At 40.0% G+C, this 144,179-nt stretch overlaps 1 protein-coding gene, 2 long non-coding RNA genes and 3 pseudogenes across 3 annotated transcripts; 3 read left to right on the top strand and 3 right to left on the bottom strand.

Moving 5' to 3' along the window:
* Positions 1–13,250: 13,250 nt before the first annotated feature.
* Positions 13,251–15,415, bottom strand: LOC145806736 (uncharacterized). Its single transcript, XR_014350216.1, has 2 exons — positions 15,284–15,415; positions 13,251–13,523 (listed from the first exon to the last, which is right to left on the bottom strand). It is a non-coding gene; the product is annotated as an uncharacterized LOC145806736 (long non-coding RNA).
* Positions 15,416–29,289: 13,874 nt separating this feature from the next.
* LOC114319200 (putative 3-beta-hydroxysteroid-Delta(8),Delta(7)-isomerase pseudogene) lies at positions 29,290–29,920 on the top strand (annotated as a pseudogene).
* Positions 29,921–54,586: 24,666 nt separating this feature from the next.
* LOC114319133 (beta-glucosidase 12-like) lies at positions 54,587–94,240 on the bottom strand (annotated as a pseudogene).
* On the top strand, positions 57,096–58,680 carry LOC145806704 (uncharacterized). Its single transcript, XR_014350157.1, has 3 exons — positions 57,096–57,145; positions 58,157–58,307; positions 58,424–58,680. It is a non-coding gene; the product is annotated as an uncharacterized LOC145806704 (long non-coding RNA).
* Positions 61,701–64,137, top strand: LOC114309269 (mRNA-decapping enzyme subunit 2 pseudogene; annotated as a pseudogene).
* Positions 94,241–117,421: 23,181 nt separating the features above from the next.
* On the bottom strand, positions 117,422–119,227 carry LOC145807488 (uncharacterized). Its single transcript, XM_082905810.1, has 4 exons — positions 119,043–119,227; positions 118,356–118,949; positions 118,176–118,274; positions 117,422–117,967 (listed from the first exon to the last, which is right to left on the bottom strand). Exons 1-4 carry the CDS (start codon positions 119,142–119,144, stop codon positions 117,890–117,892), a joined length of 873 nt encoding a protein of 290 aa, XP_082761936.1. The 5' UTR covers positions 119,145–119,227; the 3' UTR covers positions 117,422–117,889.
* Between the last annotated feature and the right edge of the window lie 24,952 nt (positions 119,228–144,179).

Here is a 144,179-nt window from a genome sequence, read left to right as displayed (position 1 = left end):
GGATAATGTGATGTGATCGAGGGATGAACCACCTGCGGGCGGCGCTCAGTTTACTCCGGATGTGGCGTATGGCACGCACTGTTTTGAACATTTTGCGAATGCTAGTTTTTGTGCTTTCTAACTTGGGTATTGGGTCAGTCTTGTCGTTTTGTATTAAGTCAGTCTTTTCATATTAAGTCAGTAGGGTCTGTCTGGTTGTATCGAGTCAGTCCTGTTGTACAAAGGTCGGGTGATTTCGGGGGTGTTACCTTGGGCATCACCATTTTGTTTTACGTTTGTCTTTTCATTTTCTTTTGAGTCTGTTTCTGTCTTGGAGCCAGTAATGCCAAAAGATTTGAATGAATAGTAGTGATTTTTAGACTCTTGTGTTTGCTTCTGCCTTGCGCTAGTTGTGCCAGAGGATTTGAATGAAATGGCAATGCTTTTCACTTGCTTTTATGTGCCTGAAAGTCATTGTATTTGACCTAAGTTTTTCAAAACGTTTTGAATAACGTATTGAAAACGAAGAGGAAGGAATTCCTCGGGATTTGCAAAATTTGACCAATTGAGAGAAAAAGAGGCATGCTAAGCCCTTAATGATTGAGATCATGTTTATTAATGTGAGTACTGAGAAGGACCCTGGCTTGATCTAGATTGGTTCTACATTGTCTTCGGCGCGAGCGACTAGTCGCTTTCTTAAAAGATTTCAAAAAAATGTTTTGCGCGGTCCTGCGATGACTTGTGTGGAATCGCTCTTGAGATTGTGCAGCTTAGGATCGCTCTCAGCCCCAAGACTCGACCTCTTGCTTTCAAACCTCGAACTCAGACGCAGAAAGTTCAAAGGTCAACCATAATGTGAGGCCTGTGTGGCCAGATTTGAAGCAGCCCACGAACTAGGGGCAAGAAAAGATCAAGAAGATTAGATCTCATCAAAAGAAGCTTGTGAAGCTAGATCAGGAACAGCCCTCGAACTAGGGGCAAAAGATGTCAGATTGTGCTCGACGAGCCGAAGATGGATCATTCCGCAAATCAACGACGATCGGCAAGAATGCCAAATCCTAGAAGGGAAGAAAGAAAAAAGTTTGTTGCTGAAGGATAACCGAGTTCCTATCCACAACACTAGGGGCAAATTCAGCCCTCTATTGGATGGACTCCTGCATCGTCAGCGAACAGTAGCCATTCACCTGGATTCAGATGACTCCAGGATCTCAAAACCATTTGACATGGGTCAGCTACACTTTTACCCTTTGAGAGGCTCACTGGGCCGAAAACCCAAAGGGGCGACCCAGGCAAAAGTTAGAGCAAAGGAAAGAAAAAAAATGCAAAGAAAAGATACAAAAAAGAGAAATGAAGAAAATGAAAAGAAAAGATTAAAAAAAAAAAGAAATGAAATGAAAAGAAAAGAAAAACAGAGCCGCAAGGTTGAAAACCCAGAAAAGACGGCCTTGGCAAAAGTTAGAGCGCAAAAGGTGAGGGTTAATACATGAGTGTACCTAAACCGGAACTACGTAAGGCTTGATTCCCATGTTTGGGATACGTAGGCAACTTCATCCTGAAGTCCAGCCACAAACACTTCCAAATTGATTATGTCCATGTAATGGTTTTGATCATCTTTGCCTTATCTGTATCCAAGAATTTGGTTGTGTTCGTCACTCTGAGGACTGACTACAATGCACAGTGGTGCTATTCAAACAAGGGGCAACTTTCCGTTGCCATTCAATGCGTTGCGATGCCATTCAAACAAGGGGCAACTTTCCGTTGCCATGCAGTGTCCATCAGACAAGGGGCAGTTTTCCTTTCGATCTGAGGTTGTGCATCTCAAGAGTAAGTTCCGTGCTCGTTGAGCAGTGGCCATTTGCAAAAATGGTTTTTGAGAATTTTTACTGAGGTTAACTAATTTTCTCGAAAATTATTCCATTTTTCTAAAACTGGACCATTTATTGGACCCAAAAGGGAAAATTTTCAGTGCTCATAACCTAACTTGCATGATTTCAAATCAAAAATCGAATAAGTGTGTTAATCTAACTCTCATGTTGGTCAAAATTGTTATAGTAGAAAACCAAAACAAAAATGGTCAAAATGATGAACTAGGGGCACAGTTGAGTTAGGTGTTCTGTCTTTTTCCCATTGTTAACATACTCGCCAGAAAGGGCGCTCCACTTGCTAGGAAGGGCACTCTACCTGCCAGAAAATGGCACAATTGAAGCTAACAATAAAGGGCTGAAAGCTCTCTTATCCTCCAAACAATGAGGTATCAAACCAGGTGCGAAGCACGAATTGGAATGGATCAAGATATTCGACTCCCTCATCTAGACAGATCTGATCACGTCCAAACTTCCCAGCGGAGCATCGTCAACCGATGTCAGCTGCAGATTTGCTACAAACCCAGTTGTAGCACAACCTCTCTGTGGGAGAAACTCACTGTTGTGAACAAGAATAAGAATCTGGTAGAATACTAAGGGCAAAAGCCCACAACTTCCTGCTTATCCATCAACCACCCAGGGGAGGGATGCAAGAAAATGAGAGATTGAAGAATAAAGAGATGTGCGTTGAGAGAAAAAGTGAGAAAAGGGCTTTTTTCAGAAAAACAGAGCTTGAGGGCCAAGTGATTTGAGAATCACAAATGAGAAAGGGTGGAAAACAATGCCCGAAGAAACAAGCTCCCGGTGCACGTCTGTATGTCGTGTCTTTTGTTTTGTTTGTCTCAAATCTTGTTTTGAGTCGTTCTGAGCGTGTCTCATTGTGTTTAGGTTATTTTACCTTTGTTCTCCATTTTTGAGTCATTTTGGCTGTGGTCAGTTGTAGGCTCAATACCCGGTCAAGAACTCATTCTCAATTTCAAAAATGAATCGTTTTGTGCTCAGAGTGCTGTGCAATTCTCCACATTTGTGCAAAACAAGATTTGTTCTTTCATAAAAACTGCAGGATTCAACCCAGGTCATGTGAGAACAGTAAAACCAGGACCTACCTGAAGCTATATAGGTTCCAGACTACAAAGCAAAAGAAAAGAGGGAAAATCAGAGCATCTGAGTTTGTTTCAAATTCCATGATTGTATTCCGGATGCACCTCCTCAGGCCTTGTTAATGCTACCGAAGTATGAGTGCGCCTCTACCTCAAGTGTAAGCCTGCTTCAAGTCAGAATGGCAGTCCAAGCAGCACATGTGGTCTTCACATGCAGATGTTATCTCTTGCCAATATGAACAGGGTGTGCCCTTTTCAAGCTGAGTGTGTTGCAAAGTCCTCTGAGAGGTAAATCGGAGGCACCGGAGTACATGTTTGATGCCCCTCTATTGCATAGGATGTGCACTTTCATATACACTTTTGTTACATGCATGCCGCGCATCGTTATGATTCATGCATAGAATATGCTTGCTTTCGATTCCGCATAGAATATGTTTGCTTTCGATTCCGCATAGAATATGCTTTGCTTTCAATGTTGCATAGAATATGCTTGTCTCATGCACAAAATATGTCTTCAATATTGCATAGAATATGCTTTCCATGTTGCATAGAAAATGCTCCCATACTTGCATAGAAAATGCATTTTATCGCACTTCTTTTGTGCACCTCACTCGCACTGTCTTGCGCACCTTACCTGCACTTGTTAATGCATTGCATTATTCGCGCTTTCTTGTGCATCTTGCCTGCACTTGTTAGTGCATTGCATCGCGCTATCTTGCGCACCTTATCTGTACTTGTTAGTGCATTGCATCGCACTATTTTTTGCATTTAATCTACATCGCACTGTCTTGTGTACCTGTATTGCATTGTCTTACACACCCCTTTAACCTGTGCTTTCACGCACGTTACTTGCATTGTCATGCACCTCTTTACTTGCGTTGTCACGCACATTTCACTTGCATTGTTATGCACCCATTCCTCCTGCATTGTCATGCACTGATTCGCTTGCATTGTTATGCATCGTTCCACCTGCATTGTTATGCACGTTTCACTCGCATTGTTATGCACGATCTCTTCCTTTCCGAAACACCGAGATACGTCCCTATGTTTCTCCTTCCTTCCGAAACACCGAGATACGTCCCTATGTTTCTCCTTCCTTTTGAAACACCGGGATACGTCCCTATGTTTCTCCTTCCTTCCGAAACACCGGGATACGTCCCTATGTTTCTCCTTCCTTCCGAAACACCGGGATACGTCCCTATGTTTCTCTTTCTTTTTGAAACACCAAGATACGTCCCTATGTTTCTCCTTCCTTCCGAAACACCGGGATACGTCCCTATGTTTCTCCCTCTTTGGTTAAAAGCGTTTAGAATACGTTCCAATGCTCACACCATTTCGAAACGCCGGGATACGTCCCTATGTTTCTCCCTCTTCGGTTAAAAGCATTTGGAATACGTTCCAATGCTCACACCATTCCGAAACACCGGGATACGTCCATATGTTTCTCCCTCTTTGGTTAAAAGCGTTTGGAATACGTTCCAATGCTCACACCATTTCGAAACGCCGGGATACGTCCCTATGTTTCTCCCTCTTCGGTTGAAAGCATTTGGAATGCGTTCCAATGCTCACACCATTCCGAAACACCGGGATACGTCCCTATATTTCTCCCTCTTATTCCGAAACACCGGGACACGTCCTTCTGTTTCTCCCTTTTTGGTTAAGAGCATTTGAAATACGTTCCAATGCTTATACCTTTCCGAAACACCGGGATACGTCCCTATGTTTCTTCCCCTTTGGTTAAGAGCATTTGGAACACATTCCAATGCTTATACATTTCTAAAACACCGGGATACGTCCCATGTTTCTCCCTCTTTGGATCAGAGCATTCGGAATACGTTCCAATGCTTATGCCATTCCGAACACCGGGATATGTCCCTGTTCTTCTCCTTCTTTGGTTTAGAGCATTTGGAATATGTTCCAATGTTTGTACCATCCCCTTTCCTCTCTCGCATGTGCTGCGCTGAGAGGTTCTCCCTTTCCTTACACATTTTCAGCGTGTTTGGAATTTGTCTCAGGTTGCATTGTTTTGCATCCATCCCGCATTGTTATGCATCGCCCGTAGGTTGCATTGTCTTGCATCCTTCCACTTGCATTGTCACGCAACTTTTTGCTTGCATTGTCATGCATATTGCTAACAATATTGTACCTGTTAAGTTTCTTTCTTTTGCAGGCATGATATTGTATGTACGGTTTATTTGAAGCTGGCACGACCAGACGAACCAGACAGGTATTGTATATTCTCCATGTGAGACGTAGCGAGAATTGAATAATTCTCTTACATCCTTTCTGCATTGTAATGTAGTTCGGTTTGTTTTATGCTTGCTTTAAACTGTTGCATGATATGCTTCATTACAGCTTGCTGCTTTGCATGATCATAAGTTATGCTCGGCTTTGTGCATTGTCTTGCATTTTGCCCCTGCCTTCGGGCGCATATCTTTATCTGTAGCTTGCATGCTTTGTCTAAGTCTTCGGCCCTGTCAAAAATAGGTCGTCTTTGTGCTTTGACATTCACTCCCGTCATTGTTATGACTTTCGAGTTCTGTCAAAGAGGGGCAACTGTAGACACCCCATTTTTGACCGTCCTCAAGACTTGGACGTCATCATTTGAACACTTGATGATTATCCATGTTCGTGTTCATCTTGAGTTCTCGAAGGTTTCGGCCGCGCGCCTTGCCTCAAGACCTCTCGACCTGTTTATTTTGTGCTTGGTTGTGGACCAAACACTTGTGTTTTTTTGCTTCTAAGGGCAGGGAATGGCTTGTTGGTCATCCCTACACCTCACCAGCCTTGGCTTGAGGCCACCAGCCCTGTTTCTTGCTACCGGCCAAAGGTGTTGGCCAGTCGGCATTGTTTTTGGTCGGCCGGCCATTGTTTTGATCAATCGGCCACTTTTCTGGCCGAGACCTTTTCTTGGGGAGGCTTGACCCTTCTGAACCTTTGGTTTAGCTTCTTATGGGAGGCTTGACCCTTTTCAACCTTTGGTTTGGCTTCTTGTGGGAGGCTTGACCCTTTTGAACCTTTTGCTCCAAGCTTCTAAGAGAAGCTTGAACCCTTTGCTCTAGCTTCTTCAAGAAGCTTGACCCTTTTTGCTTTAGCTTCCTTAAGAAGCTTGGACCATTGCTCCTCTATAAGAGGGAGCCTCTCCCTCATTAGAAAAGGTTTAGATTTTTGGCCAAGGCTCCATACACATATATCTCTCTCTATATCTCATCCATTGTAGCTCAAGAAGTGTAAGGTTCTTGGCCCCATTGCACTACAACTCTTAGCCTAACCCTTCCACCTTCGGTCTAAGCATCTTGGAGGCCACTTTCAGAGGCTAAGGGACTGTTTTTTGGGTCCAGAGCTGCTGGAGTTTTTGGCTACAAGGGTAACATTCCTTTTCCCTCTTTTATTCCCTATTTTTGTACAAGCTTTTAGCCTGTCTTGCATGCTGTTTTGAGCTTAGTGTATAACTGATAAAAGTTCTGATTTTACATGTTTTTGATCTTTTTTTAAGGTCACTTTTGTGTTTGGGGTTGTTTACCCCCTCTTAGGCCTTGTTTGGCCTCTTTGTGCCTTTTTTGTGAGCTTCGGGACCACCTTGTATTGGCCTTCTCACCACTGAAATCCAGAGGGTGTTTTGAGGTCCTAAGAAAAAGAGGGCCATCCCCTCTCCTTATTGTCTTGTTTACTTGCATTTTTGGCCTTACAAAGGAGCCCATATTTGCATGCATCCTAAGCTTGGTTCAGGCCCTTTTTGGTGACTCTTAGGATCTGTCTAGCCTCTGTTCATGGCTGGTTTGGTCCCCTTTTGTTTGCTTCTTGCATGTGTAGAGTAACCCCTTTCTTGGCTTATCAAAGGAGCACCCTATTCTAGCATGTGTTGACTTTGTTTCAATGGGTTTTTAGTCATATTTTGGCATGCCATGAATCTTTTTTTGGCTGGTTTGGTGGTCCATCATTTGCTTCACATGCTTGTAGTGTAAACCATGCTTACTAGCTCACATTGCATGTTGTTTTGGCCCTCCATTCTAGCATATTTTGGCCATGTTTTAAACATGTTTTGTTCATATTTTGGGCTGCCTTAGCTCTGTTTTTTGGCCTCTTGGTCGATTGGTGCTTGCCATGCATGGTTGTAGTGTAATAGCCTTGCTTACCTTTGAGTTTTGAAGCCCCTTGCGTGCGTTGCTTGAGGCGTTTGCATGTTTTGGTATCATAGTGAATACTATTTCAGAGCTTATATGTGTGCCATATTCTCATGTTTAGCATGCCTTCGACGCATTTGAGAGTTGCATCATTATGCCTTGTTTATGAGCCCTTGCATGAGTTTCATTTTGGTGCATGTCAAGCCCTCATTTTTAGCTCATTTTGCCACTATTTAGGGACTGCATGAGGTCTGTTAGGAGCTGGTTTCATCATTTGTGCATTGCTTTGTATATCTCTAGTGTAATGTGCTTCACTAGTTTCGGTATTTGAGCCTTCCTACATGCATTGCACGAGTCGTTGCATCATTTCAGAGTCATTTTGTATGCTATTTCAGAGCTAGAGTGTATGCCATTGTACCTCATGTTTCATCCTTGCCATGCTCTTGGAGAGTTACATTTTGTGCCTTAGTCACGGGGCCATTGCATTGTGCATGTTTGCATGAGTTTTGGTGCTTTGATTCCATCATTTTTGGCTACTGATTTTGGCATGCTTGAGAGCTACCCATGTTAGTGTAAGTCCATCTCACCATGTTGCTGCATGCTTGTTTCATTTTGCATGTTGTTGCATGCTATACATGTCCACATGTTTAGGTTGTATGCCTATTGCATATTGCATGTTAACATGCTCATGTTGCATTAGATTTGTTGCACACTTGAGTTATTTGCATGCTTGCTTGCTTGTCTAGGTTGCATTGCATTGTGTGTGCATCCCTTGCCTCTTGATCAATCATGATAGAGGTTGGGGCCCTTTGTGTGTTTTGTACATTTCATTCCATATTGAGTTGTACACTTGGCTTCTTTGGCCATCATGCATTGAAATGCGTGATTGATGGTCCGAGGGTCGAGAGCCATACTCCCTTGAGTCCATAACATGATAGGGAGGGTGGTTGTGCACACATTGCTTTAAAAATGCATTGCCATGCCTTGTTTGCCCTCTGCTGCTGCAAAACAGGGTTCTGCAAGAATGAATGGTCAACCGACCACATTCAATGCCGGCCGACTACAAATCTCTGGCCGAGAGCCACGCTTCTAGTCGATGACCACTTTTCCATGGCCGGTGACCATTCTTCTTGGCCGGTGACATCACACAGTGATCATGGAGTGATTCTGAAGCATCCTCGGGACTTGTGCAGTCTTCAGATGTGCAGAGCAGTGCAAACAGAGGCAACGTGAGCATGGCGACGGTTTTCCGAGCAAAGCCGAGCATACATGCATTCATCCCTCTTCCCGAGGCCTCTTCACTGATTTCTTAGCTTAATCAATTTGTTAATTAGTTAAGCAGTTTTGTAATTATTTAATTAGCTTGTTAATTAGTTAAATTTGTATTATTCTTTCGGTCCCTTCCTCGAGAGGGCGAATTTGTAATAAGCGTGCGTGTGTGTGATGCATGTCTTCCAACCCCACGTCTTTCTCCCTTTTACTTACCTACTTTCAATGGTTAGTCTTAGGGCACATTTCAATTAGCATACTTATGATAGCATGTTTGCATACATTCATTCGTATTGCACGCACCGGGCTCGGCGCATCATACTAATTGCATAGTATTTCAATTCCAACTTGAATACGTGTATCGAGTTGTCGCATTTCACATGTCATTCTTAAGGTAGCCGAGCCTATCTTAGTTGCATTTTGCATGCGTTGCATTAGCCATTGTTAACATGAACTAGGATCATGCATGATTACTAACTAGTTTCTTGTTTTGGCTTGGAGTACTCGGTAAGTATTTATGTTTTAGCATCCTTGCATGTGTGTGAGCGACTGCCATGATAGCATGCTTACCATGAGGCTATGTGCTTATGTGATATACCTGCCTGAATGCCTGTGGGTGAAGGTTGGGTTGCTTGAGTTGGGATAATTCGTCGAAACCCGTGTTTTAGCCTACTTGCGAGTAGCAAACTTCAATTCATTTTCAAAACAAACGGATGTGCGATGCTTTGTTCCAACTTAGGCAATCCAGTCTATACTTGTATGATGTGTGCATCACATAGTAAATCTAGGCTAATAACCGGAATAAGAGCACATAATGTTTTCAAAACTCGATATCATGGTTAGTAGAGGCCGATCTTTGATCGGGCGAGCGGGGGTGCTCATAGCTGACCTTCCCCAATCGTACCCAAGTTCCCAAGCCGAGACAACTTTGGTGATGACGAACATGTGGCCTTAGGCAACGAGTCAGGGTTTCCTAAATTTTCCAAAAATAAAACATTTAGGTGGCGACTCTGTATCTGGCAAAGCAGTCCATGTTTGGCACTTCTTTCTTAAAAATCTGTTTTCCAAAACGATTTGCTGGATTTGGACTCTTTGACGATTCATCGGTCTTGCATTGCACTCTGCGAGATTAGATACAGGACCGTGACATTTGAGTCCTGAACTGTAGTGAGCCCAAATGAACAAAACAGGGATTTCCTTCTCGGGGCGTTCGGGGACGTCTACAGGGGCAACTTTCCGTTGTCGTTCAGTGTGCTGCGGTGTTATTCAAACTAGAGGCAACTTTCAGTTGCCATGCAATGTCGCTCAGACAAGGGGCAATTTTTCATTATTTTGGATCTGAGGTTGTGCATCTCAAGGGTAAATTCTGCGCTCGTTGAGCAGTGGCCATTTGTAAAAACAGTTTTGAGAATTTTTAATGAGGTTGACTAATTCTCTCAAAAATTATTCCATTTTTCTAAAACTGGACCATTTCTCGAACCCAAAAAGGAAATTTTCAGTGCTCATAACCTGACTTGCATGATTTCAAATCAAAAAATCGAACAAGCGTGTTAATCTAACTCTCATTTTGGTTAAAATTGTTTTAGCAGAAGCCAAAAACAAAAAAATGGTCAAAATGGTCAAAATGATGAACTAGGGGCACAGTTGAGTCAGGTTTTCTGTCTTTTCCCCTTTATCAACGCACTTGCCAGAAAGGGCATCATACCTACCGGAAAAGGGCATCACTGAAGCTAACCACAAAAGTACAGAAAGCTCTCACATCCTCCAAGCAACGAGGCATCAAGCCAAGTGCAAAGCATGAACTGGAATGGAGCAAGGTATTCCACTCCCTCATCCGGACAGATCTGATCACGTCCAAACTCCCCAGCAGAGCATCGTCAACCGATGTCAGCTGCAGATTTGCTACATACCCAGTTGTAGCGCAGCCCCTCTGTGGGAGAAACTTACTGTTGTGAACAAGAATAAGAATCTGGTAGAATACCAGGGGCAAGAGCCCACAACTTCCTGCTTATCCATCAACCACCCAGGGGAGGGATAAAAAAAATGAGAGATTGAAGAATAGAGAGATGTGTGCTGAGAGGAAAAGTGAGGAAAGGGCTTTTTCAAAAAAAAAAAAAAAACAAAGCCTGAAGGCCGAGTGATGTGAGAATCACAAATGAGAAAGGGTGGGAAACAATACCCAGAGAAACAGGCTCCCTGTGCACGTCTGAGTGTCGTGTCTTTTTGTTTTATCTCGATTCTTGTTTTGAGTCGTTTCGAGTGCTACTCGATGTGTTTAGGTTGTTTACCTTTTGTTTTCCGTTGTTGAGTCGTAGTGCGCTGTGTTCAGTCGTAGGCTCAATACTCCCATCAAGAACTCATCTCTCAATTTCAAAAATAAAATCGTTTTGCGCTCCGAGTGCCGTGCCGTTCTCCACATTTGTACAAAACAAGATTTTGTTCTTCAAAAACCGCAGGGTTCAACCCGGGTCATGTGGGAACAGTAAAACCAGGACCAATCTGAAGCTATATAGGTTCCAGACTGCAAAGCAAAAGAAAAGAGGAAAATGTCGGGTATCTGAGTTTGTTTCAACTTCAGTAAGTTCCGAGATTTCATTCTGCTTGTACCTCTTCAGGTCTTGCCAATGCTCCGAAGTATAAGTGTGCCTCTACCTCAAGCTCAAGATCAAGTCTGCTTCAAGCCAGAATGGCGATCAAAAGTGCTCTCCCTGAGTACCATTCCCTGCCAGAGGCATCTTGGCTTTGTTCGCAATGAGTTCCTAGGAGACCAACTGCGACGATGGAAACTAGAGTTCGAATGGCTGTTGCCTAGAATGCAAAGGTTCGGGATTTTCGAGACTAAAGTCTAGTTAAAATACCCAGAGGCGTGTCCTCAGCTTGAAATCTGTATGGAAGCCCCATAGGTCGAGATAGCATGTACGCACCTCAATTCTGGATACTGAACCAACCTAGTCTATCACCCCGTTGGAGAATAGGGAAAATTGTGAATATGATCAGGAAGAAAGGCAGCATCCAAAGTGTTCTACGCGAATAGCCCTTGTCAGTATTTCAGAGCCTTTGTACTGTAAGTTGAAGGTAAGTGTTCAAAGAGCACGAGGGGAGATCCCCGTCAGAGTAGAGCGGTTCATCGCCACTCACCCCATGAGGTGCTTTCTAAAGCGCTGCTAGGTTTGTTTATTGCATTCCTTAAACATCATGCATTGTATTGCATTGTATCTATCAAGTTTCTTTCTCATTCATGCACGATATTGTATGTACGGTTCACTTGAAACTAGTGCAACCAGGCAATATTGTATGTACGGTTCATTCAAAGAAGTTCCGTTTAAGGTCGTTCACCTTAGTGTATCCATCACACTTCATTTGCTTTAGTGTATCCATCACACTTCATTCCCTTTAGCGTATCCATCACGCTTCATTTCCTTTAGTGTATCTATCATACTTTGTTCACTTAGTGCATCTATCACACTTTGTGTTCACCTTTAGTGTATCTATCATACTATGTTCACTTAGTGCATCTATCACACTTCGTGTTCTCCTTTAGTGTATCTATCATACTCTGTTCACTTAGTGCATCTATCACACTTCGTGTTCACCTTTAGTGTATCTATCATACTCTGTTCACTTAGTGCATCTATTACACTTCGTGTTCACCTTTAGTGTATCTATCATACTCTGTTCACTTAGTGCATCTATCACACTTCGTGTTCACCTTTAGCGTATCTATCATACTCTGTTCACTTAGTGCATCTATCACACTTCGTGTTCACCTTTAGTGTATCTATCACACTCTGTTCACTTAGTGCATCTATCACACTTCGTGTTCACCTTTAATGTATCTATCATACTCTGTTCACTTAGTGCATCTATCACACTTCGTGTTCACCTTTAGTGTATCTATCATACTCTGTTCACTTAGTGCATCTATCACACTTCGTATTCACCTATATGTATCTATCACCTCCCTTGCTTTGTGTATCTATCACACATTCACTTTTTGTATCTATCACACATGCTTGTCCACTTAGCGTATCTATCACACTCCGTTCACTTTTGTGTATCTATCACACATGCTCGCTAAGATTGCATAATCTTTTTACATCCTTTCTGCATGAAATATAGTTTGGTCTGTAATTCCCGCGCGTGGCGTGTTTACTTATTCGCTTGTGTACAAGTTCACTGTTGCATGTTTTGCTTTGTTACAGCTTTCTTTGCATGATCATAAGTTATATTCGGTACCGTACATGCCATTTGCATTTTGCCCCTGCCTTCGGGCACATATCTTGCTATCTTGCATGCTTTGTCTAAGTCTTCGGCCTCGTCAAAAATGGGTCATCTCTAGGTTTTGACATTCATTCACGTCATTGTTATGACTTTCGAGTTCTGTCAAAGAGGGGCAACTGTAGACACCCCATTTTTGACCATCCTCAAGACTTGGACGTCATCATTTGAACACTCAATGACCATCCATGTTCGTGTTTGTTTTGAGTTCTCAGAGGTCTCGGCCGCACGCCTTGCCTCAAGATCTCTTAACTTGTCTGTTTTGTGCTTGGTTATGGACCAAACACTTGTGTTTTTCCTTCTGAGGGAAGAGGGTGGCTTGTTGGTCATTTTCTCAACCCACCGGCCAAGGCTTGAAGCCATCGGCCCTGGCTTCTGGCCATCGGCCAAGAGTGTTGGCCGATCGGCACTATATTTAGTCGGTCGATCATTGTGTTGGTCGATCGGCCATTTTTGCTGGCCGAACCTTATTGGTCTAGCATGCACAATTCACCCCCTCCATAGGATTTGCCCTTTGCTTAGCTTCTCTTAGAAGCTTTAGAATTTGAGTGTCATGCCCCAAATCCGGGCATGACCGGCCGTGGCCCACAGGGACTTAGCCCAAGGCACACGTAAGCCTAAACACGAATCCAATCACATTGAACAACTGAACAATAGTCCAATAATAAATAACCAAAACTCAATCCAGACATGCCACAATTATAAACGGCAAAATCAACCGTAATCAAAAGCCATCCAAACTTATGGGATATAAACAACCCACAAAATAAAATAATTCTAAATAAAACCCAATCACAAAGTATGCACAAAACTCGACAAAGCAACCTAAAAGAAAATTAAATAAATGCCCTAGAGGTCCATGCAATTGAGTCCCTGCTACGCCATGAGTCCACTCTAAGTCCATCTAACACCTGGAAATGGTAAACAACTAAGTCAGCTGATAGCTCAGTGAGTAGCAACATGGATAGTAAATACAGTTTTGAAAACAGGGTTCAATTCCAAAATAAGATATATATCACAGATACTACATTGGCATACAGTTTGGTAAATACAATCTGTTTCAAAAAGAAGGTTCCACAGTTCAACACTTAAAATACTCATGTCTCGCAAGAACATGATAAACGACATTTTTCACTTAAAACAGATTATAACATGAACACCAATACTTTTCTGGGTACCAATAAAAACAAATAATCTGCCACACATTTCTCAGGCTATAAGCCCCGTTAGATCCAATACCGAACTAAGAGTCATCCTCAGGGTGGCACCTGGGCCTTTTCTCAAAGACGATCCGATTGAAGGTCACCTAGTTGTTTTTAAAGGTCTGTTCCTTACAATCGTTGAGCACTAGAGTCATCACGGCCCAACCCGGATCTGTTCCCTAGTGGCCAGAGTCACCACACACAGTGGAATAATTTCCCTGGACTAAATACACACATGGTCCCAATAATCAATACACATCAGTTTTCGCAAAACATGGTGGTTCATCATTATAAACATGAGACCAAAACAAATAGTTTACAGTATGCCAAGTTCACACGTGTTTCAGAAATAATTTGATTCAATTGATAATATAATAATTTATCAAAACAGTTTAATCATGAAACAACAATTTAATTTTTCCAACAGTTCAGGGTAAGGGAATATTTATAAAAATACGTAGCATGAAACTACTCACCTGAAACGAAATGATATAATCCTTGAATCGAATAGAGTGTAAAGTCCAACTAGTGCCCTGAACGAAGTATATAAAAAAAAAAAACTACACGTCACAACTAATTTAAAATACTACAAAATAGGAACTAAGTAACCTCAACTAAAGCGCACTAACACGGCTCAACCCAACTCACCGTTACTCTTAAATATTAGCTAAGTTCATGTTCTTCAACGTTTAAAATCACCCAAGACATGGGTTCCGGTCAAAACTTAATTAATTGTAACTTTAAGATAAAACAGAATTTCAAACAAGCCTTCCCAACCTATTCGCTAACTTTGAAAATTTCAAAAACCCACTCCACGCTATTCAAAAAATTCCAATAACCTCCAGATATGATCTAATGTATCCTAAGTTTCAAACCCAAATGGTTTCACTGGATTTGCTTATCAAAATAATTATCTACAATTTATTATATCCAAACAGGTTGTTTTCTGCAGCACTTTAAAGAAATTGACGGTTCTCTTAATATACACGAGCAATCAATGCAAGGCCAAAAATGTACGAAACTAGACTTGTAACCGGTTCTAATGACACTAATTTGATAATTTTTGGATTTATACCCAAAGAGAACAACACTCCCGAATTTACTATTTCGGACTGGTTTCCCGGACAGATTTGAATACCTCAATTTATATGGATTTTGACTCCCAAAAATTATGAAAAAATTCAGATATACAATTCAATATGTAGTTGATCTACTGTAAAAATTTAAGTTCAAAATTCATCCGTTTGATATGGTTTCTTGATTTTTAAAGTTTGTGATTCTGTGCAGAATTTTTGGACTAAGAATTACACCATTCTTTATACATGAATTTAACTCCTCAAATTTCTTAACAGTATATATATATATATACAAAATACATAAACCTACAACTTCTCCATCAATGATCTAAATAATAATAGAGTAAGAATAAAGAACAAAAACAAAGAAAAAAAAAAAAGAAAGATACCCACCACACCCAAAAATTACTCCTTGTTTGCAATCCCTTTTTTTCTTCTTCTTTTCTCTCAAACTTCTTCCTCCCCGTGGCTGTTTTGGCTGCTGCTATAGAATGTATTAGGAACCTAGGGTTTTTCTTTTCTTTTCTTTGTTATACATAACATAAATGACTCTAGACAAAAATGTCCTTTGTTTTATTTTATTTTATTTTATCTCTCCATTAATTTAAATAAAATACAACTACTATTAGATCAAAATATGCTTACTAATTCGTCACTTAATTTTATTTTATTTATTTATTTATTTTTTAAATAATAAATCTTGCCTTTAAATTAAAGACTTTCACCATAAATTTATTTTAAGTTTTAAAATTAATTAAAAGACCCTCCAAATATTTAATTTGCACTTTAGAATTCACCATCAAAATATTTGAGATTGTAATATTATTATTATTATTATTTAATTATTTACTTAATTTTTTTTATATTTGGGTCTTCACATTGAGCTTCTATAAAGAGGGAGCCCCTCCTCCCTCCTCCAGGGTTCAGAAAAATTAGGTTAGAGAGTTTAGATATAATTTTGTATCTATACTCCCTTATTTGATCATATTTTGTGCCTTAAAGTGTAGTATTGTCTTACTATTGCACACAAACACACACTAGAACACCACCCTCTTGGAGCTAAGGTCCCTTGAGGTTGATTTCAGGGTTCTTGGACTGGTTTAAGCTTGGAAAAGTTGCTGGAGTTGTGTTCTTGAAGGTGGTCTTCAAGGGTGAGCTTTTTTGCTTTTAATACCCCATTCTTGCTTAAGCTTTTAGCCTACCTTGCATATTGTTTTAAGTTTCGACTATAACTGATAAAAGTTCTGATTTTGTGTGCTTTAGATCTTTGTTTCAGGTCATTTTGAGGTTTGGGGTTGTTTCCCCCCTCTTAGGCCTTGTTAGGCCTTGTTTTAGGCCATCCCTTTTGGCCATTGTTCTTGTCGAGCACTACTACAAAAACAGATAAGGATCACACTTTTTTTGTGTGATGTATGTTTTTTAATCACACCTTTTAAGTTTTATTAAAGTGTGATCTTTGGGAGTGTGATTAAAAATGGTCATTTTTAAGCACACTTTTTAAGTGTGCTTAATAACATTTAGATCACACCTTTTAAGCGTGATTAAAAACATTTAGATCACACATTTTAAGTGTAATCTTTGGAAGTGTCATTAAAAATGGTCATTTTTAATCACACTTTTTAAGTGTGATTAATAACATTTAGATCACACCTTTTAAGTGTGATCTTTGGAAGTGTGATTAAAAAGGGTCATTTTTAATCACACTTTTTTAGTGTGATTAATAACATTTAGATCACATCTTTTAAGTGTGATTAATAACTAATAAAATCTGTAATAAAAAAAGGGTTCGACATATTTGAAAAATAATCAATATTATTTTTGTATGCACATTTGAAGAATGTAATACACACTATATACTATATTTTGAATCATAACCACATATTGAATAGAATAACGTCATATATTTCATAAATGAAAATTAAGTATTCAAAAGTATATACAAAGGAATTAAATAAAAAAAAATTAACTGTGCTTACATATATTAAAAAATGAAAAAACTTAAAAAAAACTAAATTCTTTAATTCTTGGACCATATTTTGCATCTCTCCAAAAAATTTCTGACCTGAAAAATAAAAACAGAAATTAATCCAGAAACCGCTGATGCATATGAATAAACTAAAAGGTTAATTCAGCAAACCAAAATAGGAACATTAATCATTTCTGCTTGATCTTAATCCTTTTGAAAGTAACTTCCCTGTTAACAATTAGATGCCATAGCAGCTCAGTGTCAATGACATTGTAATTAGCAGGTCACTAATGAGCACAGTATTTAAAAATAATAAATCTCAATACAGCTTGTGTACGATCTTTTTGTGAATGTATATTATTATTACTGTTGAACCATAATTCTAGGTACCCATAAATAAATAAATAAAAACTCAAGAATTTACTCCATTTTTTTTGGGGGAGGGGGGTACATAATTTACTTCATGTGTTCTCTCATTGTCTAGGTGATTTGCTGATGATTTGTACAACCTGTAGCCCTAGATATGGCATAGTGGGTAAAGAAAACTCTTGAGAAGTTGGGATGAAGATAGGTGTGATTTATTATTATAATTTTTATTTTTGTTGTCATATATTATCATGAATTTGCTAATAATAATGTGAAATTGAAGCTTTGGACTTGAAATGCAATATACCTCAGCTATGTCTTGGCACCTGAGCACATTGATATTCCTCATTGATCAGCTCATGAGAACAGGTATGATTCATTTGTGTGTGGTTTGTTTTTTGCTATATCTAACTTTAGCTAACACATAATTCAAGATAATAGCATAACAGAGAAATGAGAATTTACCTCTCCAAGCCCAACTCGTCGATTACGTCTATGGCTTGTTTTTCCTTTTCCTGTTTTGTCAATGTCTTTGGAAGTCGTAGGCGTGCTGCATATGTTAAAGATAGGAGTTTTTTAGTAAATTTCCTGAGAACCAAACACACATAAATACAGTGCTACTAGCTCTTTCATGTATATCTAGATTGTTACCTGCTCTTTAGGAACTTCGAATATGGCTGGTCATTATAAGTAATTGAACCTCCTGGTGTCGACCCTCTCACCCTGCCACCGAGCAGACTTAGAAGTGTAGTCTTTCCACTCCCCGAAGGCCCCATCAATGCCAAAACTTCTCCAGGATTCACTGAACCAGAAATCCCATTTAGTATTTCTTTCTCCACCGTTGATGTCACTCCTTTTATAACCACCTTGTACGTCACGTCCGTAAACTGCATATTCAGAAGAAAAAAAAAAGTCTCCATTTACAATATTGGGAACAATAATTCCTTGAAATAGGTGTATATATTTAATTATCAAAAAATAGCATAGTAGTATTTGTACGGAGCATGGCTGTGTTTTTAGTTTTTGTCTTTTTTATACAATATACCTGAAAGCTGACTCCAAGTATTATCTGTAATCTAGTTTCCCAAGTAAGAGCTGGGAAAGCCCTATTGAAAGGATGATCTTCCAAGCTTTTGTTCGGCACAAACTCATATACAAGTAGCCGTTGGATCCCTCTTTCTCCATCACCAGCACATTATCCAATAAGTTTGACGAGATTTGGGTGCTCCACAACACCGAGAAATTGTACTTCTGCCATCCATTGCTTATGACCCTACATGAAAAACAAGGAATTCTAAGAGAGAAATCAATTTTTAGGAAAAACAGACCTCTTGTATAATTACCTTAAAGCAAACAGGAAATTGGTTGGACATATACATACACAAGTCACCTAATCTGTTATCCTAGACCATGCTGCAGGACACTAACTCGCAGATTAGGCGATAATTCGGGAAGAATCCGTGGATTAATTATTTCCGTTCACAAATTCATCACTGAAAGGTCACGGATACTCCTTGAATCAAACAATGACGTAACACGCGTTGCACTCTTGTACACGAGTAGCAATTTTCTTCTATATATCAATAATAAACAAATAAATATTATATATAAATTAATATATAGACAATCTGAAAGTGTTCTGACTGACGCTATCGCTCCCGCTATCGTTTGCCCAACTGGTGACATAGATAAATACCATGAATTCAAACATAAGTAGGCTGCATTGAGGTCTAGGTGCATATGCATCAATAAATTTGAAAGCTCATGATTTCTGCTCACATATTTGAACCATCCAAGTTTGTTCATAAAGTTTAAACCAATCCAAGGCATTCCATGCTACTTCCACGTGCACAAACACATTGGACTAATTCAATACCTATTGACCATCCAAAAATCCTAAATACATAATTTTGTTAATAAATAAATGACAAAGGGGGTTGAATAAAGAAAATGAAAATGGATAACCCCTTTGCTATCCAATTCTTCACTCTGTGATTTACTTACAAAAGGAATTAAAAAAAGAAAAAAACACACTTGGCTGCAGCATTCTTCCATAATAAAATGAACTGTGAAGTCCTTTAATCTCAATTCTGTTCAATGTGCTAAATTAGATAATTTGATCTTAAAAACAAAAAAATAATCAATTACCTACACTTAAAGGTAGATGACACTACCAGCAGTTCCTGAAAAATAACATGTAAGCAAAACAGCCAATTAAAATGATATAGCGACTTCTTCACTCTAGGTCTTTTTAATAAATCTCTCATATGAAAATGGAATTTATACCAACAAAGTATAGGCATGGTACTATCTTCTAATGCATAGCAAACAATCAAACTGCAAAACCCCTATCCTCCACTCCGACAATCCAACTACCCCTTCCCAGCCCCTCTGCTATAGCAGAACCATGAGAGAGAGAGAGAGGGGGGGAGGGGGGAATCCGAACATACCTAGATCAAAGCAAAGAGAAGAGAATAAGAAAACCCTTCCCTTTCGAATCGTTGATCGTTGCCGACGCCGAACCAGTCTTGTTGCCAAAGAGACAGCACCGTTCTAGGTCGAAGTCTAGTCTCCCTTTCTAACCCTTTATCTTCTCCCCCTCTTATTTGCTGAATAGCAGCAGAACCTTTTTTTTTTTTTTTTTTTTGGTGATGGGCGCTTCAACATTTTATTTTGGCGCCTATTTTTTTTTTTTTTGGATTATATACTGTTTCAATTAAATTTATAAAAAATTATTTTTAACCATTTGAAAGATAAAAATTATATAAATGTGATAATTATTTTTTATTTTTTATTTTTTAATCAAATTAATTTTTAATTTTTAAATTTTTTTTTCTAAAAATCAAATCATACATAGCCTAAGAATCTTTTAATAAGTCATTTCTTATGTTGGTAACTTATTTAACTATTTCTTAATTTTACGACATTTTTACCATCATTTTCAGTTTTCAATTTATAATTACAAAAATTTTAAAAACTGTTATAAAAACTTGTTCGATACTTTTTTTGATTTATAAATGGTTGTCTCAGTTTGTAAATTTGAAGAAAAAGCGTAAATTCAAAAAATGGGTTTATGTTGGTTTTTAAACAGAAATTTAAAAATTTTAATAACAAATTTTTTTTTCAATTATTTTTTTTCAATGAATTTTTTTTCCAACTGATACTAACCAATGGGGCAATTGGTAATGTTATTTTAAACCTTAAGGAGGGGATTGTAATTTCTAAAATGTGAGGGGTGTCAATTTAATTTACCCACTGAGGGCAAAATTAGTATTTAAAAAAATTAAATTGCTAAAGTGAAAAATCTGTAATGAAACTTTAAACCTTAGGGGGGAAATATAATTTCCAAAAGGTGAGGGGGGAACTGTAATAAACATAAACCTCAGGGGGTGTTAGTGTAATTTATTCAAAAAAAATTAATTAAAAAAAATTATTTGAAAAAAAATTAATTGAAAAAAATTTTGCTAGTAAAATTTTTAAATTTATATTTAAAAACAGACGTAAACTTATTTTTTGAATTTACATTTTTTCCTCAAATTTACAAACTGAGACAACCATTTATAAACCAAAAAAATTATCAAACAAGTTTTTATGATAGTTTTTTAAATTTTTGTAAATATAAAGTGAAAACTAAAAATGAAATGGTTCTATTTGGTAACGTTTACGTTTTCAGTTTATATTTACAAAATTTTTATAAACTGTTTTTTGTTTATTTCTAGAAAAACATAAACTACAAACGCGTTTGGTAATTGACAAAATATTTTTAAAAAATTTAAAATATAAAAAAGAGTGAGAAATGGCAAGTGGCGACGGAAGATAGTGGTGGAAAGTGGTGGGTAGCGGGTGGTGGGTAGCGGGTGGTGGTAGGTGGTGGCGAGTGGGTACTGGTGGTGGTGAGTGGGTGGGTGATGGTAACGAGTGGTGGGTGGTAGCGAGTGGGTGCTGGTGGTGGTGGTGGCGCGTGGTGGACGATGGTGACAGGTGGGTGGCGGGTGGTGGTGGGTGGGTGGGTGATGGTGACGAATGGTGGGTGGTAGCGTGTGGGTGGTGGTGGTGGTGGTGGCGGGTGGTGGGCGATGATGGCGGATAAGTGGCGGATGACGGGTGGTAGTAGGCGGTGACGGCGGGTGGTGGTGGTGGGTGGGTGGGTGACGGTGGTGGTGGTGGTGGTGGGTGGGTGGATGACGGTGGCAGGTGGTAGCGAGTGGGTGGTGGTGATGGTAGTGGCGGGTGGTGAGTGGTGGTGACAGGTGTGTGGCGGGTGGGTAATGGTGGTAGGTAGGTGGCGGGTAGTGATGGTGGGTGGGTGCGGTGGCGGGTAGTGGGTGGTAGTGAGTGTGTGGTGGTGATGGTGGTAACGGGTGGTGGATGGTGGTGCCGAGTGGTGGGTGGTTGTGGCAGGTGGGTGGCAGATGGCGGGTGGTGGCGGGTGGTAGTGGTTGTAGGTGGGTGAAGGCGGCAGGTGGGGGTGGGTGGTGGGTGGTGGTGGCAGGTGAGTGGCGGGTGAGTGGTGGTGGTGGTGGTGGTGGGTGGTGGTGACGGGTGGATGACAGGTGAGTGGCGGGTGAGTGGTGGTGGTGGTGGGTGGCGGTGACGAGTGGGTGGCAGGTGGCTGGTGGGTGGTGGTGGTGGCTGGTGGTGGCAGGTGAGTGGCGGGTGAGTGGTGGTGGGTGGTGGTGACGGGTGGGCGGCAGGTGGTTGGTGGGTGGTGGTGGTGGCGGGTGGTGGATGGTGGTGGTAGACGGGTGCTGAGTGGTGGTAGTGAGTAGGTGGCGGGCGGTGGATGGTAGTAACGGGTGACAGGTAGATGGCAGGTGGGTGGTGGTGGCGAGTGGGTGGCAGGTGGGTGGTGGGTGATGGTGGCTGGCAAGTGGGTGTGGGTGGTGGGTGGCGGGTGGTGGGTGGTGGTGACAGGTGGGTGGTGAGTGATGGTGGCAGGTAGTGGTGGCGGATGGGTTGTGGGTGGTGGTGGCGGAAGACGGTGGTGGAAAATGGTGATCGGTGGTGGCTAGTGTTGGGTGGTAAAAAAAAAAAAAAACTCAAAACTCAAAACGGAAACACATTTTTTGAGCTTACATTTTTTGGCCAAATTTATAAACTGAGACCACTGATTTATAAATCAAAAATTTACCAAACAAGTTTTTATTTGAGTTTTTAAAATTTTTGTAAATATAAACTGAAAACTGAAAACGTAAGTGTTACTAAATGGCACCTTAGCAAACATGCTTTAGATGGTAAAAATGTTATAAAATTAACAAATAATTAAATAAGTTACCAACGTAAGAAATGACTTATCAAAAGATTCTTAGGCCATATATGGTTTGATTTTTAGAAAAAAAATTTAAAAATTAATTTGGTTAAGAAATAAAAACTAAAAAATAATTATCATTTAAGGGTTAAAAATGATTATCGTTTTAACTTTTGGACAGGTTATATACATACGTATGGTTGTTTCAATTTAATTTGTAAAAAATTATTTCTAACCACTCGAAAGATAAAAATTATATAAAAATTATAATTATTTTTTATTTCTTATTTCTTAACCAAATTAATTTTTAATTTTTAATTTTTTTTTCTAAAAATCAAACCATACATAGCCTAAGAATCTTTTGATAAGTCATTTCTTATGTTGGTAACTTATTTAATTATTTGTTAATTTTACGACATTTTTACCATCTGAAGCCTGTTTGGTAACCATTTCGTATTCAGTTTTCAATTTATATTTACAAAATTTTTAAAAATTGTCATAAAAATTTATTTGATAATTTTTTTGATTTATAAATGGTTGTCTCAGTTTGTAAATTTGAGAAAAAAACGTAAATTCAAAGCATAAGTTTATGCTGGTTTTTAAACAGAAATTTAAAAATTTTACTAACAATTTTTTTTTCAAATAATTTTTTTTCCAATTAATTTTTTTTCAATGAATTTTTTTTCCAACTAATACTAACCAAGGGGGCAATTGGTAATGCTACTTTAAACCTTAGAGAGGGGATTGTAATTTCTAAAATGTAAGGGGTGTCAATGTAATTTACCCAGTAAGGGCAAAATTAGTATTTAAAAAAAAATTAAATTGGTAAGGGGGGAATCTGTAATGAAACTTTAAACCTCAGGGAGGGAGATGTAATTTCCAAAACGTGAAGGGGGAACTGTAATAAACATAAACCTTAGGGGGTGTCAGTGTAATTTACCCTATATATATATAATCGCACTTAATTAGAAAATGACATAAAAAATAAATATTATCACACTCAATCAGATTAAGTGTGATTAAAAATTTGAAAATTGTATATTTTATATAAAAATCAATTTGAAATATTTTATACAATCACACCTATTTAGGAAATGTGATTAAAAAGTAGTAATGTATATATAATCACATTTTAATTACATTGTGTGATTAAAAAATATATAAATAATCACACTTTAATTAGAATGTGTGATTAAAAAATATATAAATAATCAAACTTATTTAAAAAGTGTGATTAAAAAGTAATAGTGCATATATAATCACACTTTAATTAAAATGTGTGATTAAAAAATATATATAAATAATCACACTTTAATTAGAAAGTGTGATTAAAAATATATATATATAATCACACTTATTTAAAAAGTGTGATTAAAAAGTAGTAGTGTATATATAATCACACTTTAATTAGAAAGTGTGATTAAAAAATATATAAATAATCACACTTAAATTAGAATGTGTGATTAAAAAATATATAAATAATCACACTTATTTAAAAAGTGTGATTAAAAAGTAGTGGTGTATATATAATCACACTTTAATTAGAAGGTGTGATTAAAAAATATATAAATAATCACACTTTAATTAGAATGTGTGATTAAAAATATATATATATATATATATATATAATCACACTTGTTTAAAAAGTGTGATTGAAAAGTAGTAGTGTATATATAATCACACTTTAATTAGACGGTGTGATTAAAAAATATATAAATAATCACACTTTTATTAGAATGTGTGATTAAAAATATATATATATATATATATAATCACACTTGTTTAAAAAGTGTGATTAAAAAGTAGTAGTGTATATATAATCACACTTTAATTAGAAGTTGTGATTAAAAATATATATATATATATATAATCGCACTTAATTGAAAAGTGACATAAAAAATAAATATTATCACACTCAATTAAATTAAGTGTGATTAAAATATCAATTTAATTTTTTTTTATCACACTTCCAATAAAAGTGAGATCTTTTTTTTTTTTGTCAAAGTGTGATCTTTAACTATTTTTGTAGTAGTGTCTTCGCATGACCTCTCTACCACTGAAATCCAAAGAATTTTCAGTGGTGGAGAGGTGGTTTTCAAGTCCTAAATGGGAGAGGGTCATCCCCTCTCCTTGTTGTCTTGAAACTTACCATAAGTGGCTTATGCTTGTTTATTTCAGTATATATTAGGCTTTGTTTTGCCATGATATAGCACTGTTTTGAGTTGGTTTAGACACACCATGCATGCTTCATGTACTTGTCTTGTAATCCCATGATTTGCCTTAACATGCATCATGTTGTAACATGTCATTTTAGCATGATTTTGGCTCAACCTCATGATGCTTTTAGCTTTGTTTTAACATGCTAAAGCTCTGATTTTTATTGTTTTGGTCATGCTTACATTGTTTTGTAGAGCTACCATGTGTCTTAGCTTGTTAGCTTTGAGTATTCAAGTCATTAGCATGCTTTATTCGGACCATTTTAGTAGTTTGGCATCACTTGTAATATTATTTCAGTCCATATTTCATGCTTGTACACTTGCACTTATCACTCCTTTAATGTCTTAAAGAGTTTGTATTTTATGCCTCATGAATGTGTCATTGCATATGCCATCATGTTTAGGTCTTTGGGATGCCATCTAAGTGGGTTTTTGGGCTCATTCTAACATGCCATAACTCTAATTTTGGTCGCTTAAATCATGCCATGTTTGGCTTTGATAGGTGTGGTGTAACACCTCTTTTGTGGCCTTGTATGCCTCATGCTTTTGCCCCCTTGTCCTAGCTTATTTTGGCCTTGGCCATTGCATGTTTTAGGCTCATTTTGACATGATTTAGGACTGTTTTGGGTCGTGTTTTCTGTATGCTCCTTGTTTTGTGTAGCTTTGGTTCAAGTCCCTTCACATGCCTTAAGCTTTGAGCCTTATGCATGCTATGCTTGATTTGTTTATGTGGTTTGGCATCACCCCTAGCATCATTTCAGAGCATGTAGTGTTGTCACATTGGCATGCTTTTCACCTCTTTTAAGTGTGCTTAAGAGTTACTCCACTATGCTTAAATGTTAGGCCAATTAGCATGCATGTTTGTATGTGTTCTTGTCCTCATTTCCATAACACTTTAGCCACTGATTTGGGCTTATTTGAGAGCTGTCCATTTTGGTTTAAGTCCATCCCCGCATATTGTTGTATGCTTGCCTTCCATGTTGTCGCATGCTTGTTGCATATTTGGTAAATTGCATGTTGTAACATGCTAGTTCAATAGTGCCTTGTTGCATATTTAGTCTATTGACATGTTGTTGCATGTTTAAGTGGTATTGCATTTCGCATGCATCTTTGGTTAAGTTGCTTTGCATGTTTGCATGCATTGTCCCTCACATGTTGTTACATGCTTGTCTATCCTTGAGTGTTGTCACATGCCTTGCATGTTTGCATGCTTGTTCACATGCTCATGTTACATTGACTTAGCTTGTGTGCTTAAGTTGATTACATTAGGTTGCATTGCACATGTTGCATTACATTGGTTGCATACTTTGCATTGTATTTGTTACACTTGCATAGCGTTGTGTTTGGATTGGGGTGTCAAACTAAACACAAGGATCGAGGGACGTTTCGTACTTGAAGTGACGAAACGTGCCTCAATCCTTGGTCGATGACGCTCTTGATCTAACATGATAGAGTGCAAGGCATTCATGTGTTTTGTGCATTCATTGTACATTAATTTGCACACTTGGCTCCTTTGGCCATCATGCATTGAAATGCGTGATTGGTGGCCCGAGGGTCGAGAGCCATACTCCTTTGAGTCTTAAACATGATAAGGAGGCTGGTCGTGCACACATTATCTTGTAAATGCCTTGTCATGCTCTGTTTGTCCTCTGCTGCAGCAAAACAGCATTCTGCAGGAAAAGATGACCGATTGGCTATCTGCAGTGCCGATCGGCTAAGTATTGTTGGCCGAGAGCTTCATTTTTGGTCAATGACCAGTTTCCCTTGGCCGATGGCCTTTCCACTCGGCCGATGGCCTCTCACAGCACCCAGAAGGTGATTCAGAAGCATCCTTGAGACTTGTGCAGTTTTCAAAGGTGCAGAGCAGTGCAAACAAAGGCAACATGTGGCATGGCGATGGATTTCCGAGTGAAGCCGACCGAGCATGCATGCATCCCTCTTCCCGAGGCTATTCTACTGCTTTAGTAGCTTAGTTAATTTGTTTAATTAATTAAGTGTTGTGTAATAATTAATTAGCTTGTTAGTTAGTTAATTAGTTAATTTGTATTATTCTTTCGGACCCTCCGTCGAGAAGGCGCATTTTGTAATAAGTGTGCGTGAGTGAGTGAATGTCTTCCAACCCCACGTCTTTCTCCCTTTTACTTACCTGTTTTCAATGGTTAGTTTTAGGTCATATTTCATTTTAGCATCCTTATGCTATGCATGTTTGCATCCATTCATCTGTATTGCATGCACCGGGCTCGGCGCATCATACTAATTGCATCGTATTTCAATTCCAAGTTGAATACATGTATCGAATTGTCGCATCTCACATGCCATCTTAGAATAGCCGAGCCTATTTCTAGTTGCATTTTGCATGTGATGCATTAGCCATTGTTAAACATGAACTAGCATCATGCATGATTACTAACTAGTTTCTTGTTTTGGCTCGGAGTACACTGTGAGTGTTTACGCTTTAGCATACTGCACGTGTGTTAATGTTGCCATGACAGCATGCTTGCCATGCGACTAATTGCTTATGTGACTTAAACTGCCTGAATGCCTATGGGTGAAGGTTGGATTATTTGAATTGGAACAATTCATTGAAATCCGTGTTTTAGCCTACTTGCGAGTAACAAACTCCAAACCATTTCCAAACAAACGAATATGCGATGTTTCGTTCCAAATTAGGCGATCTAGTCTATACTTGTGTGTTGTGTGCATCACATAGTAATTCTAGCTAATTAACCGGAATAAGAACACATGTGTTTTCAAAAACAAGATATCATATTTAGTAATGGCCGATCTTGATCGGGCGAGCGGGGGTGCTCATAGATGACCTTCCCCAATCGTACCCAAGTTCCCGAGCCGAGGCAACTTTGGTGATGACGGACGCGTGGCCTTAGGCAACGAGTCAGGGTTTCCTAAATTCCCCCAAAATAAAATATTTAGGTGGCGACTCTGTATCTGGCAAAGCAGTCCATGTTTGGCACTTCTTTCTTAAAAATCAGTTTTCCAAAACGATTTGCCGGATTTGGACTCTTTGGTGATTTATCGGTCTTGCATTACACTTTGCGAGATCAGATTAAGAACCGTGACAAATGAGTCCGAACTGTGGTAGCATAAGCTCGAGGACGCGTCCACAGCCACGGTTTGGACAAGGTCAGATATTGCACACGCCGTTGGTGTGCTAAGTCGTTTTCTCTCTAATCCAAGTAAAGAACAATGGGTAGCGGTGAAATGGATTCTAAGGTATCTTCAAAGGACTTTGAAGGTGTATTTGTGTTTTGCGAATGGTAAGCTGATGCTTAATAGGTTTACGGATTCTGACATGGCCGATGATGTTGATTCTAGAAAATCTACTTCAGGATATTTGATGACATTTGCAGGGGGGCTATGGCATGGCAATCTAAATTACAAATGTGTTGCTCTCTCAACTACTGAAGCTGAATTTATCGCCATTACGGAAGCTTGTAAGAAAGAGCTATGGTTGAAGAAATTTGTGTAAGAGTTAGGTTTGAAGCAAGAGAGGTATGTACTTTATTGTGATAGTCAAAGAGTTATTCATTTGAGTAAAAATTTCACTTTTCATTCGAGATCAAAACACATTCATTGGATTCGTGATGTGTTAGATTCAAAGTTATTGTAACTCAAAAAGATTCACATGGATGATAATATTTCGGATATGTTGACAAAAACTTTGTTGAGGGAGAAACATTTGAAGAGCCAAACTTTGGCGGGTATGGTTAATGTCTAAGTTAGTGGGGGAGAATTGTTGAGTATACCTCCTTAATGGAGTATGGGACCTAATTGGTTTATTAAAAATATTTAATTTGGTTTGGTGTTAGTTATAATATATTTTAATATATTATATCTGACTTTTAGAGGCCCAATAAGTATTTAATAATCTGTTAGGTAACAACTAGGGTTTTGATAAAAAAAAAAAAAACCCAAGAATTAACAATATTTGTGAGTATTGTTTTTGTTTTTCCAAAGAGAGGGCAGCGGCTGATTGATCTTTTCGGGGTGTGTGCTTGGTGATTATTTTCGGTGGGTTTTGGTTTTGTGTGGTAGCATAATGCTTTGTAAAAGTTCAATTGGTGGTTCCATTGGTATAGTGGCTGTGTATTTTGCTATGCTTCTCTTTGTTTGAGCGTTTTGACAACTTCGACTCTGCTTTGAAGGTGCTAGTTGGATTCAAATTTGAGGTCTTCTACATTCTGTTTCGAAAACTTTTGTTCATCTATTTGGTGAGATTTTCCCTCTTATTTATTTGTGATTATTTAAAATTCACGTAAGGGTGGTTTATGAGACCATTCGTGTTTCGTTTGTAGTCGTTTGAAAACTTTTGGTTAATAGGGGAATCGGATTGCGATCTCATAGATGTACCTCACATTGAGGGAACCATGTAAAATTTTTTGTGTAATTGTTGATTTACTTTTTCCGCATTATTTTTATTTCCATCGATTGATTTACCGTGGAAAATCATCTATTTTCTCTAAAAAAAAAATTGGTCTCTAGTCTCCTTAAATTACATATAAATGATTAGGAGCAGACCATCTGAATTTAAACAATCATAGTTCTCTCTCATCCCTTCAAAATCTGCAAAAATCTGAACACAAACATGGAGGGAGCTGAAATAAACCTCCCAAGCTTTGTACCTAATTCTCTTTCACAATCAACCATTCATGCCATCTATGGCATCTCTTCTCTACCGATCCTCTCTCTAGTTTGGCTCGTCTCTCTCCCCTTCACCAAAACTATTAACAACCGATCACCTCCTCATGTGCTGGTTCATTTTCACAGGCCTCATTCACATAATCCTCAAACGCTACTTCATTTTCTCACCAAAATTTTACAAAGACAAGACTGGTTTTTACTTAGCAGAGGTATGGAAAGAGTACTCCACAGGCGATTCAAGGTATGCACTGAGAAATTCGTATGTTGTTTCTATTGAAATAATCACTGTTTCATTGGTGGGTCTAGCTTGTCTTCTTGCTTTATATGCTATTGCCACAAGGAAGCCATACATTTACATACTTCAATTGCGTATTTCTTTGTGTCATCTCTATGGACTTGGTGTGTATCATTTGACTGCTTACTTGGAAGGTGATAAGTTTGCCGCTAGCTTGTATTACTATTATGTTTATTATATCATTGCAAATACTACTTGGGTTGTGATTCCTTTTCTTGTAGTTGTTCGATGCTGGAGGAAAATATGTGGAGCTTGCAAGATTGAAAAAAGACCAGAATAAGATCAAAATTTGGTGAGGTGGGGTTTAAAGTTTAGACTCTGCCATGTCTCAAATTCTGGAAATTCAGTCTATGTTTATTTGAAGTGGATTAGTTGGTAATTTCATATTTCTGTAATTTTATATCTTCATAGATTGATGTTGTTTTCACTATGCAAGGTTGCTCAAATTTGTAAAAAAATTATCCCAACAACTTTTAACTCTTCGAATTTGTAGTCTAAGTCCAACACTCTTTTAACCTATTCGCAAATTTTTAGAAGTAATCGATAATACAATAAGTAAAACCTTAGCATCACTTGACGGATAATGTCACACATGAAATATTGAATTATTTTATTATTGCATCATCTTCATCCATGTAATTATTCAATACACTAAAGTTTTTTTTTAAATAAATTTTTTTCGACGATAAGAAATTTTCAAACTAAGAAAATCATAAATTAACTAATATATATATATATATATATATGAATCCATCTTAAAGCCAAAACCAAAAAGTACATGAGAATGCCAAAAAATAAACGAATGAATGAATAAAAATTAAAGAAATTTTAAGCAAATTAAGGCAAAAAAAACTAGCTCAATGGTTTCGAAAGCAAATTTGACTTGATTTTGGCTAGCAAGGCTAGGGCCTATGTGTGGGATACGGTTTTAGATTTTAGAATAGGCCCAACTCGAATTTGTTGTTGATTGGTCAAAGCCAAAAGGTTGGGTCTATGTTAGGCCCTTGGACAACTAGTTTGTGGTTTGGGCAAGCCTAATCTGACTTGACCTGTTAATGATCCTTAGTTGTTTGGCTTTTTCAAGGAAAGTCGTGAGAATGTGACCTTTGAAAATGGCAATTCTACACAAATCCTTGAAAATGGGAACAATGGTTTCTCTTGGTCTATCTAGACTGGAGAATATTCTTTATTTTGAAGGTAAATTTGTTTAGTATTAGCCAAATTTGTGATCGTGATCACTATATGTGTTCTAATAATAATAGTTGGTCTATTCTTTTTTCTTTCTTTTCTTTTCTTTTTTTATCAGCAAAAGAAAATTTTTATTGATGAAAGCCATACAAAGAATATGAATTTACATCAATAAAAGAGGTGAGAATAGTACCATATAGAGGTGATAGAACCACCATACAGAGCCCCAACCCAAGCTAGCTAGTGAGAAACCAACCAAATGAGAAAAAAAACACCAAGAACACAAGCAAGACACTACCCACCAACCCCCAAAAACAAGACACCACCCTCCAATCCCCAAAGTAGCCCCATTCTTATCTATATCAATACCATATCAGCTAGTAAAACCAGATTAGCACTACCTTGAAGCCCTCAGACCAACAGACCACTAATAAAGCTCCCCGAAAGATTAAACCCATTGAACCTTCCTAGATACAAAAGTAACAGAGTAACTAAGCATTTCCCCATAATCTGTTGAACCTGATTAGCTAAGTACTGCATCTAATCTACTAAACATTATTGATAATCTCATGCACAACGTAATAGCAGCCTTTAGAATGAGGTTTTACCCAAATGGCAATTCTAAACTTGATCAAATTGCATACATTCTCTAGATGCACTTGCTTTCAATTGAATACCACCCCGTTCCTAAGCTTCTATAATGACCACATGACAACCATTGGTACAGCCCTCCAGATCAAATTTGCAAACTTTCTCCATCTAAAACCCCTCCACCAGTCAAGAAGATCCTCCACATTCCGATACACAACCCTATGCATCCTCCACCATTACATCAGACTTGACCATACTCTCTAAGCAAAAGGGCACCACAGCAACATATGGTGTATTGTCTCTAACTCCATCTTGCAGAATATGCACAAAACAGACGCATCTAGACCAAGCATCCAAATTCTTTACAAAAAAATAGAAGTCTTAAGTCTCCTATTGCAAGCCAACCACCCAAGAAACTGCACTTTTGGGGGAAATACATTGATCCACAGTAGCTTAGTGGCCAAAAGGAGGATAGAATGCACCGACAAAGAATAAAGGGAGGAAACACTAAACTGACCTGATGAATTTGCCACCCACCTTATGCAATCAACCCTGTCTGATAACCAACCGCAACAGCATTTAGAAAAGCAGCCAATCTGATCAACTTATCTGATTCCCAACCTAGTAAGGCTTTTCTAAATCTGAAGTTCCAGTCTGTCTAGGCCTCCCTCTTCTCCACCACCACTCCAAGAGTGATATCCTTTTCTGTTGATAAGCTAATAGGCCTTGGAAAAGTAGTCTTAACACATATATTACCCACCCAACTATCAGTCTATAAATGGATTATGTTACCATTTCCCACAATCAACTTAGAATTTTCCATAAAAATATTGAAAAGATGAGAATTTGATTGACTAACCTTGAGAATACCATCTTAAATTTTTGAACAAATACCCAGTATTTCTAAGAAAGGGTACCACCTCCCACCATTTGAAGAATACTTACTACACATTACTCTTTTCCACTGGGAGCTATCCTCACACCCAAATTGCCACCACTATTTAGCTAGTATACAATCATTCACTTCTTGAAATCTTCTAATACCTAGACCCCCTGTAGACGTCCCCGAACGCCCCGGGAGGAACGAGCTCCCGTTCTGTTCATTTTGGGGTCACTACAGCTCAGGACTCTCAAATTTGTCACGGTTCTAAATCTGAACCAAAGAGTCCAAATCCGGCAAATCGTTTTGAGAAAACAGATTTTCGAAAGAAGTGCCAAACATGGACTGCTTTGCCAGATACAGAGTCGCCACCTAAAAATTTTATTTTGGAAAATTTAGGAAACCCTGACTCGTTGCCTAAGGCCACGTGTCCGTCATCACCAAAGTTGCCTCGGCTCGGGAACTTGGGTACGATTGGGGAAGGTCACTTCGTGAGCACCCCCGCTCGCCCGATCAAAGATCGGCCTCTACTAACCGTGATATCTATTTTTGAAAACATTGTATGTTCTTATTCCGGTTATTAGCCTAGGTTACTATGTGATGCGCACAGCATACAAGTATAGACTGAGTTGCCTGAATTGGAACAAAACATTTCATGTTTGTTTGTTTGAAAATGGTTTGATGGTGCTACCCGCAGGTAGGCTTAAAATGCAGATTTTGCCACCCTCAGGTGGGCTTAGAAAAGATAGTTTTGCCACTATCTAGTGGGCTTTAAAACAAACAGTTGAAGATTTATTCCAATCCAAGTAACCCAACCTTCACCCACAGGCATTCAGGCAGTTATATCACATAAGCATTTAGCCTCATGGTAAGCATGCTATTCATGGCAGTCACTCACACGCATGCAAGGATGCTAAAGCATAAAACTTACCGAGTACTCCAAGCCAAAAACAGAAACTACATTAGAAATCATGCATGATCCTAAGTATACAGAATTGCCTAATGCAACACATGCAAGAATGCAAACTATAGCAGGCTCGGCCATTCTAAACATGGCATGTGGAATGCTACAACTAACATGTATTCAACTCGTAATTGAAATACAAATGCAGTTAGTATGATGCGCCGAGCCCGGTGCATGCAAAACAGATGAATGATGCAAACATGCTGTCATACTGTATGCTAATTGAAATATGCCCTAATCTAACCATCATAAGCAGGTAAATAAAAGGGAAGAAAGACGTGGGGTTGGAAGACATACATCACACTCACGCACACTTATTACAGTTTTACCCCCGCGCAGAGGGTCCGAATAAATATACAGTCCCGAATAAAAGAATAGTACAGTCCAAATATTACAGTCCGAATAATGTACAAATTCCTAATTAATTAACAAATTAACTAAGAAAACTGTAAAACTGGCGTGCAAGCCAGGGACTGCCTTGCTCCTGATGAATGATATATGTCTCGGCTGCCTTGCGCGGAAATCCACTGGGATGCCCCAATTAGCCTCTGTTTAGCAGTTATTCTTGTAAAGCGTGCCAAACTCCGAAAAGTTACTGATTCTTCATTTTGCTGCAACAGAGAGCAAGAAAGGGGCATGGCAATGTATTTTCACAGATATATGCATGCCTCGATCCTCGTGCCACCAATCACGCATATCGATGCATGATGGCAGAGGGGTCGAAATGTGCAACTCAATATAGAATGAATGCACGTATAAACACAACAAACCCTAACTCCATCATGGGTAATCCGGAGTGTCGGTGACTGGGGAATTGAGACACGTTCCGTCACTCGGAGTACGAAACGTACCTCGTTTCCCGTGCCCGGGCTAACTCCTATCCCGGACACGATGCAATATGCATGATATGCATGAATGCAACTAAGATACAGCCTAGCATGCACAATGCTATGAAAATGAGATGTCTCGAAATGCGTGCACACAGGCACGCAAACCGAGGAAAATGACTGAATGCGAACTAAGATACAACCTAGTATGCACTATGCTGTAAAAAAGAGATGCCTCGAAATGCGTGCACACGGGCACGCAAATCGAAAAAATGACATACGCAATGCAAATGACATGGAAATGTGATATGGGCTTACACTAACATGAGAGAGTCTCAGCTACACTCACATAAGAGGCCGATGGATGAAAATGAAGTGCCTCGAAATGCGTGCACACGGGCACGCAAATCGAGGCAATGGCATACGCAATGCAATATGGCTAAAATGGCATATAGAATGCAACATGGACTTACACTAACATGAGAGAGCCTCAGCCACACTCACATAAGAGGCCAATGGATGAAAATGAAGTGCGTCGAAACGCGTGCACACGGGCACGCAAATCGAAGCAATGGCATACACAATGCAATATGGCTAAAATGGCATATAGAATGCAACATGGACTTACACTAACATGAGAGAGTCTCAGCCACACTCACATAAGAGGCCGATGGATGAAAATGAAGTGCCTCGAAACGCGTGCACACGGGCACGCAAATCGAGACAATGGCATACGCAATGCAATATGGCTAAAATGGCATATAGAATGCAACATGGACTTACACTAACATGAGAGAGCCTCAGCCACACTCACATAAGAGGCCGATGGATGAAAATGAAGTGCCTCGAAATGCATGCACACGGGCACACAAACTGAGGCAATGGCATACGCAATGCAATGGCATGGAAAATGATATGCAAACATGCTAATGGAATTTCAGCACTGAAATGTGGGGGAAAACAGCCCCGAAATGAGGCGAAAGTACACCCGATGCATGGAATAGTTCCGAAATATGAATTTTGGCTCCCGAAATGGCCTGTAGCTATACCAAACATGCACAATATGGACATGCAATGAATAGACAGTAGCAAGGCAGCCCCAAAATTAGCATTTTTACAGCTCAAAACATGGCCAAACAGTAAACAAAAACAGGGCAAAACAAGCATACAAAAATGGCCCTAAATGTGAGACAAAGAAGCAACTCACAGCTGCTGACCCCAAACAGGTTAGGGGCCTTCTACAATATTGAAGAGGGGCCAAAAATATGATGTTTTACAGAACTGTAAAAACCCCAAAAACAGACACAAGTATGCTCAAAATGCTATGCAAGATAAGGCCCAAAAGAGGTTACAACGCTAAGTATACAAAATATGCCCCAAACAGAAAAATATTCTTAATGAAACATGACAAGGGGGTCAAAATAATACCACTTTCAGTTCGAATCAAGGTCCAAAAACAAAAACACCATAGGCTAATAAATCATGCAGAAAAAGGGGGGAAAGAGGGCTACAATGGCAAGTGGCATATGGAAATATCAAATGGTGATGAGCCCTTCAACAATGTTGAAGAAGGGCTCAAAATAAGCACACTTACAGTTTATAACATGCCTCAAAACAGATCACACACAAGCCAAAAATATCATGCAAGAAGGATGGCATACAAGAGGGTAATGAAGCAAGTGCAACAAGGAGGTCCCAAATAGGGTAATACCCTTAATGAAAGATGAAAATAAGCTCAAAATATGGCCACTTTCAGTTTTGGTCGGAGCTCAAATGTATAAGCAAGAAGGGCTAAGATATAGACCAAGAAAAGAGCAAAAAAGGGAAAAACGAGACTCACCCTTGAAGACTAGTCTTTAGCAACCTCTTGGCTTGAGAAAAAGATGCTCCTTGCCTCTGGAAATGACCTCCAAACTGCTGTTATGGAGTGGTGGTGGTGGTGCTAGGTGGTGGTGAAGGAATGGTGAAGAAATGGTGTAGGGAACTTGGAGTTTTGATTGTTGGAATATAGAGAGAGAGAGATATATAATGTAGGAGCTCTAAAAAAAATTTCTAACCCTTTAATCTGAAGGGGAGGGGCTGTATATATAGGCAAAAGGGGTGGAAAAAGAGGGGGAAAAAAGGGGGGGGGGGGAATTCGGATTCAAAATTCCCCCCAAAAAGGCCAAAAGGGTGAGACAAAGAGGGAAGTGGTAGCTGCGGGTCCCAAATGGCCAAGAGTCCTTCAACAAAGTTGAAAAGGGGCTCAAAAAAAGGAACTTTGTAGTTTATATCAAGCCACGAAAATAAATACACGTAGGCCTAAACTATCGTGCAAGAAAAGGGAAAAATGGAGGGGTAAAGAAGCAAGTGATAGATGGAGATGTCAAACATCAAGAGGTCCTCAATAAAACATGAAAAGGAGCTCAAAATATGACTATCTCAAGTTTGGGTCAAAGCCCAAAAATGCAAAATGAGGGTTCAGGAGCCAAAACACGCAGTTCAGGGCCCCGAAAGTGGGCTGTTAGGCACCGAAAGTGGTGTCCGACCACGAAGTTGGTCTCTCGGACCACAGTGTCCCTCAAAAGGGAGAAAATAAGATGTATGCCAAAAACTGAGGCAAACGGAGGTGGTTAAGCAATCCCGAACCGAGGCACACGGCCAACGGCTCCGAAAAATCGAAAACCGGGCTCCAAACGGGCAAAATGGCCTATGACCACGAAACGTGGCCTACGGCCACTGAGAGATGATCTACGAGACCTCTCCCTCCCTTCGAGAAGAGAAAATAGAGAAAACAGAGTCTGGTTCGCAAACCGAGGCAAAGCACAAAAGAGTCCAGAAGTCCGGAAGCAAGGCTCGCAGCCGAGACTCTGGAACTTCTGAACGAACACAATACGCAATATCACCAAGCGCTCAACTGGTGACGTCTAAGTCTTAAGGTCGGTCAAAAATGGGGTGTCTACAGTTGCCCCTCTTTGACAGAACTCGGAAGTCATAAGTGACGGGAGTGAATGTCAAAGCCCAGAGACGACCCATTTTTGACAAGGCCGAAGACTAAGACAAACATACAAAATAGCGAAGAAATGTGCCCGCAGGCATGCCCGCAGGCAGGGGCAAAATGCAACCGACAATGCAAGCAGTTGATCATAACTTATGATTATGCAAAGAGAGCTGTAATGAAGCATACCATGCAACAGTTTTAAGCAAGCGAATACAAATCTAACTACATTTCATGCAGAAGGATGTAAGAAAATCGTGCAATTCTCACTGCGTCTCACACGGAGAAGGCTAAAATCGACTACCGAGAATACCCGGAGTCTTACACACAACATCTCTCTGCGTATCACACGCAAGAGAGGAAAGGTAAATTTCTCAGCGTATCACACGCAAGAGAAAACCTCTCAGCATATCACATGCAAGAGAGAAAAGGGAAACTTCTCAGCGTATCACACGTAAGAGAAAACCTCTCAGCATATCACATGCAAGGGAGGAAAGATAAATTTCTCAGCGTATCACACGCAAGAGAAAACCTCTCAGCATATCACATGCAAGAGAGAAAAGGGAAACTTCTCAGCGTATCACACGCAGGAGAAAACCTCTCAGCATATCACATGCAAGGGAGGAAAGGGAAATTTCTCAGCGTATCACACGCAAGAGAAAACCTCTTAGCATATCACATGCAAGAGAGAAAAGATAAACTTCTCAGCGTATCACACGTAAGAGAAAACCTCTCAGTATATCACATGCAAGGGAGAAAAGGGAAATTTCTCAGCGTATCACACGCAAAAGAAAACCTCTCAGCATATCACATGCAAGAGAGAAAAGGGAAACTTCTTAGCGTATCACACGCAAGAGAAAACCTCTCAGCATATCACATGCAAAGGAGGAAAGATAAATTTCTCAGCGTATCACACGCAAGAGAAAACCTCTCAGCATATCACATGCAAGGGAGGAAAGGGAAATTTCTCAGCGTATCACACGCAGGAGAAAACCTCTCAGCATATCACATGCAAGGGAGGAAAGGGAAATTTCTCAGCGTATCACACGCAAGAGAAAACCTCTCAGCATATCACATGCAAGAGAGAAAAGATAAACTTCTCAGCGTATCACACGCAAGAGAAAACCTCTCAGCATATCACATGCAAGGGAGAAAAGGGAAATTTCTCAGCGTATCACACGCAAGAGAAAACCTCTCAGCATATCACATGCAAGAGAGAAAAGGGAAACTTCTCAGCGTATCACACGCAAGAGAAAACCTCTCAGCATATCACATGCAAGGGAGGAAAGATAAATTTCTCAGCGTATCACACGCAAGAGAAAACCTCTCAGCATATCACATGCAAGGGAGGAAAGGGAAATTTCTCAGCGTATCACACGCAAGAGAAAACCTCTCAGCATATCACATGCAAGGGAGGAAAGATAATCTTCTCAGCGTATCACACGCAAGAGAAAACCTCTCAGCATATCACATGCAAGGGAGGAAAGGGAAATTTCTCAGCGTATCACACGCAAGAGAAAACCTCTCAGCATATCACATGCAAGGGAGAAAAGGGAAACTTCTCAGCGTATCACACGCAAGAGAAAACCTCTCAGCATATCACATGCAAGAGAGAAAAGGGAAACTTCTCAACGTATCACACGCAAGAGAAAACCTCTCAGCATATCACATGCAAGGGAGGAAAGAGGAATTTCTCAGCGTATCACACGCAAGAGAAAACCTCTCAGCATATCACATGCAAGAGAGAAAAGGGAAATTTCTCAGCGTATCACACGCAAGAGAAAACCTCTCAGCATATCACATGCAAGAGAGAAAAGGTAAGAATGAACACCGGAACTCGTCCGAATGTTCGAAACAGAAGATATCCTAACGCGCCGCATGCGAGAGGAGAAAAGACGACAATTGCAAGTGAAAAGGTGCATAACGATGCAGGTGAAGTGTACATAACAATGCAAGTAATGAGCATAACAATGCTAGATAGATGTGCATAACAATGCAAGCAATGAGCATAACAACGCTAGATAAATGTGCATAACAATGCAATGAATGAGCATAACAATGCTAGTGAAGTGGGTGCATAACAATGCAATTGGAACGTGCATCACAATGCAAGCATGAGAAGTGCATAACAATGCGGGTGGAAGGATGCATAACAATGCAAGTGGAGTGTGCGTGACAACGCATATTTGACACAAAATGCCGAACAAGGGAATACAAGCCTTAAGTAGACCAATTTCCAAACGCAACCTCCGATTTACCTCTCGGAGGGGTCATGATACATTCCAAAAAGGATACACCTCGTGCATACCGACCGACGATGAGCTACACATCGAAGTCATGAGTTGAAAATTCCACAGAAACCTTTTGAGCTGAAAAGAGTGGGTTCTTCTTGCACTTTCTTGACTGTACTCCTAAACTGTGGTTACTACATTTCCTTCCTGGTCATGTTCACAACTTTCCCTATTCTCCAACAGGGTGACAGACTAGGTTGATTCAGTATCCAGAATCGAGGCGCATTCACATGCTATCTCAATCTATGGGGCTGCCATACAGATTTCAAGCCGAGGATAGACCCCTGGGTATTTAAACCAGACTTTAGTCTCGGAAATTCCGAACCTTTGCGTTCTAGGCAATAGCCGTCCGAACTCTAGTTTCCACCGTCGCAGTTGGTCTCCTTGGAACTCATTGCAAACACAGCCAAGATGCATCTAGCAGGGGCTGGTTTTCTGAGGGAGCACTTCGATTGCCATTTTGGCTTGAAGCAGACTTGATCTTGAGCTTGAGGTAGAGGCACACTCATACTTCGGAGCTTTGGCAAGACTTTGAAGAGGTACACACAGAATGTAGTCTCGGAACTTACTGAAGTTGAAACAAACTCAGATACCCGACATTTTCCTCTTTTGCTTTTGCTTTGCAGTCCGGAACCATATATAGCTTCAGATAGGTCTTAGTTCTACTGTTCTCACATGACCTGGGTTGAATCCTGCGATTTTATGAAAGAACAAATTTTGTTTTGTACAAATGTGGAGAATGGCATGGCACTCGGAGCACAAAACGATTTTATTTTTGAAATTCAGAGATGAGCTTTCGACCAAGTATTGAGCCTATGACTGAACACAGCAAAACGACTCAACAAGGAAATAAAAGGCACATAACCTAGACACATCGAGTAACAATCGAAACGACTCAAAACAAGAATCGAGATAAAACAAAAAGACACGACACTCAGACGTGCACAGGGAGCCTGTTTCACCGGGTAGTGTTTCCCACCCCTCTTTCATTTGTGGTTCTCACATTACTCGGCCCTCAAGCTCTGTTTTTCTGAAAAATCCCTTTTCTCACTTTTCCTCTCATCGCACATCTCTCTATTCTTCAATCTCTCATTTTTCATCCCTCCCCTGGGTGGTTGATGGATAAACAGCAAATTGTGGGCTCGTGTCCCTAGTATTCTGCTAGATTCTCTTTCTTTCGCTCACAGTTAGTGAATTCTTCCCACGGAAAGGTTGCGCTACAACTGGGTGTGTAGCAAATCTGCAGCTAACATCAGTTGACGATGCTTTGTTGGGGAGTTTGGACGTGATAAGATCTGTCCAGATGATGGAGTGGAATATCTTGCCCCATTCTAGTTCGTGCTTCGCACTTTGCTTGATACCTCATTGCTTGGAGGATGTGAGAGCTTTCTGCCCTTTGTTGTTAACTTCGGTGGTGCCCTATTCTGGCAAGTAGAGTGCCCTTCTTGGCAAGTATGTTGACAATGGAAAAGACAGGAAGCCTGACTCAACTGTGCCCCTAGTTCATCATTTTGACCATTTTTTGTTTTAGTTTTCTCCTAAAAATTTTGACCAAAATGAGAGTTAGATAAACATGCTTGTTCAATTTTCTGATTTAAAATCATGCAAGTTAGGCTATGAGCACTGAAAATTTTCCTCTTTTGGGTCCAAGAAATGGTCCAGTTTTGAAAATGGGATACTTGTCGAGAAGATTTAGTCAACCCTAGTAAAAATTTTCAAAAACTATTTTTGCGAACGACCACTGCTCAACGATCACGGAACCTACTCTTGAGATGCACAATCTCGGATCCATAGCAATGGAAAATTGCCCCTTGTCTGAAAGACACTCCATGGCAACGGAAAGTTGCCCCTTGTTTGAAATGACACTGCGGCGTTCTGAATGGCAACGGAAAGTTGCTCCTTGTCTGGATAGCACCGCAGCGCATTGAATGGCAACGGAAAGTTGCCCCTTGTTTGAATGACACCGCGGTGCATTGAATGGCAACGGAGAGTTACCCCTTGTCTGGATAGCATCGCAGCGCATTGAATGGCAACGGAAAGTTGCCCCTTGTTTGAATGACACCGCGGTGCATTGAATGGCAACGGAAAGTTACCCCTTGTTTGGATGGCACCGCAGCGCATTGAATGGCAACGGAAAGTTGCCCCTTGTTTGAATGACACCGCGGTGCATTGAATGGCAACGGAAAGTTACCCCTTGTTTGGATGGCACCGCAGCGCATTGGAGGCAGTCCTCAGAGTGACAAACACAACCAAACTCTCGGATACAGAGAAAGCGAAGATGATTAGAACCATCGCATGGACACAATCGAATTGTTTTACGGGTGGACTTCAGAATGAAGTTGCCTACGTATCCCAAAGATGGGAATCAAGCCTCACGTAGTTCGGGGTTAAGGTACACTCGGGTATTAACCTCTCCTTTTTAGGCTCTAACTTTTGCCAAGGCGCCCGTTGCGGGTTTTCGACCTTGCGAGCTTTGTTCTTCTTTTCAATTCTTTTCATCATTTTTTTTCTTTTCTTTTGATTTTCTTTTTTGTTCTTTTCTTTGCATCTTTCTTTTTTGTTCTCTTTTTTTCTTTTCTTTTGCATTTTTTGCTTCTTTTTTTTGTATTTTTCTCTTGCTCTAACTTTTGCCTGGGTCGCCCTTCCGGGTTTTCGGCCCAGCGAGCCTCTCAAGGGTAAAAGTGTAGCTTTGTCCATGTCAAATGGTTTTGAGATCCTAAAGTCATCTGAATCCAGGAGAATGGCTGCTGTTTTGCTTTGCAAGCTTCTTTTGATGACATCTGATCTTCTTGACCTGACTTTCCTGGCCTCTTGTTCGAGGGCTGCTTCAAATCCGGCCGCACAGGCCTTACATCATAGTTGACCGTTGAACCTTCTGAATTCAAGTTTCAAGGTTTGAAAGCAAAGGGGTTGAGTCTCGAGGCTGAGAGCGATCCTAGGCTGCACAATCTCAGGAGTGATTCCACACAGGTCTTTGCAAGGCCGTGCAAAACATTTTGTTTTTGAAAATTTTTAAGAAAGCGACAAATCGCTCACGCTGAAGATAGTGTAGAACCAATCTGGATCAAGCCAGGGTCCTTCTCAGTACTCACGCTAACAAGCATGATTTCATTCATTAAGGGCTTAGCACGCCTTTCTTTCTCTCAATTTGATCAAAGTTTTGCAAATCCCGAGGAATTCCTTCTTCTTTGTTTTCACCGCAGTGTTCAAAAATTTTTTGAAAAACTTAGGTCAATGCAATAATTTCAAGGCACAAGAGAGAGCAGGTGGGATGCACCGCCGTTTCATTCAAATCCCGGCACAACTAGCACATGGCAGAAGCAAACACAAGGGTGCGAAAATCACTGCTGTTTTATTCAAATCTGTTGGCACAAATGGCTCCCTGGCAGAAATAGACTCAAAACAAAACGAAAAGACAAGCATAAAACAAAATGGTGACGCTCGAGGTAACACCCCCCGGAATCACCCGACTCCTATACAACAGGACTGACTCGATACAACAAGACAAACCCAAAACCAAAAAGAGACTGACTCAAAACAAAAGACGGACTCAAAACAAAACAACAAGACTGACCCAATACCCAAGTCAGAAAGCACAAAAGCTAGCATTCGCAAATGCTCAAAACAGTGCATGCCATCCACCATATCTGGAGTAAACTGAGCGCTGCCCGCAGGTGGTTCATCCCCCCAATCACATCACATTATCCCCCAAGTTCACTGATCAAGTGCCGATAGACTTTGCAGGACCTCGTGTGGGGATGACCCCGTTGTTGATCAGATCTTGTATTTCGTGGCGAAGACGAAAGCACATGTCAGTGTCATGGCCAGCTCGCTGATGGAAGGCACAGTAGTCGGCTGGGTTGTGCGAGAGAGGGAGGTTCTTTGGTAATGGCTGCGGCTCCAGGGGCTTCAGATGCCCTTTCTTGATCAAAACCCCTAGAGCCTTTGACAAAGGCATATAAAGTGGGGTGAAAACCTTCTTGGCTTGGGGTGGATTTTTGGCTGCTTGCGAGCTACTCCCGAATGCACCGGTGAATGGGATGGTTGTTTTTGGTGCGGTGGCAGCCACCATGCCCACATCAGAAGATCTTGCAGCTGCATCACCACTGGTGGTCGCATTCGAACTGCGGGAAAACGCCCTCCTGGGCTGCTCCTTCTCCTGGTCAAAAAGGCCCTGCTTCATAGCATCCTCGATCTGCACTCCCATCTCATGCAAGTCTGGAAAGGTAGGGAAGGGGATCACGATCATTTTCTGCATTAGCTTGGGCTGGAGATTGCGCACAATCATCCGAATTTGATCTTTGTCAGTGGGTCTAAGGGTCATCATTGAAGCCTTGGCCCTCCAGCGGGCTACGAACTCTGAGAAGCTCTCCTTCGGCTCCTGCCTCATCGTCTCAAGATCACGGATCGTAATCTCGATTTGGGTATTGTATGAATATTGTGCGACGAAGGCCTCGGCCATCTCCTCCTAGCTTTGTTTCACTGAATCCTCCAATTTGACATACCAGGTGACTGCAACACCCGACAGGGTCCTGCCAAAAAGGGAGAGCTTCTGTAATCTTGTCAAGCCCATCGGGCGCAAAACATCTGAAAACAAGCTCAAGTGGACCATGGGATCTCCTGACCTATCAAAACGGTCGATGTGAGGCATCTTGAACCTGTCCGGCAGAGTTACAGCTGCGTCGGTGTACCCGTCCTCAATGTCTGGGATGGACTTTACCCCCTGGGATTTCTTGAACAGCTTTTCAAGCTTGCTCAACTTCAACGCTGTGGGGTCGACCTCGAACTCGGAGGGAGAGTCCGGTAGATTGGTAGGTGTTTTGGATAGTTGAGGTAAAATTGGGGGCGGAGCCGGCCCGCCTGGAATGTCCGTATCATCCTGGACGTTTGGCGTCTCCCCAGGTGCTGGAGCTCCTGCTGGGGGAGGAACTTGTTGTGAAGCGGATGCACCGCTTTGCTGTTGTAGCTTGGTGATGAGCTCGGCCTGCTGAGTCATGATCGCAGCCTGCTGTTTGGAAAATTCCTCCTGACGGGCAGCATCCTGCTGCATGAGTTTCATACTTTCTTACATCTGGCGCATCATGGCCTCCATCCCTGACGTGTTCTGCTGATCCATCTGACTGATTGGTATCTATCCTTGTAGTAGAAACTGAGACCTTAGCCTGACTGTTCACTGGTGGGGTGGATAAGGGCCGCTGACCTGGTAACCGCTAAACCGGTGATTTGTGCCCGACTAGCCCTTTTACCCTGCCTCTGGCAAAGGAACACTGATTGCCCTTGGACTGAATCTCTGACCTGACAAAGTCTATCAGCACAAGTTCGATGAACCTCGGGGGATATCGGAGCCTTCTGAAGCTATGGTTCCCAGACTACCTTGCAAAAGAGAAAACAGACAGTATCTCAGCCTGATTCCATCTGAACAGATACGAGTATAGTTGAATGAGTGTGCCCTCTACTGAATTCTGCTCCAAAATTCTGCCCCAAATCTGAGTCTGATACCCACAGGTAAAGCTGACTCCCAAATACTGATAGTAATGCCCGCAGGCCTGATGCCCAAATTCGCAAACTGGTACATGCATTCCTGTAGAGATGCACTCTAAAAGCACATAGCAGACAAGTGAGAGCCAAAACACCCCTATGTTGGGGTAGGGCTTCCCTGTCCTATTTTGTCAGGAGCTAGGGTTTCACTACGCACACAGCGGTTTCAAACAACCTATAAACGGGTAAGCAACCTGTCCTAGTTTGGAATGGTCACTATGGATCCGAATATGCACTAGGTCGAATGGTCAAAGAGGGTGCCCCGGTAAAACCGGGGTTCATGTTCCCATACTGGCAGAGCCCACAACCGGTCAGCCTTATGGTCATGCCTTGACAAGACAAGCCTCCGGCAAACCGTTCAGGAATAGCAGATGGCAAACACGGTGTCCTAGGCGCACCAATGCAAATGCAATGCAAAGAAACACACAAGTGTAGTCAAAAACAGATATCATGAGTTCGAGTCAAGTTCTCTAAATCCCCAGCAGAGTCGCCAGAAACTCTAGACGTCCCCGAACGCCCCGGGAGGAACGAGCTCCCGTTCTGTTCATTTTGGGGTCACTACAGCTCAGGACTCTCAAATTTGTCACGGTTCTAAATCTGAACCAAAGAGTCCAAATCCGGCAAATCGTTTTGAGAAAACAGATTTTCGAAAGAAGTGCCAAACATGGACTGCTTTGCCAGATACAGAGTCGCCACCTAAAAATTTTATTTTGGAAAATTTAGGAAACCCTGACTCGTTGCCTAAGGCCACGTGTCCGTCATCACCAAAGTTGCCTCGGCTCGGGAACTTGGGTACGATTGGGGAAGGTCACTTCGTGAGCACCCCCGCTCGCCCGATCAAAGATCGGCCTCTACTAACCGTGATATCTATTTTTGAAAACATTGTATGTTCTTATTCCGGTTATTAGCCTAGGTTACTATGTGATGCGCACAGCATACAAGTATAGACTGAGTTGCCTGAATTGGAACAAAACATTTCATGTTTGTTTGTTTGAAAATGGTTTGATGGTGCTACCCGCAGGTAGGCTTAAAATGCAGATTTTGCCACCCTCAGGTGGGCTTAGAAAAGATAGTTTTGCCACTATCTAGTGGGCTTTAAAACAAACAGTTGATGATTTATTCCAATCCAAGTAACCCAACCTTCACCCACAGGCATTCAGGCAGTTATATCACATAAGCATTTAGCCTCATGGTAAGCATGCTATTCATGGCAGTCACTCACACGCATGCAAGGATGCTAAAGCATAAAACTTACCGAGTACTCCAAGCCAAAAACAGAAACTACATTAGAAATCATGCATGATCCTAAGTATACAGAATTGCCTAATGCAACACATGCAAGAATGCAAACTATAGCAGGCTCGGCTATTCTAAACATGGCATGTGGAATGCTACAACTAACATGTATTCAACTCGTAATTGAAATACAAATGCAGTTAGTATGATGCGCCGAGCCCGGTGCATGCAAAACAGATGAATGATGCAAACATGCTGTCATACTGTATGCTAATTGAAATATGCCCTAATCTAACCATCATAAGCAGGTAAATAAAAGGGAAGAAAGACGTGGGGTTGGAAGACATACATCACACTCACGCACACTTATTACAGTTTTGCCCCCGCGCAGAGGGTCCGAATAAATATACAGTCCCGAATAAAAGAATAGTACAGTCCAAATATTACAGTCCGAATAATGTACAAATTCCTAATTAATTAACAAATTAACTAAGAAAACTGTAAAACTGGCGTGCAAGCCAGGGACTGCCTTGCTCCTGACGAATGATATATGTCTGGGCTGCGTTGCGCGGAAATCCACTGGGATGCCCCAATTAGCCTCTGTTTAGCAGTTATTCTTGTAAAGCGTGCCAAACTCCGAAAAGTTGCTGATTCTTCATTTTGCTGCAACAGAGAGCAAGAAAGGGGCATGGCAATGTATTTTCACAGATATATGCATGCCTCGATCCTCGTGCCACCAATCACGCATATCGATGCATGATGGCAGAGGGGTCGAAATGTGCAACTCAATATAGAATGAATGCACGTATAAACACAACAAACCCTAACTCCATCATGGGTAATCCGGAGTGTCGGTGACTGGGGAATTGAGACACGTTCCGTCACTCGGAGTACGAAACGTACCTCGTTTCCCGTGCCCGGGCTAACTCCTATCCCGGACACGATGCAATATGCATGATATGCATGAATGCAACTAAGATACAGCCTAGCATGCACAATGCTATGAAAATGAGATGTCTCGAAATGCGTGCACACGGGCACGCAAACCGAGGAAAATGACTGAATGCGATCTAAGATACAACCTAGTATGCACTATGCTGTAAAAAAGAGATGCATCGAAATGCGTGCACACGGGCACGCAAATTGAAAAAATGACATACGCAATGCAAATGACATGGAAATGTGATATGGGCTTACACTAACATGAGAGAGTCTCAGCTACACTCACATAAGAGGCCGATGGATGAAAATGAAGTGCCTCGAAATGCGTGCACACGGGCACGCAAATCGAGGCAATGGCATACGCAATGCAATATGGCTAAAATGGCATATAGAATGCAACATGGACTTACACTAACATGAGAGAGCCTCAGCCACACTCACATAAGAGGCCAATGGATGAAAATGAAGTGCGTCGAAACGCGTGCACACGGGCACGCAAATCGAGGCAATGGCATACGCAATGCAATATGGCTAAAATGGCATATAGAATGCAACATGGACTTACACTAACATGAGAGAGTCTCAGCCACACTCACATAAGAGGCCGATGGATGAAAATGAAGTGCCTCGAAACGCGTGCACACGGGCACGCAAATCGAGGCAATGGCATACGCAATGCAATATGGCTAAAATGGCATATAGAATGCAACATGGACTTACACTAACATGAGAGAGCCTCAGCCACACTCACATAAGAGGCCGATGGATGAAAATGAAGTGCCTCGAAATGCATGCACACGGGCACACAAACTGAGGCAATGGCATACGCAATGCAATGGCATGGAAAATGATATGCAAACATGCTAATGGAATTTCAGCACTTAAATGTGGGGGAAAACAGCCCCGAAATGAGGCGAAAGTACACCCGATGCATGGAATAGACCCGAAATATGAATTTTGGCACCCGAAATGGCCTATAGCTATACCAAACATGCACAATATGGACATGCAATGAATAGACAGTAGCAAGGCAGCCCCAAAATTAGCATTTTTACAGCTCAAAGCATGGCCAAACAGTAAACAAAAACAGGGCAAAACAAGCATACAAAAATGGCCCTAAATGTGAGACAAAGAAGCAACTCACAGCTGCTGACCCCAAACAGGTTAGGGGCCTTCTACAATATTGAAGAGGGGCCAAAAATATGATGTTTTACAGAACTGTAAAAACCCCAAAAACAGACACAAGTATGCTCAAAATGCTATGCAAGATAAGGCCCAAAAGAGGTTACAACGCTAAGTATACAAAATATGCCCCAAACAGAAAAATATTCTTAATGAAACATGACAAGGGGGTCAAAATAATACCACTTTCAGTTCGAATCAAGGTCCAAAAACAAAAACACCATAGGCTAATAAATCATGCAGAAAAAGGGGGGAAAGAGGGCTACAATGGCAAGTGGCATATGGAAATATCAAATGGTGATGAGCCCTTCAACAATGTTGAAGAAGGGCTCAAAATAAGCACACTTACAGTTTATAACATGCCTCAAAACAGATCACACACAAGCCAAAAATATCATGCAAGAAGGATGGCATACAAGAGGGTAATGAAGCAAGTGCAACAAGGAGGTCCCAAATAGGGTAATACCCTTAATGAAAGATGAAAATAAGCTCCAAATATGGCAACTTTCAGTTTTGGTCGGAGCTCAAATGTATAAGCAAGAAGGGCTAAGATATAGACCAAGAAAAGAGCAAAAAAGGGAAAAACGAGACTCACCCTTGAAGACTAGTCTTTAGCAACCTCTTGGCTTGAGAAAAAGATGCTCCTTGCCTCTGGAAATGACCTCCAAACTGCTGGTATGGAGTGGTGGTGGTGGTGCTAGGTGGTGGTGACGGAATGGTGAAGAAATGGTGTAGGGAACTTGGAGTTTTGATTGTTGGAATATAGAGAGAGAGAGATATATAATGTAGGAGCTCTAAAAAAAAATTTCTAACCCTTTAATCTGAAGGGGAGGGGCTGTATATATAGGCAAAAGGGGTGGAAAAAGAGGGGGAAAAAAGGGGGGGAAATTCGGATTCAAAATTCCCCCCAAAAAGGCCAAAAGGGTGAGACAAAGAGGGAAGTGGTAGCTGTGGGTCCCAAATGGCCAAGAGCCCTTCAACAAAGTTGAAAAGGGGCTCAAACAAAGGAACTTTGTAGTTTATATCAAGCCACGAAAATAAATACACGTAGGCCTAAACTATCGTGCAAGAAAAGGGAAAAATGGAGGGGTAAAGAAGCAAGTGATAGATGGAGATGTCAAACATCAAGAGGTCCTCAATCAAACATGAAAAGGAGCTCAAAATATGACTATCTCAAGTTCGGGTCAAAGCCCAAAAATGCAAAATGAGGGTTCAGGAGCCAAAACACGCAGTTTAGGGCCCCGAAAGTGGGCTGTTAGGCACCGGAAGTGGTGTCCGACCACGAAGTTGGTCTCTCGGACCACAGTGTCCCTCAAAAGGGAGAAAATAAGATGTATGCCAAAAACTGAGGCAAATGGAGGTGGTTAAGCAGTCCCGAACCGAGGCACACGGCCAACGGCTCCGAAAAATCGAAAACCGGGCTCCAAACGGGCAAAATGGCCTATGACCACGAAACGTGGCCTACGGCCACTGAGAGATGATCTACGAGACCTCTCCCTCCCTTCGAGAAGAGAAAACAGAGAAAACAGAGTCTGGTTCGCAAACCGAGGCAAAGCACAAAAGAGTCCGGAAGTCCGGAAGCAAGGCTCGCAGCCGAGACTCTGGAACTTCTGAACGAACACAATACGCAATATCACCAAGCGCTCAACTGGTGACGTCTAAGTCTTAAGGTTGGTCAAAAATGGGGTGTCTACACCCCCATTGTCTTTGCTCTTAGTTGCTTCAGCCCAACTAACAAAGGTGAACTTTCCTCTTCAAATCCAACCCTCCTTCCCCCCCCTCTCTCCCGGCCACAAAAAGTTTGCTTGAATTCTATCAAATGCCTTAGCCACAGATGAGGGCATCTTGAAGATAGATAAATAAAATGTAGGTAAGCTGGACAGTACAAAATTTATGAGCGATAACCTTCCTCTAAATGAGAGGAGTTTCCTCTTCCATGAGGCAAGTCTGGCTCTATATTTATCAAGTACAGGCTTCGAAGTCTTCTTAGCTTCTGATACCTGCAATTCAGTCTAGATGCAAACTCCTCCAACTCTTGCTCAGACACGCCTATTCCACATACAAAGCTTTTATGAAAATTAATTTTCAAGCCAAAGACTAACTCAAAGCATCTCAAAATCCTTTTAACTACCGTTATCACCTCCATGTCAGCATCGCAAAAAATAATTGTTACACTAGTGAGTTAGAGATGTGAAACCGTAGCATCTTGACCCACCATAGCCCCTCTAAGTAGCCCCAAAGACCTTGCCCTTAGCATCAGCATATTGAGACCGTTGACCACTAGGTTAAATAGGAAAGGAGACAAAGAATCACCTTGTCGAAGGCCTTTACTAGGGTTGAATTCAGATGTAGGAGATCCATTCACAAGAACTGAAATTCTAGAAGATTCTAGGCACTCCCTAATCCATCCCCTCCACCTAACTCCAAAACCAAACTCATCCATTATAGATAGTAAACAACCCCAACTTACAGAGTCATACACCTTTTGGAAATCAAGCTCTAGAATAACTCCCTTTTTCTTAGTAACCTTCCACCAGTCAACAATTTCATTAGCTATTAAAACCCTATCCAACATATTCCTTCCACCCAAGAAGGCTGATTGTGCCTCAACAATAACCCTTAACACCACCTTCTTTAACCTATTAGCTAACACTTTGGCAAGAATCTTATACAGGGACCCAATTAGGCTAGTAGGTTTGTAATCTGAGATGCTAGCTAGACAGTCAACTTTGGGAATTAGAGTAATAAAAGAATTATTCACCCCAGAAGCCAACTTTCTATTGACCACCTTCCAACAATTTTGGAAACAAACCTGGTTAAACCCATCGGACCCAGGGGCTTTATTCCCATCACAACTTTTAATAGTAGCCCACACTTCATCTTTCGAAAAATCAGCTTCCAATCCATCTACCAGTTGGTCCTGGCCAATGGATCTAAAGTGCCTTCTCAGCTGTGGTCTTTTCCCCCAACCTTTAGTAAACACTTGTCTGAAATGCCTAAGCACATCCTCTTTCACCATGGTTGGGTCCTCAAGTATTACCTCATCAACTGACAATGAGCTCAAAGAGTTCCTGTAGTGCCTACTCAATGCTATGGTATGAAAGTACCTTGTGTTTTTGTTGCCTTTCATGTCCCAATCAAACTTGGACTTCTGTAGCCACAGCCATTCCTCCCTTTTGGTCAATGACCACACTTGTCTCCTTACCTCATTTCTTCGTACTACTTCATATTCTACCAAGTCTCTGGATTCAGCCACCAAATCCACCTCATGTAACTCTTCCTGAGCCCTCTTCAATGAAAAGGACACATTTCCAAACACCTCTTTATTCCACTTCTTTAGCTCCATTTTGAGATTTCTAAATTTCATTACAATCACAAATCCTGTCCACCCAGTAAAGACTGATTTCTCCCATGACTTCTTAATAATTGAAGAAAAGTTTGGATGTAAGAGCCAAGCATTGATAAACCTAAACGACTTTGGCCCCCAATCCCTCTCATCTTCCATCAAAAGCAGAGGGCAGTGATCCGAAACACCCCTTAGCAGTTCCCAAAACTTCAGCTTAAACTTCGTCATCCACTCTGATGACAATAATACTCTGTCAATTCTACTCCATCTGCCCCATCAGCTGAATTACTCCGTGTAAATTGCATTCCAAGCATTGGCATATCAAATAGCTCTAACCCTTCAATAAAGTTATTGAACTCTAACATGCCTCTGTCCCTTCTTGTACATCATTTTCTTTTCCCTAAATTCCTAATCTCATTAAGGTCCCCCCCTTCCAAACACCACGGACCAAAAAATCCTGACGTTAAATTAATGATTACATTCCACAAATGTCCCCTTATTGAAGCATCATTTGGTGTGTAGACATTAATGAAAACACAATCAAAATCTGGAAGCATAATACCTGATAGTAGTATAAAACATCTTAAGCTGTAACACTGTAACAGTACAAAAACCGAAGGTCTCCAAACACACAGCAGCCCTCCAGCCGTTCCATTCGTATCTACACCCATAAATTCAAGCTCATCATCGGGCCAAACCGAACGCACCATATCTCTTGACATCCCATCTTTCTTGGTTTCTTTAAAAAAAAAAATTTTGATTTTTCTCTCCTAGAGTAACCCCCTTATTTTTCTCATTTTCTCTGGTTTTCCAAAACCCCTAACATTCCAAGACAACACCTTCATTAGGAAACAGAGCACAACACCAAGACCACCTGATAATGTTATTCAGTGATGAATAACACCATCCCTCTGTGCTTCTCTCCTCGCATTATCCTCTTCTAACTCCACGATTCTCTGTAATGCTTCTTGTTCATTACCACTGAAGCTAATCCCCAGAGTTTACCCGCTTTTAAAGACTCCTTGGCCTATTCCAAGACTGAATTTTCACCCCGATCAGACTGACCTCCCAAGCTTGATCTTGACGGCGTTGCCGCAGCCACTCTAAAGACAGGTTCTTTATGCCATACTCCCATAGAAGACGAACCACCAAATCGAACAGCTCCCTTCCCACCTCTCTAAGCCAATCTACCTCCTTTTGATACCCTCTCTGGTACTAGGGTTGTTTTTCTTCCCAATGAATTTGCAATTCTGATTATGGGGCACTCTAGATCCTCCAACAATCTTTCCCAAAATAGATATGGGCTATGTAGATGACAATGGTGAACACCCATCAACATGGACCTGAGTCACTTCCTTCTTTTTAGGACTATGTCCCACTCCCACAATTCTTTCATTGGGCTTGGCCACTCCCTTTGCTTTAACAACCTCATCCAATAATATTTGAATATTAATCCCAGGCCTTTCAGGCCCAGTACCGCTAAGGCTTCTCATAAACCCAATCGTAACCAACCCCACCTCCTCCCTACCCCTCTCATTAATACTCCTCTAGATCACAACTATGCGATCATTGGCAATATAACTATTGCATGCGTCTGGTAACTTTAGGTTCTCCATACAAGTGTTTATAGTTTCTCCTACTACAGATAGATAAGAATCATCCAGCTCTTTACCTCCTCCACTACCCTCATTGATTGCCACATCCTCCTTTTGAAGAGAGACCATGTCATCTTGGCTTGCCACTTAATTATGCATAATGCCTTCCACCTTCGCAACTTCTTCCACGACTGGACTCCCATGGCTACTAAGCTTGTTCTCTGTACTGTTAGAGCTACAACAGTCATGAGTAGAGCATTTACAAGCTTATACTCTTGACACCATGACTTGCTCCTCACATACTCTTACTGGATAACTTTTACCTCTACACCTTACTTGCACTACTGTGCTAATGAAGCCCATAATCGTTATGGTAACTTTGACTCTGCCACATCTAAATGATAACTGATCAGACTTATCTTTATCCACCCTAATTACCTTCCCCCCACAGGCTCCCAATCTTGTTGAAAGTGTCAACATTCCATAAGTTAAATAGAACAGCCTAGCAGCACAACCATACTCATCTCTCGTTCTCGAAGTGCCCTAACTTCGACCACTCTGTCATAGAATCACACCATTCCTTCCAGCAGCTTTCTAATAATACCAAGTCTGCTCAGCTCAATAGATGATTTGACAGACACCGCCGCTATCCTTCCACAACCTTTTCTTACTACAACTCCGTCTGGTCCTACATCACTGACTGTTTTTTTAAAGTCTAAGAAAGTATAGAAGGCTTTGAGCTTAACAGTAAGACTGTCATATGGCCACCCATTTCCCACTTTATTCTCATCAATTGTGCGGCCCGTAGTCTCCTAAACATTCCTCGCCTGAACTGCTTCCGCAAATGACTTCAACCCTATGAATGATGACGCTGATTTCCCTAAGTGCCTCCTACTATTCTCATCACCTCGCCCATTACCATTCCCTACTACTACAGATTGACCCACTACCCTAACACATGATGTATCCTTTGCAAGCTTTACTACATTGACCCGCAAAGCTTTATCATCGCACCACACTCCATTGGCCTTTTAGACTGCCATGTATGCCGCTAAAAGTCAATCGTACCTGACGAAACCAAACCTTGATCTTGTTGTTTTCCTAGTCTTGTTTGGAATGAATAGATCTCTAACAGCCCCAAACTTCATAAACATCACATAAAGTCCCTTTGGATTCGTAGATGAGGGAATATTGTCCACAAAGATTGTGTGAATACTTAGATTGCCATCGTCAGAACTTTGAAACTCTCTCTCTCTTCCATACAACACCGGTCGCCAGCCTTTCGCCTCCCTTGCCATTTCAAATAATCCAATATTGGCCTATTCATGATAATTTTGGTTTGTGAAAGGAAATAGATATTTTGATAACTGTTACTGATTTCTTTCGGTTACATCTTTTTCTTGCATGACCATTAAATTATGTTTAAAAGCATATTGCTAGAGATTATTACAAAATGTAGAGAAGAATCTAACTTATTTTACTAATACATTTGTAGGATGTAAAATGATTGGAGAATTACATTTTGAATCATATGTCTCCATTTTGGAGAAGATTCTTGAACCATTTGGCTGAAAGTTTGGAATATCTTTTCAAACCATTTTTGTATTCCACGTAGTTGATGCCAAAACGAACTGTGTAACCCGAGCTCCATTCAAAATTATCCAACAGTGACCATGCAAAATATCCTTTCACATTAGCACCATCCCCATATGAAAAACAAAATCAACAGCAAACTTCGTATGTAATAGAAAAAAATTATAATTTCTAAAATTGTAACTTTCGCACTCATATATTTTGTAAATGCAACATTATTTGTTAGTCATCTTCAGAACTTACTTGATTGCTTGTAAAAGGAAAGAAAGATGGTGATAATAGTAATGTATCCTCGTGTTGTCGGCAAGGGCTTCTTCAAGTGATAATGTAGCGTTATTTGCCTCATCAATCCCTGAAATGGATGGGCCAAGAATGTTTAGTGTAAACTTAATTTGCAATCACAAATTTATTAGATTTATATGTTACTATAAATGAAACAATTTTATGTTAATGCAAAATTATTAATGAATTGATTACCATTCTCCGTGATATAAATAAGCAGATTATTATATTTTTTCTTCACGTAGAGAAGAATATCATAAATGCCTCTAGGATAAACAAAAAAGCCAAGTTGAAGCAACCTGTAAGATCGTGTAAAGTTATAGAGTTGATTATGAAAAACCTCTATTCATATGCAAGTTAGTAAATATATTAAATTTAAACAAGCTCCACAAGAAGAATTGCTTAAATTTCTATTTCTTACCATCGCACCGATAGGAACCCCATTCCGCATAGCTAGCATAACAAAAGAATCATGTCTAGTTACCACATATTAAGTTACAATAACGTTTTTAATTACTGGTACAAAACTTTGAACTTACTTGTAAGGTTAACTTGAGAATCTGTTAAATAGCTGGCATTTATACTATTGGAGTTTGGTGCATATGCTGCATAATTAGCAGTGTAATAGTTCAGCCCGAGAAAATCAAATGATCCTTTTAACATCTTGGACTGTTCTTTGGAGAACTTAGGAAGTTGTTTTCCCACAAGAGTCCGCATTGTATGTGGATAGTCACCGGTTGTTAGAGGGTCCATAAACCTCCAATACACAAGGAAAAACATAGTTATGACATATTATAAATTGATGACCCTACTTATGACAATATTGTTCAGTACCATGTATGCGTTATCACGAAAAGGATAATTATAAAACACTCACCATCCACTACAAGAATTTACACAATTGCCGACCACTTTTGCCGACCAAAAAAATTTTGGTCGCAAAAAAATGACATTTGGCGACCAAATATTAATTAGTCGCGAATGATCATTATTTTCGGGGACCAAATATTATTGGTCGCAGAAGGTTATATTTTGGCGACCAAAAAATGAGTTGGTCGCAGAAAGTGGTATGCTTTTGCCGACCAACTACAAATTTGGTCGCGGAAGGTCACATATTTTTTGGCGACCAAAAATTTGGTTGCCAAAAACTTATTTTCAGCAACCAAAAAAAATTAGTCGCCAAATTAGTACTTTTAGCGACTAATATTTTAGTCGCCGTTGATTGAGATTTGGCAACTAAAAAAAATTGTCGGCGAATGGTACCTTTTCTGCGACTAATTTGATATTTTGGTCGCCAAAAATTTCTGAGGGAAATTTGAAACGTGGGGCGGGAAATCAGAAACACATTTTCATTTTCTCCTATCTCATCTGTTTCTCTCAAACAAACAAACAAATATATCAAAATATGCCCACAATGTATCCCTGTTTCTCTCACTCTCTCCATCTGTTTCTGTTTCTCTCTATTATTCACACAAGCACAAACCCTAGACCACCATTCAAAACCACCACCACCAAAAATGTCTCACGCCGTGGTGGCGTCGCCCTATTTCCCCACCGTGAGGTCGGCGGCGAACTCACCAAGGCAGAGAGCAAACACGAAGAAGGTGACTAACACGAAACGAAACAGGAGCAGCGTTGGAGCAGCAGTGGGGTTCGGTGGAGAGATGAAGGAAGTTCGGTAGCAGTGCGTGTAGCCGCCTACACTCTACCATTGCTAATCCTCTCGATTTCATACCTCTTTCATCAGGTAAACACACTCTCTCTTTCTCTCTCTCTCTCTCTCTCTTGCTCTCGTTCCCCCAATTTCAAACCCTAACTATAATTTTTAACTTTTCAGATCTTTACCTCTCAAGAGTTTCCTCACCTTGAATTTGCTAAACCTGTAGTTTTTGCCTCCTGTAATTAATTTGATTGACATGGATTGAAGAAAACCCCTTTTTCTTATACAATTGAAATATGAAAGCCCCAAAAAATATATTTATGAATAAATAAATATATCAGATTACACAACCCTAGCTCTTTGGGTTTTAACATTACAGTATGGGTTTGTCCGTTGTGAATGCGTTATCTGAGGTGTTTACTTTCATTTCTTATACCTTTATTGGCCATTGCATTTACGTTGATTCAGATGTATGTATCTATCAGTTTCGTTTATTCTTTTAAATGTTGGAGGAGAGCATTTGAGTTCCTCTTGGCAGTAAATTATGATTTAGGCTTTAATGTTCCAATTTTGATGTCACTTACCTGTCCTTTCTAGTGCAGATAGTACACCTGTGGAAAAACTTTATAGGGTTTTAACATTACAGTATGGGTTTTTGATTAACACTGAAATGAACCTTTGTACTTATATTCTGTGCTACATGCCTACATTTAGAATATTGATGGAAGGGATTACTAATGCTGATTGCATTTTCACACTATGATATTATTTAAATATATAGGTGTCTAAGGGCCTGTTTGATATCCTTTTCATCATTTTTATTTTCATTCAGTTCTCATTTTCTCAATTTCCAGCAATGACTATGAATAATGAGCAATTTGCCCACCAAGTGGGTGGCAGGGGCAGCTAGCAAGTGAACCTGGCTAGGCGCTTGATGAAAAAATTATTGGACTTCCTATTCCTTCTTGTTGGATCGTACTAGGATTCCCAATTTTGACAACTGTGTTTTAGGATAGCACAAGAAGCTCCAAATGTTTTTGCTTTAACTCTCTTCATCAGAGTTCAACTACTTTCCCTTGATTTGGCCGTTAAACATGCTGCTTGTGTCCCTTTGCTGTCAAACTGTATTAGGCACTCTACAATTTACCTGCTAATGAACATTCCACAACTTCTTTTCTTCTTCTTCTTCTTTTTGTTTTTTATTTATTATTATTATTATTATTATTATTATTATTATTATTATTATTATTATTATTATTATTATTATTATTATTATTATTTATTTTTAAAAACTAAAATTTTTATAATTAAACTTTCCCAACTTGTTATGTCTTAGTTATATCAGGGATTTCAAGTTTGCTGGCATCAACGGTTTCTATTTATCAGGACCGAGTCATTTATTTCTGTCATGTCTTGGTTCACAGGCATTAGAAGTTATTGTTTGGCGTGATGGGAAGGAATACCAACAAAAATATTCCCGTGGAAAGCCTGTAACAACTTTAATATGTCATGAGCTTCCAGATGAATCAAAAGATCGTCAAGGGACACACATTAAGTTTTGGCCTGACAAAGAAGGTTAGTCATGACTTCCTAAATCCTTTATGCTTCTCATTATCTGGTCATTCAATTCCTTAGTGATAGTTGCTTTTAATGATTCCATATTCTTTTTCTGACTATGAACCTTTAGGCAGTATTCACTACTGCAATTCAGTTTGATTACCCCACCATTGCTGGACGAATTAGGGAGCTTGCATTTTTAAACCCTGAGGTGGAGTCATTACAACCTGCTTGCAGTTCCATTGCATCTTTGAAACTTTTAAATATTGATTTTAGCATGTCTCTTGAATTCTTCATTTTTTCTTTTTGAATTTGGTGTTTTTTTATTTATTTATTTTAATACTTTGAACAAGGTGGAATTTTCCTCGACATTTACTTAAAATTTCTTTGCGATAAAACTGTGTCCATGCAATAATGTTAGAAGATTATATAGGTAAGCTAGTGTGTAAAAAGGGCTGGCCTGCTCTACCTCGACTTGCATTGCTCATCTCCATGTACATATCTCCAACCTGTAGATGGAGCAACAGGTTGTAGAATTTGAAGCTATGATGAAATAATGTAGGTTCCACATTAGAGTTGGCATAATGAATGGCCATAAACTAAACTGGGGACCTAATTTGATGCAGTGAGCTTGGTATCACATTTGCTGATTTCAGATGTGTCCTTGACAACCTGGCAGTTGTTAGCCTCTGCTTTTGGTGCTAGGAGTGCTTGGTTGTTTCCTTCTCCTGACTTTGTTTGAATGAATATATCTTGCACGTAGTTGCTAAATATAAATCAACTAATAAAGTCGAAAAAATGTGGATTTTATTCAATTAAGGATTTAAAACAATATTTTGTCTTTGTCAAATTGGTTTTGTTACTAAGTATTATGATTCGCGTAACCTAATCTTTGCTTTTACCTAAAATATTTTTATCCTATAAATTGTCCAAAGACCTCATGCCCTCTTATAGACCAAAGTCTACCTTGTAATACTTGGAGATTATCCAGTAATTCTCTCTTTCTTGAATGCCTTCAGGGCACAATATGCTGTGTTGAAAGAAGAGTGCCACCGATTGTTTCCTATTGTTGGAAGTGGTAGGTTTATTACTGCACCAGTAATCACTGAAGATGGTGATCCTATTCAAGATCCTATAGTGCTTCTGGAAGCAAATCCAGACAAGGGATTGGCTACAGTTTCTCCAGAAAATGGTAATGTTGATAACTTCAAGTCTGCAATTAGTAATTCATAAGATGCTAATGCCTTAAATTATGTAAATACAGCAGCTCCCTGCAGCTCAACAATGGTAAAAGAAGTGGACAAGAAAATAATCCAATGGAAGCTTACACTACATCAAATAGGTTGGTGGTATATGTTACTATTGAATGCACATTTCCTTTACCATCATCATCATTATTAGATTTTCACTCATATCGCTAAGTCCATCTTCTGTAGCCTCCTCTATTTTTTGAAGATCAGTTTGGGATGCAATGTTACACAATCCATTATTTGTGTTTCATGAATAAGGTGCTGAATATTGAAGTTACATGATTTATCTTCAGAGCTTGCATTCAATCTTAGATTGTGGTCTATATTTGATAGTAGTAAATTATAGGGAATGCCATTCAATCTTAGATTCTACAACAAATTACTTCTTTTCTTTTTTTTAGGTGGTCATTTGTGTACTGTTTTTTTGTCATTTCGAATAAGATTTTGAAGTCTTGTTTTATTAGTTGGATGAGAAAAAACTGTTACTTGTTCATGAATTTCGGTATTTGAACTTGTGTTGTAACCTTTCTTGCTTGGATTTATATTTATGCCAGGTCTCGATGTGGTTCACACTGATAGGACTCTAGTTTTCTATGAGAAGCAAGAAAACTTGTCAAAACTTTGGGACATTCATGCTGTCTATGCATGGTTTGATATAGATGTAGGCTACTGTCAAGGTAGGTAGTCAAATTATGACTTCAATAAAATGCAGAAATTGATCAATTATGATAATAGTTGCCCTAACGAGGAAAAGTTTCTATATATTTTCACATCCATGATCAATTATGATAATGGGACAAGCAATGTTATTTATTGTGTTTTGGAATAGCATCATTCTTCCTTATGTAGTAGTTTTTTTTAATTTTTGACCATGGATTCCTTATCTGGTTTTCATGGACTGAAACCTTTCTTAGCCATGCCATCATAATAAAGGTTATGGCTCCATGTCTAACGAGTCTTGCTTGGTATATTAAACATTGTAGATTGGATTTTGTTGAAAATTTTTTACCATCATGCTCCATCAACCTCTTTTAATATCTTTCCATGAATCATGAGGCCTCTCACCCTGTGGTGCCTCTTTTATAATAACTTTACTTATAAAAATTAAAAAATAAAAAGTTTGGGACATCAGTCTACCTGCTTTTCTAAAGTCTCCTCTTCTGGTTGCCTCCCATTTTTCTAAAGTCTCTCTATGTTGGCACTGCTCTAGGGAATGAGCCAAGTTAATCACTTGGTTAAAAGCTTGAAATTTTTCTTTGTTGCTCTATGGCAATTGATTAATGAGTCTGGATGGTGATTTATTTTTACATTTTGAGTGGGGTGTTTGACAAAACTCAGTGTTTGGGTAGTGACTTGTGGTAGTTGGGAAATTAGCTGGGTGATTGTTTAGACATTTCGATTTGCCTAAAAATTGAAATGGGTTAGTGTGATGAATGCTTGGAGATTTTTGTGATATTATATTGCAATTGATTTTTATTTGGTACACATTCTTACATATTAGATGGCGAGTACTTCACCATCTCCAAATTCTCCACCCACTGCTGCCTCACCACCGGCGTCCACCCCTCCGCCACCTCAGCCTTCCTCTCCTCCACCAGCCCCTCCTACAACAACTCCTTCTCATTCCAATCTCATTCCAATCTCTTCTAGTAAAGTGATGTTGACTGCTATTTTTGCATATTGCAGTCTGTCCCTCCTACTATCTGGTATTGATTAGTGGCTGGTCTAAATGCTCAGTTGCGTTTAGTTCGCCGTGGATATTGATATTTGTGTTTAGATTTTTGGGGGTTGGCTTGAGGAACCATGAACCAGAACAAGAGACAAAAGAGAGACAATTAATCAATAGTCTTTCGAAAACCCACAAGACAAGAGAGAGATATCCCTTTTAAGTTGTAGGAGAATAGGGCTGGCTTTGATATGGAATTAATGGTCCCATAGGGAGCAAGGAAGCTCTATTTGAGAACTTTGATGGTTTTGTTGAGGGGACATAAGGCAGAAATTATGGTATTCTATTTTATTTTAGTGTATTCTATTTTAGTGCTTTCGCTTAATAGATATGAATTGCTGTAATAATAATTTAAAAATTGCTGTAATAATTTAAAAATTATCCCTTATTCTAATTATAAATATGCTCTTAATGTATCAAATATGAGTCGCGCTCAAATTACTTGTTGTGTCCAACTCATTTGTGATGTCTCCGAGATAGTAGATTAAAACATGGGTGTGTCCAACTCATTTGTGATGTCTCCGAGATAGCAGATTAAAACATGGGTGTTGAAAGGTAGAGGATTCTGAAGATGAAGACAAAAATATACTACACTTTTCGACTAGTATGGACCCCAAAATGCACCTGATTTTCGACTAGTGATGTCTCCGAAAAGAATGTACACATTATTCAATTCAAAATGTTGTAGGTGGCATTTTTGTTGGGTATTAACATCATTAGAAGTGTTATGTTAATTCCATTGTAAAACTTAAACTATATGTCATGAAAATGTTATTCAATATGTTGTATGTGTTTTCATTTTCAATCTGCAACTGTTTTAACTTGTTACCTATATGCTAAATTTGTGCAATCTGCAGTGCTTGCTAGTGAAAGGATGGAAGGGAACAAGCTGGAGTTTTCCCCGTGGGAAAAAGAACAAAGATGAGGAAGACCATGCATGTGCTGTTAGAGAAGTTTTGTTTCTTATGGAATTCTTAGTTGTTCTCATATTTATAGTAATTAACAATTTGTATTGAACACCAAGGAGAACTTTTTTTCCTTTCTCTTGACATTCTTTATTCTTTAGCTTTAGGCCAGAAACAGAAAGAGTTCAACTTAATTAATTAATCGCTGTAGAAACTTATTCCATTAATATAAAATTGAACAAAATGTCAGAGAGGGCATAATTTTCTTTTTAATTATTATTTATATATGAAATGTGCTGTTGCTGATGCCGGTTTTGAAATCCTCCATGTTTCCTAAACGCCTGTGGGAGAGATGAAAGGGTAATATGCTTGATTTGCTGATTCATCATTTCTACAGTGCATCAAGCTTACCTAATAGGTTGTCCATGGGATGCATACTATTAATCAAACAAAATAGCTGTCAGTATACCCTTGAAACTAGAGCATTGGTGCCAAACAAAATATTTGGTGAGTTTGCATTTCATGTAAGTTGGTTACAAAATTACAATAATGTTCCTTATCGAGGCTTGCAATGACCTAGTCAATGCCTTGTAGGCTTCTCTTTGATCAAGTAGTTGGGGGTGGAATTGGATTTGGGGCCTTTTAGTAACCATTGCTTATGGTTTTGATTTGGAATTCCATCATAAATCTGAGAATTGTATTCTAGATATAATGACGATACATAAATCCCAGTGAATAGATTTAACTCACCGATTCTTCGATTGATAATTGGACTGTTGTGTAGTAATGGAAAAAAAGAAAAGAAAAAGAAAGGTGTCATTGCCACTAGAAGGATTGTAACTATAGGCACTGCCACCAACACTCATGCTGCCATGGGTGTTACAATTTTTACAATTTACTTGCCACCACCATCACTCCCATCAATGTTGCCATCATCACTGCCAACATTCCAACCATGACCAGCATCATGCATTTCTTGACATCCCTAGTACTGCCATTGCCCGCTCAACCACTACCTCCAGCAGCACCATCACCATTTTTCCATCACTATTACCCCAAATAATTGCTTCAATATGCCACACTAACTGTCTTCTGCCACCAACATTGTTTTCCTTCACCTCTAGTTCAATGCTATCTCATTTTTTACATCTCATTTGGAACACTACCATTCACCTTTCATCATTTGAATTTTCAATTTCTGTTTTAAATTAAATCTTAAAATCCATTTTCAAACTGAAATGAGTACTTAACTGCACTTAAGAACCAAAGCCCAACCATAATTTCCTAATGAAAAAAAACCTACTAAAAAAAATGGATTTACAAATTTAGATTCTGATGCTGCATTCTAACTTCTTTCTTTTGACGTAGGTCCTTGAGGGAACAGGTTTTGATGTTTCAAAATTCCTAAACAAAGATGACGATATTGAGATGATATTTGGACAGCAGAGGGTGCGGCTCTACATAATTGCTGGTGTGAAAGACGATACCGCCTTTGCCCCACTTACCAAAAAAGAGATCAGTGTATGTTGCCTCTCCTCATCTAAAACTGTCCAGATTGTGAAAAAGATCACTTCTGTTGTATGTCTAGGGTCATTGAACTGAGTCCTTATCTTGTTTGTTTCTTGTTTGTAGTTCTACTATTAATAATTTGCTTCTAAAGTAAAAGAATTAAAAAGTCCCCTGTATATTTTCTATACATAGAGAGATCTAAATATATACACATAAACATTTGATATGTGTAACTAACAGTTTGGGTTTCTTTCTCCTTAATGGATGACAATGAAGGAGAAGAATAAGCTGAACTTTATAACAATGTCTTTGTGATGTTGGAAATGTGCCTTCTTGTATGTTGTTTGCAGGAAATTGCATGGCAGCGGCATGATGAGATTCAACCTACAAATGAGGATGTGATATCTCGTGGGACCACTGGCCTCAAGCTCTATATGGTTGCTCCTTTCTTGGTGTAAGTGTCGTGGCACTTGCGTCTATAAAGTATCCGCACAGGTTTTTCTTTCTTTCAAGGTCAAGAAAGCTCCAATTACAGATTCAACAATACCTCAAGTAGCTTATGTATTGTCCTTGAAGTAGTTAAAGTCGATAGCAAACAATTAGACGACACTTGTGCTGAACTGAAATTTTGGAGATTTTGCTGTTGGTCCTGAATTTGATATGCCTTTAAAGGTTACTAGTTTGCTATTGAAGTTCTCTCACGTAGAGCTACAACTTAGAAGAGTTTCCTAATGAGATTCTCTCCCTTGCATAGGGTCTCACACACAATAGATCTAATCTAGGTGGCCACGAGAAGTTAGTCGCAACCAGTTCTTGATATTAGAGAGGAGGCCAAGGGGCCAAGGTCGAATTACATGAAGATCTTATAATAAAAGAAGAGGTTAAGTGAGTAACTAGATTTCTGTTACAAGTGAGAGCATCTCAAACAGACTTCAAATTCAATGAAGAGATGTGTCTTCTACTCCAATTGATTTTGTCAATCTGGAAAATTCAACTTCATAGTTAAGAAGGTTGCATTGTTCTGCTTTTCAATTTCTATTGAAGAAGAAAAAGCAGTTTCAACTCGAGAATTTTCATAGCAAACAATAGATGCACTTTTAAAGCTTGTGGATTTTTATATTTCAACATTTTAAAACTGGAGGTTGAGTTTTGTCCAACTGGGAGGGGAAGGTGCCGCCTATATGAACTCAAGGAAGTGTTACATCAAAGAGGGAACCGACTACAAAGTTTGGCATGCTCTTAGAGTTAAGGGTTCATAGAAATCTTTATAAACCATACAAAGGTTCTAATATAATGGAGAGCATGTTTAAGAGGTTTCATTGAAACTTTCGAAGCTTTCTTGGAACTGTGTAATGCAATTCTAACTCCATGTATGATGCTGATCAAAAAATTCTCTCTATGTATGATGCCTGTACTTGTCTTTTTTTTTCCCTTGTCAACCTTCTGCAATTTTAAAGCCTTTAAAGCTCATAGCCAGGTCTAAGAAGCCCTTATTGCACTGTTAAATCGTATTTACATATGCCAACTCTTCACTCATTGATCAAGTGTAATGCAGAAATAACATCAAGCCAACTCTATTCTTGGTTACTGATCACATCACCCAAACTGCCCCACTACTTTCTTTATGCCTAAAATACTAGCCCTTAAACCTCATAGCCAGTTCTGATTAGCCCTTATTGTACTCTTAAAATCGTGCGTAAATGCTCCAATTCTTCATGCAATTTTTTGATGATCACTCCAACTCTTCGCTCATTGATCAAGTGTAATACGCAAAAAACACCAAACCAACTCTTTTCTTGTTATTGTTCCCATCACCTTAACTGCCCCACTACTTTCTTTCCACCTAACTACTAGCAGATCCCTGCCCTTTCTATTGCCCCATTTGGCTGCTAAAACCAACTAGAAACAGCCTAAACAAGGCTCTTAGCTGCTGACCTACATTGTTTTTGGGGTCACTGTTTGTACTTTGTATTTTGTAGAGTTTTCTTCACAATCATCCTATATCAATCAATTACCTGTAATGTACATTATCACAAATCTGTAGCAATGATTCGGCTGTATGACTATAAATGTTTGGTTATCTTATGTAAATTTACTGACTTTGTCAGTGATTGTAACTTTTGTCAATGTGAAAATTGAGTGAATTTGTCAACGACTCAGGTAAAATAATCAAATATGTTTAACTGAATCATAGAAGATGTTGAACAACATTATTGATGAGGGTTCGAATTCCCTCCTGTTTGCCCGGTTCACTGGCTTAGGGGGTGGCCTCTAAACCACAGCTCTTAGTTCAAAAAACTTCCTGACAGTCCAAGAAGCCTCAGTAGGAAGACACTTACCCTTAATTACACAAGTATGGACCCACTTAACCCACAAAGAATCAGCTTTCTTACTTAAAGCCCACAAAGGTTGTCTTAGCATAGTGGCCTTATTCCACTCTCTCAAATTTCTGAATCCCAAGCCCTCTTCAGCCTTTGGTGCACAAATATGCATCCACTTCACTTTTGCACTGTAGTACCTAAACTCACTCCCTGTCCACAAATATGCATCCACTAGAGAGAAGTTTGTTTTATCTCTATTATTATTTTTAAGGAAAACTCGTCAGATGTATTCAATCATATCATATCTGGTAGGTAGGGTAGCAGAATGGATGAATATGCTTTCCCTTGATGTCTTGGGAAAGAGAACGGAAAGGAGGCACAAATGTTATGCCACCTTATTTATGTGAACTGCAAATTTATATTTTTTTTTGGTACACGTTAACTTTTGTGTGTGATTACTTAGATTAGGGGCCTTGATCATCAGTGCTGATTGAATGTCTGCTCAAGCTGCTCATCTACAACCCAAAGTTTAATCTAAAGCTAAGACCATCAGAATCATTCATGTTTTAATTAATCTGTGGTATTATTCGTTAAAATAAACTTTACCAACTTTATTAAAAAATCATATATAAAAGTGAACTGAATCAATGGAGCTTTGATAGTTAACTATGCCTGTATTTGTTATGGTTGTTAGCTTATTAATCATCGTGTACTGAAATTTGCAGGTACAGCAATAGGTACAGTTTTATTATGCCAGGTAGTTGTCTCAATACGATGTACATGTTTATAGGATTTAATTGATTTTTGCAAAGATACGGGTTTGCAATCCAGTGTTGCTGCCACTATCATGCTTCTCTGATAAATTTTCCAATTCTGTTTCTTTATTAGGTGCCTTACATCACTACTGCTTTGATGGATGCGAAGCGTGGCACGGAAGGGCGCAAGGATTTTTTGATTGGCTATCAAGGCAACTTAGTGGATTAAGCAATTTTCCTGTTGCTTTAAATCTGAATTATGTATTGTTTCAATTTGTTATGCTAGATGGATGTGACTTGTGAATGAAAACTTAGAATAGTTTTATTGTGTCGAATGTTAATGAATTATGTATTGTGTCGAATGTTAATGATTCAGTTAATTTGAAGGATGCTTTAAAATTATAGGTTTATTATGGATTGAATGAATTATTAGGAATTACAGGTGTATTGTTTTCCTGCTTTGGCGACCAATTTATTAGTCGCGACAAATAAATTATTTTTTTTCGCAAAAAATGACAATTGCCGACCAAGAGTTTTGGTCGCAAAAAATACATCTATTGCCGACCAAAACAGTTCTTGGTCGTGGAAACTCACTTTTGCCGACCAAAAGTTTTGGTCGCGAAAAGTAACAAATGGCGACCAAAACCTTTTTTGGTCGTGGAATGTCACAATTGACGACCAAACTTTTTGGTCGCGGAATGTCACGATTGGCGACCAAAATTTTTTGGTCGCGGAATGTCACGATTGGCGACCAAAATTTTTGGTTGTTGAATGTGATAATTGGCGACCAAACTTTTTGGTCGGGAAAATATCACTTTTCGCGACCAAAGTGTTTTGGCGACAAAATAAATTAGTCGCGGTAATTAAATATTTAGCGACCAAAAATTTAGTCGCGAAATCCAACTTTTGCCGACCAACCACAATTTTGGTCGCGAATTACTTTTGCCGACCCTCAATTGGCAACCAAAGTAGCGTCCAAAAATATTGGTCGCGGATAACTTTTGCCGACCAAAAATTGACTTTTAGCGACCAATTTTTTTGTTGCCAAAAGTGTTAATTCTTGTAGTGATCCAAACATAAAATCAAGGGCCCTTAGTGCAGCAGTACGGTCTTGTCTTTCTTCTGAGAAAGGTACCATCCAATGTGATATGAGTGTAATTCCAATCTTTCCTTTTTGTGATGTCTGTTTACATTTCCATCGCTTGAGTAATTCAAAACTATCTAATATATTTGTATCCAAAATTTATCATATGTAGCAAATCGATTCTTAAACATAAAATTACTTTAGTTTCCATCGACTATGGTTAGGAAGTAGCATTAAAATTAGCATATACTTCAAAACTCTTTGATAATAATGTGAATTATATATGTAGTTTCCTTGGGTTTTCAAGTGAGACCTGATACTTTCGCTTGTACAAATTTACTGCAGTTGCATGAGCGAGAAGTTCGTGGTGTGATACAATATATGGCTCAGTGCTTGAATCTCCACCAGTACAATTTAACTGTAGCCATGTAGAGCATCGACCTGGTGCATAGTTACCAAATGCGTACCCACTCATGCTATATGACCACGGCTCATTTAAGGTGATCCAGTGCTTCACCCAATCACCAAATTCTTTGAAGCAAAGTTCTGCAAAGCCTTTGAAATCATCCCTATAAAGTCGATCATCAATGTTGGAATATGACACAAACACAATACAATGTTTTACATATAACTTCAGGACTTCATGATTAATAATTCAATACTACTTCCATTTCTAGGTTACTATCGGATGCTAAAGTCTGACACGGGGTCCTCACTATAAGCACAGCAGGATGTGCGGTGCTCTAATACAGTACCGTTTTGCTTTCTTTTGGTTCCATTTCTTATGAAAGGTTCCACACAGCCACAGTCAAGATAATATGACTTGCACATTTTTAATTATGCATATCTTTTAGTGTATTTTTTAAAAAAAATACTATGTACTAAGAAATACTTCCATAGTTTAAATTTGTAGTGTACAATTAAGGTAAATACACTTTGTCCCTTTAAGTTTGGTCATTTTTACACTTTGTTCCTTAAATTTTATCCCCCACTTTAGCTCTTCATGTTTCAATTTTTATTTATTTATTTATTTTTTAAACTCTAAAAGCTAACTTACGTCCAAAATTAGATATAAAATGATATATTAACAGTCATACGACATAAAAATATTTTATTATATATGACTCACAAATTTAATATAAATCCAAACTTCAATATAATAATATATTTTTATCATGTGACAATTAACGTAACATTTTTTTGTTTAATCAAAAGTGGAAAAATTGCCATACATAAAGTGAGCAAATAAAACAATTAAAAGGAAAAAAGAAAGAAAAGAAAAAGAAGAAAGAAACAAAGCGAAAACAAAACACAGCATCCCTGTTGTTCAGTAGGCATCCCATGTCCGCTAAAGTCCACGTTTCATATGGAAATGTCTTTCAATATTCTATAATATATATACTATTAGAACGTATAGTGTTCTAATTTTTTCATCAAATTTTATGATTTTTATTTTTAATTCTCAAAAAATAAATTGAGCTCTCACTTGCAAGGCTTTGCGATGAAAATAAAGGATTCAACTGTTCACCCTAGTTTGACTTAAATAAACCATTTGACAACCATCAAAAACAAAGGAGAAAAACAAAAACTCAACAATTAAGGACCAGGGCCGGCCTGAGTTTCGGGGCTTAAGGCGAAATAATTTTTCGGAGTCTTTTTAGATATTTAAAAAAATAAAAATAAAAATCACTCTGTTTGGTTTAGAATTTTTAAAAATAATTGTCTGAGTTTACAATTCGTATTTTTTAATATTTTTTGTATTTGGTAACGTTTTTAAAAATATATATATAAATATTATAGTTTTTAAGTGTATCTAAATTAGATGTATCTACAAAATAAATAAATAAAAATTGTGTAAAATATTTTAAAAAAAAATACTAAAAAACACATAATTGGGCCATAAAAAGAAAAAAATAGGCCACACAAAATTAGGCTAACGACTAATACATATACATATATTTAATATTTTATTTTTTTAATTGGACTAACAACTAAAACTTATAAATATTTTTTAATTGGATCTTTTATCAATTGGGCAAAATAGATTTTTTGAGGCCCCTTTTAAAATGGCCTAAATTAATTAAATAGAATTGGGCCATTTTAAATGTGTAAGACTAAATTTGGGGCCCTTTTTTGGGCCTAATTTTTTGGGCCCTAGGCACAGGCCTCATCCGCCTTAGCCCAGGGCCGGCCCTGTTAAGAACTTATTGTCACTACAAAACTTTAAAGTTTTAGAAACCAAAATTTAAAGATAAAATTATTTTTTAGGAACCAAATATTTTTATTGCGAAAAGTGTTGCAATTATATTTTTAGCAACAAAAATTAGACATTAGTGATGAAATATTATTCTTTTGAGATCAAATTTTTTGTCTAAAAAAATAAAAGATTTTGAGACCAAATTATTTTGTCTCTAAAAGTCTATTCATTAGTGACATTTTTAAAATTTTGTCGCTAAAAGCTTTATTTTTGACTTTTCGGGATTACCTTTTAGCGACTATCCTCATGACGATAGAAATTGGTTCCTAAATGTCTTTTGCAATAAAATTTTCATTTTTAAAGACCAAAATATATGTTGTAGTGTGTGATTTTAAATGAAGAGATTAACCATCTCAAAACTATAAGAGAAAAAGCAATTTGCTTTATTCCCTTTAATATATATATATATATATATTAAGTATGAACCAATAATTTAATTTAAAAGCAAAAATAGGGAATTTTCATATGCTTCTATCTAGTTTAAATATATACAAATATCACAAATTGACTAGCTAAAAAATTGAATCATTAGATGAATATATTATTACTTGCACAATTTTTGGACTTAAGAAACCACCATGTTCATCTTCCAATGCTTGGGGAAGATCCCAATGGAAAAGGGTCACAAATGGCTTTATACCTACAAATGTCAGAATAAGAAGATTAATTTTGAGGAGAGAGATGCTATAGAATATACATATACATATGACAAATCTGGGAAATCGCACTAGGAAAAAACGCCATCAATGTGAATTATAATTTTAAAATTGCTATTACTATATTAACTTGGTTGGAAATATAAAAATTTTCATTCTGAGGAGAACTCTATCCAAAATCAAACAAGATAGTTAATGATGACATCATTGAGTTGAGTCATAACCTTTTCCCAAGTGCTCATCTATAAGGTGGTTGTAATATTTGATTCCTTCCTTGTTCACTCCACCACTTAGCTTTCCACCGAGAAATATTACCAGTATCATCCAAAAATTATGCAAATATAGGTAAGAAAGATAAAAAAAAATAGTATGGTAACCACTGATTGGATCATCCTAGTTCATAACTTCTACCAATTTTTTCCCCTTTTTTGTTAAATGCCTAGGATTACTCAAATCAAATGATTATAATCTCATTTTGGGTCTTACTTTCTTTTTACATCTTCATTTGAGCCCATTTTTCGCATATTCTTTGTTACAATTGTGGTTTCATTTGCTTGTTCTTAGATAGGACCCTTCTTCCATGTATATATAATGCATATTTGACAACATTTAGAGAAACTGTATAATTGATCATCTTACGTGGCAATACTCTAGACCATGAGATAGAGAATTTGTAAGCATCTAGACCCATTTCTTTCATGATCTTTACATCTCCCTGTAACATCTTTAGAGAAAAAAAATAACCAATAATTTTTTTTTATTTTTTTTGGTGCAATAAATCAATTCAATTGTATAACTAAAATTTACTTATGAAAAAATGTTATATTTTTCCAGTTAAATTTACAACATTTCCAAGTACCATAAGCCAATGAGATTTATGTAAACAACATTCACTACATTTTAACTCGCTATAATAGTTGAAGTCCATCATTGGATTGTTGACCAATGTCAAAAGATGGAAACGATCCAGGCTGGGAGAAATTCTTGAAGTGGTTTAAAATACCAAATCTGGATCAAGAGAACCTTCTCAAACCTAAAGCCATGGTAAGTCTCATTACGATTTATTTGAGCCTCATATGAAACTTCTAAACCCAAAGGTGAATTTGGATTTCATAGGCAATTTTACATGAAAATTTCCTAAATTTTTAAATTTACCAAGACCATTTATTCATACTATTAAAAATATTTTCAATGATATAAAATTCACTTCATTCCAATTTGAAACCAAGACTAGGTAGGAGTGTCCTTTTAGGACTTCTATTAAGTAATTGGTTACTTATTGAGACTCTTGGCTTATTTATGTTGCATTTATTAAAATTGTAATAATCAAGAGTAGTGATCACTACAACAAAAAGCTCTTTTGGCGACTAAAATTACATTTTTCGAGGCTGAAAGTAGTACAATTGGCGACTAAAATGGAATTAGTCGCCAAAATTGATAACTTTTGCCGACTAAAAGAGTTTAGTCGCCAAATATGAGGGTATTAGCAACTAAAAGGCAGTTTAGTCGCCGAATGTAGGGGTTTAGCGACTGAAGGTTGTTTAGTAGCCAAAAGTCACGGTTTTTGGCAACTAAAAATGATTTAGTAGCCAAAAGTGATGGTTTTGGCGACTAAATACAGTTTATCGCTGAAAGTGAAGTTTTTTGGCTACAAAAAAAAAATTAGTAGCTAAAAACAGTCCATTGCCGACTAAAATTCAGTTTAGCAGCCAAAAGGGGACGTTTTTGGCGACTAAAAACAGGTTTAGTCGCCAAAACTACTTATTTCTAGGCGGAACTTAATTTTTTAGCGACTAAATAATAATTAGTAGCAAAAAATGATAGAATTGGCGACTAAAAATTTAATTTAGTCGCCAAAAGTGGCCTAAATTTTTTTTAAGTAAATAATTTATTTTTTACATAAATTGTATTGAATTAAAAAAATTATATTTATATATATTATGTTGTATTAATATCGGTTAATATACTATATAAATAATATATATTGCATATATATTCATGTGATGTTGTAGTGGCGTAGTGGAGGGAGTGTGTTGTAAAAAGGTTTCGGAATGTGGGACGGTTGGGGTTCGAAACTCAGAAAAAGAAAAAAAAAGTGAGTTTTTTTTTTCGACGGAAACACCTTTGGCGACTAAAATTATTAGTCGCCAAAAGTCTTTATTTTGGCCACTAAACAGTGTAGTCGGCGATTGAGTGAGTATTGGGGACTAAATTATTAGTCGGTAAATGTATGATTTTCAAAAGTGTAAAACACTATTGGCGACTAAAATTTTGGTCACTAAAGACTTTTATTTTGGCGACTAAAAAAGATTTAGTCGCTAATACCTCCGCCGACCACATATACCCGACAAATGTGGCGACTAAAAAATTTTGTCAGGGAAAGTAAAATTTCAACTTTCGACAACTAAAAACGGACTTTTGGCGACTAAAAATTTAGTCGCCAAAAGTGCTTTTTTTGTAGTGGATTAGCCTATTTTATAACCTATTTCAGAAAATTATTAAATTATCCAGAAAAATGGATTTTTATAGTTAACATCTTAAAATAGCTTTTATTTATTTTTATTTTTTTTCAAAGAGGTATCCAATAATAGATTTTCTCAAACATTATCACTTAGAATGGATATTTCCTCGAATTATCACTTCTTTTTTTTTGAATTATTTTCAAATTGGATTTTGGATAAAATCAATCAAAATTTGGGTTGATTCCCCCCTTGGATGAGTTATTCCAATCAAGGATAAGACCTTATCCTCATCCCAAAATAGTTATCTTGTCCTCATCACAATTTTTTTGGGGGGAAAATTTCATATCAGTGTATAACTCAAAAGCTAATTACAAATAAGTGGTAAAGTTTATAAATATTAATAATTATAATTATAATTTTTTTTAATAAATATGTAATAATTATTTCAAATTACCATTGATTGGTGTAATTTCCCCACCTTTGTTTTTTTTGGAAACTTTGATCTCTTAGTACTCTGTATTATTAGTTATATATATATATATATATATTCACTACAACATATAAGAGTTTTAATAAAATTAAATTTTTCAATTTTTAAAAGTGAAAATTTTATTGCAAAAGACATTTAGGAATCAATTTCTATTGTTGTGAGGATAGTCGCTAAAAGATCGTCCCGAAAAGTCAAAACAAGTCTTAACAAGTCTTTTTGCGACAAAATTTTAATAATGTCACTAATAAATAGACGTTAGGGACAAAATAATTTGGTTTCAAAATAGTTTATTTTTTGAGACAAAATTTGGTCCAAAAATGAAAATAATTCATCACTAATGTTTAATTTTCGTTACTAAAAATATAATAATAACACTTTTTGCAATAAAAATATTTGATTCCTAAAAAATAATTTTATTCTCAAATTTTAGTCTCTAAAACTTTAATTTTTTGTAATAATTGGGAAAATGATTGATCGATGGGTCATGGTATGGCACACATACACGTATGAATGTTGGAACTTTCCAAATATATATAACTATTTACAATTATTGATTAATTAATCTATAATTACAAGTAAATGTTTGTAGTATAGATTCAATTTTATTTATTTCTATTTTTTATCAAAATTTGTTGGATATTTGCGATGAATTTTCCTCTAGTCACAAATCCCTAATCAATTTTGTACAATAAAATGAATTATTTGCTATGACCACAAAAAGGTGGCCAAAGAAGTTGCTACGGGGTAACATTTGTGGCTATGGTTGCATATATATATATATATATATATATATATTTGTTTTTTTGTTGCGCCGGCAATTTGGTGGTCGCAAATAAACATTGGACTTTTTCGTGGCCGGACACTTGCCGACACTTAAGGCGTGTTTTTCATCGGCATTTGGGTGGTCGCAAATAAAATTCACAGCTAGTTTAGTGTTGATTTTCAGAAAATTTAATTTTTTTTTTCGTTTTTTTTAATGATTTTTTTAATATTTTGAGTAATTTTTGTTTAATTTTTAGACACATATAACATAAATATACTTAAAAAGTATAATATTTATGATTTTTTTAAAAAAAATTTCACTAAATACCAAAAATAAAAAAACAAAAATTCAGTACATTTTTCATATTTTTGTGTTTATTGATTTTTAAAAATATTTTTTCCCAAACATTTTACTATTTAGATACATCTAAGTAAAGTGAATCTAAAAAAGTAAAAAATTTGCTTAAAATTTTAAAAATATTCATTAAAAACAAAAAAATTCATAAAATAAAAAAGGAGATTCGGTGAAGGATCCCTCAGTGTCTAACTTATCTTTCAAAAGGACAAGAATTATATAGATCCTTTCAAAACCCCATAGTATTTTAAAACTTATTTATTTTACTATAATACCCTTATATATGTGTGTGTGAGTGTGTATCAACTTGTAATCACTCTCTCTCATCTCAATCTCTCTTCTCTCTGTCTCACACTTATCACTATTCTCTTCATCGACACTACCGCTGCTCACCATGGAACCCTTTCTCTGCCGTCTTCATCACCACCATTATCTGTTGTATCCACAACTTCATATCTGAGATCACTCACAATTGTCGTTACCGGAAAATGACGATTTATGACGGTTTGCAAATCTCAAATCTAAGATCCTTCACTCTTTCTCTCTCTCTCTTTGGTTTTGATGGTACATGCTCTCTCTCTCTCTCGCTCTCTCTCTCTCTTTTCTTCTTCTTCTTCTTGTTCTTCACTTGATCATCTGTTTCCAAACTCTCTCTCTCTCTACCTCTCTTTCTTCTTCTCCTGATACTCTGTTCTTTCAACAGTAAAATTTTACTCTGGTTTATGACACAAAACTCTTCTATAAAGCCATCATTGCAGCTTGTTTCAAAGTAAAATTTTACTTTGAACTATAATAAACTTTACTCTGATTCAGAGTAAAATTTTAATCTGTAATTAAACAAAAGAGAGAGAGAGAGAGAGAGAGAGAGAGAGAGAGAGAGAGTAAAATTTTACTCTTAATCAGAGTAAAATTTACTATGATTCAAAGTAAATTTTATTATCATTAAGTAGATCAGTATATTGCTAACCAGAGTAAAATTTTACTGGTTTGAAAACAGAGTACATATTAAATGAACGAACCAGAGTCAAATTTTACTTTTAGATCTATAAACAAACAAACAAACAAAAACTCTTAATTTTTCATTATAATATCTCGATTTCTCATTTTTCTATCAAATCTAAGTTTTTTTTTTAATTATTTTATTTTTATTTTATTTTTATCTCTGATCTGAAGTTATTGATCTCAAATATGAGTTCGTAGGTATCAAATCTAAGATGGTGATGGTTTAATAGAAAAAATGGTGATTGTCGGCCGATGGTAAGGATGAGCAACATTGATAGACGATAAAGATGGTGAAGACGATGAACAACCATCGAGTTTGTGAAGAGAGAGAGAGAGAGAGAGAGAGAGAGAGAGAGCTATAAAAGAAATGGAAGAAAGAAAGGGTATAATGGTCCGATAAAATATTCAAATAACAAATTTTATCCTTTATACAGAGTTTTATAATTATAAGGGAGTTTTGAAAGTATTAAAAAAAATTTCCTGTCCTTTTAATAAGGAAGGAAGCGAAGTGGGGTTTATGGCCAAATTTTCTAAATAAAAAACTTAATTTTTAAAAAATTAAATTTAAAAAATTAAAATCAAGCACACCGCATATTTTTTAAGAACTTTTTTTTGGGGGTAAAGTTGGCGACATTAAGGCCAAGTTTGGCTTATGAGAAATAATCTATCTTTTTATCTTTTTTTCATCACATCACCTCTCTATTTTTCTGAATATCTTTTCGTAAAAAAACAAAAAGTATATTTATTTAGATTATTCCAAACAATCCCTAAAAGTATGTCTTGCCGTAACGAATAATTAGTTACGGCTTAACTGCAGCGACAAAATTTTTTTTTTTTTTTTCACCCCAATAATCGTGTTCCTTCTATGTTGACACAAAGCGATCCAAATGTTGCGTTTGCCAAACCTCGCCACTAGCCGATGCAAAAAGGCATTCTCTACTAGTGGAATGGCCATGACAAAATGTAGCAATTATCTGGTAAGTTAGGGTGACTACATCCTCATGTGTTTAGTCAATGATATATAATAATTTGTCCACCTTCTCCCTGTTATTTGGGTAATTTATTTAGTTATCTTTCTACTACTAATGGACATACAACCAATATAAAATTCCTGTAAAATAAAACAATTATTTGACAAACTAGCCTTTGTCTCATGATGAATCCAATGTGAGCCATGTAATAATTTAGTCTACGGAAAAATTACAAGTGGAGTTCTGTTGAATAGACTTAAATACTTTTAAGTCTTGTACACCTTTTAAATATACCAAAAAATTATAAAATACTTATTTTATCCTCATTTTTATTTTGTGAAGGCCAAAAGTGTAGTGATTCCAATTTGTCACTTCGCTGAGTATATCGCGGATCGACCTGCTCGGTCAGCTCGCGGGGGTCCAGGGGGTAGCGCCCCTTAGTGGGTCCAAGGGCAACGCCCTGGTGGGAAACGAGCTGCCCGGTCAGCTCGTGAGGATCCAGGGGACAGCGGCCCTTGGCGGGAACGAGGGCAGCGCCCTAGCGGGGTCGAGGGGCAGTGCCCTCGAAGCAAAAATGCAAAATGCATTCGAAATTGCTTATCTGCTTGAGCGGAGAATGTTTAGTTTCAGAAGTTTGACCTGTCTGCAAAAGTACTGGGATAGTGTATTTGACGCTCGAGCGCGGCTTTCCACGCTCGAGCGGACCATGTTATATCAATTCGTGAATCTGATATTTCATATCACTTTTGTATATATATCTCTCTCTAAAAATCATTTCCTCTCCCTTCTCTCTACATTTCCCTACACCAAATTGGATCAAAACCTTGATTTCTCAATATTCATTAGAGTTCTGTCATAGTTCCTTCATCAAAGTTAGTTAACTTCTCGAGGCTTTCGTTGTGTGCGGTGAATATCGAGTTTCGACACCGTTGATTTTGGGGGTTTCATCTCATTTCTTCTTTAGAACTTGAGTTAGGGATTTTCTTAGAGTTATATATATATATTTGCAAGATCTATATGAATTCCGAAATCATTTTTCGATAGCTTTGAAAATTGATTGTTAATTCAAGAAGTTGAGCGATTTTGAAAGTGGGTTTGTCTCTTGTTCTTTTAAAATGATCTTATGGGTTTTGATCTTCGTTGATTAAAGAAAATGTGATTCTGGAAAGTTTTCTTTCAAAAGATTTGAATTATATAGTTTTGGTGAGAAAACCTAGAATTTGGAGATTTTTTTTATGAGATTGAAAATCCATGAATGATATTGTTATATTTATTTTGTGTGTCAAAATAAATGGATATTTGGAAATTTTCTTATTTATATTTCTATAAATGATGAATTTCAGGGAATATGAGAATTATTATTCATTTTGAAAATTATTGTTCAAAACGTTAAAATAGTCTTGAAATGACTAATTGTTGAGGATACTTGAGAAGAGAGAATTGTGTTATTCCTTGGATGATGAATTGGAATAACAGTATTTATATTCATCTTGTGTTATCGGCATATCAATTCATTTGATTACATTAAATTTTGAAAGTTGATTTGAAAACTTGCATTGAGAAAAGAATGTTGAGAAACAAGTTTTCATGGAATGATTTTTGGGTAAATACGTTGGTAAGTCTTGATAGGTGGTGTAGATGATATTGACTAAGTTAGCCTGAGAGTCTGAGGTGAAAGACCGAAAACCCGTGCGGATAGGTGTCGAGCCTTCCGGTTAATACCGGTAAAAATAACAAATTAGTAGTACTTGTATAGTCTACTTGCAGATACCGACCTAGGGATTACCAAAGTCGTATTTACCACTCTTGAAATGAATTGTTAAGTTTTGAAGAATTGAAATTATATGACATCATTGAGCATGATCGTTTTAAAAAATGAAAATGTGATTTTTTTTCAAAAGGGTATAGCATGGCATGTGCATTCATCTCTTAAGACTTGTATAAAATGTATATATTTTGTTAAGGATTTCCTATTGGGCTTTATGCTCACCCTACGGGATTTTTGTGCAGGAAAAGATGTGGTGATGCCGTCTAACTAGGGTGTTTCCCATTACTTTGCGTAGTACCTAATCTCCAACTTTGAATTGCCTTGGATGTACTGTCTTGTTATACTTTCTGGACAACTCTTGCTGGTATGAGGCAATGTGAACCAGTGCTCTTTCTCTTCTTTCTTCCGCAAGATCGAGCTCCAATGCTATGGTTTCCCCATTTAAGTCTGGATCGAAATTTTCACTTCTAATGAAAGGAAGGCCAATTTCCAGTGGGATTACTGCCTCTATGCCGTAGGCTAAGGAAAATGGCGTTTCACTAGTTGATCGTCGGGGTGTGGTACGGTAAGCCCATAAAACATGAGGAAACTCCTCAACCCACTTTCCTTTTGCTTTCTCAAATTTTTTCTTCAATCCATCCAAGACAACTTTGTTTGATGTTTCTGCCTAGCCATTTGCTTGGGGGTATACCGGTGTAGAGTTGTAGAATTCTATCTTGTACTCCTCACAAAAACCTCTAAAAAAATTTCCGTCGAATTGGGTGCCGTTGTCTGATATCAGTGCCTTAGGTATGCCGAACCGAGTGATGATATTCTGCCAGACGAACTTCTTCACATCTTTCTCCTTTATTGATGCTAGTGCTTCTGCTTCCACCCACTTTGTGAAGTAGTCTGTTGCTGCGAGGAAGAACTTTCTGTTACCGAGTGCTGTTGGAAGTGGTCCTACTATGTCCAAGCCCCACATTGCGAAGGGCCATGGACTAGTTAAAGGTAGAAGCTCTCTGGCTGGCTGATGTATTTGGTGTGCGAACTTCTGACATTTCTCGCATTTCTTGACATACTTCTCCGAATCTGCTTGCATGTAAGGCCACCAAAATCCCTGCGAAATTGCTCTGTAAGCCAATGATCTCCCCCCTTGGTGGCTTTCGCATACGTCTTCGTGAATCTCGAATAGGAATGCTTCGACCTTGCTGGGATGGACACACTTCAGGTAAGGTCCTGTGAACGATTTCTTGTACAAGGCCATTGATGGGGAGAGCCAAAATCGCTGTGACTTTGCTGTTATCTTGTTGGCCTCCTTCTTCTCTTCGGGTAAAATGTCGTCTTTTAGGAACACTATGATGGGATCCATCCATGAAGGGCCTAGTTCGACGCAACATACTTCTTCTACTTCTGGTTCTTCAATGCTTCGTCTAGGTAGGAAGTTGATCAGTAGCGGATGTGGGATGGATGTATCTGCCATCGAAGCAAAGCCTGCTAGTTCGTCTGCTCTGCTGTTTTCTTCTCTACCAATCTGCTCTATTCGTACTACTTCGAACGTCATGATCTCTTTTCTAACTAACTCTTGGCACTTAACCATCCTTTCATCCTTTGCTTCGTAGTCGCCTGAAATTTGGTTTACCACCAGCTATGAGTCACTGTAAGCCATTAGCTCGGTGGCCTTCATGTAGAGTACTGATTTTAGTCTTGCCAGAAGCGCTTCATACTCCGCTTCATTGTTTGATGCTGGGAAGCCAAGGTTGACTGTCTGTTCCACTACTAGGCCATCTGGTGAAATGAGGACTATGCCGAATCCGGCTCTGTGCCTGTTGGATACTCCATCCACAAAGAGCTTCCATATTTCTCCAACGAATAGCTTCTAGTAGGTAGAGGGATCGGATGATGCCTTGGGGTCCTGAGTGCTACTGGTGTTTTCTTCAAAGTCCACATTTACTGTTTGCCCCTTGTTATCTGATTATACCAAGTCTTTATTTGTCGATGGGTCTTTGCTTGGTGCAGCATGGTTTGTTTCTCCCTCCTTTTGTTCACTCTGGTCTGTCCTGGGATGTGGCTGGGTATCCTGTATTAGGGGTTGTGCTATTCCGGCGCCACTTTTCATCCCTATTTCGGTTGTACCCGTTAAGTCAACTGGGCAAATGTGATGACTTCCTGGTGTGAATTCTGCGACAAAGTCTGCCAAAGCTTGGGCTTTTATCGCGGTTCTGTGTTGAAACTTGATGTCAAACTGTCCCAACTCTACTGCCCACTTCAAGATTCACCCAGAAAAGTTTGCTCTCTCAAACAAAGCTTTTAATGGAAAAGCTGTGAGGACGATTATGGAGTGGGCGTGAAAGTAGTGCGAGGCTAAGGCCAGTTTTCCAATGGTAAGTACCTGGTTTCTGCGCCCAGCAATGTCTTGCTGACATAAAAGATGGGCAGATGTTGGATTCCTTCCGCTCGGACCAACACTGTGCTAATTGCATGCTGCGAAACTGCTAGGTACAAAAATAGTTCTTCTCCAGGTATTGGGGTTACTAGCAGTGGTGGAGAAGACATGTATTCCTTCAAACTCTCTAGGGCGCTGTCACATTCTTCATCCCACTCAAACTTGGCCTTTAATGCTTAAAAAAATGGTCGACATCTGTCTGGCGACCGACTTATGAACCGGTTTAGTGCGGCTACCATGCTGGTGAGATGATGTACTTCTTTTACTGAGTTGGGCCTTTCTAGATCCTGAATTGCTTTGATCTGAGAAGGGTCTAGCTCTATACCACGGTTGGTCACCAAGAAGCCTAGGAATTTGCCTGATTTTACACCAAATGCGCATTTAGATGCATTAAAGCGCAATTTGTGCTTCTTTAGGATCGAAAACATCTCACCTAGGTGCCTGAGATGGTCATTCTCATCCTTGCTTTTGACTACCATATTATCGATGTAAGCCTCCATTGTTCTGCCTAACAATGGTTCGAACATCTTGGTGATCATCCGCTGGAATGTTGCCCCTGCGTTTTTTAGGCCAAAGGGCATGACCTTGTAACAATACAGTCCTCTTGGTGTCGTAAAAGATGTGACCTCCTGGTTTGGCTCATACATAGCAATCTGATGGTAACCTCTGTACGCATCAAGAAAGCTAAGACGGTTGTGTCCTGCCGTCAGATCTACCAGTTGGTCTATCCGTGGTAAAGGAAAGTTGTCCTTTGGGCATGCCTTGTTGACTGTTTTGTAGTCCACACAGACACGCCATTTTTCATTTTTCTTTGGCACCACTACTGTGTTGGATATCCACTTGGGATAGTGCACCTCTCTGATAGCTCCTGCCTCTAGAAGGTTTCCCACTTCTTCCGCCACTATCTCGGCGTGGTGGAGTGCTGATCTACGAGTGCACTGTATGATTAGTCTTGCAGTTAGGTGGACATTTAATTGGTGACAGATGAAGTTTGGGTCAATGCCAGGCATGTCATACGGCGTCCAGGCAAACACTTCGATGTTAGAGGTCAAGAATTCCATGACCCCTATTCTCTCGGTACTGGACATAGATGAACCAAGTAAAAAGAACTTTTCCGGGTCCTTTTCATCTATTCTTACCTGTACCAAGTCTTCCACTGCCTTCTGTTCAGCGGCTTTGCCAACATCCGCAAACAATTCATTATTCTCAGGTTCTTCCACCATCTGAACAAACCCTTTGGCAGCTTGGCTTCCATTTACTGTGACGAAGCATTGCTTGGACATAATTTGGTCTCCATAGACCTCTTCAATTACTCCGGCTTCGTTGGGAAACCGCATTACTTGATGGTAAGTTAACGCTACCGATCGCATGGCTTGTAGCCATGTCCTCTCCAAGATTATGTTGTAAGTGGAAGGGACTTTCAATACCCAGAATTCCACTTGTTTCGTTATACTTCCTGCTCTGACTGGGAGGATAATCTTGCCAACTGGCCACTCTGGTATTGAGTTGAATCCGATCAGGGGAGATACAACAGGTGCCAAGTCTTTGTCCTCCAGTTTCAACTATTTGAAAGTTTCGTAGTACATTATCCTCACATGAGCTCCCTTGGTCGATCAAAATTCGCTTGACGTCGTAATCCTTAACGTGGAGAGTGACGACCAGAGCATCATTGTGAGGGCAATATATCCTTGCCAAGTCTCTGTCTAAAAAAGACATAACATTTGTAGCCTCTGTTCTCCCTTTTTTAATGGTGGGCTGCACACTCAATACCTCCCTTAAGTGCTCAGCCTTCTTTATCATTCCCCTGAGCTCACATACTCGCTTAGGCTCGAATACCCCATGTATTACGTTTATCACACCTTGAGGTGGGGCGTCAATCGGTGTTCCGTCTGGGTGATCATGGTTTTGGGGGGCTGGCTGTGTCCTTCCTTCTATGTACCGGTTTAGGTGACCAGCTACCACTAACTCCTCCAGATGCTGTCTCAACGGCGTGCAATTTTTAGTGCGGTGCCCCTTTTCCTTATGGAAGGTGCACCGAGATCTTTCGTCGTAGTCCTTTTGCGCTTCTCCTAGCTTAGTTGGCCATCTGATGAAAGGTTCATCACGTATCTCACTGAGAATTCAGTAGATTGGTTTCTTGAATACCGTGGTAATGGCAGTGCGGACTCTTAGCCATCTTTTATCTTGGTCTTCTCCGTTGTCTCGCCTGGCTCGCCCGTTCTTGCTTGGACGTTCTACCGTGTTAACTTTTGTTGTAGTCTTCTTATCTGGCGCTGCTGTTGCACTAGATTTTGTCTTCGCTCGGGTGTTGTCCTCCTCCACCCGAATGTACTGGTGTACCCTCTCCATTAAGGCTTCCATTGTGAGGGAGGGCGTCATGGTAATTGAGTCTCTCAGCCTGTTTCTGACTGGAAGACCCCTTTTGTATTGCTCGATAGCGAGATTTTTTGGGCAATCTCCTATCTGGTTGAATGTCTCACAATAACGACTGTTGTAGGATCTCAACGTCTCCTTGTCGCCCATGTCAATGGAGAGTAGCTGATCGATCTCTACTGGCGTCTTGGTGTTTGTTCTGAACCTTGTCACGAATGCCTTCGCTAATTGCGCCTAGGAGGCTATGCTGCCTTCTGGTAGCCTTTCGAACCAGGTTAAACCTAGGTTGCTAAGGCTGGATGGGAATAGAATGCACATCAAAGCCTCATTTCGCCGGTATACTGCCATGACCTGGCGAAAGTGGCTTAGGTGCATGTAAGGGTCCGTCTTCCCCTCGTAAGTCGTAAATTTAGGCTGGATGAAGCCTGAAGGTAAGGGTGCGTTCTCAATCGCCGGAACGAATGGCGAGCTATATAGTCTTGCCAATGCTTTATCTGTTGGTTTGTAGGCAAGGTGTGGTATTGGCATTCCTACCTCGACGCTTCCATGCGTCCGAGGAGCTAACCGCTGAAGGGCTGAAACTCTGTGCGGGTCACGTGCCCTGGCATCCTCCTTCCGTCGTGCCCTTTCTTCAAGCATAGTCCGTAAGTCAGACGATCTAGGCAACTCCGTTTTCTTAGATGATGTCTGGTGCGTATGTGAGGGCCAATAGGTTCTTTTTCCTCAGTGTAAGACCTCAATGATCTCGTTCTCTTAGACCTGGAGTGACGAGTTCTGAAAGTCCTTGATTGAGTGTCGTCTGTCCTGAGGCTCCTACTCTCTGTTTGTGATGGCGTGGTATGCCTACCACGATCTTCTGAGTGGCAAGGAGGCGTATTGCTTTTGCGCCCCTCTCCTGTTGCCACCCTTTTCCCTTTTATCTGGCGCTTCATCAATTCCATGTCTGCTGCTATCTTCCTGACTAACTTGTCCTGCTCCTTTACCCGATCCTCCAAAACTTGAGGGTTGAGCCTCCTCTTCTGCCTGTCGGGACTTGATGAGCGACGGGGGCTGTTACCCCGCCTTCCCCTTGCATCCCTCCGGGGATTCTGTCGCTGGGGCTCCAGATCTGCCATGGGAGGGATGGAAGGCAAGCCATCGTGCCTCCCACCTCCCTCTGGGGTTTGCCCATCAATGGTGGACTGCGGCAAATCTTCATTGTGCGCCATTGCATCTAATCTAGCGAGGAAAACTTTGATCAAGAGGTTTTTTTCTTTTTGTGATTCCCACAGGCGGCGCCAATTGTACGAGCAAGAAATAATCTCCTTGTATAATCCTGTTGATCAAATCCGCGCTCCTTCAAACGTCGTCGCTTTACTCCTTGAAAACACAAACGTGAGCTAGCCGGCGGGTGTGTGCCGGATACCTCTCTGATGCCTAAGTCAGCAAAATAGACAAATAGACAAAAGCTCTGTGCATTCGAGAATCAAAGTTGTGTTACCTCTCCATAGGTGATGTTGTGAGCTTTTATAGGTTCTGCGTGGCACAATCCAAGTAGGACTCTTACTCTTCTATGTAGAGTCCTCCTAGGAATCACCTTCTTGAAAGATAATGCTTATCCTTCAACACCCCCCTCACTGTTTAAACTAAGTGAGATGGTTTTACCTCGGTTGGATGTCAATACGACCGAGCTAACATGACCATGCTAAAGCCGCAGACTAGACCGAGCTCCAACTAGCTTGGTTCTTCCTTTCACTGCGTGCGCCTCGGTTTGACATACTCCAACTGGGCTGTTTATTTAATACCGAGCTAACCAAGCTTGGTGCTCCAATGCACAACACCAAGCTAGCTAGGCTCTCGTACAGTTGTACCTCGGTTGACAGTTGTACACCAAGCTATCCATAGCGTGCCCAGACCGAGCTATTCAACAGCAAGGTCCTGATTAAAGGCCCACAATACCTCGGCTCAATTGGGTTTGACCGAGCTAACTATCGCCGCTCTGACCATGCCGACCGAGCTAACTACAAAGCTCTTTTAGACCGGGCTATCTGCAAGGCTCCTCTGGACCGGACTAATTACAAGGCCCTTTTACTCCGCCCTTCTTACTGTGGCCCACAGAATGGCCTATTACCCAGCTCGGCTCAATTTACATATAAATTACCCTCTCACATGGTAATCAAAGCTCTTACTAGTGAGATCTCTCTCTCTCCCTCTCTCTCTAAGTAAAGATCTAGTACCAAATTTGTTGTTCATAAAATCTAAATAAATTTATCAATGAATAAAGTTACAATAATAAATTTGTCAATCTTACTTTTATTATTTATTTTTTATTAGTTACAATACAATTGTGTGTGTTTGTTTTTTTTTGTGAATGAATAATTGAGTGTGGATATGAGAGAGAGAGAAAGTAATTAATTAGTATTATCAATGATAAATTTATCACTACCAAATTTTCATTCTTCCCTTTCCTTTCTCTCCATCCATTTCTATTGTCACCGCCAGATCTAAGAAGATGGTGAGAGTAGTGACATGGCTAGGGGTACAACTCGAACGGATTTGGTTAGGTTGGAAGATCATCCAAACCCAGTCTAAATTGTGCCGAGATCTGTCTAGTCCAGCCCAAGCCTGAATTATAACCCGAGTTTGTCTTCCCAAGCCCAACCTGAGTTAAATTCGAGTTGTTTGAATTGCACATAAATTTCAATGTTTTTTTTTTTTTTTTGTGCAGCTAAATTAATAATTTATTAAAATTAAACTCTATTTACAATTTTGTTTAGAAAATCATTAATAACATGAAAACAAATAATTTTTTAATGTAAGAGAGGTACCACTATGGTAGTCTTTACAATTTATAAGTGAAAACAAAAATTAGAAAAAATAAAAAATATATATTTTGTGTTGTGTTACTTGTGTATATAATATATTCAATATAATTTAATGATCTAAATTATTTTAATATCATGTAATAGCTAATAATTTTATGTATATTTAATATTTTATATATCTATATATATATATATATATATAATTTGGGTTTTGGGTTGCTCAGGATGTCTTTGTCCAAACCCACCCAAATTTAATTCGAATTTCCAAATTTTTCTTCAAAAATATCGTATCCAAGCCCTAAAAAAATTAGGGCTGAACTCGAGTTGCTTAAGTTAATCCTGCCTAAGTTGCATCCCTAGACATGGTGGAGATGGACGTTTTTTTCTAGAAAAATTGTTAGAGAATTGTTGAAAAAATATCTCCAAATACCAGAGGTGGTTGCTAGTGGCTGGAGACGACTACCAGAGATGACGACTAGTTGTCGGAGAGGTTGGCTAGAGGTTATTGGTAAAAGGAGGGAGGGAGTCCTAACATTGTTGATAATGGACATCAAGAGGTGAAGGGAGCACATTTTGAGAATATTAATATATGATTAAAAAAAAGAAAAAAAAAAGGTTACAAATAAATAAGTTTGGTCAATAAATACGTTGAAGGGGGGTTTTGGAATTGAAAGGCTGTCAAATTCTTTGTAGTATGGCTGAGCAGCGGATATGTCGATCCGCCAAAATCGACCGAACCGATCCGATTCGATCCGCCACATTTTGGACGGATGCGTGATGACGAGTGAACAGTTGCGGATTAATTTTCTCCAATCCGCCAATCTGGCGGACGGATGGTGAATTTGAAATTTCTTTGGCCGCAACCGAACCGCCAAACCGTGAGCACCTCTAGTAATTTATAAGATTTTGTGTTTTCAGTTTGTTTAAATATTCTATTTGTGCTTTCAATTAAAAAAGAGTTTAAATATTCTGTTGGAAAAAAAGTTTTCAACTTGAATATCTTTTTTGAATTGAAAAAAATAAACCTATTATTTATCTATGTTTTTTGGTTTTTAAATCTATCTCTAAAAATAATAAATAGAAAATATGATATATGCTAGTTGATTTTTATTTTCAAAAACAGATATAGATGTAACAATACAGAGACATACAATCTCTACTACTGCTCTGTTCATGGTTTTAGTGGTTTGAATTGTTTTTATATTTTAAGAACAGATTGTAATACTTTATGTGGATGAGACATGTTGTGATTGTAGTATGTGGATGAGACATGCAGTGATTATAATATTCTAAAGTTTCAAACTTTCTTACTTTGGATGAGGCATGCAGTTATTATAATATTTTTTTAAATCATCGACTGTAATACTTTCTTCTTTTTTTCTGAGGAAGTACACAAGTTAAATTATGTTGAAAATTTATAAAATTTTAAACCGCCAAACCGATTCGCATCCATCCGCCAATCCGCTCAATCCACATCCGCCGGATTGGCAGATGAATGCGGATTGATTTTCTTCAATCCGTCAATCTGACGGACGGATGGCGGATTAGAGGTTCCGTAGCCGCAACCGACCTGCACCCACCCCTACTTTGTAGCCCGTTCACAATAAGCCCAAATTTAAATACAACGAGCTTACCTAAAAAGTATAGCACTGCCTGGGATATATATTTAAATGGACCAACATGTACTTTAATGGTTTTGTGAAGTTGAAAACAAATTATGTAAACAACTTGATAACGCTTAGATGGATGTATACCTTGTAACGATGATAAGAATCAATAGCCACATCTCCATTACCACCATCCTGTATTTTACCTGCCACATCACATCAAAGGTTTATTATAAATGGTTTCTATCAAATTCAACTGTTGGTTGGGTGAAGATGAAGGGTTGTTTACGTCAAGTCGAGTTGTCAACCTAAGCTCGACTTGAATTATATAAATTCAACTTGGGCTATATTATTCACAAATTTAAGGTGAGTTACATTTTTTCTTTCCCAGCTATGCTGTTTAATTTTTTAATGTTGAGTCCTATTACCATTTTTTTTTTTTGGACAAATCATAAGTAGCAACAATAACATAACAACTAAACTCTTTACAAAAATAATCTAATAATTGGTCTTGTTTGGAAAGTTGCCTATTTAGTTTTTTAATTATTTTAATTGGTTAAAAAAGTTGTGTTTGAGAAGTTTGTTGGCTTTTTTTTTTTTTTTTTTTTTTTGTAGTTGATTTGATGGTTGTAAGAGAAAAAATGAAGTGATCACAGATTAAATATAACGTTTTGTCTTATTAATTATTTTAGCTTATTTTGTCTTAGCAGGGTATTTTAGCCCAACTTTCTTTCCAAACACTCCCAATATAACAAAGGGCAAAATAGTGTGTACTATTTTGGGAAGTGAATTAAAAGTTACTTTAGCTTTTAACCCACTCTCTCACAAAAAAAGTCAAAAAGTCAAAAAAAAAAAAAAAACAAAAAATCAATTTTTAACCATTTTCTCAAAACACTCCAAGTTATGACATTTGTGGGGTTCACTACTATAAATGTCATAATTCAATACTATGCGAGTCATAATTATAAAATAATAATAATAATAATAACCAAAAATCACATATCTCAGGTTATAATTAATATCATAATAAGTCATAATTAATACTACAATATATATAAATAAATTATAACTAAAATTTCAATAAGTTATAACCAAAAATCACAAAAATAATAACTAAAAGTACATGACACACACCAAAATGAGTGGTACCATAAAATTTATCTATAACAAGCAGGACACCGAAACCACATAATATAAACTTAAGAGTAGAGCGCAGAGACAAATAGCCGAGATGGTTGCGTTATGAATATAGAAATGATCACATGAGTTAGGAATCCATGTAATTATGTGCTCATTTAATAATATCTTGTAATTTTTTAACAAATATATTAATTTTAGGGTTATGTAATCATTTAGGCCTTTATTAAGAGAAAATTGGTGAAAAGTCAATTCTAAAATGGTACAAAGAATTAGATCTAAAAAAAATCTTATTTTGTGATAAGATCATGCCGAAAAAAGTTGTCGAAAAATTGATCAGAAAAGTCGTTGGCGGCGGTGATGGCAGCAAGTGAGTGGTGGTGGCGAGTAGAGAAATGTGTGATATTTAATAGATATGTTGTTAAATGAGTGACATATGTCACATTTGAACAGATAAATTGTTGAATGAGTAACATGTGTCATATTTTAACAGATAATTAGTTTGGTGAATTTTAACAGATAGAGAGATAGATTAATTTCAAAAGATAGATAGATGTATTGATTTCAACATATAGTTATTATTTTGGACAAATTATGTTTTTTTCAAATTTTTGAATTGCCATTCAAACTCCCGCTAAATTTAGTCTTTAGTCAGGTTGCACAAGTTAGCCAGAACAACTGATTATGTAAAACAAGACAGTTTAATATGTTATTCAAATCTTAAAAAATTTAGGGTAATTTATCAATAAGTCTTAATAGTTGAATTTAATTTCCATCAAGTCTTATTAAAAATAAATTCTAATAAAATAGTTGCGAAAAATGATTTTTTGTGATGATTTTTTGCATTTCGCTAAAAATTTACAATTAGTAACTTTTTTTGTCATTATTTATTTTTATAAATTGTTGTTAAACCTTGCAATTAGTGATTTTTTTGTGAATAATTTTTCAAACTGTCACTAGAAATTAAAAATTAGTGACTTTTTTTGTGACGATTTTTTTAAATTGTCTCTAAAACTTATAATTAGTGATATTTTTATAACAACTTTTAAACTATCACTCAAAAATTAATAATTAATAACAATTTTTAATAATATTTAATTAAGAAATTATTAATTATTATAAAATTTATTAAACAATTAATTCACTTATTAAAACTTACACTTATCTCTTCCAAATATTTAAAATGGGGCTTCGATTTTTGTGACCCTCCGAATTGGACCATTATGTTTGACTGTAGCTGAAGGACATTACATAGTTACCGACGCTGCAGGTTTTACAAGGATAATAAACACAAAGATTCTAAATTGTTGATTTATTAATTGCACAATAGGACAAATAATGTTTGTCGAAATTGTTAAAATTTTTCCCATGCTTACCATGCTTTAGATCTTAAATTTGACCTCCAAACCTGAGGTTCTAAATAAAAAATTTCACTATGTTGCATTTAAATCATAAATTTAAATTAAAATCTATATTAAAAAAAATAATAAATTATAAATACACCCCCTGAAATTTACTTAAAATACAGATTGTTCCCTGTGGTTTGAAAAATTACAAATGCCCATTTTTAGAATTTTTTATTTAACAGAATTAATTAAAAAAATGAAATTCATAATTGCTCTCCCATACAATAATAAAATTACCTAAATTATTTATTGAAACATGTTTATAATATTATTAAAAATGGTTAATTGACTTGATGATTTATTAATAAAATGAACGATTTGTTATGAACTTAGAAATCTCAAGAAGTGAAATATAATTTTCAAAATCACAAGGAACGATTTTAATTAAATCTCAAAGGGTGTATTTGTAATTTATCAAAAAAAAAAAAAAATGCAAGCGCAATATATTCATTTACATTTCACTCACCTTTTCATTTTTCTTTACAAATTCATATTGAAATCTATAATTCAAACGAAATCTTAGGAATTTTAAATCTTATTCAAATCTTAGGAATATTTGGCATGATAAAACTCAAATATTGGGTTTGAATTTTAAATTTGTGGAGAAAGTAATGAAAATAAAAAGAAAAAAGAAAAAAAATAAAAGTAAATACAATTGAAGTTAATATTTTTTTCTTCATTTTTTCTCCCTTTTTTCTTTTTCCTGTATAAGTTTATTTTACAAATCCAAGATCTAAACTCCAAAACAAAAAAACAAAAACAAACCAACAAACAACAAATGTCAATACTTTGGGCTTATGTCATTATCATTTTAATGTTAACGTCTGTTTAATGTTAAAATGGTGGTGGAGGTATGGTCATCAACAACAGTCACTATGGAAAATGGTGGTATGTAGCAGATATGGTGGGATTGGGGGCAGGTGGAAACCAGAAACAGTGTCAGCTGCAATGGTATCTACAGTGTGGAAGGACATTGTATCATTAGCTTCAGCAAATAGTGAAGTGGCAGAGTTTTTCTCACAAAACTTCAGGATTATTTTGGGAAATGGGGAAAGAATTTATTTTTGGACAGATAGATGGTTCAATGATATGAGTCTTAGGAGTGAATTTCCTAGACTATTTAGTTTATCAGTGGAGAATGAAGGTTCCTTGCAATTTTTTTATCACCGGAAAGGGCCGGATAGTGATTGGAAGTTGGCTTTTAGAAGATCACTTTTAGCTTGGGAGGAGGAGGAAGTTCATAGGCTAAATGTATTACTAGCAGAGGTACCTAATCTAAATCCTCTAACTGAGGATTACTGTTTGTGGAGAGCAAGTAATTCTGGAGTATTCTCTGTGGCATCAGTGTGGAAAAGGTTGGAATTAGTTAATGGACCCACAGTTTTCTATTTCAAAGTTCCTGTGGAAAAATGCAGCCCCCCCGAAGGCTCAGTTCCTCAGCTGGTTAGCTTGGAAAGGGAGACTTAAAACAGCAGAATTCATGCAAAGGATTGGAGCTATACCTGCCAATGTCAGCCCACTATGTGTATTTTGCAAAGCAGAGGTAGAAACCATAAATCATGTGTTGCTTTTATGCCCATTGGTATGGAAGTTATGGTCTGAGTTGGTAAACCGGTGGGAAGTGCAGTGGGTAACACCAGGATCTGTGGTTATTTTGCTTGACTGGTGGTCTGGTATGAAATTCAGGAAGAAGGAGTTCAACATTTGGAAGGTGGTCCCTTTGGCCATGCTTTGGTCCTTATGGAAACTTAGGAATGAATGTTTATTTAACAATGGTAATGCAGATTTTGCACAGATAGTAGAGCTAATGAAAGTAAGAATTGCATTATGGATCAAGTCATATGTTAAAGGGGTGAATTACACTGTGCATGATATTGTCGCAAATTTGAAGCAGGTGAGAGGTTGTATCTCGTAGGTTTTGCTTGTTCTGTCATTATGCAGAGTGGTAGCAGTGTGGGAAGTAGCAGATTTGTTTGTAGAAGTCTGGTCTGAAGCTCTCTCTCTGGTTCCAGTGAAGCTCCTGTAAGTGAAGCTTATGTCATTATGCAGAATGCTAGCAGATGGGTTTGAAGCAGATTGGTATGTATGCAGCTTGGTTGCAGAGTGGTAGGTACCAGCTTCTGGTGTGTCAAGGCAGTGCAGAGGCCTGCTTGGCTCTGGTCTGTGAAGGCAGTGCATTTGCCCTCTGTTAGCAAAGGTGTTCTGGGCATTGGTTTGAATTGTTGTGTTGATCTAAGGGATGCCCTGATGCTGATCTTCTTGCCTCACTGATGGTCTGATTCTTGTTAGTGTGTGTGGTCTGTTGTCTGGATGCTCCAGCAGAGGGAAAGATGGTTTGCTTTTTGCTGATCTCCTTCAGTCTTTGTTTTGTTTTGTTTTTTGGCTGGTTGGTAGTATTTTTATATGTTGGCTTTGGCATGTTTTTGATTTCGGTTGTATTGTGGTTTGGGTTTGTTGATTGTGGTTGGTTACTCACCAACTCACCATCTTTCCCCTTTCCCTTCCCCCTCCCCTTCTTCTTTATTGATGTATTTCCTTACTCGGTTTTCATCAATAAAGCTTCCTTTTCTTCGCTGATCAAAAAAAAAAAAAAATCATTTTATAGAGGGATTTAAAAAAAAAAATTTAATATGAATGCTATTTCCAAACTTGAAAATTTTCATTTTTGACATTCAAAATGAATGAGGCCTATATTGAACTTATGTAAACAACTGCACTTTTGTCTACCAAACTTTATAGTATTCCTGGATTTTCCAACAACAATAATAATATGATGGGGAAAAAAGAAAATCACAATAACTAAACCACAGCTTCAAAATTTGAAACTTGAACTTTACTCAAAATTTTATCTCATTGAGTCGTCGAAAACAATCAATTAAATTTTGATTATCAAACTTGATATAATATACAATAAACAAGATTGCCAAAAATTTTCAATATCTTAAAATATCATAGTTTTATATTTGCTCGTATGAAGTGAAAATATATGAAATAAAAAATAGAATGAGAGAATGAATAATTTATAATTTTTTTTTGTCATCTTCGCTGTTTAACAAAAGTGAAGTTTGCGTAGATTATGTAATCCTATGAGTTGCATACACACACATACATATATATATATATATATATATTAATGAGCTTGCGATACATAGCACTCATTTGGAAAGTTGGATTGGGGTGGGTTGGAATTAAAATAGTTACGAAAAGACAATATAGATTTTTTAATTTAATAGGACAAAATGTCATATCCAAATCATAATCATTTTATTTTATTTTTATAAAAGTCAAATAAGTCAAAAAGTCTATCTCAACCAAGATTTTTTAGATCCAGCTAAAATAGCCAAAAAGTCAAAAAATCAACTCACATCCCAAACCAACCCATATAAAGCTTGATTATTGAGTTTTTTTTGTCAAGTTACTTAATATTATTTTTTTAATCAAGCTAAGTTAACTTATTTTAGTCAAATTGAGTTGTAAAGATAAAATTCACTTGAGTAATCCTAAACAAGTCATTCTCAATATTTGTCTCCCACCTAAAAGACTCAAAAAAATAAATAAATAATAAATATATGGGAGAAGTAAGACTTTAAAATGAAACTTTTTAATTTTTGAAGCATTACATAAGTAATGTCACATAATAATCTATAAATAATAGATAATTATTGGTAAGAGGGATACCAAATTAGAGAGAGAGAGAGAGAGAGAGAGAGAGGAGTATATAGATGAACTAATTTGACAAGTAGATTAATTAAAGAAGAAAATTTAATGTGAGAAGTGAGACCTGGATATCTATGCGTGAAGGTATCCCGTATGCTAGGACCTCTACCACCTTCATTTGCTGCACCTTCATACTGAAAACAAAAAAAGAAAAAGAAAAAGGCATGCATGTGAAAAATATTATTTGTCACCTTGACTGAATAGTTCATTTAAATAGTTCATTTGTTTGAGTCCTATATAAATTCCATAAAAATTAATGACTCATGTCTATTTGAAAGAACATGTCATTTTCCTATTGATCTTTTTAATTTTGATGCAAAAAACAGTTTACGAAATTAAAAAAAAAGATATTTTTTTTGGTGTTTTGTAAAAGATTGTTATTTCAAAACAAAATCCCCCAAAAGCTTTAGGCAACAATTCACCAAACTTTTTTATTTTTTGTTTTTGTTTTCTAAAAATAAAAACAAAAATGAAAAGCACAAACCAAACAACATAACTTTTTCTTGATGGGCAAACAGCATAACTAATAGCACAAATATGAACCATAATATACGGCAGATTGAGGTAGATATATAGGAACCTGATAAGCAGCAGAGGCTGTGCCAAAGGTAAAACCGGGTGGAAAACTGGTGCGATTGAGAGAGTCACTGCCATAACTACTATGTGTTGAAGCTTCTTCACTACCATTTGCTGTTGTTGTTCTTGATTGAGCTATTAGAAGGAGGAGGGACAAGAGTATATAGCCCATAACTGATTTTGGTTACCCTCTCAACTCTTGCATGTTTTGGCTTTAAATATATAGTGCGATGAGAATAGTTTAAAAATTTGTTTTTTCAATGAGAAATTTTTGTATGCTAATAAGATAATATGTGACATTATTTTCTATCAATCATAAATGTATATATGCTTCATATCATTCTCTAAACACCCAATATAAATGTAGTGGACCTTATTGTCAAAATCAATCACAATAGTAAAATATACCACATGACATACACCTTATCCGCATACAAAAATTACTGATTTAGCGAAACGCGAAATGATAACAATGTTAAAATCCATTGATTCAAAAAAGAATATCAAAAGTAAGATTCCTCTTGAAACTCATTAATTTACAAAGAATACTGAGAATAAAGACTCAACAATAGTTGATTCACAAAGTAAACCCAACGTTGAAACAAAAGAGTATAAAACTTGAAATATATTAACTTTCAAAACTATCCCCCTTGCGCTAAACCTTACATCTTTATTTATAATAAATCCAATTTTTGTAAAATAAAAAATAAAATCGAGACTAATAAAACAGGAAATAAATTCAAAACTAATAAAGTAAGAAAATTGCATCATGTCAAATCAGGAAACTAAATAACTATATAATTCTATAATATTCTATACTAAATTAGAAAATTCCTAATTTCAAAACAATAAAATAAAAATATTTATTTTTTAAATTTCGGCTTGCATCATTACGATTTTTTTTTTTAAATTCAGTTGCATCATTATGCAAGCCGAATTTTAAAAAATAAATATTTTTATTTTATTATTTTAAAATTCATAGTTGATTAGGAATTTTCTAGTTTTAGTATAGAATATTATAGAATTATTTAGTTATTTAATTTTCAAATTTGATATGATGCAATTTTCTTGCTTTATTAGTTTTGATTTTATTTCCTAGTTTATTAGGGCTTATTTGGTAATGTTTACATTTTCAGTTTATATTTACAAAAATTTTATAAACTAATTTTTGTTTATTTTTAGAAAAACATAAACTATAAAACGCGTTTCGCTTAAACAAAATGTTTTAAAAAATTTAAAAATATAAAAAAGAGTGAGAAATGGCAAGTGGTGGCGGGTAGTGGGTGGTGACGAGTGGTGGCGGCAGAAGACGATGGTGGAAAATGATGGCGGATGGTGGTGGCGAAAGACGGTGGTGGAAAGTGGTGGCGAGTGGCGGGTGGTGGCGGCGGAAGACGGTGGGTGAGTGGGCGGTGGGTGGGTGACGGTGACGGTGACGATGGTAGGTGGTGGGTGGTGGTAGCCGGTGAGTGGTGGGTGGTGGGTGATGGTGGTGGTGGTGGTGGGTTGTGGATGGTGGTGGCGGGTGGGTGGCGGGTAGGTGGTGGCTGGTAGCTGGTGGTGGCAGGTGGTGGATGGTGGCGAGTACGTGACGGGTGGTAGGTAGTGGTGGTGGTGGGTGGTGGCGAGTGGATGGATGGTAACAGCGGGTGGTGGGTGGTGGCGGCGCGGATGGATGGTAGTAGAGGGTGGCAGGTGGGTGGTGGTGGTGGGTGGTGGCGGTGGCGGTGGGTGGTGGCGGCGAACGGGTGGATGGTAGGTGGTGGCGGTGGTGGCGGGCGGGTGGGTGGTGGATGGTGGTGGCGGGGGGTGGGTGGTGGTGGCGAGTGGGTGACAGGTGGTGGTGGCAGGTGGGTGGTGAGTGGTGGTGGCAGGTGGTGGTGGGGTGTGGGTGGTGGTGGCGGAAGACGGTGGTGGAAAATGGTGGCAGGTGGTGGCCAGTGTTGGGTGGTAAAAAAAAAAAAACTAAGAACTCAAAACGGAAACACATTTTTTGAGTTTTAATTTTTTAGCCAAATTTAAAAATTGAGACTATTGATTTATAAATCAAAAATTTACCAAACAAGTTTTTATTTGAGTTTTTAAAATTTTTGTAAATATAAACAGAAAACTGAAAACGTAAGTATTACCAAACGGCACCTTAGTTTCTTGTTTTACAAAAATTGGGTTCATTATAAATAAAGATATAACCCTTAAGGTAAGGGAGATAGTTTTTGAGAATTAATACATTGAGGCCATGTTTATTTGGATGAACATGAGCTTGGGATTGGACCAATAGTCCAATAACATTATTAATCCGATGTTTGGTTAAACAATTGAAGTACGGACTAATTATTTTAAACTTGACTATTAGTTAAGATAGGATACATAATCCAACGGATTCGTAGTCCTAGGACTATTAGTCATGGGAATGCTAATCCAGTCCGCCCAAACAAACATGGCCTGAGTTTTATACTTTTTTTGTTCCAACATTGGATATTCTTGTGAATCAACCATTGTTAAGCCTTTATTCTCAGTATTCTTTGTGAATCAACGAGTCTAAAGAGGAATCTTACTTCCGGTATTCTTATTTGAATCAGCAGATTTTAAGATTGTTACTATTTCGCATTTCACGCTGTATCATATATCCTATCTACATACAAAAAGTACTCTTAATAAATTGAGAAATTAGTCAATAATTTATGTAAGAATACAGTTTGTTTGATCTTCTTAGTCAAATTCCATCATCTGTGTCTATTTAAAAAAAGAAGAAAAAAAAAAAAAAAACCATTGTGTTATGTCACAAAAATATACTTTATCTCCTATGTAGAAAAATTATCTACAAAAATTCTCAAAATTTGAAATATTTGTCTCAATTTGACTCTAATGTGTTCCACACTAAATGTACATTCAAACTTAGAATATTTTTCTCGATACATTTATACTCTCTCTCTAGCTACACATTGAAATCTTGCTTGTGAGCCATTTTATTTTGCCAACTTGACTCTTTTTTGCAGCAATCTCACTCACTGCCACATGCTTTTTCAAAATCACGTGGTAGTAAGTAGGATTGTTTATTATGACATAGGTGCTATGAATTCAAATATGGTAAACAATTTTTTCATATATTAGGAGATGAAAACGTGAACATTATACTCTCTCCAGACTCTCTAGTGATAAAAATCTTGTGCCACTGCCCTCTATCCTGATTGATGTTCATCTTCACATATCAAATTTAAAGTTTATGCTTATCATAGAATCGTTAGAGAGTTGAACCATGGCAAGTAGTGAACATTTTTTGAGAGAAATGTTATCTATAAGATCACACTTTGCAATGAGAAAAATAGCTTTTCAGACTTTGCAATGAGAAAAATGGCTGTGGTATCATCTTAAAAGTCATTCATGTTTGTTGATATCCTAATAAACAAACATGCTGATCTTTGTTCTTTTTTTGGGGGGGATTATTGTTGTTTGGCTCCAGTTGGCTGTTGACCGTGTTGTTTTTGTTATGTTATTTGTGATGGTTATTTTTTGGTCTATTTGGCTGGTTTTTCACTAACTCTCGGTAGTTGTGCTTACATCTAATTGAGCATAGTTTTCGGTGTGAACCTTGTTGGAATCATCTTGTCTCTTTATGATGCATTTTGCACTCACCTCTTTTTTTCTCTCTATTAATGTAATATCTTCTTATTTTGTCAATTTTTATCAATAAAATTTGTCTTTGCCCAAAAATAAAAAAAATAAGAAATACAAATGGGCAACCTTGTGCTTGGAAAATTATGCATTACACTTGTAAATGATAAGACTTTTAGAGTTGTTTTGAATCTTAACATACTGTTAATCTTTAAAAAATTGTCCAATAATGCATGCAATTTGATTGGGATCCAATTCTTTATTGGTTTAATGTATCCTCTCTAGTGTAAATTGGAATATAATAATTAGAAGATTTATGTCTTCTTTTCAATATGCATTGATTGAATTAGACTCCTACACAAAAATTGACTTTGACTCCCAGGTTCAGTAATATATGGTCGTGCAAATTTGTTTACGTTGAAAAATACACAACATTTGATTGATTCATTTTGTATTTTTGGTGGACCAGTAAATTATAGATACACTTCTAAAATTTGTTTAAAGTATAAATTATTTTTTATGATTTAAAAAATTATAAATATTCTCTTATTAAAAAAATTATTTAATAAAATTAATTAAAAAATAAAATTCATAATTATTCTCCTATATAATAATAAAATTACTTAAATTATTAATTGAAATATACGTTTAACATCATTAAAAAATATTAATTGATTTGATAATTTATTAATAAAATAGACGATTTAATATGAAATTAGAAACCTCAGGGGGTTGAATGTAATTTTCATAACAACATAGAACAATTTGTATTTTTATTAAATTTCAAAAAATATATTTATAATTTACTTTTTTTTAATCAACAAATAAAATCTGAATTGATGAAATCAGCATTACAATGATGATAGTTCCAATCACCATTGAGTTGACCATTATATTTACAATGATCACAGTTCCAATCATCATGTGGCAGGAATTTCTTTTGTAGTCTTTCAAATGTATAATAGATTACAATTATTTTTTCTTTTATCTTCTAGGTAAATTAGATCATCTCCAATGCTTCATTAAACTTGGCATCAAATTTAAATTTTGGTAAAAAAGTGACTTTTTGATGTTCCAACGGTTTCACCAAATCAATATCAAATTGAGAATTCACCAAAAGTTTCACCAAAATGAGAACAGATTTCAGATTTCACCATTTCACTGTGCGCTACCGTCGAAGGAGACCAACTGATCGACCAGCCGGCGGTGGACCGATTCCCTTGCAAATATTTTGGTTCAAACAGGTCAAAAGGTTCGAAGAGGTAAAAAAAAAAAAATACACCAACCGGTCGACCAACCGATCAACCCACCAGCTGCTTCAATCTGCTTCATTTTACTTTACCCAGTCGATCACAGGAGTTAGCCTCGTCGCCGACGTCTTCAACGAATCGAAGCTTGATCAGCTGGGTCTTCAATGCTAAAAAATGCTCAATTTTCAAAACTAGTTCTGATATAGAGGTGGTACTCCACTGTTGGTTCTTCACTCATGCATACCTGTTGTGCAGAAAATCAACCAGACCAAACAACTCCAAATTCACCATTACCATGGCTTTATCTTCTTACTCTGCCCCCCACACAATCCTCACCACCACTCCCTCTTCCTCCTCACACTCACTCCCAAAACTCCTTCATCTTCCCCAGCACCGCTTCCTCTGTTTCCCAATCAAACCCACCATCACTCAATACATCCAAAATCTTTATGATGAAAGACGATCTTCTCTGAACTTCGATTTACATATTCCTTTTCTTTTTTTTTTTCTTCTGTTTTTTATGGTTCAAACAATTGGGATTTTATGGTTTTGTGAATTCAATTTCAGTAGAGTTGTAGAAGTTCTGTTAGATCTTCGTTGAACCAGGAAGCTCCATGATTGCATCGTCACCTTCAGGGTCGTTGAAGAGAACAAGAGCTATTAATGGGACTCAAAATTTCAGAAATTGAGGAAAAAAATTCAGGTCAACCCACCGGACATTCCCAGCATTTTGATGCAAACCAAGTGCAACCGTTGGAGCGCTTCGTATCAGATTGAGAAAATCGTCATTTTTTTCCTCAGATTTGATGAAAAAATAAGTTCACTGGTGGAGATGCTCTTAGTTAAGATTAATTGGTGAAAAATCCACTTTTTCCACGTGTATGACATATGGTCTTATGATTGATTTGTTTTGCTTCTAAAGATGTATGATTAATGAAATATATTGATAAAAAATACTAATTATTATTTTAGAAGATAATTTTTTATCCTTTTTTTTTTTAGTAAATTGGTGATAAATCCAATCTAAGGAGGGTATAAGACATTAAGTCCAATGAATATTTTTTTATTGGTGAGAGATCTACCAATTGTGAAATAGTTTGGTGAGAAGTCTTTTTGTTAGTTTTGAATGATTTTTTGTTTTCAATTTTACCCCTTAATATATTTGTTGACTTTTTTTATCTGTTGACTTCTTTTGATTATTTGTTCAAATTTATATCTATCTGTTCAAATTATTTACTATATGTTCAATTTTTTTTGCTATCTGTTCAAATTTATATCTATCTGTTGAATTTTTTTTCCTATCTGTTCAATTTTTCTGTGAGCTTCTCTTTATTTGTTTAAAATCTGTGAGTTTTTCTATCAATTTAAAAAAAAATACAAAAATCTAATTTATCTGTTCAATTTTTTTATATTAATATTTTTAATCTGTTCAATTTTTTATCCCAAAATATTTTATCTGTTCAGTTGGTATACCTTACCTTCGACCAGAAACTTGCTTTTGAATTGATCTTGGTAAAAACTACTGATTATAAAAATGTTTGTGAGAGAGAGAATATGTTGTTGTAGACACCCCATTTTTGACCGACCTTAAGACTCAGACGTCACCGATTGAGCGCTTGGTGATGTTGCATAATGTGCTCGTTCAGAAGTTTCAGAGTCGCGGCCGTGAGCCCTGCCTCCGGACTTCCGAACCTTCTTCTGTGCCTTGTCTCGGTTTGCGAACCAGACTCGGTTTTCTCTGTTTCTTTTCCTGAGGGGAGGGAGAGGTCCCGTAGACCATCTCTCAATGTCCGTAGGCTACATTTGGTGGCCGTAGGCCATTTTTCCCATTTTGGAGTCCGGTTCCCGGTTTTCGGAGCCGTCAGGCCGTGTGCCTCGGTTCGAGACCGCTTAACCGTCTCCGTTTGCTCTGATTTTTGGCATACTTCCTATTTGCTCCCTTTTGAGGGACACTGGGGGCTGAGAAGCCCACTTCATGGCCGAATGCCACTTTCGGTGCTTAACAGTCCATTTTCGGGACCCCGAACTGCGCGTTTTGGTCCCCGAGCATTCGTTTTGCAACGGTTTTCGTTCAATTTTGGCAGGTACCTCTGTTTTATCACCAGGGAGGTCACTGAAGGGTGGGAGGCCAGCAATTGTTGCAGCAGCCAATTATACATCCTCCGGCGCCCTCCGGCGCCCGTTTTTCACACTTCCGGGCTAATGTTGAACACCTTGGGCCCATTTTCTCGAACTTTGAACCACATATCTGTGATGTACACACATGAGAGGCCCCTAAAAGTTCATGGCCGGCCAGTAATTCAACTTGACCCTTTTGACCCCCTCCTTCCGGGCTAATGTTGAACCCCTTGGACCAATTTTCTCGAACTTTGAACCACATATCTGTGATGTACACACATGAGAGGCCCCTAAAAGTTCATGGCCGGCCAGTAATTCAAATTGACCCTTTTGAACCCCTCTTTCCGAGCTAATGTTGAACCCCTTGGACCCACTTTCTTGGACTTTTAACCACATGGTTGTGTTGTACACACATATGAGTACCTCACCAGTAGCTGGCCGGCCAGAAAATCTCATTGAACCTTTTGACCCCTAGCCGGCCGGCTAGGGGGTGTGGCCGGCCGGCCACCTGCAACAAAAGTACCAGGCCGGCCTGCTTCCTTGCACTGTGCACTTTACAGCTGTGGGGCAATATCCCCCAGACTAGATCTTTATCCGGGGGATATTTCGTGGGGGAATATTACTCTCCTTTTCCCCCACCTTTACACCCCTTCTTTGGCCTATATAGCAAGCAAGCCTTGTAGTATTTTGGGGTTAGAAAAACTCTTCTTCAAACTTCCATACACAACTCCATCTTCATCTTCCTCAATTCTTGAAAAAACCCTAAGGCCCTAACCATCATTCCTTCTACACCACCAAGCTCTACCACCACCATCTCATTTCCAGCAACAAGGAAGGTTTCTCAAAGGCCTAAGAAGCTGCAAATTCATCCAAGAAGCAACAAAAGTTTGAGTCTTCAAGGGTAAGTAATACTTTTACCCTTTTGATCCTTTTTCTTGATCTATTTGTAAGTCCTCTATGCTTTTTGTTTCAAGCTCTGGCCCTAACTGAAAAGGGCCCTCTTTTGAGCTCATCTTCACCTTTCATTAAGGGTTCAACCCTGTTTGACCCCTCCATGATACACTTGCTTCATTGATCCTCTTATATGTCATGATTTTGCATGCTATTTTTATCCCATGAGAAATCTGTTTTTGAGCATGTTGTAAACTGATATTAGGCTTATTTTGAGCCCCTCTTCAACATTGGAGAAGGACTCAACATTGTTTGGTGCCTCCATGTGTCACTTGTAGTTATATCCCTTATTTGGTCCCATTTTTGCATAAATTGGTAGCCCCCTTTGCTTCTGTTTTTGGACCTTGGTCCGAACTGAAAGTGGCCTTATTTTGGCCTATACTTCATGTTTCATTAACATTTTTCTTCTGTTTGATGATTATTTTGTATACTTCATGTTTTAGCATCTTTTGAGCCTCATTTTGCATCACATTTTTAGCATGTTTGTATACTGATTTTGAGGCTTCCATATACTGTAAATATTCATATTTTTAGTCCCTCTTCAGTGTTGTAGAAGGAAATTTTTCAGTTTGGGTTTTTCTTATATCACTTGCTTCATTACCCCTCTTTTGGCCCCTATTCTTGCATGCTATTTTTCCCCTACCTATGCTTGCTGTTTGGCCATGTTTATAACTGTGAAAGTGCCTTTCTTGGGACTGTCTAGCTTCTGTCTTTGCATTGCATGTCCATGTTGTGCATGTTTAGCATAGCTATAGGCCATTTCGGGTGCCTAATGTTGCATTTCGGGACAATTCCATGCATTTGGTATCATTTCGCTTCATTTCGGGACTGTTTTCCCCCATATTTTGTTGCTGAAATTCTGTTAGAATGATTGCCATCCATTTCATGTCATTTCATTACATTCCGCCATCGCCTCGATTTGCGTGTCCGTGTGCACACATTTCGAGGCACTTCATTTTTATCTGACGGCATCCTATGTGAGTGTGGCTGAGGCTCACTCATGTTGGTATAAGCCCATTTGTCATTTCCATGTCATTTCATTACATTCCGCCATCGCCTCGGTTTGCGTGTCCGTATGCACGCATTTCGAGGCACTTCATTTTTATCCGACGGCATCCTATGTGAGTGTGGCTGAGGCTCACTCATGTTGGTATAAGCCCATTTGTCATTTCCATGTCATTTCATTACATTCCGCCATCGCCTCGATTTGCGTGTCCGTGTGCACGCATTTCGAGGCACTTCATTTTTATCCGACGGCATCCTATGTGAGTGTGGTTGAGGCTCACTCATGTTGGTATAAGCCCATTTGTCATTTCCATCTCATTTTCATTACATTCTGTCATCGCCTCGGTTTGCGTGCCCGTGTGCACGCACTTCGAGGCATCTCATTTTCATTGCATTCTGTCATCACCTCAGTTTGCGTGCCCGTGTGCGCGCACTTCGAGGCATCTCATTTGCATTGTTTCTGTCATCGCCTCAGTTTGCGTGCCCGTGTGCACGCACTTCGAGGCATCTCATTCGCATTGGATTCTGTCATCGCCTCGGTTTGCGTGCCCGTGTGCGCGCACTTCGAGGCATCTCATTCGCATTGTTTCTGTTATCGCCTCGGTTTGCGTGCCCGTGTGCACGCACTTCGAGGCATCTCATTTTCATTGCATTCTGTCATCGCTTCGGTTTGCGTGCCCGTGTGCACGCACTTCGAGGCATCTCATTCACATTGTTTCTGTCATCGCCTCGGTTTGCGTGCCTGTGTGCACGCACTTCGAGGCATCTCATTTTCATTGCATTCTGTCATCGCTTCGGTTTGCGTGCCCGTGTGCACGCACTCCGAGACATCTCATTTTCATAGCATTCTGTGTATGTTAGGATTGCATCTTAGTTGCATTTCATGCATATCATGCATATTGCATCGTGTCCGGAATAGGAGTTAGCCCGGGCACGGGAAACGAGGTACATTTCGTACTCTGAGTGACGGAATGTGTCTCAATTCCCCAGTCACCGACACTCCGGATTATCCATGATGGAGTTAGGTTTTAGCTGTAGTTTCATGTGCATTCATCCTATATTGAGTTGTGCATTTCGACTCCTCGGCCATCATGCCTCGGTATGCGTGATTGGTGGCACGAGGATCGAGACATGCATATATCTGTGCAAATACATTGCTATGCCCCTTTCCTGCTCTCTGTTGCAGCAAAACGAAGAATCAGCAACTTTTCGGGGTCTTGGCACGCATTTCAAGAACAGGTGTAAACAGAGGCTAATTGGGGCATTCCGGTGGATTTCCGCGCAAGACAACCCGGACATGCATCATCCATCAGAAGCAAGGCAGTCCCTGGCTTGCACGCCAGTTTTATTTGCTTTCTTAGTTAATTCATTAATTAATTAGGATTTTGTAATATTTCGGACTATAATATTCTTTTATTCGGGACTGTAATATTTGGACTGTATATTTATTCGGACCCTCTCTGCGAGGGCACAACTGTAATAAGTGTGGGTGAGTGTGATGTATGTCTTCCAACCCCACGTCTTTCTCCTTTTTATTTATCCGCTTATGATGGTTAGATTAGGGCACATTTAAATTAGCATACAGTATGACAGCATGTTTGCATTCATTCATCTGTATTGCATGCACCGGGCTCGGCGCACCATACTAACTGCATCGTACTTTCAATTCCAAGTTGAATACATGGTAGTTGTAGCATTTCATATACCATCTTAGAATAGCCGAGCCTGCTATAGTTGCATTTTGCATGTGTTGCATTAGGCATTTCTGTATACTTAGGATTCATGCATGATTTCTAATAAGTGTCTATTTTGGCTTGGAGTACTCGGTGAGCTTTATGCTTTAGTATCCTTGCATGCGTGTAAGTGTTGCCATGAATAGCATGCTTACCATGAGGCTATGTGCTTATGTGATATAACTGCCTGAATGCCTGTGGGTGAAGGTTGGGTAATCTGAATTGGAGTAAATCATCAAATGTTTCAAGCCTACCTGCGGGTAGCAAAACCTCTTTCAAAAAAGGCAAACATGAAATGTTTTGCTCCAATTCGGGTGACCTGGTCTATACTTGTATGCTGTGAGCATCACATAGTAACCTAGGCTAATAACCGGAATAAGAACTCACAATGTTTTCAAAAATTGATATCATGGTTAGTAGAGGCCGGTCTATGACCGGGCGAGCGGGGGTGCTCACGAAGTGACCTTCCCCAATCGTACCCAAGTTCCTGAGCCGAGGCAACTTTGGTGATGACGGACACGTGGCCTTTTGGCACCGAGTCAGGGTTTCCTAAATTTCCCAAAATAAAATATTTAGGTGGCGACTCTGTATCTGGAAAAGCAGTCCATGTTTGGTACTTCTTTCAAAAATCAGTTTTCTCAAAAACGATTTGCCGGATTTGGACTCTTTGGTTCAGATTAGGAACCGTGACAATTCAAGAGTCCGAGCTGTAGTGACCCCAAATGAACAGAACGAGAGCTCGTTCCTCCCGGGGCGTTCGGGGGACGTCTACAGTTTCTGGCGACTCCGCTGGGGATTTAGAGAACTTGACTCGAACTCATGATATCTGTTTTTGACTACACTTGTGTGATTCTTTGCATTGCATTTGCATTGGTGCGCCTAGGACACCGTGTTTGCCATCTGCTATTCCTGAACGGTTTGCCGGAGGCTTGTCTTGTCAAGGCATGACCATAAGGCTGACCGGTTGTGGGCTCTGCCAGTATGGGAACACAAACCCCGGTTTTGCCGGGGCACCCTCTTTGACCATTCGACCTAGTGCATATTCGGATCCGTAGTGACCATTCCAAATTAGGACAGGTTGCTTACCCGCTTATAGGTTGTTTGAAACCGCTGCGTGCGTAGTGAAACCCTAGCTCCTGACACAATAGGACAGGGAAACCCTACCCCAACATAGGGGTGTTTTGGCTCTCACTTATCTGTTATGTGCTTTAGAGTGCGTCTCTACAGGAATGCATATATCAGTATATGAGTTTGGGCATCAGGCCTGCGGGCTTCAGTTCAGTATTGGCAGTATCAGGCCTGCGGGCATTAGTTCAGTATACGAGTTTGAGTATCAAGCCTGCGGGCATCAGCTCAGAATTGTCAGCATCAAGCCTGCGGGCATCAGTTCAGTACATGAGTTTGGGTATCAGGCCTGCGGGCATCAGCCAGTATTTGAGGATTAGTTATCTGCGGATATCAGATTCTTTTTTTAGGGAGACAGTGATACAGGGATAATGATCAGTGTTTGAGGACAGTGTGTATTTCAGCTTATTGACTGTGTGTTGTTATGCCCGACTGCGTGTCATGCATTTTATTTTAAGCTGTTATGCTGTCCGTTTATCTGTTTATTTATTTCCTTTTCGCTTTATTTATCTTTTGCTAGGTCAGTTTTAGCACGATTGCTTCCAACCCAGCAGGCATTCCCCAAGCACTTTGGACACGAGGTCGTCGACTCCATCGATCTGAGGATCTAATCGACGGACAGCCAGTGTTCCATTCTCTACCCCCTGTTACCAGAAGGAAGCCGAAAAGGCGCAGTGTGTCAGAACAGAGGTTGTCAGGGCAGTGGGTTACCCCATCAGAGGACAACAGAGGTGAAGTCCTGATTAGTGCTATAAGAGTAGACATACCAGTCAGTCGAATGGAGCAGCAAAATACGACAGGGATGGAGGCCTTAATGCGCCAGATGCAGGAGAGTATGAAGCAAATGCATGATGATGCCGCCCGTCAAACGGAGTTCTCCAAACAGCAGGCCGTGATCATGGCCCAACAGGCCGAACTAATCACCAGATTGCAACAGCAGAATACAGCATCTGCTTCACACCAAATCCCTCCTCCAGCAGGGGCTCCATTACCTGAACAGGCACCTACTGTTCAGAACGCCCCACCAAATGCCCAGAATACTGTACCGACTGTCCAAAACTTACAAGAGGACACGAGTCTTCCAACGGGGCCAGCTCCGCCCCCGCTTCCACCACAACTGTCCAAGGTCCATACATCCAATCACCCGGACTCTCCATCCGAGGTCGAGGTTGATCATACAGCTCTGAAATTGAGCAAACTGGAAAAGCTATTCAAGAAATCCCAAGGGGTTAAGGCTATGCCGGATATCGAAGATGGATATACCGAGGAGGCCGTAACACTCTCCGATAGGTTCAAAATGCCACAAATCGACCGTTTTGACGGGACCGGCGACCCCATGGTCCATATCCGACTGTTTGCGGATGTCTTGCGGCCAATGGGCCTTACACGACCACAGAAGCTCTCACTATTCGGCCGAACCCTGTCGGGTGTGGCCCATTGGTACGTAAGATTACAAGATGAAGTGAAGAAGAATTGGGATGAAATGGCTGAGGCCTTTGTCACACAATATTCGTATAATACTCAGATCGAGATCACAACCCGTGATCTTGAAACGACAAGGCAAGAGCCCAAGGAATCTTTCTCGGACTTTGTGATCCGATGGAGGGCAAAGGCGTCAACGATGACTTTAAGGCCTACTGACAAAGATCAAATTCGGATGATTGTGCGCAATCTCCACCCGAAGTTAATGCAAAGGATGATTGTAGTCCCCTTCCCTACTTTCGCAGATTTACATGATATGGGGGTGCAAATCGAAGATGCAATGAAACAAGGGCTGTTTGACCACGACAGAGAACAACCGAGGAGGACCTTCAACCGCAACAACAATGCGGGCCCGAGTGGCGCTGCAAATATAAGGGCCTCGGAAGTTAGTATGGTCACCACCACTCCCCCTCCCCCTCCAAGGCCCATAACTGCCACACCATTCTCCGGCGCGTCCGGAAGCAACACATAAAACAACCGATTCCAACCACGAGGCCAAAGAACCTTTACCCCACTATATATGCCTCTGACCAAGGTTCTGGGAATATTGATCAGAAAAAATCATTTAAAACCCCTGGAGCCAAAGCCATTACCGAATCCACTCCCCCCCTCATATGACCCGTCAAAGTACTGCGCATATCACCAACAACACGGTCATGACACCGACCGCTGTTACAGATTGCGTCATGAGATTCAAGATCTTATTGACAAACAGGTGATCGCGCCTCCAGATAAACCCAATGTCACAACCAACCCTCTCCCACCACATAACCAAGCTCCTCCTCCCAAAAGAATTAATTTCATCCAGACTGGGGTCGCATCTTACGATCCTAGCATCTATATTACTCCCACCCACCTACCCAAGCCGGAGGTGCTCCTCCCCGATTGCACTGACTTCTTGTGTATGGTGGACATCTCCAAAACCCAACTGGAACCGATGGTGGTGACCGTCGAAGACAGGGCAGGGCAGATTTTGGGAGAGACTGAGTCTGTTGAATCTGGGACTGGGCAGAATTTTGCTGGGGGAGCCTATGATCCAAGCAAGTACATCTTATCAACGAGCCGAATTGGGCTAAGTGTAGAATTGCCAGAGACAGGAGAACTATGCATGATCTGGGGGGATGGATCTGGGCTATGGGCAGATGAGCTGACAGCCGTAGAGGAGGACTTTGCTAACTTGCAATTTCTCGAGGACCAGGAACTGGGGGATGCGTCGATTAACTGGTATGATTATGAGGGATCAGAGGAGGCCACGGGATGGCTCGAAGATCAACCGGATGCAGTGGGGGAAGCCCAACCAGAACAAAGCCCGACAGGGGCGGAGATATCAGTTGTGGCCGGAACGGCCGAAAATCAAGTTGTACCGCCGGAGAGCGCCGGTGTAAAGAATTTCGCTCGGGACACAGGCATTACAGATACGGGAACTGTTGAACAACCAGCTGTACTGATGCAGTTGGAACAAGAAAAGTTTGAGGCTACTGAGAGAGCCAGAAAGGCAAAGGGCCCTGAGGGGACTGAAAGTGCTGTGTGCATGAAGACAGACAATGCTGCGAGCATATGGACAGAGAGCACTGAGAGTGCGAGTGGACCGGAGCCAGACAGGTGTCTGTTGGCTGCCAGCGGAATGTGGTGGGAAGATGACGACTTGTGTCTTGCCCACACCGATGAAGACTGGGGGAATAACCAGCCGGATGATACTTGGTACCTCGATGAGGTTGACCATATGACAAGAAGTGGGCGGTACTTCAAACCCCCACACCTGGACCAACCCGAGGCATCCGGGAAGGACAGAGAAGTAGAAAGACAGAAGGAGAAGCAAATTGAAGATGAAGCTGTGCTGAAACAGTTAAAGAAGATACAAGCAGACATCTCCATCTGGGGACTGCTAATGGCATCACGAGTGCACAGAGAAGCTGTCTTATCTGCTATGGACAAGTCCAAACTCTCCATAGACACCACGCCTGAACAGCTGGTTGGGCTGGTTTTTCCGGGAGGAGGTTCCCCGGCATTAACCTTTTCGGACAAGGAGCTACCGCCTGAGGGCACAAGTCATAACAAACCTCTCTATATCTCTGTGGAATGTAGAGATAAGTGGATACCGGTGGTACTTGTTGATACCGGGTCTGCGATTAATGTCTGCCTGACCAGAACGGCATATGCAATCGGGTTAAAACCCGCAGACTTCGTCCCAACCACCTAAGTGATCAGAGCATACGACAATACCAGCAGGGAAGTGATGGGGACTGTTAAAATTCAAACCAAGGTTGGTCCAGGACAACACAGTGTCGAATTTCATATCTTGGACGTTCCCGCAACCTTTAACCTACTTTTGGGGCGACCGTGGTTGCACCAGGTCAAAGCAGTCTCTTCCACTCTACATCAAATGCTAAAATACCCTCACGGGAAAGGGGTAGCGATCGTTTTTGGGAATTCATCAATCCATCCGCCGCCGGAAGTGTCCACACCTGTCTTGGAAATCGAGCACGGCACGGAGGATGTGTTTTTGTTAGGGTTCACTCTGGCCGAGGCTCAAGTGGTGCAGAATGTCATGGCTGTGAATGAGGGCATGTATGTTAGTGCTCAATCTATATACCTCATGAACAAGCTAAAACATACCCCTGGGATGGGATTAGGGAGAAGCGGCCGGAAGGACGTCTCAGTTTTGGCCGAAGTGCCACACAACCCTCACGCCTTTGGACTGGGTTATCTGCCCACCAAGGAAGATTGGGTGAGGAAAGGAAAAGAAATGGCCGGAAGGGCCAGAGCAAAGAAGGCCGGGAAGCCATTTGATTTAATGCACAGGCCCATCTGGGGTACCCTAAACGGACGTTTCGTCCGGGAGGGGGAAGATTTTCCATTCTGTGGCTTCCCGAAGCCATGGCTAAACGCGGAGGGGACGCGCGTGCCTGGTTTTGAAATCTTCTTCGACATACAATTATCTGGGGATGACGTTGCCGAAGCGCAGACAGACCCAGCAACTGTGGTTGAGCAATGTGAAGCAGTGGATCCTGAGAGCACAGAGCTTGAAATGGGGGTAGCACTGGCGAGTCTATTATCAGATCCTCCGATCGGCCAAGAGTGCTTGGGGGATAACTCTTCGGTTTCTGTGATTGGAGATGAAATAGCTGCGGGCTTTCCAGCGCCGATCTTGGATGCATCTATCGCACCTTCTCTCATCTGGCAATATGAAGAAGGCTTTTTATCTAGCAGTTCCGGGTCAGGTAGTGAGCCGGAATCTGATTCTACCGAATCTTGTGAGTCAGAATCAGATTCCAGCTCGACTGAGTCTGAGTCCGGTATTCCTGGGGGTGATAACCCGGATGCCACAGTCCTGTCTAGGTCATCTTTTTCATTTTCTTTTGAGTCTGTTGTAACAGAGGAATCTGACGGCTTGGAAGTATTTAATGAGAATGATGTGGATGTGGTTTCCGAGTATTTTTCTGTGCCTTTGATTTATTGCTTAAATCAGGATTTTCAAAATTTTGATGAAAACAGCGAGGAAGAAATTCCCCCAGTTTTGCAACGATTAATTAATCAAGAGCAGGAGAGATTTGTTAAACCTTTAATGGATGAAATCACTACTGTGAATATTGGTACTGAGAAGGACCCGCGGCTGGTCCAGATCGGGTCCACGTTGTCTTCAGAGGAGCGCGAGCGCTTAGTCGCTTTATTAAAAGATTTCAAAGATGTTTTCGCGTGGTCCTATGAAGACATGCCTGGAATCGATCCTGAGATCGTACAGCACCGGATCCCTCTTGATCCCGAGGCCCGCCCTGTCAAACAGAAACTCAGAAGGATTCGCCCGGACTGGGCCCTCAAGATTAAGGAAGAGGTCACCAAGCAAATTGACGCAGGGTTCCTGCTGGTATCTGAATATCCAACTTGGTTGGCCAACATAGTTCCGGTGCCAAAGAAAGATGGCAGAATTCGGGTCTGTGTAGACTTCAGAGATTTGAACAGGGCCAGTCCGAAGGACGATTTCCCCTTGCCACACATTGACGAATTGGTGGATTTCACGGCAGGACACGCCTTGCTTTCGTTTATGGATGGTTTCTCAGGCTATAATCAGATAGTAATGGCACCCGAAGACCGGGAGAAGACTGCGTTCACTACCCCGTGGGGTACATATTGTTATAGAGTGATGCCATTCGGGTTGAAAAATGCTGGAGCTACGTATCAACGGGCAGCAACTACAATATTGCATGATATGATCCATAAGGAGGTCGAGGTGTATGTGGACGACATGATTGTCAAGTCCAAAGATAGAGAGGGCCACTACATCGCCTTACAAAAATTCTTTCAAAGGATCAAAGAGTTTCGGCTGCGACTGAATCCCCAGAAATGCACGTTTGGTGTTACAGCAGGGAAGATGCTAGGGTTTCTGATCACACAAAGGGGCATCGAGGTCGACCCTTCCAAAATCAAGGCCATCTTAGAAATGCCACCACCAAGGACTGAAAAGGAGGTGCGAGGCTTTCTGGGTAAAGTGCAATTCATAAGACGGTTTATTTCTAAATTAACCTTGACTTGTGAACCACTTTTTGGTTTATTTCCAATGGGACGACCGATGTCAAGCAGCTTTTGAGCAGATCAAAGAGTATCTACAGAACCCACCCGTATTGTCGCCACCAGAGCCGGGGAGGCCGTTGATATTGTATCTTTCGGTAACTGAGACTACCATGGGCTGCATGCTCGCGCAGGAGTCAGAAGACAAAGTGGAAAGGGCCATATACTATCTGAGCAAAAAAATGCTAGATTATGAGACCCGCTATACACCGCTGGAGAAGGCTTGTTTGGCCTTGGTATGGGCAACCAGGAAGCTGCGGCACTACCTGTTAGCTCACTCAGTAATGTTGGTTTCGCGTTTGGATCCCATTAAATATCTTTTCGAGAAACCAGCACTTACGGGTAGGCTAGCTCGATGGCTGCTGTTGCTCTCCGAATTTGATTTGAAGTATGTAACGCGCAAGTCAGTAAAAGGCAGAGCGGTAGCGGAGTTCCTTGCCGACCACCCGGTTGAGGGGGATGAAGCGGTTGAGTATCTATTCCCAGATGAAGCCATTCTGCACGTCGAAGATGAAACCTGGACAATGTACTTTGACGGAGCGTCAAACCAGTATGGGTATGGGATAGGGGTGTTGCTGATAGCGCCTGATGATTCCCGTATCCCTTTAGCATTCAAGCTCCGGTTCAAAGTTTCCAACAATGAAGCAGAGTATGAGGCATGTATTGCTGGCTTGGAAGCAGCCCTGGAATTAGGGGCAAGACGGCTGGACGTCATTGGGGACTCGAACCTTGTTGTGTCTCAAGCAAAAGGAGATTGGAAAGTCAAGGAGGAAAGGATGATAATCTACCACCAAACCTTGGATTTGTTAATTCCTCGGTTTGAGAAGCTAAATTTCACCCACCTCATAAGAGAGAACAACAGGTTTGCAGATTCATTAGCAACTCTATCTTCTATGATAGACATCCCGTCCGGAGTCCGGATGCGTCCAGTCATTATTGATCAGAAGTTCGTGCCAGCATACGAGTCAATTTCCGCCATAGATGAGGTTCAAGACGGCAACCCTTGGTATTACGACATCTGGAACTTCTTGGAAAAGGAGACGTATCCACTAGGGGCAAATGCCAAGGATAAGAGGGCTGTCAGAAGAATGGCTGCTCAGTTCGTTATCTGCGGAGGAAAGCTGTACAAAAGGGGCCATCTGGGAATGCATAAGCTCTGTGTAGAAACTGAAGAGTCAAGACGCCTGATGGAAGCCATCCACGGGGGGGAGTGCGGTGCACACATGAATGGAGTAATGCTGGCCAGAAAGATCCTCAGACAGGGTTACTACTGGTCAACCATGGAGGAGGATTGTATTAGCTTTGTTCGACGATGCCACAAGTGTCAAATTCATGCAAACCGCATGAACATCCCGCCGTCAAAACTGTACAACATGACTTCGCCGTGGCCTTTTTCAGTCTGGGGAATTGATGTGATCGGAGCTGTTACCCCGAAGGGGTCAAACGGGCATGAGTTTATCCTAGTAGCGATAGATTATTTCACAAAGTGGGTCGAGGCCCAATCATACGCAGTGTTGAAGGCGTCACATGTCGCAAAGTTCATCAGGAACAACATCATCTGTCGCTACGGGGTGCCAAACGAAATAATTTCAGATAATGGTTCCCACTTCAAGAAAGAAGTGATAGACTTGTTGGAGAAATACAATGTGGCTTTCCATAAGTCATCTACATATAGGCCGCAGACCAACGGAGCGGTTGAGGCCGCCAACAAGAATATCAAGCGTATACTACAGAAGATGGTGGAAACCTATCGAGATTGGCCAGACAAGCTGCCATTTGCTCTGTGGGGCTACAGGACTTCAATCAGAACTTCTACTGGAGCAACTCCATATTCATTGGTCTATGGAATGGAGGCTGTTCTACCCATTGAGATTGAGGTCCCATCGTTACGAGTATTGGCTGAATGCCAGATAGCCGAAGCAGATTGGCAGCAAAGCAGATTCGAAGAACTCATGCTCTTTGATGAAAGAAGACTGAAAGCACTGTACCACATCCAAGGCTATCAACGCAGAATTGCTCGGGCTTTCAACAAGAAGGTTAAGTCCCGGAATCTGAAAGAAGGAGATTTGGTGCTCAAAGACAACCGAGCTCCCATCCACGACCCAAGGGGCAAGTTCAAACCTAATTGGACTGGTCCTTACATCATCAAAGCTATCTGGTCAGGTGGAGCTGTGGTTCTGATGGATCTAGATGGCTTGGAGTTCTCACAACCGATCAATATGGACAAGTTGAAGAAATACTATCCTTGAGAGGCTCGCTAGGCCGAAAACCCGAAAGGGCGACCTAGGCAAAATTCAGAGCACAAAAAAATAGAAAATATAAAAACTGAGCTCGCAAGGTTGAAAACCCGCAAAGGGCGGCCTTGGCAAAAGTTAGAGCGCAAAAGGAGAGTGAAAATACTCGAGTGAACCTCAGCCTGAACTACGTAAGGCTTGATTCCCATCTTTGGGATACGTAGGCAGCTTCACCTTGAAGTTCAGCCGTAAACTTTTCCCCGATCAACTCTGTCCATTTCGATCATCTCAGTCATCTTTATCCATCAGCATTTATCGTGATCTCCGGTACAGTGCTGTTCAAACTAGGGGCAAATTTCCGTTGCCGCGACGGTGCAAAGTTACTCAGACAAGGGGCAACTTTCCGTTGCTTTGAAGTGCCGCATTGTTCTTCAGACTAGGGGCAACTTTCCAATTGCGGGGATCTGGGGTTGTGCATCTCAGTGACAGATTTCCGGCGTGTCCAATTCTGATCCACATCGAAAATAGTTTTGAAAAGTTTTAATAAAAGTTGACTTTGTTCAAACCAATCTTTTTACGACTAAGACCATTTTTGGACCCTAAGTGGAAAATTTTCAGTACCATAACCTTCAATTTCATTGATTTCAAAATAGAGTTCTCCTGCTCTTGCATTACAATCGAGGTTGCTTATTTTAGTACATTCATAGAGAAAACTTGAAAATGCTAAATAAGAAATAAATTTGGGGCATAGTTGAATCAAGTATCTCTGTGTCCCCTCCTAGAGCTAGACGAAGCATCTGATGCCAAGCTAGGCCCAACTTGTGCCTCCTCATTGAGCCAATCCACGCACTCATCGGACAAGGTGCAACTGAAAGTAGAAGCAGGGGCCAGGAGCTCTCTAGTCCTCCATGCCGTGGCATATCGGGCAAGCTGTGCGCCCCGGATCGGGAAAGCAGCTGGGTACTCAATCCCCTCCGGTGGGCAGGTCTGATCATGACCAAACTGACGCAGGAACCGGAACGGAAAATAGAATACGCAGTGGGTTAGACCAACCAATTGGATCCCAATCAGCCGAGACATACTATAGCTCATTGCCGGGAGGTTGAGCCAAGGACAACGCCAAGCAATGCTGTCTGCGGACAAATTGCACATCCAATCGAACCACCACCTTTCGTCAAGAGCATTGACAAGGCGCTGCCGAAAGAAGTAGCCTCGAGCTGAATAGGCCGGGCAAGAGTCCACAACCTGCAACTTATCCATTAACCATACCTAGGGGAGGGATGGAAAATGAGAGAATAAAGAACAGAGAGATGTACGATGAGAGAAAAGTAAGACAAGGGTTTTGTGAGGAAAAAAAACCGAGCCTGAGGGTCAAGTGATGTGAGCAAATATATATGTAAGGTCGGGTGGGAAACATTACCTGCAGTAGTAGTGGACTCCCGGCAAACCTAGTCGCCTCCCGACGATAGACAGAATCTAAGCCCATCAATGTCTCGGCCAAGGTCATGGCAATACAGCTCTTCCCTTCTCTCAAACCTTGGGCGACTTCAATCAGGCGAATGCTAGCCCCGCCGGAGCCCGAGGAAAGCAGAAAGTGAGACAACAAACATAAGCAGAGGGCGTGTTGCCGGAAACCCTGCCAATAATGGTTGCTGCGGTCACCGGCGTCGGAAAAACGATGGATCAAGCCGAGGATGTCCAGGCCCCCACTACAAATCAGAGATTGAGCGTCATGCGCCGTGAGCCCACACATCCGCCCTAAAGCCTGGGCGTGACCAAAACGGAGCTGGGGCAAGATCACTTCAGAGCATTTAGACTCCATCAAAACCTGAAAATCTTCGAAAGTGGGACACATCTCTTGGCCGCCGAAGCTAAAAACATGCGTCACTGGATTCCAGAACCTTGCCGCGGCATGGAGAAAAGGAAGCTGTAGCGGAGTACGGCTCAGCGTGAATAGTGCATTCAAGCCGAAACCCCGGAAATTCAGCTTTTCCGAGCCATCTAGAGAAGAAATCCAAGATGTGACATTTTCTGCGAGAAACGCCTCCATCTTTGTCTAAAACTAAGATGAAATGAGTGTTCCCGAAGTTGAGGCTTTTATAGAAGGAAAAATACTATTCACGGGGACACGTGTCAAAAATCTGGTGGCTGCAGGACTGAATGGCCGGCCAGCCACCTTTTCTGGCTGGCCAGCCATTTACTTTTTGCAGAAATGGCCGGCCAGCTGTCTCTCTCCACAAAAATGGCCGGCCGGCTCCCAGGGATGGCTGGCAATGTTGCAGTGTATCTCCTTGGCCCTGTTTTACCCTTCGAGGGAGAGTTCCAAGCGTTTCCATGCAACGGGAGAGTCAAAGGCCTTCATCTCCCTCTGTTTCGGATGCGTTCCGGTGCCCAGATCGTCAGAAGTACACTTTGTTGTTGTTGAGGTTTGTTTATCGAGTTGTTGCATTTTGCTTATCGAGTTGTTTGTCGAGCGGACGTGTTTTGTGTTTTTGAGTCATTGCTCTCTGTTTAAGCAATTGTTGTTAAAGTCTTGTTTATTTGTGTTGTTGCATTTTGCTTATCGAGTTGTAAACTTTCTAAGGTCCTGTTATATCTTAGTAAGTCGAGTTGTTTAGTTTGTTGCGTCGGTTCACTACCTGACTTGGTAATTACACAATGCGCATTTCCATTCAATTTCGTTTTTGTGCAAAATAAATTGATGCGATACGATGCTATAAGTTTAAAATACAAACACCTTTTCAAAAGCTATTTCATTTCATCATGCTTTACAACAAACAAAGGTACAAGTTTTACAAAAAAAATAATAAAACGGCCTAACAATGTGCAAAGTGCTACAAACTACTAGTAAAAGAAAAATAAAGCAGGAAATAGCAGCATCAAAGTCCTCGGGAGCGGGAACGAGAAGCACGCCTCATCCTCTTTTGCGGGACAATCTCCGCACCACCATCTGAGTCGGAGCTGTCATCCTCAGGATCCTCCTCAGCCTCGCCTCTGTTCCCCGAGCCAAAACCGGAGCCTCCCTCCTCAGCAGATGTCTCTGACTGACGGTCGGTAGCCTCCTCCTCCTCCTCAGCATCCTCCTCCTCCTCATCAGGCTCCGCCTCCACAACGTGAGCCCTGCGTCTGCGAACAGGCCCTCCTCGAGCTCCTCGAAAAGGTCTAGATGGCCCGGCTCCTCGGGAAGGCCGAGATGACCCCGCCCCCTAAAAAGGCCCAGATGGCCCAGCTCCCCAATGAGGCCCAGGTGGCCTGGCCTGCGGCTGACCGGACCATGAAGGCATCTGAAAACAAAGAGTTCAATTCAAATGCATCAGTCCAAATATATACATCAGATACAGATACAAGCAAAAGCTACGTGAAGTGCGTGCATGTAAATACAGTGTACAAGTGGGGTGTGTGTCAGATGTGCTCTACACAAGTAGTCTATCGATGCAGTAGAAATCAGCATGTCATCAGAAGTATGATAAATGCCAGAAAACTGAAGGGTACCTGGATGCCCGCGACAGACAACTGTGCCTCCCTACGCAGGACCATGCCCTCGAGTGTGGCCACCAGTCCAACCACCTCCTCCATGTACCCTCGCGATGGCTGCAAAAATGAGCTCATAATCATCAGTGAACAGAAGAGTGTCTAAACATCTGAATGATGAATGAAAAAAGTGGAGCATACCGGCGGTGAGTCCGGATCAATGGCGTATCGATCACTGGGCATCGGAGGCTCTAGTGGAATCGGAGTCGGAGAGATAGCCCCATACTGCCACGCCATCAACTCAGTAGGCATATCTGGCCATCCGGGATGAGGATGAATCGACGGAGCCGGAGGAACCGGTCTACTCCCGCCTCTAGATGTACCAGCCCTGCTAGTAGAAGGGGCGTCTGCAGCCCGAGCCTGAGCCTGGCCCGAGGATGACATACCGGCAGGCCTCATCATCGGGATACGAGCTTCCGTCAATGGGGGCATCAAATATATGTGACGGTAAGTGGCGTAGTCCCCCTCCTCAATATATAGCAAAGCATCAGTACCCAGCATGGCGCCGACTACCTCCGAGTAAGAGAGCCTGTCAGCGGTCCGCATACTGGCTGGGGGTACTGCGGGAATATCCTGAGAAAGATACCCCCATACCTGGCGCAGAAAGCGCTCCCCCAGGAACCAGGCCCTGCCAACCGGCCCTTCGAGCAGGACCCTATATTGGGAGATGTCCGATGCTCCGGTATACTGAAGTCGGAGACCATCACCCAGAGACACCCAGGGCTGCCATGTGATCTGCGGATGACAAATGCATAAACCAATCAGAAATCGAGAATATACAGAGCAAATCAAAGATGAGAATCAAAAGAACTGAAAGTTCTGAGGTACCTCTGAATGTCGCACAGTGTCAAAGTACTGTCGCAGGCGAAGGAGGGTCTCTCGAGGTCTCGGCCGGTGCGGGCCCTCGAATATCAATGAATATGGGGTCATGGGAATCCCTACCACCTCCAGCTCTGGGGCTAATGATGGGAAGTATACATAGACCCATAGCTGAGAAAAGCAATACAGAATGTAAGTACGAAATGCTGAGAGCAAAATACAGACTGTAAAAGTGCGCTGTGTGTGTACAATGTGCAAGTAATGAGAAGCAGAAATGTAAATCAAGGGGACAGAAAATACCTCCCAGGCTCTCCAGTAGCCGCCAAGTAAATCTCCCCGCCCGCGGGAGGTCGCGCTCATATAAAAGTAAAGGGTAGCCAGGCCGGCGCCACCCCAGTCATATCGATGGACCTGTGATAGGTCGACTAGAGCGCTCAGCAAATATAGCCCAACTGTGTTCCCTCTGTCGGCGAACAGGGTAGTCCCGAAGAGGAACATCAGGAAACCACGGGCGTACTGCTCCGTCTCCTCGGGACTCTCAGGCACCATCTCCGCCCGCCGAAAATGGGAAGAGAACCAAGTGTATCAGACTCTCCCTGAAACCCTATCAACAGGCGGGCGAGCCCCCAACAGATACATCCAGGCGGCCTCCCACTCGCCCATGTCCTCATCGTAAGGGATGGACCAACCTCCGACGTCTAAACCGGTCAATACAGCAAAGTCAAAAGGGGTCATGGTCATATCCCCGGTAGCAGAGAAATGAAAGGAATTGGTGGTGTCCCACCATCTCTCTACCAGGGCTGCCATCAGTGTCCTCCTGGCAGGACAACGTGACAACCCGACGCAGAAGGGTCCGAATCCTGCCAAATCTACCAAATCTCGGACGGCCTCCGGGAGCTCGGCATACCAATCCCGCGCGAGGGTGGAACCATACCCCCGCACACTGCGGGAGCAAACCTGCATTCAGAATGAATACATGTGTCAAATAATGAAATAAAGTGTGGGCTGTGTGCCAATGAAATGAATGGGCTGTGTGCCAATGAAATAAATGGGCTATGTGCCAATGAAATGAAATGGGCTGTGTGCCAATGAAATGAAATGGGCTGTGTGCCAATGAAATGAAATGGGCTATGTGCCAATGAGATGAAATGGGCTGTGTGCCAATGAGATGAAGTGAGCTGTATACCGATGGAGTGAAATAAGCTACATACAAATCTACCTGGGCTGCGTGTTCAGAAAATTTGACATTTGGGCTGCGTGTTCAACTTTCAGTTAAATTGTGGGCTGCGTGTTCACTATCTATCTGGGCTGCGTGTTCAGAAAATTTGAAATTTGGGCTGCGTGTTCAACTTTCAGTTAAATTGTGGGCTGCGTGTTCACTATCTACCTGGGCTGCGTGTTCAGAAAATTTGAAGTTTGGGCTGCGTGTTCAACTTTCAGTTAAATTGTGGGCTGCGTGTTCACTATCCATCTGGGCTGCGTGTTCAGAAAATTTGAAGTTTGGGCTGCGTGTTCAACTTTCAGTTAAATTGTGGGCTGCGTGTTCACTATCTATCTGTGCTGCGTGTTCAGAAAATTTGAAATTTGGGCTGCGTGTTCAACTTTCAGTTAAATTGTGGGCTGCGTGTTCACTATCTATCTGGGCTGCGTGTTCAGAAAATTTGAAGTTTGGGCTGCGTGTTCAACATTCAGTTAAATTGTGGGCTGCGTGTTCACTATCTATCTGGGCTGCGTGTTCAGAAAATTTGAAATTTGGGCTGCGTGTTCAACTTTCAGTTAAATTGTGGGCTGCGTGTTCACTATCTACCTGGGCTGCGTGTTCAGAAAATTTGAAATTTGGGCTGCGTGTTCAACTTTCAGTTAAATTGTGGGCTGCGTGTTCACTATCTACCTGGGCTGCGTGTTCAGAAAATTTGAAGTTTGGGCTGCGTGTTCAACTTTCAGTTAAATTGTGGGCTGCGTGTTCACTATCCATCTGGGCTGCGTGTTCAGAAAATTTGAAGTTTGGGCCGCGTGTTCAACTTTCAGTTAAATTGTGGGCTGCGTGTTCACTGTCTATCTGTGCTGCGTGTTCAGAAAATTTGAAATTTGGGCTGCGTGTTCAACTTTCAGTTAAATTGTGGGCTGCGTGTTCACTGTCTATCTGGGCTGCGTGTTCAGAAAATTTGAAATTTGGGCTGCGTGTTCAACTTTCAGTTAAATTGTGGGCTGCGTGTTCACTATCTATCTGGGCTGCGTGTTCAGAAAATTTGAAGTTTGGGCTGCGTGTTCAACTTTCAGTTAAATTGTGGGCTGCGTGTTCACTATCTATCTGGGCTGCGTGTTCAGAAAATTTGAAGTTTGGGCTGCGTGTTCAAATTTCAACTAGTGTGGGCTGCGTGTTCACTATCTAATCTGGGCCGCGTGTTCAGAAAATTTAAAGTGTGGGCTGTGTGTTCACTTTCGAATTCGGGCTGTGTGTTCGACGAATCAGTGTTTGAGCCGTGTGTTCTAATGTGGGCTGTGTGTTCGCAATTAATTAATGAGCCGAGTGTTCAGAAATTCAAGTGTTGAAACTACATGTTCAAGATGTAAGCAAAGTACTATGTCATAAGCTAAACTGCATGTTCAAGCATGGCAAGGGTGCGAAATGTAAAATACAAAAGATGAGGTAAATACCTCTCGGGCCTCGTGAGAGAGATGCTGCTCCGGCTCTCTGAGAAGCAGATCCCCGGGTGCTCGCTCGTCAAAGCTGGTAAAGTGACGGAAGACAGCACGAGGGAGGACGTGTGCTGGCGGACGGTACCTCCCGGGAATAAATGGTCGGGTCCTCGGGGGTAGAGTCATGGGATCGAAATCATCTCCGGCACCTGGAAAACCTCCGCCGTGGGGAGAATTACCCGCCATTTTCAAAGAATCTGCAAAAGGGAGCAAAAATGAGCAAAATGGGCCAAAATTGGAAAAAGTCAACAAAAGTCAACTCTCGGGAAATAAAAAGTCAACAAAAGTCAACTCCCGAGAAAATCTTCCAAATATTAAGATAAACTTACCTCAAGTGGTGAAAATGCAAAAAGAAGCTCCAAAGCCGGAATTTAATCGCTTCAAAGTGCTTGAAACTGAATGATTTTACGAAAACAATTTGCGCGGGGCGTTGGAAAACGCGCGTGAAACTCAGATCTGGAGAGGAAAGTGTTGTAGGAGGCAAGAAATGAAGGGACCTCGGCTGCCTTTTATAGGCCTCAAGCCTTGGTTGAAGAAGCATGCAAAAAGGAGGGAAAAAGACCAAAATAGCCCCAGATTAAAGCACATGGCCGGCCGGCCCCTATTCCTAGCCGGCCAGCTATCTGCTTTTTGCAGAAATGGCCGGCCAGCCATTAGCTTTTTTGGAAAACAGTTGGCCACCACCCCTTGGGAAGATAAATGGCCGGCCATATTCCCCACATGCCCACCTAGATCTCTGCAAATTTTGAGGAAGATCGGAGTTCCCGGGACCTGAAAAAGTTCAAGAAAAGTACACTTCCGGTCGCGAAATTGCTCCGTCGGGACTTCGGCTTCAAGTTCTGACATATGCTTCATCATCACTCATCAAAATCAAAGTGTATCCTTTTTAAATGAGTTGTAACCTTTCAGGGAAGCGGATCGGAAGCCGTGATCGAGTTACCTTCGCCGAAACACGCGTTTCCGTACTCGTTGTTTCATGACAAATGAACACCCTGATTTATGCTCGTTTTGTACTATCATGCACATTATCTTGCATTCTCATGAGCATACTTGCCTTGTCATGAACATTTCTTGATATTGGCATACCTCTATGTTTGAGTATACGTTGTCACGCATGTTCCACTCTTGCATTGCGATGCATCCGCTCACCGGCACTGCGTGTGTCGAACTTTCGAAATCACATTAAATACATGTTGTTAGCATATTGTGCTCGTTGAGTTTCTCTCTTTTGCAGGCACGATATTGTATGTACGGTTCAATTGAGGCTTGTGCGACCAGACGAATCGCGCAGGTATCGTATCTTCTCCGTGTGAGACGTGGCGGGGATGGAATAATCCTCCGCATTCTTAACTACATGAAATGTAGTTGTTGCTTTGCATTCTTGCTTAAAACTGTTGCATCTATTTGCGAATACTTGCTTCATTACAGCTTGCTGCATTTGCACGATCATTGGGTTACCTTCGGCTTTTTGCATATCATTTGCATTTTGCCCCCTGCCTGTGGGCATGCCTGCGGGCACATCTCTGTTTATCCTGTCTGTTTGTCTAAGTCTTCGGCCTTGTCAAAAATGGGTCGTCTCTGGGCTTTGACATTCACTCCCGTCACTTATGACTTCCGAGTTCTGTCAAAGAGGGGCAACTGTAGACACCCCATTTTTGACCGACCTTAAGACTCAGACGTCACCGATTGAGCGCTTGGTGATGTTGCATAATGTGCTCGTTCAGAAGTTTCAGAGTCGCGGCCGTGAGCCCTGCCTCCGGACTTCCGAACCTTCTTCTGTGCCTTGTCTCGGTTTGCGAACCAGACTCGGTTTTCTCTGTTTCTTTTCCTGAGGGGAGGGAGAGGTCCCGTAGACCATCTCTCAATGTCCGTAGGCTACATTTGGTGGCCGTAGGCCATTTTTCCCATTTCGGAGTCCGGTTCCCGGTTTTCGGAGCCGTCAGGCCGTGTGCCTCGGTTCGAGACCGCTTAACCGTCTCCGTTTGCTCTGATTTTTGGCATACTTCCTATTTGCTCCCTTTTGAGGGACACTGGGGCCTGAGAAGCCCACTTCGTGGCCGAATGCCACTTTCGGTGCTTAACAGCCCATTTTCGGGACCCCGAACTGCGCGTTTTGGTCCCCGAGCATTCGTTTTGCAACGGTTTTCGTTCAATTTTGGCAGGTACCTCTGTTTTATCACCAGGGAGGTCACTGAAGGGTGGGAGGCCAGCAATTGTTGCAGCAGCCAGTTATACATCCTCCGACGCCCTCCGGCGCCCGTTTTTCACACTTCCGGGCTAATGTTGAACACCTTGGGCCCATTTTCTCGAACTTTGAACCACATATCTGTGATGTACACACATGAGAGGCCCCTAAAAGTTCATGGCCGGCCAGTAATTCAACTTGACCCTTTTGACCCCCTCCTTCCGGGCTAATGTTGAACCCCTTGGACCCATTTTCTCGAACTTTGAACCACATATCTGTGATGTACACACATGAGAGGCCCCTAAAAGTTCATGGCCGGCCAGTAATTCAAATTGACCCTTTTGAACCCCTCTTTCCGAGCTAATGTTGAACCCCTTGGACCCACTTTCTTGGACTTTTAACCACATGGTTGTGTTGTACACACATAGGAGTACCTCACCAGTAGCTGGCCGGCCAGAAAATCTCATTGAACCTTTTGACCCCTAGCCGGCCGGCTAGGGGGTGTGGCCGGCCGGCCACCTGCAACAAAAGTACCAGGCCGGCCTGCTTCCTTGCACTGTGCACTTTACAGCTGTGGGGCAATATCCCCCAGACTAGATCTTTATCCGGGGGATATTTCGTGGGGGAATATTACTCTCCTTTTCCCCCACCTTTACACCCCTTCTTTGGCCTATATAGCAAGCAAGCCTTGTAGTATTTTGGGGTTAGAAAAACTCTTCTTCAAACTTCCATACACAACTCCATCTTCATCTTCCTCAATTCTTGAAAAAACCCTAAGTCCCTAACCATCATTCCTTCTACACCACCAAGCTCTACCACCACCATCTCATTTCCAGCAACAAGGAAGGTTTCTCAAAGGCCTAAGAAGCTGCAAATTCATCCAAGAAGCAACAAAAGTTTGAGTCTTCAAGGGTAAGTAATACTTTTACCCTTTTGACCCTTTTTCTTGATCTATTTGTAAGTCCTCTATGCTTTTTGTTTCAAGCTCGGGCCCTAACTGAAAAGGGCCCTCTTTTGAGCTCATCTTCACCTTTCATTAAGGGTTCAACCCTGTTTGACCCCTCCATGATACACTTGCTTCATTGATCCTCTTATATGTCATGATTTTGCATGCTATTTTTAGCCCATGACAAATCTGTTTTTGAGCATGTTGTAAACTGATATTAGGCTTATTTTGAGCCCCTCTTCAACATTGGAGAAGGACTCAACATTGTTTGGTGCCTCCATGTGTCACTTGTAGTTATATCCCTTATTTGGTCCCATTTTTGCATAAATTGGTAGCCCCCTTTGCTTCTGTTTTTGGACCTTGGTCCGAACTGAAAGTGGCCTTATTTTGGCCTATACTTCATGTTTCATTAACATTTTTATTCTGTTTGATGATTATTTTGTATACTTTATGTTTTAGCATCTTTTGAGCCTCATTTTGCATCACATTTTTAGCATGTTTGTATACTGATTTTGAGGCTTCCATATACTGTAAATATTCATATTTTTAGTCCCTCTTCAGTGTTGTAGAAGGAAATTTTTCAGTTTGGGTTTTGCTTATATCACTTGCTTCATTACCCCTCTTTTGGCCCCTATTCTTGCATGCTATTTTTCCCCTACCTATGCTTGCTGTTTGGCCATGTTTATAACTGTGAAAGTGCCTTTCTTGGGACTGTCTAGCTTCTGTCTTTGCATTGCATGTCCATGTTGTGCATGTTTAGCATAGCTATAGGCCATTTCGGGTGCCTAATGTTGCATTTCGGGACAATTCCATGCATTTGGTATCATTTCGCTTCATTTCGGGACTGTTTTCCCCCATATTTTGTTGCTGAAATTCTGTTAGAATGATTGCCATCCATTTCATGTCATTTCATTACATTCCGCCATCGCCTCGGTTTGCATGTCCGTGTGCACTCATTTCGAGGCACTTCATTTTTATCCGACGGCATCCTATGTGAGTGTGGCTGAGGCTCACTCATGTTGGCATAAGCCCATTTGTCATTTCCATGTCATTTCATTACATTCCGCCATCGCCTCGGTTTGCATGTCCGTGTGCACGCATTTCGAGGCACTTCATTTTTATCCGACGGCATCCTATGTGAGTGTGGCTGAGGCTCACTCATGTTGGTATAAGCCCATTTGTCATTTCCATCTCATTTTCATTACATTCTGTCATCGCCTCGGTTTGCGTGCCCGTGTGCACGCACTTCGAGGCATCTTATTTTCATTGCATTCTGTCATCACCTTGGTTTGCGTGCCCGTGTGCGCGCACTTCGAGGTATCTCATTTTCATTGCATTCTGTCATCGCCTCGGTTTGCGTGCCCGTGTGCGCGCACTTCGAGGCATCTCATTTGCATTGTTTCTGTCATCGCCTCAGTTTGCGTGCCCGTGTGCACGCACTTCGAGGCATCTCATTCGCATTACATTCTGTCATCGCCTCGGTTTGCGTGCCCGTGTGCGCACACTTCGAGGCATCTCATTCGTATTGTTTCTGTCATTGCCTCGGTTTGCGTGCCCGTGTGCACGCACTTCGAGGCATCTCATTTTTATTGCATTCTGTCATCGCTTCGGTTTGCGTGCCCGTGTGCACGCACTCCGAGACATCTCATTTTCATAGCATTCTGTGTATGTTAGGATTGCATCTTAGTTGCATTTCATGCATATCATGCATATTGCATCGTGTCCGGAATAGGAGTTAGCCCGGGCACGGGAAACGAGGTACATTTCGTACTCTGAGTGACGGAATGTGTCTCAATTCCCCAGTCACCGACACTCCGGATTATCCATGATGGAGTTAGGTTTTAGCTGTAGTTTCATGTGCATTCATCCTATATTGAGTTGTGCATTTCGACTCCTCGGCCATCATGCCTCGGTATGCGTGATTGGTGGCACGAGGATCGAGACATGCATATATCTGTGCAAATACATTGCTATGCCCCTTTCCTGCTCTCTGTTGCAGCAAAACGAAGAATCAGCAACTTTTCGGGGTCTTGGCACGCATTTCAAGAACAGGTGTAAACAGAGGCTAATTGGGGCATTCCGGTGGATTTCCGCGCAAGACAACCCGGACATGCATCATCCATCAGAAGCAAGGCAGTCCCTGGCTTGCACGCCAGTTTTATTTGCTTTCTTAGTTAATTCATTAATTAATTAGGATTTTGTAATATTTCGGACTGTAATATTCTTTTATTCGGGACTGTAATATTTGGACTGTATATTTATTCGGACCCTCTCTGCGAGGGCACAACTGTAATAAGTGTGGGTGAATGTGATGTATGTCTTCCAACCCCGCGTCTTCCTCCCTTTTATTTATCCGCTTATGATGGTTAGATTAGGGCACATTTAAATTAGCATACAGTATGACAGCATGTTTGCATTCATTCATCTGTATTGCATGCACCGGGCTCGGCGCACCATACTAACTGCATCGTACTTTCAATTCCAAGTTGAATACATGGTAGTTGTAGCATTTCATATACCATCTTAGAATAGCCGAGCCTGCTATAGTTGCATTTTGCATGTGTTGCATTAGGCATTTCTGTATACTTAGGATTCATGCATGATTTCTAATAAGTGTCTATTTTGGCTTGGAGTACTCGGTGAGCTTTATGCTTTAGCATCCTTGCATGCGTGTAAGTGTTGCCATGAATAGCATGCTTACCATGAGGCTATGTGCTTATGTGATATAACTGCCTGAATGCCTGTGGGTGAAGGTTGGGTTATCTGAATTGGAGTAAATCATCAAATGTTTCAAGCCTACTTGCGGGTAGCAAAACCTCTTTCAAAAAAGGCAAACATGAAATGTTTTGCTCCAATTCGGGTGACCTGGTCTATACTTGTATGCTGTGAGCATCACATAGTAACCTAGGCTAATAACCGGAATAAGAACTCACAATGTTTTCAAAAATTGATATCATGGTTAGTAGAGGCCGGTCTATGACCGGGCGAGCGGGGGTGCTCACGAAGTGACCTTCCCCAATCGTACCCAAGTTCCCGAGCCGGGGCAACTTTGGTGATGATGGACACGTGGCCTTTTGGCACCGAGTCAGGGTTTCCTAAATTTCCCAAAATAAAATATTTAAGTGGCGACTCTGTATCTGGCAAAGCAGTCCATGTTTGGCACTTCTTTCAAAAATCAGTTTTCTCAAAAACGATTTGCCGGATTTGGACTCTTTGGTTCAGATTAGGAACCGTGACGATTCAAGAGTCCGAGCTGTAGTGACCCCAAATGAACAGAACGGGAGCTCGTTCCTCCCGGGGCGTTCGGGGGACGTCTACAGTTGTGTATGTTTTATCTACAAAATTTTTAGATGCAACAACAAACTACAAACAAAATCACAATCAATTCCTATCTGTTCAAACCACTACAAAAAACGACTCATTTACATTAAATGTAGAAAGCTCAACTCAACACTAGATTTGAATAGATAACCACAAAAAAAAAAAAAAAAAAAACACTAGGTTTGAACAGATAGAAGAAGAAGAAGTAGAATCTAGATCTATAAACCACCGGTGACTCCGACTATGAAAGCGATTACATATATCCCCAATTTTCCTTGCAAATGAAATATTTTATGTAGAAAAACAAAAATTGTGTGAGAAACCTAAGGACAAACAAATCACCAAAATCAGCAAACAACAACTAGAGACAACCAAATCCACAAGATCTACTCAAAGTTGAGTACGAAATCTCATATTCAGAGATAGTGTTATGAATTTTGGCGTATTTATGAACGATGTTGTGGTTGTTGAGACCTTCTCTTTCTCAATCAACGACTCAGTGGAGCCTCTATTTTTGTTTCATCGCCGCGAAAAAGGGTTTTTTTCAGTGAGAGCTTGACTTTGGAGACGACCACCCACTAGAATAAAAAGAACACAATTCTCATAACGGTGTACACTAATATTACTATCTCTATGCTGAAATCTAAGAGTATTGCCTCCCTTATGATTAACCTTTTTGGTGGTAGCGTACGGCAGAGTTCGACTCACTCAGCTCGGCTTCATCGCAGTCTGTCGGTATCAGTTGTTAATCATGGACTCAAGAGAGAGAGAAAGTTTGGTACAAGATAGAGATCGCGATGGCGATGAAACTACAAAACAAAGACATGAGAGGAGAGAGAGAGAGAGAGAGAGAGAGACAAGAGGTAGGAGGGTTTTGTTTTTTGTTTCACCGTGGATACCATATATATAAGGGTTATTTGGTCATTGTGTAGAAGTTTGTCCTTATGGACACAATAACTTTTCCCCTGGATCTTTGAACAAAAGAAAATTGAATTTGGACTTTTGAACCAAGTGCCCTATTTTTTTTTTCTTTTTTCTATTTCTACTTTCTCAATCGCTACACACCGTCGCCTCTCATTACTACCTGCATCGTCGGCGACTTGCTGAAAAATTGGCCAATGCTAAAAAAATCATCGTCAGAAAAATGGACACGTGTACTAAGCACAAGAGGATACAACCCTTATAACCTATAACTGATTTTGTTGCACTATCTGCTCTTGTTTCGTTTATATATGGAGTGTGTGCCATCCAAGAGGCACAATAGTTAGAATTTTGAGTCGAACACACCATTTAGTAGCAAGCTAGTTTCTCAAACAAACATGGTACGCCGGTTTAGTTTTGAAATTAATTAAAGAATTTTTAAAATTCAAAATTTATTTGATTATAAATTTTCAAAGTTATTTTGATTTTTATATTTGCAAAATAGAAGACAAGAGAAACTGGGGTCCTAGGCCATTCAGGTTCCTAAATGCTTGGATCCTGCACCCAAGCTTCACATTTGTTGTGCACAAATCATGGTTGGATTCGTAGGTGCAAGGGTGGGTTGGGTATAGAGTAAAGATCAAATTATACAGTGATAGGAAATGACAACAGCCAATTAAAGTCTATAAAAGGCGTGGATCCGACGGTTCTAATGCCCAAGCCTTAATTTGGCATATGCTAGATGATGCGGGGCCTACTTGGGAGATTAACTAGACTTGGGATTTATTTAAAAGTGTCTTTTGAGTTTCTTAAGTCAAATGTCTTTAAATTTCTAGCCAAGGTCTTTGGGTTATTTAGTTGGTTAAAGAGTCTTCTGGTATCTTCCACATAATTAATGTATTAAACAGTCCTAGGGAGTTTAAGTTAGTGATGTCATTTAATTTGGAAAGTTTTAGAGTCAAGATGAAGTTAGTATAAATTAGATTGTAAGTCTTGTGGCAAATGATGGATTGAATTAATGAAAATTAAGCTTATACTTTTATAATTGTGTGATGCAATCTTTCTTTAGTGCGATGCTAAAGAACCCCTTGGTGTGATACCTTGGGTTTTTTTAGATGTGATACCTAGGACCTATCCTTCTTTAGCCCTTCATCTACTTCCTACAAGTCACTATTCACGCCTATTGTTCACGTCCGCTGTTCACAGATCCCAAAACAACCCTGTTATTTGTGTTTTGCTCATACCTAGGCCTATTTTGAATTTGTAGCGACCCTAATTTTCTTTAGTCATTATTTATTATTATTATTATGGTTATTATTATCTTATTTTATTTTTGACTTTATTAATTGTGTGGTCACATGAGAGTTAATGTGATATTTAATGGATTTAATGTTGTAATTATTAATTGGGTGGTTACATGAGATTTAATGTGATATTTAATGGATTTAATGATGTAATTATTAATTGGGTGGTTACATAAGGTTTAATGTGATATCTATAGCATTTAATGTTGTAATTAATAAATTTACTGCATATTATAGTTTATTAAGCTATTATATATTGAGATTTAGGTTTATAGTATAATATTATTAGGTTATACTAGATCTTAGGTTATTACATATATAATAACATAGAAGTATTCAACTAGGTTTAGAAGATCAAAAGGAAAAGAGAGTGACCAAGTTGTTCGAGAGAGAGAGAGAGAGAGAGAGAGAGAGAGAGAGAGAAATCAAAGAAGACAAAGAAAGGGGCGGCAGCAAGGAAAAAAGAGGAGAGGGAAGAAAAGGAAAGATAAGAGTTTTGTTTTGGTGACTCTAGTAGTTTTCTAAATATTCTTTGATCTTCAATAAAGTATTGTGAGTACAAAACCCACTTCCCTTGATTTATATTTAATTCTTTGTTTTTATTTATTTATTTGATATTAGTTTGATTTTGTATTCACATAAAGATGATAGATTGATTTTAATTATTTTGACTAGTGGTGTATGTAAAGTTTAGGGTTCTTAGATAATTGATTGATTTTAATTACTTTGATTAGTTGTGTAGGTAAAGTTTAGGATTTTTAGATGATTGATTAATTTTAATTATTTTGTTTAGTTGTGTATGTAAGGTTTAGGGTTTATAGATGATTGATTGATTTTAATTATTTTGATTAGTTGTTTATGTAAGGTTTAGGGTTTTTAGATGATTGATTGATTTTAATTATTTTGATTAGTTGTATATGCAAGGTTTAGGGTTTTTATATGGATTGATTTTATGATTGTAATCACACTCATGATTATATAAAATTAAAATAAACTTAGAATCCATAGATATTGGTTAGATGATGGATTGATTCGTTATTTTTATTTATTTATTTTTATTTGATGTTGGATTGACTTTGTATTTGCATGTAGATGATGGATTGATTTTAATTATTTTGATTAGTTGTGTATGCCATGTTTAGGATTTTTATATGGATTTATTTTATGGTTGTAATTACACTCATGGTCATATGAAATTAAAATTAATTAAGAACCTATAGATAAATTCTTTATACTCCACCATGACTCCATGGATTGTTGTTTTATTTCCATGGATTGTTGTTTTATTTGAGTGATGGTGAGAAAGAGTGTATAAAAAAAAGTGAGGATTATGAGATTTATTTGAATGCCTTAGGCTCGGCATTGTTATGTTTATTCTCATATGTGAGATGTTGTGTATATATATATTGTTGACTCGTTCTCAAGAGTAGACAAGTGCTTTGATTTGCGTGCGTACGTATATGCTAACCATCCGGGGAGTGTGAGTCAAACTCGGGACGATATACCCGTGCAAGTTTGGCTTCGGAGCGGTGTTAGGTATACAGGAGGCACATGGGATATATGTGTAGGCTGGAAGGGGAGGGCCGAAGTGATGGAGTTAAGGTACAAAAATTTAATTATGAGTTTATTGATTTGTACATTTTGAAATATAGTAATCGACCTCAATAAATTATAAGATTTGAGGAGAGGCATGTATACGTGATTTTGGACAACTTTTGTGTTGTAACTTTTTATTAAAAAGATCGATTAGAACTTATAATCGGGTGACATTAGTTATTGTCGGTTTGATTCATTTTGGTAATGTAGATTTTATAGGCTGTTTTAACCCACGAAACGAGTTCATTTTTATTGGTTTCGCTTAGACTGAAGTAAAGCATTATTCTACACACTTTTCGTGTTTTGAAGTTTTTCAAAAAAAATCATCTTAGGGCAGTTTTTATTCTTTTTCAACTTCAGATTTTTCGATTGAATTCTGTCTAGATTTTTATATCAAGTTTTTCTCTTAACTTGTTCAGTTTTTGTTAAATTCGCTCGCGCTGTCTTTTAGAAAATTTGATTCTGTACAACTTTTGTTCTTTGAGTTTTGGTCAATTCAAATTATTTAAGGAGGAAACGGTACATTTTTATACTTATTCAACGAGTTACTTATGATTAAATTATACTAACTTTATTTTTTTTTGCAGGATGGTGGGTCTTACTAACTTTTTATGCAGGGCTGACCCACAATATTTTTATTTCTATTTTGTCTATTTTATAATCAATTTATATTTCGTTGTGTACGGACAAGAAACTAAATACCACCCTATCTCGAGAAACTACCCATTCGTCTCGGAACGGTTGGAACTACTTGTCTTGTTCTGTAACAAGAAATAATGTACTTTTTGTTTGTGTCTGGTGGACACGTGGGTGTCAATTCTTGTACTCGTACCAGTATACCTGTATACTGACCCGTTTTGTCTCTTGGCAACTCGGGTGCGTTCTGTTTGAGCGCAGCTGAGCTTTCTTTGCAGGATTAGTAGAGGCTTTGGTGGTGACGTGGATTTATGATAGTGTTGGACTTGTCGTTTGGACTTCTTTTGTTTTATTGAGCTTAGGATTGACATTAGTCTATGTATTTATTATTCTCTTTATGACTTTAGTATTGGAATAATTTAGAATGGTTTGTAACCGTACATTATTTAAGTTATTGTTACTTTAATGTTGAGGTATTGGTTAGTTATGGAATTATGGTGGATGTTTTGGTTGGCCTTTAGTTTTTTTTGTTTCACCCCTAAGATTTGGATGATGGAATGTTATTGGGGTTTAGTCCTAATTTAATATTTAATTGTCCGAATTTTGGGGCGTGACAGTTTGGTATCAGAGCTCTAGGTTACCCTAGACTTGTGAGAGTTTAGGTGTTTCTCGGATTGTGGAAACATGGGTTAGCTGGTTTAGTTTGGTGGTTGAGTTTATTCTAAGTATTTATGAACAAATTCTTTTTGTGTGTTTAACTTGAAGGTGAAGGCTAGAAAGTATCTTTAATCTTTTTCAAGAACCCATTAGAGTACTTTTTGATCATATTTAGGCAGTTTGTAAAAACAGAACATATTGTAACTATCTTCTTGTCTAGACCTATTCGTGTTGAGACTCCTTTAGGAGGGGCAGTTACTCTTTATGAGATGTGTAAAGATTTTGAGATTGATTTTGCTGGTAGAGTCTTGCATGCAGACCTAATTGTGTTCGGGTTCACAATTATTTTGGGTATGGCTTGGCTACGAAAACACTTTGCGACTCTAGATTGTGCTGGAAGGATTGTAAATATAGATATTCCCGGTATGCCACGGCTTACCCACACTTCTAGCGATGGAGAAGAGTCGGTGATGACGAGTTTTCTGTGCTCGGTAGAAATTCCTAAGCAGGATATTAGTGAGGTAGATGTAGTGCGTGAGTTTGAAGATGTATTTCAGGAGATACCTGGACCTCCTCCTCGACGGGTAGTAGAATTTCGCATTGACCTAGTGGCAGGAACTGCACCAATTTCTAAGGCGGCATACAGAATGGCGCCTAAAGAGCTTGTGGAGATGAAGAAGCAGCTGGAAGAGATGCTTCAGAAAGGGTTCATTCGTTCAAGTAACTCCCCGTGGGGAGCACCTACGATCTTTGTCTCCAAGAAAGATGGCACTCTCCGTATGTGCATAGATTACAGAGAGCTGAATAGGGTGACTATCAAGAACAAGTATCCACTACCTAGAATTGATGATTTGTTTGATCAGTTGAAGGGTGCAGTCATTTTCTCTCAGTTTGATCTCAAAACGGGTTACCATCAGATGGGTGTGTCAGAGGAAAGTATATCGCTTACTGCTTTTAGAACCTGATATGGGTTGTACGAATTTCCTGTAATGCCTTTTGGTTTGACCAATGCTCCTGCCTACTTCATGGACTTGATGAACAGAATTTTTCAACCATATCTAGATAAGTTTGTGATTATCTTCATAGATGATATCCTGGTGTATTCTAAGAATGAAGAAGAACACAGAGAACACTTGAAAGTTGTGTTGCAGACTTTAAGGGGGCAGCAGTTATACACTAAGTTCTGTAAGTATCACTTTTGGAAGAAAGAAGTTCGATTTTGGGGGCACGTGTCCAATCAAGGGATAGCGGTAGATCCTGAGAAAGTTGTTGCGGTCAAAGAATGGAAGCACCCCACGAACCCCACAGAGGTGAGAAGTGTAGACGCGCCCGCGGGCCTCACTACAGTTCGGACTCGATTTGTGTCACGGTTCTAAACCTGAACCAAAGAGTCCAAATCCAGCAAATCGTTTTGAGAAACAGATTTTTGAAAAGAAGTGCCAAACATGGACTGCTTTGCCAGATATAGAGTCGCCACCTAAATGTTTTATTTTGGGAAAATTTAGGAAACCCTGACTCGTTGCCTGAGGCCACGTGTCCGTCATCACCAAAGTTGCCTCGGCTCGGGAACTTGGGTACGATTGGGAAAGGTCAGCTATGAGCACCCCCTCTCGCCCGATCCGAAGATCGGCCTCTACTAACCATGATATCCTCTTTTGAAAACATTTTATGCTCTTATTCCGGTTATTTGCCTAGAATTACTATGTTATGCGCACAGCGAACAAGTATAGACCAAATCGCTTAAATTGGAATAAAACATTTCATGTTTGTTTTGAAAATGGTTTGCTACTCGCAAGTAGGCTAAAATGCAGATTTTTCCACCCTCAAGTGGGCTTTTAGAAAAGATGATTTTGCCACTATCTAGTGGGCTTAAAACTCACAGTTTTAATGCATTATTCCAATTTGGGTAATTCAACCTCCACCCACAGGCATTCAAGCAGTTATATCACATAAGCAGCTAGCCTCATGGTAATCATGCTGTTATGGCAACACTCACACGCATGCGGTATGCTAAAGCATAAATGCTTACCGAGCACTCCGAGCCAAAACAAAAACTAGTTAGTAATCATATGCATGATCCTAGCTCATGTTAAGATGACTAATGCAACACATGCAAAATGCGACTAAGATAGGATCGGCTAATCTACAATGACATGTGAAATGCTACAACTAACACGTATTCAATTTAGAATTGAAATACAAATGCAGTTAGAATGATGTGCCGAGCCTGGTGCATGTAAGACAAATGTACGGGTGCACGTATGCTAAGCATAAGGTATGCTAATTTAAATATGCCCTAGTCTACCATCATAAGCGGGTAAATAAAAGGGAAGAAAGACGTGGGGTTGGAAGACATACACACACTCACGCACACTTATTACACAATTGCCCTCGCTCGGAGGGTCCGAATAAATATTACAGTCCGAATAAATAATACTAAATTAATTATTACAGAACTTCTAATTAATTAGCAAATTAAATGTAAATAGAAAGTGGCCACAGCCCGCCTTGGAATGCGTGAATGATGCATGCTTGACCCATCTCGCCCAAAAACTCGCTGTCATAGCACTGTTGCCTCTGTTAACACTGCCATGCTCCTCTGAGGACTGCCAAAGTCTAAGGGCATGCTCTCTGGATGTTGGGGAATACCACTGGCTGGGAGGGATGGCCACCGGCCATGGGAAATGGTCACCGGCCGCTGATGAAGTTATCGGCCATTGATGGATTGCCGGTCGGCAATATATTTGACCGACCGGCCAAAGCTTCCTGCAGAACCTGCAATTGGCAGCAGCAGAGGGCAAGCAGTGTATGGCATGGAATTTTTAGGCAAATGTATGCATGGACACACTCTCTATCATGTAATGGACTCAAGGGAGCATGGCCCTCGACCCTCGGGCCACCAATCACGCATTTCGATGCATAATGGCCAAAGAGTCAAGTATGCATTTCAATGTCAAATGCAATGCACACAAAACATACAAGGGACCCAACCTCAATCATGGTTGATCAAGAGGCGAGGCAATGCACAACAATGCACATGCGACCTAAGCATACAAGCAAACATACAAACATGCAATGCAACTACATGGCACGCACAATGCTAACAACATAACATGCACAACGCATTGAAACATGGCATACACAATGCAAGATGGACTTACACTAATGTGAGTGGACCTCAGCCACACCCACATCAGTGGCCATTAGATGAAAACAAGACAACTCGAAATGCGTGCACGCGTGCACGCAAACCGAGGACCGAACCTAAGGCACGAATGCCACTCTACCAAGACATGGAAAGACATGGAACATGGTGTGCAAACATGAAAATCAGTAGCAAAATGAGGGGCAAAACAGCCCCGAAACAAGGCGAAATGACACCCGATACATGGAATTTCTCCCGAAATGCAAAACTAGGTACATGAAATGGCTTACTGCTGTACAAAGCATGCATAATTGGTACATGGAATGAAAAGACAGAAGCAAGGAAGCCCCAAAATAAGCATTTTTACAGTTCAAAGCATGGCCAAACAGTAAGCACAAGTGGGACTAAATTATCATACAAAAATGGCTCCGCGAGGGAGGCAATGAAGCAAGTGGTAGATGCAAAGCCCAAATAGAAAAAGACTCTTCTACAACACTGAAGAGGGACCAAAAATATGACTACTTGCAGTTTATGGAAACCCCCAAAACAATATACAAGTATGCTCAAAATGCCATGCAAGGTAGGGCCCAAAAGAGGTCAAAACACAAAGTGTACAAAACATTCATCACACAGCCAAAGACCCTTAATGAAACATGGCAAGGGGGTCAAAATTAGACTGCTTTCAGTTCTGAAAAGAGCCCAAAAACAGAAGCATCCGAGGCTAATAAATCATGCAAAAATGAGGCAAAAACATGGATTTCAAAGCAAGTAGCACATGGTGTATCTAAACAGTGAGGGCTCGAAAAAAGCTCACTTACAGTTTATGACATGCCCCAAAACAGATTACACATAGGCCAAAAATAACATGCAAGATTGGGGCCTAAAGGAGAGATAAAGAAGGAAGTGCAAGATGGGGACCTCAAATGACAAAATTCCCTTAATGAAACAAGAAATAGAGCTCAAAAAAAGGGTACTTTCAGTTTTGGTCAGAGCTCAAAACAGCAAGAAAAAGGGGCTTAGATATGAAGCAAGGCAAGGCTAGAAAAGAGGGAATGAAGACTTACCCTTGAAGAGCAGCAATGCAGCAGCCTTTGATCCAAGAAAAGGAGTTCCTAACCTCTGAAAATTAGCCTCAAATGGTTGGAATGGAGGATGGAGGCCTTGTGCTATGGGTTGGTGTGTAAATGGCCAAGGATAATGGACTTTAGAGCTTGGAAGAGGGAGATGTATGGAGGATTGTATGTAATGCTCCAGCTGGTTTTTTTCTAACCTAGTATAAGGAAGAGGAGAGCTTCCTTTATAGAGCCAAGAGACTAAAGCTTCTCTTAGAAGCTTCAAACCAAGAGCAAAGATCCTCCATACACGTGTATGGAGGATCCAGCCTGTGCCCTCCAGCTGGCACAGCTGGTATCCACTCAATCTGTAGAATGCTCCGGAAGGTCGTCGGCCAGCAAAAATGGTCGGTCGGCTAAAATAAATGGCCGGTCGACACAATAAATTGCCGGTCGGATAAATAGAGTGCCGATGGGTGGCCGATGAGGTCAAAAAGTACTGGTGGGTTTCCAGATTGAAGCCCCGGAAGTTAGCTTTCCAATGGCGCAAACCTTGCATTAAAATTCCTCCTGTGGAAAAAGTTATGCCCATTTTGGTGAAGCCGCGCAGATTCGATCCAACAGGGATGATGCCCAACTTCAGCTGCTCATATCTCCCCCACCCGGACTTGGCTTTAAGAGATTCTTGAGCGCAAAATGAAGCCCCGGAAGTAAGCTTTCCGACGGTGGTGGCCCCATAGCTAAAATCCAAGTGTACAGACAGATAAGCCCGATTCAGCGAGGGCTGCTCGACTCGCTTCTACCCGGATTCATGCCGAACTTCTCCTCCAACTTTTTTCTCTCCTCTTCTCCTCTTTTCTTCAACTTCAAACCCCTAAGTAAGGTTTTTTGAAAGATTTTTCAAAGATTTCATCTCTCTTTTATTAATTTCCACTTTGTCCTTGCTCGGTTTATCGAAAAGCGCATCATTTGACAAAATGTGAGCCTCGGAACATTGTAGAAACTTTATTTCAAAAATGTTTTGAAAGAGAGGGTTTTAAGGTCTAAAAATCGCCCAAAATAACTTTGGTCCAAAATGGGGTGTGAAGTTGAGATTTGTCTCTCTTCTTGCCGAAGAAACTGAACCTTTGCCCTGCACACCTTTCTCCACCAAGTAAACCATTAGTAACGCCCAAGTCTTATGGGCTGTCAAAAATGGGGTTTCTACAGTTGCCCCTCTTTGATAGAACTCGAAAGTCATAAGAATGACGGGAGTGAATGTCAAAGCCTAGAGACGACCTATTTTTGACAAGGTCGAAGACTTGGACAAACAAACAAAATACAAATGAATGAATGGTTGTGCCCGCAGGCTGCCTACGTATCCCTTTGCAAGGAATCAAACCAGCGTAGTTCAGGGGCAGGATGCAAATGATATGAAAGAAAACTTTGACAATTGGACTTATACGCTATGCGATACGCTATGCGAAGCCGGTTTGTATTCAAAACAATGCAATGTACTAACAAGTACAAGTGAGGTGCGCAAGATAGCGCGATAGGATGCATGCAAAATGCAAGTAAGGTGCACAAAATAGTGCGACGCAATGAACTGACAAATGCTACAAGCATTTTCTATGTAAGATAAGAGAGAGCATGTAATGAAATGCACAAGATAGTGCAATGCGCAAGAGAGCGCGAGTGATAAACTGCACAAAATAGTGCGATGCGCAAGAAAGCGCGAGTGATTTGAAATGCACAAGACAGTGCGAGTGATTTGAAATGCACAAGAAAATGCGATTGAGGTGCGTAAAATAGCACGAAATGTAAACTGCACAAAACAGTGCAATGCGCAAAATAGCGCGAATGATAAACTGCACAAAACAGTGCGATTGAGGTGCGCAAAATAGCGCGAATGTAAACTGCACAAAACAGTGCAATGCGCAAAATAGCGCGAATGATAAACTGCACAAAACAGTGCGATTGAGGTGCGCAAAATAGCGCAAATGTAAACTGCACAAAATAGTGCGATGCGCAAAATAGCACGAATGATGAACTGCACAAAACAGTGCGATGCGCAAAATAGCGCGAATGTAGCTGCACAAAACAGTGCGATACGCTAAACAGCGCGAGTGATAAACTGCACAAAACAGTGAGATGCGCAAAATAGCACGAATGTAAACTGCACAAAACAGTGCGATGCGCAAAATAGCGCGAATGATGAACTGCACAAAACAGTGCGATGCGCAAAATAGCGCGAATGATTTTAAAATGCACAAGACAGTGCGATACGCTAAACAGCGCGATTGATTTTAAAATGCACAAGACAGTGCGATACGCTAAACAACGCGATTGATATGCAATGCACAAAATAGTGCGAGTGAGATACAGCCACAAGATGCACAAGACAGTGCTAGTGAGATACAAAGTGTAAGTGCACAAGACAGTGCGAGTGAATGCATGTTCTATGCAAATGAGGTGCATTTTCTATGCAAGTATGGAAGAGTGCGTTTTCTATGCAAAAGATACGAGCATTTTCTATGCAAGAAACAGGAGCATATTTTATGCAATATTGAAAGCAAATTCTATGCAGAATCGAAAGCAAGCATATTCTATGCATGAATCATAACGTTGCGCGGCATGCATGTAACAGAAGTGTATATGAAAGTGCACATTCTATGCAATGGAAGGGCATCAAACGTGTACTCTGGTGCCTCCGATTTACCTTTCGGAGGACTTTGTAACACACTCAGCTAAAAAAGGGCACACCCTGTTTATGTTGGCAAGAGATAACATCTGCTGCTGCTTTAATTGCCATTCTGACTTGAAGCAGGCTTACACTTGGGGTCGAGATACACTCATACTCCAGAGAAATGGCGAGGTCTGGGAAGGTGCACCTGAAATGCAGTCTCGGATCTTGCCAAAGCTGGAACACCCTAAGATGCTCCAAATTTTCCTTTTTTCTTTTGCTTTGCAGTCTGGAACCTACATAGCTTCAGATAGGTCTTTATTCTACTGTTCACACTTATCGGGGGTGGACCCTGCAGTTTTATGAAAGAACAAATACTGTTTTGCACAAATCTGGAGAATGGCACAGCACTCTGAGCACACAACAAATCATTTTTTGAAATTGAGAAAATGAGTTCTCGACCAGGTATTGAGGCTACGACTGAACACAACGAAAAAGACTCAACAACGAAAAAACAAACGGTAAACAACCCTAACATATCGAGACACGCTCGGAACGACTCAAATCCAGAATCGAGACAAACAAAACAAGAGACACGACACACAGACGTGTTACAAAGACGAGAGATCTCTCAGCGCACTAGGAGCCAGTTTCTCTAGGTATTGTTTCCCACCCTTTTCTCATTTGTGATTCTCACGTCACTCTGGCACTCAATCTCTGTTTTTCTGAAAAAGCCCTTTTCTCACTTTTTCTCTCAGCGCACATCTCTCTATTCTTCAATCTCTCATTTTTTATCCCTTCCCTAGGTGGTTGGTGGATAAACAAGGAGTTACGGGCTCTTGCCCCTAGCATTCTGCTAGATTCTCTTCTTCTGCTCGCAATAGTGATCTTCTCCCACGGAGAGGTTGTGATGCGGCTGGATGTACAGCAGATTTGCAATTGACATCGGTTGACCATGCTTTGCTGGGGAGTTTGGATGTGATCAGATCTGTCCAGATGAGGGAGTGGAATATCTTGATCCTTTCCAGTTTGTGCTTCGCACTTGGCTCGATACCTCGTTGCTCAAAGGATGTGAGAGCTTTCTGCCCTTTTGTGGTCAGCTTCGGGAGTGCCCTTCTTGGCAGGTAGAGTGCTCTTTCTGGCAGGTATGTTGATAATAGGGGAAAGACAGGACACCTGACTCAACTGTGCCCCTAGTTCATCATTTTGACCATTTTTTGTTTTAGCTTTCTACTAAAACAATTTTGACCGATATGAGAGTTAGATTAACACACTTGTTCGATTTTTTATTTGAAAATCATGCAAGTCAAGCTATGAGCACTGAAAATTTTCCTTCTTTGGGTCCAAGAAATGGTCTAGTTTTTTGGAAAAATGGAATAATTTTCGAGAGAATAGTCAACCTCAGTAAAAATTCTCAAAAACTATTTTTGCAAACGGCCAATGCTCAACAAGCACGAAACCTACTCTTGAGATGCACAACCTCAGATTCAAAGGAAAATTGCTCCTCGCTTGAGGGGAGCTGCATGGCAACGGACAGTTGCCCCTTGTTTGAATGGTACCACGACACACTGTATGGCAACGGAAAGTTACCCCTTGTTTGGATAGCATCGCAGCGCATTGCAATCAGTCCTCAGAGTGACGATGACAACCGAACTCTCGGATACAGAGAAGGCAAAGATGATCAAAACCATTACATGGACACAGTTGATTTTGAAGTGTTTTACGGCTGGACTTCAGAATGAAGTTGCCTACGTATCCCAAAGATGGGAATCAAGCCTTACGTAGTTCGGGTGAAGGTACACTCGGGTATTTAACCTCTCCTTTTGCGCTCTAACTTTTGCCAAGGCCACCCTTCTGGGTTTTCAACCTTGCGAGCTCTATTTTTCTTTTCTTTTCAATTCTTTTCATTCATTTTTTTTCTTTTCTTTCTTTTTTATTTCTTTTTTGTGCTTCTTTTCTTCATTTCTTTTTTGTTCTTTGCATTTTTCTTCTTCTTCTTTTTTGTTCTTTTCCTTTTTTCCTTGCTCTAACTTTTGCCTGGGTCGCCCTTCCGGGTTTTCGACCCAGCGAGCCTCTCAAGGGTAAAAGTGTAGCTTTGTCCATGTCAAATGGTTCTGAGATCTCGAATCTGTCTGAATCCAGGAGAGTGACTGTTGTTCGCTGATAATGCAGGAGTCCATCCCATGGGGGCTGGATTTGCCCTTAGTGTCGTGGATCGAAACTCAGTTTTTCTTCAGCAATACTTTATTCTTTCCTCTCTCTGGGATTTGGCATTCTTGCCGATCTTCATTGATTTGTGGAATGATCCATCTTCGGCTCTTCGAGCACAATCTGGCATCTTTTGCCCCTAGTCCGAGGGGTGCTTCTGATCTAGTTTTGCAAGCTTCTTTTGATTACATCTGATCTTCTTGATCTGACTTCCCTGCCCCTAATTCATGGGCTGCTTCAAATCAGGCCACACAGGCCTCACATTGTGGTTGAACGTTGAACCTTCCGAATCCAAGTTCAAGGTTTGAAAATGAGGGGTCGAATCTCAAGGCTGAGAGCGATCCTAAGCCGCACAATCTCAAGAGCGATTCTTACACAGGTCTTTGCAAGACCGCGCAAAACATTTTTTGAAATCTTTTAAGAGAGCGACTAGTCACTCGCGCTGAAGACAGTGTAGAACCAATCTGGATCAAGCCAGGATCCTTCCTAGTACTCACACTAACAAGCATGATTTCATTCACTAAGGGCTTAGCATGCCTCTCTTTCTCTCAATTGATCAAATTTTTGCAAAACCCGAGGAATTCCTTCCTCTTCGTTTTCACTGCAATGTTCAAAAACAGCTTTGAAAAACTTAGGTCAACGCAATGACTTAAAAGCACAGAGAAGCAGGTGAAATGCACTGTCGTTCCATTCGACTTTCTGGTACAACTGACACAAGGTAGAAGTAAGCACAAAAGCATGAAAAACCACTGCTGTTTCATTTATAACTGTTGGTGTAACTGGCTCCATGGCAGAAACAGACTTAAAAGAAAACGAAAAGACAAACAGAAGACTAAATAGTGATGCCCGAGATAACACCCCCGGAATCACCTGACTCTAACAAAACAGGACTGACTCGATACAACAAGACAGACCTGACCGACTTAGTACAAAAAGACTGACCATAGACAAAACAACAAAACTGACCCAACACCCAAGTCAGAAAGTACAAAAACTAGTGTTCGCACATTGCTCAAAACTGTGTGTGTCAAACGCCACATCTGAAGTAAACTGAGCGCCGCCCGCAGGTGGTTCATCTCCCGATCGCACCGCATTATCCCCCAGGTTCACTGATCCAATGACGATAGACTTTGTTGAGTTGGTGCGACGATGACCTTATTGTCAATCAGATCTTGTATTTCGTGGCGAAGATGGAAACAACCATCAGTGACATGGCCGACTTGCTGATGAAAGGCACAGTACTTGGTCGGATCATGGGAGGAAGGAAGTCTATCTGGCAGTGGTCGTGGCTCCAGGGGTTTCAGATCCCCCTCTCTAATCAGGACCCTCAAGGCCGCTGATAAAGACATGTACAGTGGTGCGAACACCCTCTGGCCTCGAGGTGGGTATTTTGAGGTTTGTGGAGTTTTGCTGGATGCACCAGCAAAGGGATTGGTAGGCGCTGACTGGGTTTGTTGATCTCTTCCGAGCAAGGGTTTAGAGCTGAAAGGAACATTCCTGGTACAGCGGCCCTTCTCCCGGATTGCCCCTTGATTCAGACTGCTCTCATTCTGAGTGGCGAAAGTGTCATCTACAATTTTTGCAACAACTGCGAGTACTTGCTGTTTGTTCAGCCCTTCGGCTTTCAAAGCCTCAATATCCCACTGAAGGTGTTCATGGGGACCAATGCCTGCCCCTACCTTGTTCTTACCACTTGCCTCCACTTTGCCAAGGGATTGGCTTTCTTCAAATGCAGCCCGTCCTGAGGAGCCTTTTGACATGAACTCCCTGGTATGTGACGTGGTTGATGATGGGGCCAAAACTCCAAAGGCCA

The sequence above is a fragment of the Camellia sinensis genome, chromosome 14, assembly GCF_055761805.1.
Source record: "Camellia sinensis isolate YWXY chromosome 14, ASM5576180v1, whole genome shotgun sequence".
Taxonomy (NCBI): Eukaryota; Viridiplantae; Streptophyta; class Magnoliopsida; order Ericales; family Theaceae; genus Camellia; species Camellia sinensis.
The sequence above is the reverse complement of the archived record's forward strand: the minus strand, read 5'-3'. Positions and strand labels throughout refer to the sequence as shown.

Excerpts from the sequence above, each read along its gene's own strand:
- LOC145807488 (XM_082905810.1), bottom strand. The coding sequence starts at position 119,144 with ATGACCCCATATTCATTGATATTCGAGGGCCCGCACCGGCCGAGACCT. Across the intron at positions 118,950-119,042 it reads ACACTGTGCGACATTCAGAG|ATCACATGGCAGCCCTGGGT; the intron begins GTACCTCAGAAC and ends TGTCATCCGCAG. Across the intron at positions 118,275-118,355 it reads TTGATCCGGACTCACCGCCG|CCATCGCGAGGGTACATGGA; the intron begins GTATGCTCCACT and ends TCATTTTTGCAG.